Source organism: Protomyctophum parallelum, assembly GCF_964188405.1.
Source record: "Protomyctophum parallelum genome assembly, chromosome: 9".
Lineage (NCBI taxonomy): Eukaryota > Metazoa > Chordata > Actinopteri > Myctophiformes > Myctophidae > Protomyctophum > Protomyctophum parallelum.
Window position 1 is genome coordinate 14,882,123 of NC_139706.1, and position 143,316 is coordinate 15,025,438.

Below are 143,316 nucleotides of genomic sequence, written 5' to 3' on the forward strand. Positions count from 1 at the left end.
CACCTTGCCATTAACGTATATGGTAAGATGGCTGCGGTCTGCATATATGGTCCTGTGGTGTATTTTAACCCACCACATTAACTGATTAGACTAATGGAGAGAAAAAGGCTGAAAGAGTTTCTCTATACTAAATAGCAAACTGTAGAAGAGTACCAGGCATCAAAGCCTCAGACGATCAGATGAAGAAAACCAGGCCCGGGAGGTGCACTGAAAATCCATGGAGTTGTATTTATTGAAGACAAAGACCAAGACAGAGACACCTTAGACCCTGAGCGTGGAGCCCAGGGCTCCTATCGTATACTGACCGCTGCTGCGGCCAGCCAAAAGACTCCCTACATTGCATTTGAGCATAACATTTTATACAGTTTACATCAAACGGGGTGGGGGTTGAAACTTTTACATATCAACAATGGCATGGAGATGCATACAGAGTGGCGTCTAGTGGTCTCTCGTTGAAACAATTGAATGCTAATTCCTATCACACCTAGCCGAGCCAGGTTACTTGACTATGCGTGATTGCCTTCAAACTTGCAGACAGACTAGACAATCAACTTACTTCAGACCTAAACATTTGGTCACGAACATGCATGATATAGTATGAATTATTGATTCCTAGATACGACAGTCCATAGAGACTATAGTGTCATATAGAAATGCACTCGCAGGTGCAGGACATAACGTTTCAGCACCACGGACAGCAACATCTCAGGTGCAGGACATAACGTTTCAGCACCATGGACAGCGACATCTCAGGTGCAGGACATAACGTTTCAGCACCATGGACAGCAACATCTCAGGTGCAGGACATAACGTTTCAGCACCATGGACAGCGACATCTCAGGTGCAGGACATAACGTTTCAGCACCATGGACAGCAACATCTCAGGTGCAGGACATAACGTTTCAGCACCATGGACAGCGACATCTCAGGTGCAGGACATAACGTTTCAGCACCATGGACAGCAACATCTCAGGTGCAGGACATAACGTTTCAGCACCATGGACAGCAACATCTCAGGTGCAGGACATAACGTTTCAGCACCATGGACAGCAACATCTCAGGTGCAGGGCATAACGTTTCAGCACCATGGACAGCAACATCTCCCCACAACTCTGCTCCACTCTGGGCCGAATGTAGGCCATAATATTGCAAGAAGAAGCCCATATATTATATGGGCTTCTTCTTGCAAATGTTGTCCATATATACAATTAATATACACATGGTCAATTCATTAAGATTTATATATATATATTTAATTGTATTAATACACAATTGTATTATTTTATTTTCATTCACAATATGTATAACCCGCTGTGGTTCCTAAAACAGTGTGCCAGCCAGGTGTTGTGAGGTGTGAGGTGCTGTGTCAATTATACAATATGTTGTGATTTTATTTATCTATTTATAGTACTTTGTAAGAACTCATTTTTCAATACAGAGGCAACTTATTTTGTTTTCTTTTTAATTATGTTTTTTAACAGTTTTGCATCATGTGGTATATACATTGCATGTTATGATTATTCTTGAGTCAAACAGATGTAAATGTGTTTTTCCCAGGTATTTTTCCAGATAGTCATGACCAACGTTTTCAGAGGCAACTTCTTAAATTAAAAATGTTACCTCTATCACACGGAACTATGTTTTTTGTGTCCATATCACTACGCCCAAAAAATAGTTCCATGAGATAGAGGGGTCAAAGTTGAACGAAAGTTGCTATTATTTTAGAAATAGGTCAACAATACAAATGACGTATTTTTTTTTAAATTAATTTACTTTTACTGCGTGGCCCCAGTGCCCCCATGAAAATGACCAGAACTACTTAATATTGACCAAAACAGAGCAGAACTCCCACCACAGGACTCGGGCAATCAATTAATACAGTTGAAACCACTATATTAATGGCAAGTATTTCATACAGCTTAAGTTAAAAAAATCTGAACTGATTTTGACTAGCCCGTTGGGCAGTGGTGAATAAAAAAAGAATCACACCTGTGTGAATATATTAAAGTCTAACTCATGTTGATTAGTGTCACGGTGGCAGAATGACTGAACCCAAATGCAGAGCAGAGTAGTTTCAAACAATAAACACGGCAGCAAGGCAAGCACAAGCAAATAACTCAGGGAAGCCAAAGGGCTAAACTATTCAAAAAGTACAAATCCAAAAAGGCAAAACTAAACAAAGAAAATGCATTACTGGTGCCAATTCAATCCAATCCTGATATGTTCTATTCTATCTAGCTAATCTCTGCATATATCGTGAATATGCAAGCACGTATGTCCTTTGTCGAGAACCATTCAACCTTCAAACTTAGTCTGAGTATTGAGGACCCCAAGAGTGTGTGTGCAGTGTCGTCTGTGAAGTCGGTATAAGATCAACAGAAACCGGCGTGCGGCAACATTGTTGCCAACATAATAGCTTGAGGTGTCTGTCCATGCCCAAATATGGAGATGGCTAGTGACATATCGATGAGGTCACCAAAGGGGTCGTCCTTCCCAAATAAGGAGCTATACGCAGCTATACGCAGCCTCCAATAATGGGTACTGAACTATGACTGGTGTAGTCTACTGACATCACAGATGACTAACGTCTTGGACTAACCTATACAAGTACTCTCATATCACTTCTCGTAATGCTTCTGCTTACTATGGCTAACAATATGGCGAATTCTGAGCTAGCAAGTCCCAACCACAGCTCACCCGGCATCGTCCGTATGCCCGAGCAACAGCCAGTAGTAGGCCAGCCCTTCGCCATTAACAGCACGGCAGCGTTTGGAATGAACCACAGTCATCAGGCCTTTGTTGGGACGAACAGCTCCATATGGAGCGACGTCTTTGGCAGAGAAGATGTGAGGGGAAATATATTAACGGGACTGGATTCAGACCTCTCCTCCTCCTTAGTGGACAGCAGGAGTCGGAGGAAAGAAGAAGGGAGCTGTGGAGACCCCGTGCAATGTGTTGGCACGGTGCCAAAACCTTCCCATGAACAAACGCAGGGTTTCTCCATCTACAACGAGGACTTCCCCGCACTGCCCGTTCGCGACTTCAAACGTCCCAACAGACAAACCAATGTGAACTCCACTCCTCCTCCTGGCCTCAACTACAGACGCCCTACACCGAGCAATGACGTCAGTAAAGCCGACTTCAACCCCGCCGGCAAGAGCACCGTATCCAACGCAGGTGGGCCCGTGTTCCCCCGAGACGAGACAACCTCGGCACGGAGCGACCAGAAGAAAGGTATTCGGGTCTCGCCGGGCGGCCGGATGACAAACGTCCCTTCGGGAATGGTGACGGACCAATTTGGGATGATCGGACTGCTGACGTTCCTGCGAGCGGCGCAGACGACGGGTCCCGGAATGGTCCATCTGGCGCTGGGAATCGACCCCACGACCCTGGGAATCGACTTCGACTCGACGGGCAACGTGTACCCCAAGTTTGTTTCCCCTTGGGACGCGTCGAATCGAGACGTCGACTTCCACGTTCACATACGGGACAAGTTGCCCGCGATAAAACTCGCTCGATGCGGCGAAGATCTGCTGTTCTACTTGTACTACATGCACGGCGGAGAACTTCGCCGTCAGTCGGCGGAGGAGCTCTTCAACCAGGACTGGCGGTACCACCGGGAGGAGCGGGTCTGGATCACGAAGGCTCCCCGCACGGAGCCGACGCTGAAGACGGACACTTACGAAAGGGGGACCTACTACTTCTTTGACTGGCTCAACTGGAGGAAGGTAGCCAGGGAGTTTCACCTGGAATATGACAAGCTGGAAAGGAGGCCTTGTGTGCCGACGACGTTGAACTACAATCCGGCCCAGCAGCAGGCCTTCTGAGTCCCAGACCTGTCCTATATAGGAACTACAGCCCTATTATAGCCACCAAGGGAGGGTTGGTTGGTGTTTTTATTCCTCGTGCATTTCCCTGCCCTTTTCTGAATTGCTTGCTGCCCCAAAAAACAGGCCAACTAATTATAATAAGCAGACATGGCAACACTGCTGGTTGACTAATGGAGGAATGAAGGGAAAACAGCGCCCCCTAAAGTCACAGATCACTGCTGAAATATTTGAAGAGGGAATTCTCTAATTTGGGATTTCTGGTTCAACAAGTTTCAAATGGTCATATCTTCATTTCCCCCCCAATTTCAATGAGCAATACATCATATGAAAGGTTACAGTGTGCAGTTTCATAATATGTAAAGAACTGAAAAATGACCATGGCCCCCTTGTATATCAAACTACTGTCCCCGGTTGATTTATAGTGGTTTATAGTCGCTATAGGCAAACACGAACTATATACATTCTACCAATACTAACTAATATACTGTATGTAACATTTGTTCAAAGTTGCTATCCTTTGCAGCTGTGTGCACTCCTGGTATTCTCTCTCAACCATCTTATGACGTTGTCATCTGGAATACTTTCCAAATCAGTCTTAAATGTATTACAGTTGTTACGGTTAGAGGCCTTTCATTCACTCTCCAGTCCAAATATTAGTTGGACTGGACTGGAGAGAGATTCAATGGAATTTGGGATTAAATCCCAAATTTGGGATTAAAAATCCCAAATTCCAGAAATTTACCTCATCAAGTTGGTTGACAGAATGCCAAGAATGTGCAAAGGTTGACCGAAGTGCAGCACAGCATGAAGTAGTGTAGACACAACTCATACACTACAAAAAACAGAGTTAGTACGGGCTAGCACACCCTACAGCCAGAGAGGAAAAATGTCTGTGTGTCTGTATACTTGTGGAAATACTTGAAATGTAACTGAAGTTATATCAACAAATGCAATAAGGCTGTGATAGCACTGAAACCTTGCCCGAATTTGACATGACGGCCACAAAAGTAGGCTACCTGTACCCATTTGCTTTTGAGGGGCACTAGCCCCGGCTATAGAGGCTATGCGTGTGACATCATCATCATACCCAGAAAGTTATGCGGGAATGCCTACTGAGTGGCAAAAAAAGCTACTTTCCGGCCTTGACAGCCCATACATCCAAACAGAAAAGTCATATTTGATTGCATTAAATGACTTTAAACAACGTTAAATTCACTTTGCCACTCGATTTGCCATTCACTTTATGCATGCGCATATACCCTCTATAGTGTAGATTCTTGTCCTAACGCAAACACTAGATGCCATTGACAATGAATGGAAAATGTACGTCATATGTGTCTGAGCAAATCCGCTATTTCTGTGTGTTAACACAATACTTTTAAAATCTGCAGGAGGCTAGTCATACCATGTCACAGACAACTGACGTCATACATTGTCGTGTAAGGAGGGTCACATGGAAGTTCTGTTCTGTTCTGCCTACATTTTGTCCTAGCTTTTTGAGGGGCACTATCCCTCCAACGTCTGGCTGAACCTGAAGATTAAAAATAATTTCTCTTATTTCAATTGACTTTTCATATTTGCCATTTCATTTGAATTATGCCAGCTATATGCTTCCATACCCGTGTGACGTCACGTGGCAGCCGCCAGCCAAGTCTATGGACTTTCTTCTGTTTGTTTGGAGCACTTTAAACAGAGTGCAATGTTTGTTTAAAGAGTGCCGTGATCTTTTGTATTTCTTCCAGTTTTTCATGTGTTTTTGAGGCTGTGGGTGCGGCTTCAGTTCAGGTGGATCACCATCCATCACCACCCACCAGGCATAACACCTGCAGGCGTGTCAACATACAAATTACGTTAACAAATACTGTACACTTAAAAAACTATAATAATAATAATCTAATAATAACCTTATATAATATTGATACCTGATGATCTTGTTTTAGGGTGGAGAAGAATCACGGCACTGCATCTTTAAATACGTGAGGTGCCCCCTTTACATTTTTTTACAGTCTATGGGTGCCCCCCACTTCCCACGAGTGTGGGATTTCATTTAATCTCTTAGTTACACCAACTCATCTCTTTAAGTGGGGACATACTGCATATAGTGGGGCTGTGCCACCGAACATAAGATTCACATTTATTGATTGATTGATTGAATACTTTAGACAGAAATGCAAACAGCACGAATAAGGTCATACACTTGGTCTAAAAGGATAACGGCCAAAAGTCCTGGTATGAGGACTGGTTTCCAATGAGGTCCTGTGTATTCAATTCATAGAGACATAAAGACATACAATAATAATACTATATCCTAGTAAAAATGCACCCGCTTCGGATGTTATCACCCCTTAATCAAGGGAATGTCCGTGATCAGCGCCTTAGAAATACCCCCAGTATGTGATAATCAACATACTGGGAAATCCGGGAAGTGAAACTATGGGAGCGTTTGCTTTTTGTGTAATGACGGAGGTGCGCCGTGCAATCCTGGGTGAACACATGCTAAACACCACAATGTCTAGTATGCCAGTATGGCCAATATTGGCCATATCCCAACGTCCTGATAACGGTCGATTTCGTATATATTTAATGCAGTGATAACGGGGAAAAGTTGCAGGGTTCCATTTCTGGTGTTAAGTTTACACGTTGGTCAGACCAGTTTAAGCTGACCTACAAGCTCTACAAGACCTACAAGCTCGTAGCGCGCCACTCGGTGGCGCGCTATGGGCTTGTAGATCTGCTATTTTTCAATAGCTAAAGCATAACATAATGCTAACACCAAAGGTGCTCTTGTTGGTATAGGGCCTTCCACATGGCTGGTGCCATAGCAGTACAACTTATTTCACCTCACCTCCGACACCTGTTCTCTAACCTCCAGAAATAGTTAAGAGAAAATTAGCTAAATGTGTGGCAAATCTGGAGAAAAAAAAATGCTTACCACTAGCTTTCTTCACAGATGTGTTCATAAAAGGTGTCTGTCACGGGGCAACCCGTGCCCTATAGACACTAGAAGACTCCACAATATAAAACTGATCATGACAAACACACACTGCACAGCTGCTTCCATTCATTGACGGTCATCAAGCTCCTTGGAGGTGTGGCTATGTGTAGCATATACCCTTATCTGTGTTGCCTTATTCTAATTCTATTGTAATTGTTTTGTGATTTATTTGATGCCTTGAAATACATTCGGAGTCTGTTAAGGAAATGTGTAATTGTATAGTTAGTCTAGTATATAAGGAAGGCTGGAAATGTTGAGGAGAGATTGCTCAGTTGGCTTGAGACAGCAAAGAGACAACACCAAGGGAGAGCTGCCAGGGTCTTCAGGGAAGGCATAGCCTGTTTTCAGTGTCTTTAGTTCTTGGTTTGTTGTTTTTGTCTTTGTTAGTTATCAAGTGTTTATTCCTTACTTTTGGTTTTTGAAAGTGTATTGTGGCCAGTATTACTTGTGCAGTATTTTGTTTGCCACAGACCCGGGCTGTGACAATCCGTCATATGGGCTGTTCATCAGTTTTGGAGGTAAATAAATACAAAGTATCTACATTCTTGGACTTCTTCGGGCAACTTTACAGTGTCTACTATAACATTAATACATTTGTTCCAACCCAACTCCCTTGGGGAACTTTGTGATAGCTGCTTCCATTAACAACCAATATAAGGCAAAATTCCCGAAATATCATGTGCTTTAAGTAGCATGTGACAAAAGTAGGGGGTTTTCATGATGCGGAATCCATTCCAACCATTAGTTTTACACAAATACTCCTTGGGATAAATTCGGCCATAGCAACTTGCCCTAATGTGCTGACCTCATCACATGTGTGATGACGGCTATGGGCATTTTTAGGCAAAGAATTGATTTCTATACAAAACCAATGCTTGCAATGGATTCAGAATCATGAAAAACCCCTAGTTTGCCACGTCGCATGCTACTTAAAGTATAATGAAATTTGGATTTGCCTTATATTGGTTGTTAATGGTACCCCATCTTTCAGCAGTTTCCCAAGGGTGTTGGGATTGGAACAAATTGATATGTGATTGTAGACAACTTTATGAAGACATCTGTGAAGAAAGCTATCGATATTATATTATATTTGCCACACATTTATAGCAAATTTTCCCTTATTAACCCATTTTGGCCAAACTTCAAAATTTCCAGTTTTCTGAAATAACTATTTTCACGATTTTTCTAAAATAGCAGACCTACAAGCTCTTAGCGCGCCACTCGGTGGCACGCTATGAGCTTGTAGATCTGCTATTTTTCAATAGCTAAATTATAACCTGTTTAAAACACCAAAAGGGGTTCCCGCCCCAAAATGGGTTGATATAGGATCTCATCCAGCCCACTGATGTATCAAAACCGATGGCCTTCAACGCAGCAATCAGTGTATGGAGTCATTTACAGTGCAGGCAATGCTGAAAACTTGCTCAAAGTGGGTTCCTTGATAGTGGATTTCCAAATGGTCCCTTGCAGGTTTGTAACTTACTGCTCTTACTATAACTGTAAATTGCTCAAATCCGATATGCTCATAATTTCAAAATTGAATGTTTGGCCTGATGGTGACGCTAGATGCCAAGGGGTCACCAAAACCAATCGGATTTGACCTTGGGAGTATTAATGTGCACAGCTAATTTATGTCAATCTGGCAATTGTTTTATGAAAAATTAACAAGCTAAATATTTAATGGGAAATAAAGTTAAAAGCAAGTCCACAAAGTCCATAATTTCCTGTCTTCACTTTTGGTAAAACAAATGAATGTCAGTTAATGGTTTCAACATGCAATTAGATCTGCTGCTGTGACAACTGAAGTGATTTCTGACACAATAGTGACAATAGGGTGACCAGATGTCCCTCTTTGCGTGGGACAGGCCCTCATTGCCAGGACTTTTCAGGCGTCCCACAAATTGAGACCCTGTCCCACATTGTGACTGGCAGGCCTCACTGCTGAAATGCCTTAATAGTTAGTCCCTTAATAGTTTCCTGCAAAATGTGTTATTATGTCTGTTAAAATAACATGAGAAATATCCCCTAGGCTATGGTACCAAGTCGACCATACCACCCATGACCAAAATTTGCATTTAAAACAAAATGTGAGACATCAGTTTGGATCTGATTCTGGTCACTAAAAGGGCATCGAGGGCTTTGCTGTTGTTCTGTAGCTGCTTGTCTATGAGGTCTATAGTGGCTCAGTGCAGGGTGAAACTGCATGGTCAGATTGTGTCTACAGAACCTGTATTCTCAGTTGAGATTCTGGTTGGTTTACATTATTTAAATTATTTTACATTATTGCCTTCAGGTGTTAAAATACCAACATAAGTCAGAAGCTCCAAATGTGGGCTTTTCTTTTTTTTTTTTTTTTTTACCTAATCTGGGTTCCCAGGAGTTTTTGAGACGAGATTACCAAATGAGTAGGCAAAGCCATAGAAGACAAATTTAAAATTTTGATGTTAGGCCTAAATGGGTTAATATAGTTTAAACTGTTTCAAGTAAAGTACCGTATGATGACCCTTGTACAGGAGTTTTTTTTATATTTACATGTTATTTTCACCTAGGTGAATTGGATGACACATTTTAAGAAATTATCACCATGAAACTTCCCCAATTTTCTGAAATTGTACATTTAAATTAGGCATTATATAGGAAAACATGCCAGATTTTGCATAACGTTCAAGAATCTAAATCGGAAAAATGTGAGATAGCCAGAGGCAACCTTCTTATTTAATGTTGTTTACATGTTAGAATCAAAGTCGCTAACCCCTTCCCGTCCCCCCTAGCTGTCCCACACAAGTGATATTCTGCCCCTCAAATGAACACTTATCTAGTCACCCTAAGTGACACATGCACGTGCACACACACACGTAAAGCTGTAAACCCTGGAGGATGGTAGATGCAGTGGTTGGAGGTGGTCATCTCCGTGCAGTTTCATTGAGAAAATTCTCTCCCTGGTGTCAGGTAGGACACCTTGTGGTTGAAAAGTAGTACTGCAAGTAGTCTTTGTTCAATTACAGGGGTACCCACCCCATCACTCCGGCTCTTTGAATGAAATACATCGTCAGGTGGGTTCGCAACCTTTCTGAATCAGCTTCATTTTCAACGGTTGCAATTTTGTCATCTCATTTTGTTTGTGTCATCACACCAATTTAACTTGTTCGGTATCCTGTCCGAGTTTCTCCAATCCTGATCGAATAAAATTGCTATCCAGACCTGAAAATGCTTTTTTTCCCCCCTGTTTCATAAAGAGCTGGAGAGACACTATAGCAGAGGTCAGCAAGGTTTGACCCGAGGAGGACCCTGATGTAAACAGGTCTTAGTGCTGTATTGACAGCAACGATAACATATTTATTCAAAGTTTTGGGCCTGAGAGGCTAAATCTCATCAAAGTCTGATCTGTGGCTCAAATGCCAAATAAATAATGGGCCTTGATATGAGAACGAGTTGAAAACCACTGTTCTATATCAATGAGTGCTATCAGAATATAGAGCTATATAGCTATAGAGCACCCATTTTGGACTGAGTTCGAAATTAACAAAAAGTCCTGACAGTTTTCTGCAAAACCTTAGGTTTCTGCATCAGTGCTGCTCAATATTTTATGTCAAGGACCCCAAAAACTACATGTAATTGACCTCCACCCCCCATCTGAAACTATGATGTTCCAGGGACCTCCCCAGAAGAAAAGACTTGAGTTAAACTGGTTAAAGTGGACTGACCTCATGCTTCCTTCTATGCTTGAGAAGTCCAAGCTGCTGCTGGACGTATAGCGTGTGGAAGGAACGCTATTCTGACCAGTTCCTGCAGAGGAAGCTAACTGTTGAGGAATGGAACACAGAAAGCATTAGAAATGCTCCTATACTGGCCTGGGCCGTGGCTCAGTGGTCCAGGCACCTTGGCTGGTAATCCAGTCTGGCAGTGTGCCGCTGGTTCGACTTCCGATCCTGACGGCCTTTACTGCATGTCTTCTCGCCCATCTCTCTCCCCATTTCCTGTCAGCCTACCGTCTGTCCCTCCATAAAATATATAAAATAAAAGGCGAAAGCCACAAAAAAAACATTAAACATAAAAAATGCTCCTATACTACCAGGTACAAGCTGAGGCTGTCGTGTCTGTTTAATGTGGATTTAATTGATAAGTCCCGGAAAAGACGTGCTGTGATTGTGCCAGTAGTCAATGTGACACAGTGACACAGCGTGCCTACCGCACTTCCGGTGCACTTCCGCCACCAGTGTAAATAGTTCCGCACTCCCCTGTCGTCACACATCACTCCAAACGAACTGCAGCTACCAATGAGGCATCTTTTTTTTTATTTATATCTCCCTCTTGACGATGTCTCCATTTTCTTCAAGCGGTTGAATGTTGGATGCACACCTGTTGTGAACCAGGCTAGCACAGCCAACACTTACAGCTTCTAATACAGCTGAGAGAGAAGCAACAGAGACTGACACATTTCATTGTATGGTAAACATTTTCAAGAATGGTCAATGGGCTTACGCTTTGAACGGTTTCCAACTGATCCAAAATAGAGAGCTACAGCTCATGATCAAATTAAGGCATACATACGACTGTTGGAAAAAAGAAAGGTTTATTATTTTTAATAACCTGTTTCAGACATATTTGCCCATTTCCAGATCAAAACAAACCATCGAGGGAGGACAAGAATTTACCATTTGGAAAATACTCGCAAACGTCAATGGCAAATAATTCTAGTCAGTTGCTAGGATACAAGACAAGGGCAGCAAAACACCGTTTTGTGAGCGCTACTGGAGAGAGAGAAAAATAAACTTTGTATACAGAAGCAATTTGCTTATAGTAGGAAGGGGGGGGGGGGAAGAAATATGTGGCTAGGCTTGTTTGACATGGGAAATAAAAGTCACAGCGTGGTCAATCACACATCCAACGCTCTTTAACCTTCCTGACATCAGTGAAGATGATCCCAGTAAAAGAAACATCCCTCCAGTGTTGGATGGATAGATGAAAACTTGGATCAAAGACGACATCTTCAGACACTTAAAACTCGCCATCGACTTTCAAAAGGGGTGGATATTAACCAATTTTATTAACCAATTTTTAAACGTAGGCAACAAATTAAACTAGTCTGGCAATATGTAAACGCAGGTCCTTCGGGGGAAAGTCCCATGTTTGCAAGTCAATTGTTTTCTACTGTATCGGCACCGTTGTTGTGCGTCTGTGCATGTTGTCGGCGGAGTTCCATGGGGGCCTGATTACACAATCATTTCCAGCTGTCGTGCGTATTCGATGACTTGCTGTGCCAGCTCCGTGGAGGGAATGGTCACCTCCTCTGTTCTCTGCTGCTGACTGCTGAACGAGTAGTAGCCATCTGGGCTCTGAGTCCAGCCTCTCTGAGGGGGATAGAAAAGCACAATGTACACCATATGAAATTGCGAATATATTTTGGACATTTAAAAAAAACAAATCACACCTGTGTGAACTGAGTGGTGCAATTCCCCTCCACCCCACCACCTCTCTCTCTCTCTCTCATTAGCAGGCAACAGAGCAGGCTGCAGCACTCTGTTTCTGGCGCCCCCTACTGGTACTAAGTCATATACTCGTGCTCAGATACACAGATACAGGTGTAGGTACGGACGGACATTGCTGGTTGTAGGAGTGGTTGCATCACTCAAAAAAAGGTTTCCGATTCAACATTGCTGATTTGTATGTTAAAGAAAACAGTTCAACTCAACAGCCACTTTCGTTGGGTTTTTTTTGCTGTTGAAACGGTATGCAATCTCATGTTTTATTAAGGTAAATGTTTATGTAAATGTTACACATATAACCCCCACAATTTCCTTTTAATTTGCATTAATTCAAAGATATCCCTGTTGATTCTCATATGTTCTAGAACCAAAAGCATGGCAATACATCACATACATAAAAAGGTAGTTATCATGAAACGTGCGTAAGGATGATGAAGAGGATTATCCAAAACATAATGAAAAACATATATTTGAATTAAGTGAAATCACTGAATATACCTTTAAAGCCCACGTCAGTTGAACACAAAGAGAGACACATGTATGCAGTTTGTTGGTACCGTGTCAGACCGCGTGTTATTTCTGTGTGCCTCCAGGTGGACATTTGCACTCCGCACCTTTCTAGATGGGAACAGTATCACAGCCATGATGCCAGATACAACTCTTTGGAACGTTCACACTTTTGTCCCAGAGTTTGTGGGCGTTATACTTTAGCTATTGAAAAATAGCAGATCTACAAGCTCGTAGATCTGCAATTTTTTTTTTAATCGTAAAAATTTGCCACGAAACTTTGAATGTATATTATTATTATTTTTTTTACTCAAATCTTTGCTTCTGGGGGAGGGGAGGGGGGGGGGGGGGGGTGTCCCTGGAACATTATTTTCAGATGGGGGTCAGAGGTCAAATAGCCTACATAATAATTCTAGGGGGCGTTGACATGAAATAGTTTGAGAACCACCAACATAGAAACGGGTTTTTCAGAAAACTGTTTATTTAGAAGCCATTTTTAGAATCGTCCTCGGGTCTAAATGGGTTAACATGGATTCTATCCTCACTGACACCTTTTGTTTACCAACAATGCTCTGGAGAGGTTAGTCTGGAGCACTCTGGTGCTCCAGACCCGCCACCCGACCCGCGACCCGACTACGGATAAGGGTTTTTAGAATGTCATTCAATGATTACCAACCTTCTTGGCGTATTCTGTCATCTTCTTTGGAGTGTTGAAGAAGAGCACACGCGAGGCTTCAGGGAACTGGATCTGCTCGTAGGCCTTCTCTATACAACCAGCAATCTCATCACTGCAAGTCAACGACATAACATGTTGGAAGATGAACTCCACAGAAATCAACGGGTCACCAAAATCATCACTGTACAATTAACAGATACAGTGAACAGCCATTCTTATACAGCCATTCGTATAGCCTATCGTAAAAGGTCCATGGCGTGTCTGACGCCGCCGGTGTGGGATAGGTTCATTGAAAATAACAGAGGCGGCTGTTTTGACGCGCGGCGTTCACAGACGGTGTGTGTTGGGCTGAAGACAGTTACAACAGTGTGCAGAATGGACACCGGGGTGCACAGGAACTAATACTTACCGAATGGTGTCGAGCAGAATGTCTATGAAGAAGGTGTAGCTCTCGGCCGGGATGTTCCCTTTAGCGAGAAACACCTTGTTGTAGCTTCCCTCCATCAGGTACTGCAAACACCACGAGAGACAGCACAAACTTACAACTGTACATACACAACAATTATTATAAACCGTGTTTAGAGAGACAAAGAAAACACGTTTGGATATAGAATTTTTCGTATACCTGTATTTATTAATTAAATGGACATTACCGTGGAAAGAATTCCATTCAGCACAAGCTAGAATCAGCCAAACCGGTCCTGTACAGTATCAAATAGCCAATCTACAAGCTCACAATGCAACAGGTTGTGAAGCTTGCATCTAGTATTTTCAAATATTATGACATTGACAGAATAGGGATGCTAAAGGTGTGTGTTTAAAGCTACAATCCACAAGGTGCATGTTCTCTCGTGACCATGAGACGGTATAATTGCAATGATGTCTGAATTACAATAAAGATGGCGGTGCATCTGGGGTAGAGGGCTGCAACGGGAGGGGGGGCCCGTGGCACCCGCTGGTCGGGCGGTCAAGATCAAATCAGCGGAACCCCGCAGAATCCCACATCCTCCCGCAATTAACCAGATGTAACAGAGTACAGACTAGAGCTTATACACACTTTAGCAAAACATGAATGTCTGATGAGAACGTATCATTTCCCGACTGCGTTTAGACAAGCAGTGGACTTGGGAGTCTCACTCTCTCCAACGGACATCTTCAGGCACGCTCCCAAAGCTGCCGCACCTGTCAATCATTAGCAATCACTCTGTGAGAAGTGTGATTTTTCCAACGGAGCGACGAGGAGTTTTTTTCCCCGCAACGGACATTCTCGCTTCTACTGTAAACCCCTTTTTGCTTTTCGCTGCATGTGCGCGTGTCACTCATCAATAGCGTGAAACAGAACACAAAGGGGAGTACAATTTGTTTTATAACCAGTAACGATCAGCACCTCTCTCTCTCTCTCTCTCCATCCACCGTGCGCTCACTGCTGCGCAGTGTCCTTGACAGATAATATAATAGGCCTAATATAACACTTTCCCTCTATATGTAACTGTGATCAGCTCCTCACACAAATGCATAACTCCTCTCTTGTGCATGCACGCCTGCTCAATCTCAGCAACTGTTTAGATTTAAATGATACAATTGCGGGATGGTGCGGGACTATAGTGGGACTTATTTTTTGTCAGGGCCGGGAGAGGGGGACAGGCGGAAATCATTGCGGGAGCGGGCGGGATTGGTCTGAAATTCTACAACTTTACCAACTTTTGTAAAGTAGCAGCTTTTGTAACACAATCGCCTCCATTATGTCGCTAAATATCCTGTACACTGCAGTGTTATTGTGTGTAACCTTCAGCATTTGATAAATGTGACCGTGTGGCCATATTGCGATAAGGGCTTCCATCTCTTCACTAGACCACGTCTGACGACGGGACATCTTTATGCTGCGTAATGATGCATTCTCCTTCCACGTCGTGTGCCAAACACCAACTTCTTCATCCCACAATGGCCCATTTTTTGGTTCATCACCTATATTTGAGATGATTGCCTTCACACCTGCGGTGATCCGCCCTCTAGTGTGCTTGGAAGCTAATTTATTTATTTTTTGCCGATCGTTTGATCCACACCAGAATTCGAATGAGCCTTCACACTTGCCAAACAAAGCACACTCCGCCAATACGCAGCAGGGTTCATTTTAAAAATAGCAGAAAAACATCCTGGTGTGAATGCAACTTAAATGTCTCAATAGAAGAGTAGGCAGACCATGATCTCCAACCACTGCAGATGTGCTGGTTATATTGGATTTGAACATAAACTCTAACATACAGATTGGTTTATTTATTCATTAAAATAAGTCCCACTTCCACTTTTGTTATAAAACAAAAGCCAATCGTGGTGCTTCTAGATGTGCCATTATAATGATGCATCATATTATATATATTTTGCCCTTAATGACATCCCCAACACACGGATTCCAGGTTGAAAGGTTGTTAAGGACGTGTGCAGCACCTGCTCTAAAGAAACGGGGTGTCTGATGTAGACGTTGGTCTGGATGTCCCGTGCGCTCAGCCTCTCCAGTTCTGTGTGGAACTCAGACACGCGGTTCTGGGAGAGCAGGAACAGAAGATTCAGGCCCAGCAGCTGGTGCATGTACGTCGACTCGGGCAGCTCATCTCTGGGTGGAGAAAGGGGGGGGAAAGTGACACGTCAGATGTCACACAACACCGTCAAGGAATTTATACTTCAAACATCCGAGTAAACTCATGATAAAATCAGAACACAATCAATGTCATTCTGGGTACCAACAAACCATGAAAACTAAATGGAAGGCCTAAGGAAATTCCTATTTCCCTCAACAGACACATATTTATCCGTTCATACACACAAAGTATATAGATAAACAAGTGTAACACAGCCACAAACTTGCTACTTTAAATCAACTAGATCTAATCGAAACGAACAAGCCTTTTTGTAATCTTTTTAGCATATTATGTTTACTGTACTGCCGTACTATATACAGGTTTAATGTTTGGTCTTTACTTCAGTGTTCGTCATAATGTGCCTCATTACGTCTTTATTGTTAATGGCGTGCTTGCACCGTTTGTTTTACATCACCATTACATCACCTATTCAACATGAGCGCCCCTTACTTCACACGGGTGTGATTTTTAAACTACGAATACAATATTCAATCAATAATAATAATAATAATAATAATAATAACAATAATAAACTACGCGGAAAGACATGGTCAGAAAGGTTCCATTACTTGTAATCAAAGTAGTAACATTTGATCTGGGCGATGTATCTCTCAAAGGAAGGAATGTCCTTCTTGAGGATGCTCCACAACGCTCCGATCTCCAGAACATCGCCTGAAAGAGAGAGTAAATAGTGTTCCTCGCTTAAAGTTGTCAGCTTGTAGATCTTGCTCTTCAAGACAACAGATTATGAACACGGCTTTTAGCTTGTTAACTTGTAGACTAGTAAAGAAATACTCACGGGCCAGGATGAGCTGCTGCTTAGTAAGCTTGGTCCCAGACGTAGGCAAAAAATTTAACTCCAATAAAGATATCTGCAAAGACCAGGTTTCAATACTTCAAACCACAATGGCAACAGTTTTATTATTATTTTGTAATATATAAAACATATCAAATATTTCCAACAGTACTAGTCTGGTGGCTAAATAGCTCTAAATTATGATAATACGAATACTTTGCTTGCTATGGTTTGTTTTGTCTCCAGAAAACTTTTTCCCCCTTTTAGGTCGGGATACCAATTGTATTCTACCAGCAGAGAGAACTACAGAGTACAGGATGAATAAGTAAGTGAATGGCACCAAGAAATGATCAGAGCAATTTGGAATCCTGGAATTGGAAACCCACCTGAAAATGTAAGTTCTGTTATTAAAGAGTTGCCCTGTTCCTGAACTAACGCTAACAATGATTACAATCAGAATCATAGTGCTTTAATCGTTTTTGTATAAACCAAAACACATCACATACCCCATCTTCCATGCGTTACGTTGATTATTTAATATTTTGGTGATCACAGTGATGTCAAACGACCTAGCCAGCTGAGCTAGCCTTCTCTGCGTGCTAAAGCTAACTAGCTCGCCTCTTGTTTACAGAACAGTACATAAATACACGTTCAGACATCCTCAACACGATGTCGTGTGTTTGTTTGTTTGTTTGTGTGTTTTACCTTCAGTTTGGTCAACAGTTCTCCACATTTGCTGATGTTGGGGTTCTTCTTGTTCCACTCCGACTTCAGAGATTCATACAAACCTGCTGTTTCTTTCAGCGCCATGGTGATTCTGCAAAATATACGACACCGGCCGTCGGAATACGGCAAATGGGCTGTCGTAAACTACGATTATACCCCGTGGTACGACGGTGTCGAGCGCCAAAAATAACAAAAAATAGATAATAAAATAAAAATAAACACTGTACATGAACTGTCAAAATGCAGCACATGTAGGCTACGTCATATTATTATAAAATACAACTTTATTTATTTATTGTCTCCACCAGGCCAAAGGCCAGGGGGGAGAGTATGTTTTGTTTATTTTGTTTTCTACAAGTTTATTGTGACTCGCATTTACTATAAAAACGTGCATTTTCCGCCAGTCCGTCCGTCACCCCACGCCTCCATATATGGACATGCCTCGTGACATCACCAGGGATGGAGATCCCTGATGATGCCATCAATCAATCAATGAGATATATATATGAGATTTATATATATATATAAATATTAAGCCCATATATGAGAATGCCCGGAGATCCCTGATATCATCAATATTGGCCAGCAACTCTACAATAGTACAAATAGCCCATCTAGAAGCTAACAACAAGATTGGCTAGTGCTGCTAGTTGAACTATTTTGAAATGTTTTAAAATAGTAAAAAATGGCAAATAAGCTTAGGTATAAGGGCTAAGGGCAAGATAGAGCCCTCAAGACACGCTCCATATATGGCCAGTACAGAATTCATTTCATATGTTGATCTGACCCGCCCATGCCAACGCGCCAGCGCTCGCTCAGCAGTCTGCCGTCACCCAGGCGGATGCGTGCACGCGACCTCAGGACCTCAGTCTTACTGGTATATGATGCTATATAATGATGCTTTAATGTTTCGATGAATTGAGTACAAAGGACCCCAATGGAAACAAGGCATAGCTTTACCCTGTGCTTGTCTGTGCAAACTGTTACTATAATGAAGTATGATAAGTATCCATTCCAAATCAATCAGCAAGGTAAACGTTGTTTCCCTAAAATATGAATCCCACACCCAACCCCTTTTTCCCCTCACTGTATATGTTTTTGTCCCCCTTTTTTACCTCCTCTATGATGATTTCCTGTTTTTGGCTATTAAGTGTATATTTGTAGGCCTACGTCTCTAAATGTTATGATGAAGATTGAACATGTAATGCTTTATGGTGCCGTCCACAGTTAACAGTCTTGTATTGAGTTGCACTTGGAATGTATACTGTAATTCTCAAAACTGTTAATAAATACAAAATAGTTCAATCAATCAATCAATCAATCAATCAATCAATCAATCAATCAATCAATCAATCAATCAATCAATCAATCAATCAATCAATCAATCAATCAATCAATCAATCAATCAATCAATCCCTATAATGATCCAGTCCAGTTGGTGGCGCCAATGCATCCAAACTGTTTTAACCACCAGAGCTTTGCTTGATGATGGCTGGCTCCCCAAAAGAAGAAGAAAGACGGCTTGCCGCACAGGCGCACACGACTGTCGCAAAACAAACCCTCGTACAGTTAGTAAGAAGACGCGGGCAAGATGGCGGCGTTCGCCGGAGAGCGTTGGCAGAACGAGCTACCGAGTCACTTGGTGTTCAGCAAACTTCGGGAGAGCCTCGCCGCCGAGCCCAGCGCGAGCGACAGAGGAACCAGCACCAAGAATCTGACGTTCTTTCTGAATGGAGACCTGTTCGTGTGGGACGACTCCAGCCGCGTGTTCTACACCACCAACCTGAGACAGGTCTGTATCTTGACTGTCTCTGTCGTGTCTCCCCATCAGTCTCTCCTCCTCAACGCGGCACCCTTGCACATCTGATCTTTGAGGGTTAAAAAGTTGGCTTGAGAAAAAACATTCGTTCATTTACGAGGGGTCAAACAAAAACGTTCAAAACATTATTATAAATGTTTTAGGGAATAGTCACGTCACGTGTAAACAGACATAGTTGAGTGCCTGCCTGTGTCACACGCATCATGCGCAACTTTTACTGGTAGGCTAACTTAAAGTTCCACAAACCCCGCCGAAAATGGCTTTCAAAATCAGGACAGGTCGTGTCGTGACGCCCCAAAATAACCGTATGCACCGTGGACGGTAGCCCCCCTGGCTATGTGTGGACTGTGGACCCCTCATCCTGAGGAGTTGAGCCGGCATTATACATTTTCGGTTCCACGGATACTTGTGAAAATGTTAAAATAGCAGACCTACAACAAGCTTGGCTAATTTTCAAAATTCCTTGTTATATTATTTAACAATTTGGAGAAAGTTTGACCCGTTTTATAGTATAATCTGTTGATTACTTTTTGATGCAGTATTGGTCTTTTACTTTTTTTATTTTTTTTAAAGGTCTTAAAATTAAGTCCATGAATTGTCACTTCACCATCAGGTCTACAAGCTCAGTGACAAGTTGTGAGTTTGTAGATTGGCTGTTTTCTGCAAGCCAAAGCTTTAGTGCCTTATCTGATCATATTATGCAATAATAAGTCTGTCCTAGTTGACAATGACAACCATGGCTCAATGAAGACATATCTGAGCTTTTAATATATAATCACTATTGTGATGTTTGTTTGCACCTACAAGACAATGGTATACTCAGTCATGCACCCAAATACCTGTATGCATGTCTCAAAGAATATGGTGTAGCTACTAGCTAAGCTTACGACGGACACACTTCTCTTTGACTGTGCACTTTTCCTGTTTAGAGTTTTTTTTTTGTTTACTCTTATTGTATGGGTGAAAGCTGAAGCAATATTTTCCACTTTGTGCGCTTGAGTAAAAATGTAATCTTTTGAATCTCAAACAGCTCAACTCTGAAGAGGAGGGCCAGGAGGACAGCGGCACCCACCACCAGACCCTGCTATGCATCAACCCCCCGCGCTTCGAAGTCTGCCAGGTCCTGCTGAGCCCCACGCAGCACCACGTGGCGCTCGTTGGCCAGCGGGGCGCCACCGTCCTCGAGCTCCCGCAGCGCTGGGGCAAGCGGTCCGAGTTTGAGGGCGGGCGGGCCAAGATCAACTGCAAGACCGTCCCCGTGGCCGAGCGCTTCTTCACCAGCTCGGCATCGGTGAGCCTGCGGCAGGCGGCCTGGTACCCCAGCGAGACGGAGGAGCCGCACCTGGTGCTGCTCACCTCGGAGAACACCGTCCGCTTCTACAGCCTGAAGTCGCCCCAGATCCCGGCCAAGGCGCTGTCCGTCTCCCAGTCCGACGAGGACGGCGGCGGCGTCCAGGCCACGCGCTCCTACGCGGCGTCCCTCGGCGAGATCGCGGTGGCGTTCGACTTCGGCCCTGTGTCGTCGTCGAGCGGCGGCCCGCGGCAGCTCGTGACGGGCCAGCAGCGCTCCAAGGAGCTGCTGGTGTACCCGCTGTACGTCCTCTACGAGAACGGCGAGATGTACCTGAGCTACGCCAGCCAGGCGAGCGGCGGCATGACCGTGGGCAAGCCCACGGGGCCTCTGCCCATGTACCCGGCGGCCGAGGACAACTACGGCTACGACGCCTGCGCCATCCTCTGCCTGCCCTGCGTGCCCAACATCCTGGTCATCGCCACGGAGACGGGCACCCTCTACCACTGCGTGGTGCTGGAGGCGGACGAGGAGGAGGAGACGACGACGGGCGCGGTGGAGCGCTGGGCGGCGGCACGGGCGGCGGTGCCGTCCCTGTACGTGTTTGAGTGCGTGGAGCTGGAGCTGACCCTGAAGCTGGCCACCGGGGAGGACGAGGACCCCCCGGAGTCCGACTTCACCTGTCCCATCCGGCTCCACCGGGACCCCCTGTGCCAGCACCGGTACCACTGCACGCACGAGGCCGGCGTCCACAGCGTGGGCCTCACCTGGTTCAACAAGCTCCACAAGTTCCTCCAGTCGACGGACGAGGAGGACAAGGACAGCCTGCAGGAGCTGGCGGCGGAGCAGCGCTGCATCGTGGAGCACATCCTCTGCACGCGGCCCCTCTGCACCAGCGCGCCGGCGCCGGTGCGCGGCTTCCTCATCGTGTCGGACCTCTCCCTCGGCGCCACCATGATCTGCATCACCAGCACGTACGAGTGTCTCCTGCTGCCCCTGCTGAGCTCCATCCGGCCACCCTCGCCGCCCCTGCTGTGCTCCCACCCGGGCGGCACGGCGGGGGGCGGCTCGCCCAGCTCGCCGCTACGCGGGCTGGCGGACGACTCCTCCATCGAGCAGCACATCCGCAACATCCTGGCGCGCGGCTCCACCAACCCCCTGATGCTGAAGGCGGCAGGCGACAAGCACACGTCGTCGTCGCCACTGCCCGCCGAGTGCCTGCAGCTGCTCAGCCGTGCCACGCAGGTCTTCCGCGAGGAGTACGTCCTCAAGCAGGACATGGCGCGTGAGGAGATGCAGCGGCGCGCCAAGCTGCTGACGGGCCAGCGGGCGCGGCAGCAGGAGGAGATGGCGCTGTGCCGCGAGGAGAAGCGCAGCCTGCGGGAGGCGGCGGAGCGGCTCGCCGACAAGTACGAGGACGCCAAGTACCGCCAGGAGGCCATCATGGCGAGGGTGCGGCGGGTGCTGGGCAGCCTGCGCAGCCAGCTGCCCGTGCTGTCGGACAGCGAGAAGGACATGCGCCGGGAGCTGCAGTCCGTCAGCGAGCAGCTGCAGCGGCTGGACAACGGCATCAAGCAGGTGCACACCAAGATGGAGTACCAGAAGAAGCAGGTGGACAAGGGCGCCGCCAACGCCGCCTCGGCCAAGGCCACGGGCGTCTCCCTCAACGCGCAACAGCGGAAGTGCGTCCAGGGCGTCCTCAAGGAGCAGGGCGAGCACATCGCCGACATGATGAAGCAGATCAAGGACGTCAAGAACCATTTCAGTTTCTGAACACTGCAGCGTGTGTTAACCCGTTCTAGACTGGGAACCCCTTTTTATGTTATGCTTTAGCTATTGAAAAATAGCAGATCTACAAGCTCCGAGTGGCGCGCTACGAGCTTGTAGGTCTGCTATTTTTAGAAATATTGCGAAAATGCGGCACAAATCTTTGAATATATATATTCTTTCAGAGCGAACGTTTTTTCAGGCCCAAATGGGTTAAAATGTATCATTTACACCCCTACTACTACCGTCACTATTGTCTGGGGCAAACATTCATCAAAAATAGCAGATCTACAAGGTCATGGCGTGTCCCATGTGAGCTTTTAGAGCAGCTATTTCAGGGAAGATATTTGGTGTAGAGGCATGAGGAGTAGATCAGGGACACTGGTCAAAGTAACCATTTAGGCCTGACGTCGAAATAAATAGTCTTCTGAAAGAATATATATTCAAAGATTTGTGCGACGTTTTTACGATTTTTCAAAAATAGCAGACCTACAAGCTCGTAGCGTGCCACTCGGTGGCGCGCAATGAGCTTGTAGATCTGCTATTTTTCAATAGCTAAATAATGCTTAGTTAAAACACCAAAATGGGTTCCCGTCCAGAATGGGTTAATTGAACTCGGGAGTGTTCAAAAAAAAAAGTTTCCGGGTCCCATTTTTACTGTCTGTCAAAGCGCTTTAACAGTCGACATTGAAATATGAAGTTTTCTTGTGAAAACCTAATGGATACATTTCTTCTATCAGTGCTTTAGTCTCACCAACAGAATGTGTGGCATGTTTGGAATGGGTTATTGACTTGGGGGAAATGTTTTGAATACAGTCGATGTATATTCAATATTTTATATTCAATATGTTTTGTATGTTTCTTTGGAGAGTAAAATAAACATTCTTGTAGTCCCTTGCATCATGTCATCGACTGAATATCTTTCTAAATTCTTGAGAATTAAATCTTAAAGCCTTTAAAAGAACACATTAAATGGGGAATGTATGACACATGGAAACAAATAAAAATGTACTTGGAGATCAGGGGGTTCTGGTTCTGGTATCCTGCAACAAGTACAGTAAGACTGAAATGGGAACATTTAAGAGTTGTCCAGACAGTCGATACAAATAAAATATGCTTAGGTTCTGACACTAACTGAATGAGTGTGTACAGTGTATCAATATATTAAGTATGGATGTACAGTCTCACCGATACATGTCCATTGGCAAATGTATGAATGCATATTACAGAGTTTCGATAGAATGAATATTTATGTACATTATAGATGAATAACATTGAGTAAAGTATGCATTCATGCACTGTTGAGAGATATATTAGTTAATTTATCTGCCTAACCTGGGCGGGAACCCCTTTTGGTGTTTTAAGCATGTTATGCTTTAGCTGTTGAAAAATAGCAGATATACAAGCTCATAGCGCAGCACCAAGTGCCACGCTATGGACGTGTAGGTCTGCTATTTTTTTGAAAAATCGTGAAAATGTGGCGCAAATCTTTGAATATATATTTCAGAGCGAACATTTTAACTAAAATATTGGCTTCTGGGACGGTTCCTGGAACTACATATTTTGAGATGGGGGTCCGTGGCCCAAGATAGATAATTCTGGGGGTCCTTGACATGAAAAAGGTTGAGCACCACTGACATAGAAACATGGGTTTTTCAAATATTTTTAATCGACCTCCAAAAGTTAATACTGTGCAACTGGAATATAAGTGCCTGTAGCTGACCACTAGGTGGGGCTACACCATAAAGACAACATAGGCGATGTAATGTTCTTTAATGGGGGGGAATGGATTTATGGAAGAGTTCCTTTTCTCTCCACTACGGGTCTTCGTTCGGTGTCTTCCACCGCTGGCCTGGGCCTTTGTGAGGAATTCCCCACATAAACATGGTGTGACGTACATGGAGACCCCAGTTTAGTTGAGTCACTTACTGTAGCCTAGCCTACATTGTTGGGGGGTGTTTGTTATTGCAATGGTGGTGCGGCGCTGTAGGTCAGACATCCTATTATCCACTGTGAACGCGGTGCTGCATTGCAATGTAGCATTTGTTCTTGCTTTTTGTGCAACAGCTGAATATGTAAAGCTTCACTGAATGTGTGACTCAGTGAAGATTAATTGTGTTAAGGGTGAACATTCTTTAATTCTGAGGACATTTTATTGACTCCACTGTCTGTAAAAAAGAATGTTGATAGCACCCACATTGGGCAATACATGGGATGGGAAGACGAGTTTGTTTTTAATTAAGATTAGAAGATAATTAAGATATATGAACATAATTGCTCAGATTCAAATTTGCACATTCTTTCTCTCTCCCCTCTCTCACTCCCTCTGTCTGTCTCTCTCTCACTCCCTCCCCCCTCTCTCTCACTCCCTCTGTCTCTCTCTCCCCCATCTCTCACTCTCTCTCTCCCCTCTCTCTCACTCCCTCTGTCTGTCTCTCTCTCACTCCCTCTCCCCCCTCTCTCACTCCCTGTCTCTCTCTCTCCCTCCCCCCTCTCTCACTCCCTGTCTCTCTGTCTCTCTCTCTCCCTCCCCCCCCTCTCTCTCCCTCTGTCTGTCTGTCTGTCTGTCTGTCTGTCTCTCTCTCTCTCTCTCTCTCTCTCCCTCTCTCTCTCTCCCCCCTGCATAAAACCGTAGAACACATAACAGAGAGGGTGTGGTCTTATAACTTCGGGGCCAAGTTCAGGAACACTCCTAATAGGGGGATGTTGTTAAACGTCTTTCATAAAGGTACAGTGTCTAGGCCGTCCATGCATGCGCCGGCCGAGCGCGAGGGAAACTTCACGGACCCCTAGGAAAGGAGATATTAATAGCTTCTGGGGCCAGCCCACCACATTCTTCACATGTGAGTCACACGCACACTGTGTAGACCGACCAGAGAGCGAGGAGGAAGGAGCTACACTGTATAGGCTCGGATCGACCGCTGTTTCTCATACAGTGTGTTTCTTTCCATGGAGGAGTGGAACAGAGGGAGGGGAGGGAGGGAGGGAAGACCACCCCTCCTTTCACAGAACCTTAAAAGACCCATCGTGCATATTATAGGATATAACACACAGACTAGACTTCACAGTATACAGTACAGTACAGTGGAACGTACGTACTACTACTCCACATAGTTTCCCAAGGCGTAATATATAAACACCTTCAGATATGCAGGCTGGTGAGACGAGGATAGGGAAATGGCTACTGTACTGTACTGTACTGTACTGTACTGTACTGTACTGTACTGTACTGTACTGTACTGTACTGTACGTGTGTGTGTGTGTGTGTGTGTGTGTGTGTGTGTGTGTGTGTGTGTGTGTGTGAGAGAAGCGTCATCTGTCATTTGCCTTCATTTGCCTCCATTCAGCAAGGCCTACATACTTTTCAAAGTGCAAGTTTGTATAGGAACAAGGAAGAGGATATAGGAATTAAAAGGTATTATGCGTGCGCGTGCACGTGTACTTCGAGTTCGACGTACCAAAGTGTCGCTCTGTGAAACTGTGTGTGTGTGTGTGTGTGTGTGTGTGTGTGTGTGTGTGTGTGTGTGTGTGTGTGTGTGTGAGAGAGAGAGAGAGAGAGCTAGAGAGAGAGAGAGAGAGTATAGGGAAACGGGTGGGGGGGGGGGGGGGTCATGGAAAATGGTGGTATGAGGCTCTGGCAAGGTTGACTGTGACTCACTGTTTGTCTGATCTGTCACTGAGCGACCGACATGATAGAGAAAAAAACACATTTGTCAAAGAAAAGCCCATAAGGTCTTTCAGCCAACTTTAACGACACACGAAATACTTCTCTTTAACGTATGCATCAAGTAGGCGGGAACCCCTTTTGGTGTTTTAAGCATTATGTTATATACTTATATATATATATATATACTTATAAAAATAGCAGATCTACAAGCTCATTTAAAAAAAAATAGCAGACCTACAAGCTCGTAGTCGTAGGTCTGCTATTTTTTTTAAATCGTCAAAACGTGGCGCAAATCTTTGAATGTATATTCTTTCAGAGCGAACGTTTTGAACTCATATCTTTGCTTCTGGGACTACATATTTTCACATGGGGGTTGGCGGCTAAATACAGATATTTGTGGGCGTCCTTGACATGAAATATTGAGAACCACTGACATAGAAACATAGGGTTTTTCAGAAAACGGCAGAAAAAGACATTTGTAGAATCGTCCTCAGGTCTGGAGATAGTTTTTTTTTTGTTTTCTTGTACTTTACTAACTTATAAAATGTTACAAAACACTGCATTGAAGTGCTAGTCTTTTATCTGTCAACCATGACCCAAATAAGTGACACAACAGGCAATACACACAGTCACTGAAGTTTTATTTGGTTATTGTGATAAATGCTGATATGGGAACAGTTGGTAAACTGTGTAAGGCTACAGTAGTCAGCAAGATATGAATACATCTTTTATTTTGTGTGGAATTCCATCATTGCATGTGACATTCATTTATTTATACAACAGAGGCATTTATTCCCCTACAACATACAATACAAACAAGCAATAATTACAAAACACTATAAGGCTGATGAAAAAAAAACATCACAAAATGGTGTGGCAGATAAAAGCCTTTAAGGAAAATCTGTGGGCATTTCAAAGGATGTCAGAGTTTGAGTCGTTTTTGAGTCGATCACATTTAAGCTGAAGCAAGAAAAAGAAGCGTGTGCATCATTACAGCATAATTTATTTTCTACTGTACATGTAAAATACATTTAAATGACCAGAGAATCAAGTGGCAATGCATTAACATGTACTGCCAAATATAATAATACTGTGCCAGTCTGGTCTAAAAAGTCATAGTATAAGGAATGTTCTGAATCAATGAATACAGAATGCTTTGTCCTGTATCCTTTCAAACATTGTAAATAAAAAGCAGTGAATATTTCTTAACTCAATAGAGTGTGCCTGCCAGCCTTTGTTAACTCCGCCCAGCAAACCCTTTTTTAAGAGCATAATTATATGAAAGAACATTATGACATTATATGAATGAAAACGTACAGGAATCCATTTGGAATATTTTCAACTAGATCTGAATAGTCTGAATAGCTATCCCATTTTGGGGCGGGAACCCCTTTTGCTGTTAGCATTATGTTATGCTTTAGCTATTGAGAAATAGCAGATCTACAAGCTCATAGCGCGCCACCGAGTGGCGCGCTATGAGCTTGTAGGTCTGCTATTTTAGAAAAATCGAAGAACGACTGACATAGAAACATGGCTTTTTCAGAAAACTGTCAGGACGTATAAAGACATTTTTAGAATCTGATCTCAGGTCAGAATGGGCTAGCCCCCTATAGACCACACAATGTGTGATCGAACGTGTTCCATTGTTTTCCCCAGATCAAAATCAAGGGACCACAGAAAAAAGGTAATGGAAACTGGTCAAACTCGGCACACACGGGGGGGGGGAGGTTATGGGAGACGGACAGAGAAACAGTAGCATGAGTGTAGGTTGGGAGGGAGGGGGAGGGGGAGGGGGGGCATTAGTGGAGAGTCTTTCTCACCTTTTAGGGGGGGACGGGGGGACGCAGTGTGTCGTGTCTTATTATATGTCAGAACCTTTCTGCCGGCGTTTGGAGGGAGGGATGAGGCGGTTTGGGAGCATGGGAGGAAGGCCGTGGCCCTCCAGCTTCACCTCGATCAGGTGGCTGGCCAGGGCGAACTCCTCGTCGTCCAGCATGCCGTCGCGGTCCACGTCCGACAGCTTCCAGATGCGCCCGAGCACCGAGTTGGGCAGGCGGGTGCTCACCATCCAGTCCTTAGCCTTGGTGCCGCTCAGCTTGCCCTCGTCGGGCGCCAGGTTGTAGAAGATCTCGTCGTACTTGGGCTTGTCCTTGGTCACCACCCAGACCTCGTCCCCGTCCGTGTCCATCGCCGAGTCTCCGCCGCCGTTCTCCAGCATGGCGAAGGGGTCGCCCTCCTGGAAGGGCCCGCCGCGCGTGCCCAGGAAGGCCCCGCCCTGCACGCCGGGCAGGTCGCGGTCGTCCAGCTCCTCCTGCCGCAGCAGGGGCATGAGCTGGGCGATGTCGTTGGAGAGAAGCTCGTCCAGCGCCGCCATGAGGTTGGGCTTCAGGGTCTTGAACTTGGTGAAGTCGTGGACCATCAGTTGCTCCTTCGATGGCGGAAAACCAGTGCAAAAGAACAAACAGACATCAGTGGCGTGCACAGACATTTAGAGGCGAGGTGCTCAAGTGAAAAAGGGCACCTTGTGCAGTGCGTGGAACCGTCCGGTTGCCTTAATAGTGTGCGATTTATAGATTTTGGGGCATAAATGATATATTAGAAGCTTTTTTTTAATCAATAATTGATCAATTATTTTTTCCAAAAGGCTAATTGCTGTCCAGAGGGCAAAGGCAGGGGGCGCTCTAGCACCCCCTAGTGTCTATCTGTGCACGCCACTGACAGACATGTGTCATCCAATACAGTGTTGTTTTTGGCAGCAATTTTTTTATTTTAGTTTTTAGTCATAGTCTTTTGACACATTTTAGTCCCCCAGGAATGTCTTAGTGTTAAGTCTAGTTTTAGTCGACTAAATGTCATACGACTTTAGTAGACTAAATCTACGGCTGATTTAGTCGACTAAAATTTATTTTGGCGCGCATTGATGCCGTCGTAATGACTGATTTTACACTTGCTGAAAATAGCCGATCTACAAGCTCGTTGTGAGCTTGTAGATCTGCTATTTTCAGTGTTAAGTGTAAAATGATACTGGATTATCTTGTCCACTAGTCCCTTCCTAACATTTTAGTCTATTTTCTTTTGTTGACATTTAGTTTCCATCAGTGAAAAAAGGTAGTCGACGAAAAAATTTCGTCTCAGTTTTGGTCGACGAGATCAACACTGATCCAGGAATGAAACAGAAGATTATTGTATTAATTCCTTAATAATCCAATCTCAAAATGATATGGGTCATCATCATCATCATCTTTATATGTATACCCTCTTCAATACACAGTTACAGCTCAAGGTACTTTACAAGGAGCACTATAGGACAGAGAGAACATCACTTCAGTATTATCTTGAATCAAATTAGGACATTAGGTTAATATGTTTTCCATAATGCCAAAGCTACTAAAGTGTGCTAGTGTTTCACTCACTATAACGTTCTCCTTCATCCAGCTGAAATCAATTTTAGAGTTGATTCATGTTGCCAAGCAACTAATGTTTCCTGCAGTGACAACAATAGAGCGTCGCAGTCCCGCCCCCTGGCATGACGACGCCAGGCCCAGGAAATGCATTCCACAATGCATTTTGTGCATTGTGGAATGCATTTAGGGTATATGATCCTGTCGGGGGGGGGCGGATGATATCTTTACGTCATGTTGTAGTATTGTTTTGTAGTCGACAGGGAGGAACAACAGGCGGCAACTTCCTTTTCCCTCAAACCGGTTTTTCTCAATAAAAGCTACAGGCTACGAGAGCTTTTATTGAGAAAAATCGGTTTGAGGGAAAAGGAAGTTGCCTGTTGTTCCTGCCTGTCGACTACAAAACAATACTACAACATGACGTAACGATATCATCCGCTCCAGACCGGATCATACAGACTTTTGAAACAGAGACCAGGCTTTCCTCCGAGGCGGTGGAAAGCCTGGTGAGGCGAGGTTAGCCAAGAACAGCTTATGAAAAGAAAATATTTACCTGCATCTTAGCAGCGTCTGGGAAGTCTCCGGGTGAGATGTGATGCTGTAGCTGGATCTTGGCGAAGATGACGGGTAGCTGGTAGATGAGGTTCTTCTTCTTGTTGTCTTTGCGGAAGACGGAGGGCATCTCCTGCTTCAGGTGGCTGATGATGTGTGCGTGAACCTGAATAATAGTGATGGGATTTCAGATGGATGAAGGAGAACGTTATAGTGAGTGAAACACTATAGCACACTTTAGTATAGCTTTGGCATTATGGGAAACATATTCTAAAAATGTCTTCTACATCCTGACAGTTTTCTGAAAAAGCCATGTTTCTATGTCGGTCTTTTTCGATTTCTCAAAAATAGCAGACCTACAAGCTCGTAGCGCGCCACTCGGTGGCACGCTATGAGCTTGTAGATCTGCTATTTTTCAATAGCTAAATTATAACATAATGTTATAAAAACACCAAAAGGGGATAATCAACCACAGAGCTTGGGAGAGTTTTTTCCCCCCAACCTTTTACTCTGGGAAAACGGTGTTAAACCAAACTTCATATAAATGATAAAAGATCACACCCGTGTGAAATGAGCGGTGCAGTCTGCTCAACAATGAGCCCTTTAGGCTATGCTTTAGCTATTGAAAAATAACAGATCTACAAGCTCATAGCACGCCACCGAGTGGCGCGCTACGAGCTTGTAGGTCTGCTATTTTTGAAAAATCAAAGAACCACTGACATAGAAACATAGCTTTTTCAGAAAACTGTCAGGATGTAGAAGACATTTTTTGAATCTGATCTCAGGTCAGAATGGGTTAACAGTGAGTGACCCGCATCGAATCTGACCCCAATCAATTGCAGGGGTCAACGGGTCGTACCCCAAACAAACAAACAGACAGACAGACAGGCATACATACAGACAGACAGACACACACACACACACGGCCAGTCATAGGAGCAGTTAGCCACCGCTCAAAAAAACAGAACTACCCCCCTTTGTCAAGAAACGATAAGAGCGGCCTGCCCAGGGACTACAGATGAAATTAGCTTCGGCTAACTCTGGCCCATTTACATTGATGTGAAAACTAAATAAATAAATAAATAAATAAATAAATAAATAAATAAATAAATAAATAAATAAATAAATAAATAAATAAATAAATAAATAAATAAATAAATAAATAAATAAATAAATAAATAAATAAATAAATAAATACAAATAAAGAAATAAAGAAATAAAGAAATAAAGAAAGTGAGATTGGGGAAAGACATCATTTCACTCCGGCTCACTCAACCCACCCGGACCAGGCGCGCCCTCTTGACCAGGTCGTTGAGCTTGCGGAGGGCGGCGTTGCGCGGCAGGTTCTGGATGTCGTTGAACAGGTCCTCCTCCTCCAGCTCAAACAGCCGGCGGTTGTCGGCCACCAGCAGCGGCTCGGACCAGAAGGACCCGATGTAGACGCGCAGCACCTCGGGCGTCCCGAACACCTTGCCCAGCGACCACATGAGGGCGCCGTAGACGCGCATCAGCTGCTGCGTGTCCACCATGTCCGCCTTGTTGGGTTATAATAGTTAACTAAAAATAACTAAAAAACGAAAACTAGAATTAACAAAACATTTTAGTTAACTGAAACTAATAAAAACTAAAACTAAATTAAAAAACGATAACTAAACTGAAACTGTATTGTGTGTCCTCAAAACTAACTCAAACTAACTGAAATTATAGACAAAATACCCTTAGTTTTCTATCAATATTTATATGCCTTTCGGATATTTATAATATAATCCTTTTAAATGCATTCGATTCATTTCCTCATTTCTCCAACAAGTTTTACGGCAGTTTTCAGCACCGTACGGCAGCATGTAGCCACGCTAACCCTAACCCACAAATAAACCAAAGTACGAAAAAAACTCAAACTAAACTAAAACTAAGCATTTCACCAAAATAAAAACTAGCAAACCCGCTCTAAAAACTAACTAAAACTAAACTATAATGAAAAAAACCAAAACTATTATAACCTTGTTGAGCACCACGCGGAGCTTGTCCTCGTTGCCGCGCAGCGCGCCGATGGCCTCGGAGAACTCGTCCGAGATCTCCAGCTTGTGGGCGTCGAAGAGGAGGATGATGCGGTCCACTCGCTCGGCGAACCAGCGCAGCACGGCCGGGAAGTCGTAGCCTTGTTGTCGTTCGAGAGGAGAGAGAGGGAAGAAGAAGAGGGTGACTTCGCTGTGTGCTAGGCTCCGATACGAACGGACGGCAATGATTGTTGTTTTCGTCGACTAAAACGAAGACGAAAAATGTTCGTCGACTACCTATTTTCACAATGGAAACTAACAAGACCCGCCAAAATACATTTTAGTCGACTAAATCAACTAGATTTAGTCGACTAAAATCTTATGACATTTAGTCGACTAAATATATGTACGCTCGCACGCACGCACACGCACATGCACACGCACACACACACAGTTTCACAGAGTGACACTTTGGTACGTCAAAGTACGTTGTATAGGCTTTACACACACCCACACACAGTATAGTCCGGTCAGCCGGGGTTGTGGGGTGAGAAATTTGGTAGGCCTATATAGTTTTTTTATTATTGGCCTAATTTTTTTTCTATATATACATATACATTCATGAATCCACTTGCCGGTATTTATGGGGTTTATATGTGAGACCATATACCATTGACGTCCTATATAAGGCAAAAAAATCTAAATTCATTTATGCTTTAAGTAGCATGTGACATGTCAAACTAGGGGGTTTTCATGATTCTGAATCCATTCCAAGCATTAGTTTTGCACAAAAAACACTCCTTGGCTATGGCCGTTTTCTGTGTTTTCTGTGCCAAACTATAATGCTTGAAATGGGTTCATAATCATGAAAACCCCCTAGTTTGAAATGTCACATGCTACTGTACATAAAGCATAATGAAAATGTGAACATCTTGCCTTATATAGCATGTTAATGGTACATATAAATACATGGCACAAATAAACAATAAACAATGGCACATATAAACCCCTATTAAAAGAATTGCCCAATGCCGTCAGCCGGTCAGCAAGTGGATTCATGAATGTCATAGACAATATTTTAGGCCAATACAAAAGACAATACCAAATGTCCCACTTCCCAGTCCGGAAGCCTGACTACAGAGAGAGGGGAGGAGGTTAACGTACAGTAGAGAGGGGAGGAGAGGTTAACATACAGTAGACACAAACCCTTCTCAGCTCCTTTGTTTTCCTCTGAACCTCGCTGGACCCCCAGCTCATCAGAAATCCCCAGGCCCCTCTTATCTATTTCATATTCTATCGTATTTACGTACATTCCTGTACCTGAGCCTCTGATCGCGGCCCCCAACCTTGGACATGTTACAACTTTGAACCAAAAAAAGTTCCTTGACTTTAAAGTGCAAATTCTCTAATATGATACTTCCATACTATAGTATTGTTTGTGCGTGTATGTGAGTGTGAGTGTGGGGGTGGGGGTGTGTGCGCATATCTTTTTAAAAAATATACTTTTTATCCCACGATTTTGCAACCCATTTTTTCACCCAGTGTCATTTATCTAATGTAATACTGGGTGCTACACTTCCTCTGCCAACCTGGGGGGGGGGCAGCGGACTGACCTCATGCTTCCTTCTATGCATGAGGAGTCCAAGCTGCTTCTTTTCACCTGACGGACGGGGGGAGTTTCCCCGGACGTTATTCCGACCAGTTCCTTTCCCCTCCATCAGGCGCCCCGGCTGGAGGTAGTTTAGAGACCAGGTTTACTGCATGTTTTTGTGAGGGTATACCTACAGTACCCTAGGGGTGTGTCAGTGTGTGTGTGTGTGCATATCAACATGATACCCATTTAATGTTGTTAGTTGCTCATGCACAATGACTTTAAGTGATAGCAGACTGAATGAACCAAATTTAAAAAAAGTGGGTGGAGGATTTGAAAAAGTAAAACGACTATACAGATAAGATGGATGACGACGAGGCATGGCGAGTATGGGGTTTATTATAGTCTCGCACTACTTCCAGATGTGCAAGTGGAATTTGGAATTCCTCCGTCTATAATTATTTTCCTCTTTGTTTACCTCACCCTGCCTCCGTAGCCAAGTGTTATTGTGACACAGAACGAACTAACGAAGAGGATGTCAGTCCCAAAATGAGTTAGACAGGTGTGTCAGCTTAAGAGGATGGCGACGATGATGATGAGCGTGTGAAGTCAAGCTTTTCAGGGATGTGCGTCTTTTCTCCTGCTCATGGTTCCCTTCCCCCATCATGCCCCTCACCTCACCTTTACCAAAGCCTTTCTCACCTCTGCTCACTCTCTGCTTGGCGCCGGACAGGATGCCCGGTGTGTCGATGATGCTGATGCTCTCCAGAACCTGGTTGGGCAGCTGGGCGCACTGGAACCTGCAGGCGTCCATTACAAAAAAAACAGAAGAGAGAGGGGAACACTGACTCACACTGACACACACACACACGCACGCATCTTATGACAGCTAGTTCTGGAATGATCTCTCCCGTGGTATGGAGGTCGCCGAGGTCGGATTCTCGCTTCAAATACTCCGTTGAAAGCCAAAGGGGTGGTGGAAGGAATCTTAATCATGTGAAATATGGTTATCTGTTATCAGGCCGGGCTAGGTGAATGTGTTCCAAGGAGCAGATTGGAAGCCCCCCCCACCCCCCCACACACACACACACCCCTCCCCGTTCCAGCATGCGAGGTCTATTGTGTAGAAGCCTTCATCTCGTTGCTTCAGGGCTTCCTGGTTGGAAAATGGCCACCAGTGCCAGAATCAAAAACAATAAGGGGCACTAACGATGTGTGGCTTAGAACAACATGTGCGTCTTCCTGTGGCTGACGAGCTTAACGAGCCTGCCGGCCCACCGGTTTCCCAGAACGGGAAGTCAAAGCAAAGGGAGAGAGACGCAAACATGATCACAAACACCCCGCCAGAGGTGGTGAGGGACTCCCTTGGAAAAAAAGGAAAGCAAAAGAATGAAACAAACAGAGCTTTTTACTGAACCCTTTCTTTCTAAGTGGAAACCCGCCGTCTAACATGAGCTCATGACTGTTTCAATAATCTTTTTTGGCCTGTCCTGTTTTTGGGACATTACGTGTCCCATTAACGGAGACTATAGTGGGGCTTCATTGTGAAAGGCATGCTGGGGTCTTACAACGATTTGGTTTAGGGATTACATCAATGAAACAACATTACCCACACAGAGCTGGCAGTCTAGCCCATTCTGTGCGGGAACGCCTTTTGGTGTTAGCATTATGTTATGCTTTAGCTATTGAAAAATAGCAGAGCTACAAGCTCATAGCGCACCACCGAGTGGCGCACTACGAGCTTGTAGGTCTGCTATTTTTGAAAAATCGAAGAACCACTGACATAGAAACATAGCTTTTTCAGAAAACTGTCAGGATGTAGAAGACAATTTTAGAATCTGATCTCAGGTCAGAATGGTCTAGAGAGTAAACAAAGCTGGTGGGGGGAAAAAGCGCAACATGTGTTACGTTTCTCTTGCACAGAGAGAAAAAAATAACAAAAAACCCTACTGCAGTCAAGTGGCGTCATCTGTTTGTCTTTGAACTGGGAGGGTCCACGGAACAGAGCCCCCTCTGACCTTGCCTTTGAACCCGGAGTACATTGCAAAGCTCCCCTTCATGCGTACATGAGCTTTCATCGCCCCTCTCGCGGGTGATGTCTCGCTCTTTCTCCAGTTTTTTCCACAAATAAGGCAAGTGACTCCCCGCTTTGAAATTTGGCACCGAGACTCTAAAATTCCATAGAGCTAAAAAAGCTGTCTCTCTCTCTCTCTCTCTCTCTCTCTCTCTCTCTGCTGTTATCTCTCCTTTCCCTGATCCCCCTCGGTGGCGAGCGAGGGATATCAACTCTCACTTTCGGGGCTCCTGGTTCCTTGCTTTCATCGTCCTTATGTTAGTGGCTCTTATCGCTGGATAACTAAACTCAGGGTTCAATTCGTTGGGGGGGGGGGGGGGGGGATGCATGCCACTGCTTTCAATATCCCCCTCTCGGGCATTCATTTCTAATGCCAGTGGGGATGTGTTTTAAAACCCATTTAGGCCTGACGTCGAATTGTCTTCATAATCCTGACAGTTTTCTGAAATCCCTTTTTCTATATCAGTGGTTCTCAATCTACTTCATGTCAAGGGGACCCCAAAAACGATATATGTAATTGGCCGCCAACCCCCATCTGAAAATATGTTGTTCCAGGGACCCCCCCCCCCCCCCAGAAGCAAAGATTTGAGTTAAAAACGTACGTTTGAAAGAATTTATGTTCAAAGACGTGCGCCACATTTTCACGATTTCTCAAAAACAGTAGGTCCTGGAATGGGGGTACCTCTTTAGTACATTGGAGAAGTTTGGATTTGGGGTCAACTTTGTGTCTTGGGTGAAACTGCTTTATACATCTCCTACTGCATCAGTAAGGACCAATAATACCCGTTCAGCACAATTCCCTCTGTATCGCTCGACCAGGCAGGGCTGTAATTTGAGTCCACTTCTGTTCGATATCGCCATCGAACCGTTGGCTATTGCACTTGGATCAAGCCCTCGCATAACGGGTGTAGTTAGAAATGGCACTGAGCAGCGAACATCCCTTTATGCAGATGATTTACTTTATTTACACTGAGCAGCGAACATCCCTTTATGCAGATGATTCACTTTTGTATATTTCTGACATATCTACGTCCATTCCGGCGATACTTGATATTTTCTCCTCATTTGGCCTCATCTCTGGTTATAAGCTGAATCTCGATAAAAGTGAGTTACTCCCATTAAACGCAGCCGCACGTAATTACCCGCTGAGCAATTTTCAATTTAAAATAGCTCTGAATGGTTTTAAATACCTTGGTATTCAGATTAGAGACAAGTTTGAAGACTCGTTTCCAGGAAGATTTTGAACGGTGGTCTCTATTGCCTTTATCTCTTGCTGCACGGGTTAATTGTGTCAAGATGAATTCTCTCCCAAAGTTCTCGTATCTTGTCCAGTGCCTGCCCATTTTTCTCCCCCTCTCTTTTTTTGATAAAATTGATCGCATGATCTCAGAATTTATTTGGAATAAAAAAGTTCCCAGGATCAGTAAAACATTATTACAAAGACCCAAACCTCACGGTGGGTTAGCCCTACCTAACTTTAGGTTTTATTACTGGGCAGCCAATCTTAGAATTTTGCAACATTGGCTGATGTTGGAGAAATCACCTTTACGTCCAACATGGATTGAGATGGAATCTTCCTCAGTAAGGCCTGCCTCGTTAACTGCTCTTATTCATACCCCTATTCGTTTTTCTCTTACCCCTTATTCTAAGAATATTATTGTCAAATCCACACTTAAAATTTGGAATCAATTCAGGCGCCACTTTGGTCTACAGGCCCAGTCCTTCCTTGCCCCAATAACAGCAAACCCTTTATTCCATCCATCTTTGAGTGATAATACCTTCTCTTTATGGTCATCACTTGGTATTACAAAGCTCAGTGATCTGTATATTGACAAGGTATTTGCCTCCTTTCAACAGCTGTCTGGGAAATATTCCCTTTCAAATCAACACTTCTTTCGATATCTTCAGGTTCGCAGTTTTGTGCGTAGCCTTAACCCTGTATTTCCAAACCTTCCAGAGGCCACTGTGGTTGATTCCTTCTTAACTCCATTGTCGAGCACAAAGGGCCTAATATCGGTTATGTACAATTGTATTTTCTCTTTGCGGCCTACTTCAATAGAAAATATTAAGAACAGATGGGAAGAGGATTTAGGAGAAGAGATCTCAGATGGTGATTGGGAAGATATTTTACGTCTTGTCCACTCTTCTTCCATTTGTGCGAGGCATGGGCTAATCCAATGCAAAATCATCCATCGTGTGCATTTCACTAAAGTTAGGTTATCCAAAATATATGGTGATATTGATCCCCTGTGTGATAGGTGTCGTTCGGCCCCTGCCACGTATATACATATGTTTTGGTCATGCCCTTCTTTACGTAGGTATTGGACTAAGATCTTTGACACTATGTCGAGTAGTGTTGGGGTACCATTTGAACCAAATGTAATGACAGCTATTTTCGGAATCTCTTCCCCTGATCTGTTCCTGTCAAAATACGAAGCTCACTTGGTGGCCTTTACCACTCTCTTAGCTAGGCGTCTAATTCTGATGAAATGGAAGTCCTCTGTTCCCCCAACCCATCTCCACTGGATTAGAGACGTACTCCACTTTATTAAATTAGAAAAAAATAGATGTACCCTGAGAGGCTCTGTATCCAAATTTGAGGACACATGGGGCCCCTTCCTCGCACTAGTAAATGACTTGCAGTTTCAAGATATTCCAGATTGAATGAGTTTAATCCTGGATTTGAGCATGCTAGATTCCCGACGTAGCTGGGTTGTTCAGTATATTTATTATTAGGAGCCATGTGTGGATGCACTGGCACGTCCATTGTGTTTTGAAAGGGTGACCAATGACCATGCCATGTTGTCTTGTCTTGTCTTGTATGTTTGTCTTGTTTTTGTTTTAAAACTTGGTTCAGGTTATGTGGTTATCAATGTTCATATAGGACTATGCAAGCATGTTAGCATAGGACTATGCAACTTTTTATCTTATTTATTTTATTTTATTTGATGCTGCCACAATATTTTGTGTATGGTGCTCACAACATTTATATATGTACATGTTATTTCTTTGATATGTTCCGTATGGGTGTGTCACATATACTGTCATTTTGTTTGATTTACTGTATACCCTGAGTCTTGAATAAACAAAACAGTGAAAAAAAAGAAAACAGTAGATCCACAAGCTCATAGCTCGCAGCACTCGGTGCCGTGCTACGAGCTTGTAGATCTGCTATTTTTCAACAGCTAAAAAGGATAACAGAATGCTTAATAATAAAACACCAAAAGGGGCTCCCGTATACAGAATGGGTCGATAATACACACGCATTGTTCCTTTTGAGAAATGTAGCCTCCAGCTTGTCTGATGTTTCAAACATTTCGTTTGCTAATATCACAGTTTCACAATTGTATTACAACGTCCGTTAGCAACATTAAGAGGTGGCTGGCGGGCGTCCCCATTTTGGTTGCTCCAAAGTTCCTCTGCATTTCGTCTGCTATCTCAAGCCTCTCCCCATAGGAGGCCTTAGCTATGTTTCACCATGAGGGTGGCGTCAGTCAACCCCCCGCCACCCTCAGCCCTCTCTCACTCGCTGCCTCACTCTCTCCCGCGATGTTAAGTTACACTTATTTCCTGTTAATAACCTGGGTAAAATGTGCGGTATTGGGAGGTAAAGGGGAGACACTTTATTGTGAAGGGTCGACAGGATGAGGGGGGTGTTGTTACAGCGTAATTGTCGAGAGTAATGACTGCGCGCGATATTGAACAGTCTAAAACTATTTGTATCAATATGCCTGTATCAACAGGATAATTATGTCACATTAGGTATATATGGGGGCCTTATATTTGGTCTTGAAACGGGCCTCCAGATTCCTAAGTCCGCCCCTGCCTCTCTCCATGCACTCACCTGTTGAGGAAGGTGTTGCCACTCTCTCTCTCTCCCATGCACTCACCTGTTGAGGAAGGTGTTGCCAAAGGGGTTGAGCTTGCGGAAGGGCTTATTGGGGTCCACGATGAGGGCGTTGCCGGGGATCACGCCCTCCACCTCGCCGTGCATGATGGCGGTGAAGCAGTCGGTGGTGGGCTCGGGTCCCACCCTGCTCCCGGGTATGTCCTGCTCCAGCAGGTACCTGTCAGTGTCAGCCACAGGCAGTACTCAAATGTTTTTATTTTAACCCATTTAGGCCTGACCTCGAAATTAAAAAAATAAATCTTCTAAATCCTCTAGTCCATATACAAGTACAAGTCTGGAATATTATTTTTTTACTTGAGTAAAAAATACGAAGGTATTGGTATTGAAATGTACTTAAAGTACAAAAAGTACTGACATTGTGCAGAATGCAGTTCAAAAGTATTAAAGAATCCTTTGAAAATGGCCAATGTTTTGTAATAATAATCCAAAACTACAAAGTAGCCTAACTAGTAACGCAAGTTTTCAAATAAATTTCCGGTAGTGTAGTAAAAGTACAATATTTGGATCTAAGATGTAGTGGAGTAGAACTGCATAGAAGGAAAAGTAAGTACAATTAACTCTTACTTGGGGTTTACTTAAGTAAATCAAATGTACTTATTTTCTTCCCACCGGTGGTCACAGGAACAGCTAAAGTGCACCATATAAGGACCATACATGTTCTTGTCTAATTAAGGCTTCAGTCATAATCATATTGCATATAAAGAGGCCATTCTCTGCATGTTTAAACTTTCTCCAAGGGGCATCACAGAACCAGAACCAAGTCATGGACGATTTTCATAGACATAACAAAACCCCACCCGCTGATATTTAGTGTGTCAGGTTACCCATTTCAAGCCAGTTTCAAGTCTCTGCAAGTATAGCAGAATCCAATGGCTTCCTCGAAAGTTAACAACTTACTTACAGTACAGTAACTGATGTGTCCATAATAAGTTCATGCATTTATTTCAACTAGTGATTGATGTTAGCCACGCAGCACTATAGGGCTTTCATTTCTAGTGATTTTTACTAGTTGACTAGTTGCCTAGTTTACTAGTCGACTAGTTGTTATCTTGGCCTACCTATTATGTAATAATAATAATAATAATAATAATAATAATAGTTGTACATTTAAAACTGTGTACATTGGTGACTTTAACTATAATCTAGCTGATCTTCAGGCCTACAAGATTGTTGGTACTAGTCAACTAGTACCAACAAGGTCGACTAGTGGATTTACTAGTCGACTAGTTGACTAGTTACTTAACCCATTTTGGACTGTGAAGTCGATTAAAAGATGTCTTCTAAATCCTAACATTTTTCTGAAAAACCCCATGTTTCTATGTCAGTGGGGCTCAACCTTTTTCATGTCAAGGACCCCCAGAATTATCTCTATTGGGCCACGGACCCCCATCTCAAAATATGTAGTTCCAGGGACCCCTCAGAAGCCAATATTTTAGTTAAAAACGTTCGCTCTGAAATATATATTCAAAGATTTGTGCCACAATTTCACGATTTTTCAAAAACAGCAGACCTACAAGCTCGTAGATCTGCTATTTTCTCAATAGCTAAATTATAACATAATGTTTAAAACACCAAAAGGGGTTCCCTTAAAATGGGTTAAAGCAACTTGTAAGAGCCATAGTGGGGGTTAACGAGTCCTATACAATGCACCTGTGTGATATTAGGAGGTTAACATGACCTGTAGAATGCAGCTCTGTTGTGAGTTCTGAGTTAATTGTATTAATGAGTCAATGGGATGCTCCTTGCCATGGTGATTAACAACTCTGGGGGGTTTGCTGGCAGTGTGAAGTGAAGCTATACGCGCTATGACGACGTCTTACTTGATAAAGGTGGTCTTCCCGGTGGAGTACTGTCCCACCACCAGGACCATGGGCTTGTTGTCGAAGTCGGCGTCCTCCAGACTCTGGGAGTGGAAGTCATTGAAGCAGTAGTGCTCCTCCAGAGGCAGGAGCTTCTTGCGGTAGAGGGTCTTGAGGCCCTCGGTCACGGTGCGGATCACCTCGGGTGCCTTCTTCACGTCTTTCCTCCCCCAGCGCGACATGGTTGGGACTGGCTATAATGAAAGAAATGTCACTCACTTGTCTGACTGTCACACACAAAAAAGAATAAGCTTCTATTCGGAAACTTTAACCCATTTTGACCTGAGATCAGATTCTAAAAGTTGCCTTCTAGTTGTCTTCGATTTTTCAAAAATAGCAGACCTACAAGCTCGTGGCGCTTGTAGATCTGAGCCTTCTAAATCTTGAGCTTGTAGATCTATGAGCCTTCTAAATCCTACCTTTTAAGTTTTCTGAAAAACAAAACAATCATATAAATAATGTTGCTGTTGTCTCTATGTCGGGTGGTGGAAACCTCATACGTCCAAAACTGTTACTTTTCAGTAAGTAAGTTCAAATAAAACAAGATCAACAAGCTCAAAACGTGCATCGCACCGCATTTCGAGGTTTCGGAACTGCTATTGTTTGACACTTTTGATCTGCTATTGTTTGACACTTTTGATCTGCTATTGTTTGACACTTTTGATCTGCTATTGTTTGACACTTTTGATCTGCTATTGTTTGACACTTTTGTGAAGCTGTATAGTGTGATCAAGTATAGGGCAAATTGATTTACAAAAAACAGTGACGATATATAAGTAGCCTTTGCCGAGCCATGAGGCCCATAGGGGGCAGGAGCCCATCTCCTGTTTCTGTAGCGTGAGGCAGCTTGATGTACAAGTACACCCCCTGGACATGACGCTAGTAATATGTCACAGGGATATATAGCAATACTTAAAATGACACAGAGGCGCGTTCCCATCTTGAAAAGGTACAGTATTACAAGTTTAACAACACATGTCTAAAATGAGTTCTATAGCTCCGTAGCTTCATGCAGTGATCATTAAGATCACTGTGTCCATACATGTGGAATCTCTCAGGGGGCCATATACACATACAGTCTCACACTAATGAGCCCATAGGATATTTTCAGAACCTTACAGAAACATGTTTATATTGTATGTAGAGGTCATCCTGTAACTGTAAGTCATCTGTGTGTCTGAGTTGTACCTTTTAGTCTCTGGGTCCTGCGTTTCCTGCTGCGGAATCTTCGAGGGCCTTCAGATGTTTCCTGTGTTTATATGTGACCGTCGCTACCTTGTCCCAGCGGCCCGCAAACTCAAACGGACGATAGGGCCTTGGATTGGATCTGACGACTAGGCCTTTTTTTTTACCTTTTGATGGTCGTCTGACTCTGCGACCACTTCAGAAAGCAGAAAGAAAACAACACAACAAAGTCATGAATATCGCACCCCCTCAAAAAAAAAGGTCAAAGTGTCTCGCTCTTTCTCAGTTTTTTCCCACAAATAACCCATTTAGACCTGAGAAAAGATTCTTTACAAAATGCCTTCGAAATCCATGACAGTTTTCTGAAAACCCAGTCGTTCTCAAACATTTTCATGTCAAGGACCCCCCAAAAATGTAATTGGCCGCCGACCCCCCCCCCCCCATCCGAAAATATCTTGTTCCAGTGACCAGTTGTTCCAGGTCTGCTCAAAAATAGCAGACCTACAAGCTCGTAGCGCTATGAGCTTGTAGATCTGCTATTTTTCAATAGCTAAATTATAACATACCACTCTTCGTCTTCTTCGTCTGTGGAGCAAGGTACACTAACATAGAGTTACAGTTGAGAGGTCTGCTATAGGACCTTTCTTGGTGGATGACGTGGAATATGGGGGAAGCCTTTTTAGCCCACCGGGAAGACTGTGGGGCATTTGTCAAGAGTGAATGTGCTTGGAAAAAGCTGGTGTTTCATGGTGGAAAACACTTACACACACACACACACACACACACACACACACACACACACGCCCCACCCCGGCAGGCAGCGTTCACATTTGCAAAGGCAAAGCTCATTTCCCTGCATTGAAATGAGTAAGATATATTTCCAGCGAGGTTCTTAAGTTGTCACAGTCGAATGATTCATGAACAAAGCCTTATCAATTCACAGTTTACGTTCATGTCGAGGACTAAGCATCGCACAGCGCACACACACACACACACACACACACACACACACACACACACACACACACACACACACACACACACACACACACACACACACACACACACACACACACACACACACACACACACCAAGTTTACACTTGCACAGACACATTGCCCTTTTGATGAATTTTGTCTGCACCTTTGTCAAGCCCACATGCAACATCAAGGCATTTTCAAAAGATATTGTACTCAGCTGCCTGGTACACACCTCATCCACACTCACACTGTGCACCATGAAAAGAAAATAATAATAAATCAATCCAAATGAATTAAGGTGAGTGGGCTATACCACCCAATCTCTTGTACTGTATTCTTTATTACAGTTTGAAGACAGCTCAGAGATCAGGAACACAACAATGTATGCTATGCAGTCATGTGTAGAAAGAATGAGTCTAATTAAATCCCCTTTTCTCAAATGAGAGATAAAAGAAAAGGCCAAACGGTGCCCGGGGGGGAAACAACAAAAACTCTAGCATGTCACAAGACCAGTGGGCAAATTATGTCTTGTCAAAATGGCGAACTTAGACTTCTACAAGAGAACTTTCTAAATGAGTCCGCCATTACAGAGTGGGTATGTCTTAATATTAGTCATACTGTAGGAGTATGTGTGTGTGTGTGTGTGTGTGTGTGTGTGTGTGTGTGTGTGTGCGTGCACGTGTGTGTATGTGTGTGTGTGTGTATGCGTGTCTGAATGGTTTGGATTAGGCTCCAGGAGCCACTCTGGAAAGTTTAAAAGATGATGGAAAATGCCTTGTGGGTTTTTCTGCACCACAGCTGCAACAGAGTTCTCTGAGAGAAAGCTACGAGCCTATAGTTTGCAATGTATTTTAGACAGTATCCAACCAATAATCCAAAAAACTGGAATCAACCAAAAAAAAGAAGATAAGAATGTGTATCCAAATGCAGCAATCTACCATAAAATATATCATTTGTGTTTGAATTCTAATGTCACACCGATAAAATATGTCATCAATGCTTTGTTTTTTGTTCTGACAGTATCACAATCTTTACTTCATTTTTAGTAGACCCTAAAAATACATCTCAGCTCAAATCTAAACACACAAAAGGGCCATCATGTAAAATAAAGATATTTACCAAGTTACGAAGGAGATGGCATGTAGAGTATATCTTCCAGCCCGTTTCTCCCACAGCTCTTGCCTTCTGGAGTTTAGGAAAAAACGTCTGACTCGATGAGAGGAGAGGAGGGGGGAAAGAAAGAGTGCCTTGGCAGAGCTGCTGCTACATGTATGGGCTGCTGCTTTTTATCATCAAATAGGAGCCCTTAGAGCAGCTGTGTGTCAATGGAGCTAAATGACTGCGGGAACGCAGTATCCAGGGAATTAATGGATTTCAGATGAGCTCCTGCACTTTTTGGCAAAGGTCCCCCGGCCGGTCACAGAACAAACACAAACACACACACAGTCACACACACACTGAAACTAACTCTATTTCTCTCACTCTTTGCCTCCTTTACCTTTCTGAATGCACCTCCTCTTACAGAGATGCCAGGCATCTACAGGGACGACAGCTAAACCTCTCCTCCCACTCTGGGCAGGGGATGAGCCAAAGTATGGGCACAGAGGGTGTGGATTGTGTGCGTGTGTGGGCGGGTGTGCGTGCGTGCATGTGAGAGACTGGGGGAAGAGAGAGTGGGGGGGGGGGGGGGGGTCTAAATAAATAATTTGGGTGGGTGGAGTCAATCTTTCTAATCTACAGTGGTGGACAAAGTACTCAAGTACAGCACTTGAGTCAAAGTATAGATAACTTCCTTGTTAAATATGACTCAACCAGTCATGCTTGTCACATTTGCACATTTTGCAGTTAAAAGTATACTTGAGTATAGGCTCCTACTCAAAATCATAAGTAATCTAAAGTACAGTTTGCTTTTTAAAAATACTTAAGTATTCAAAAGTATAAATTACAAAAAAATCGTTTTTTTTTAATTAACAATGCATTAACGTGTTAAAATGTTTACGTTCAAAATATATAAAAAAAGAAAAAGAAAATTGCAGATCTACAAGCTCACGACACATCGCCTCGGCAATGGATTGTGTGAGTTTGTCATTATCCACCGGTGTTTGCCTACGACGACATGATCCCCACAAACACGTGTGCGCCGCTGTCGTTGTTGCACATACCGCCGTAGTCAACACAGTCAACACAATCTCACAGTGCGTTGTTCCACGTCGTATAGATACATTTACCGTGACGTTCTTTTCCACGGCGTTATTTTATATAAAGTGCTAACGGCTTACTGTAACATCCATAAACTTTCAGAGACTGACATCTTTTCCTTGCATCACTCTCAGCTCCTCCCAAACTCTGTGAACCCCTCTAGGCATGCCTAGAGCTTGATCCAGCTGGGGCCTTTCCACTTCCCCACACACACACACACACACACACAGTGCCGTCGCTATCTATACGCGCAGTACGCGCTGCGAGTAGGGCAACACGCCGAGGGGGGCAACAAAATGTGCCAAAAAGTGCCAAGCCGACCCTCAAAATAACAAATTTCTCTGCGGCTCTGCCGCGTAATGACGAGCGGCTGAGTGTGGCGTCCTCACAAACAGTGAAAATAGCCGATCTGCACGAGGAATAGCAGCGCTCTCGTCGGGAGGTGGGGGGCAACACAGGCATCCTACGAGTGGCAACCAAATGGTCAGCTACGGCCCTGCAAGTAATCTCTATTCACCACCTTGTTCCAAAACAACATAGCTCGACAAATACCGGGGTGGATTGCCATGGAATTTGCTGTAGGCCTACTCCAGAAGATGGCCCCCTACCAATTTTAGTAAGCCAATGGCCTTTTCTTTTAACCCATTTAGGCCTGACCTCCAGTTTTCAAAAATAGCAGACCTACGAGCTTGTAGATCTGCTATTTTTCAATAGCTAAATTATAACATAATGTTTAAAACACCAAAAGGGGTTCCCGCGTCCTTTCAATCTCCAAAATCGAACGGGCAGTTTCCAAATAAAACATAATGCCCTCAGGGAAGGATGTATTGACACCATGACCTATAATCTAGGCCTTTCCCTGAGGCAGAAAACTTTCAACTTGGCGCTGTCTCAAAATCTAACACGTTGGTTGCCACTAAAGTTGCATTCATGCTTGCTTGGACATGAACTCTTATCCGAGTGACCCCATGACCTATCCTCTAGCCCCACCCTCAGGCCAAAAATGGCATATTTTCAAACAAAATATGATCTAATATAATGGGCAGATTCCAGGATGAACCACAGCCTTTCCTCTCGCGCCACCCTTTGGTCAATTTCTAGCCAGGCTTTTAGCCAATTTACAATTAGGTGTAAAGAGCAGCACAGACGGGCTTAACCCATTTAGGCCTGAACGGAAAAAAAGAGAAAAAAAAGATATTTTCATGATATTTCAAAAATAGCAGACCTACAAGCTCGTAGCGCCTCACTCGGTGGCGCGCTGAGCTTGTAGATCTGCTATTTTTCAATAGCTAAATTATAACAAGTTTAAAACTCCAAAATGGGTTAAAAAGTGCCAAAAGCAGACTGTCACTTTTGATTATCATGGCTAAAGGGTACAAGGATTCTCTATGTGCCCAAGAATTGATCTTAGTTAAAAGGTCGGAAAGCCCTCAAAAATACATAGATCATGTGAAACGGACATTTGAAACCCATGATAAAAGTCACACTTGGGGGGCGGGGGGGGTATTTACCAGTATTAGCAATATAGGGTTGATTACAGTGTTGACTTCGTCGACTAAAACTAAAGGTTGAAAAATACTTACGTATATAGGTATTAAGTATATAGGTCAACCTTTCCTTCTCCTCTCCCATTCTCATATAGCTTCTTGTCCTCCGTCACCATTACTCATCCTCTGGTATGTAACAGCCATGACAGGAAAAAAATTAAACCCACCGCGGCATGCCACAGACAACATGAAACACTGAGGGAAGACCCATGGTGCACTTTTTTTTTTTTTTTCATAAAAGAAGCAAGGTTTAATTTACAGTTTTTTTTACTAAATGTACATTTCTTTTTAAAAAGTGTCATTATACACAATAAATACAATACAAAATTAATCTGTAATACTATACTTCAAATTCTCTTACGGTCTTTTTTTTTTTTTGTACATTATTATTGTCCATCATCGTCATCGTCATCATCATCATCATCCCTCCACATATGATGCTCTTGCTGTGTTTTGTTTGAATTGTCCCGTCAGGCGTAGGAGCGAGAGGGGGGGGGGGGGGGGTTGAGGGGGGGAGACAGTGACAGAAAACAAATTGAGGAAATTAAAAAGAGTGAGAATGAAAAGGGTGGGAAAACATAGACATTTAACAGACAAGGCCTGCCCCCTGCTGACTGAAACCAAGAAGTCCAGTGCAGACTTTATTTTTTCCCGAGGCCAAAAAAAGGTTAGGTAAATGGATTTAGGTTTGTGTGTGTGTGTGTGTGTGTGTGTGTGTGTGGGGGGGGATTTAAAACATTGACCTGGGGGGAGGATAGAGAAAAAAATATATAATTTGACGTTTCAAAATAATTTCCATCGTTACATTTTTTCATTTACACCGTTGGTGTTAGAGTAACATTACAGCTCCAGCGATCAGCCACACCATAAACCCCCCCCCCCCAAAAGAAAAGCCCAGTTTTGATACTCAAAAAATAATAATAAATGAATGCAACATGTAACGTGACATGTTGACATGAAAACTCATTTGTCACTCTTGGGGCAGTCGAGTGATACGAGACATCATTATTAGCTCTGGAAACCTTGTGAAAAGGGGGGGGGGGTGTGGGGGGACCTCTTGCCCTGTTCTTCAATGCTGCCAGGGGGGGGGGGGGGGGGGCGTCTGATGTGGAGCGACTGGCATTCAAGACCACCATAAAGGAATGTACAAATACAGGGGCGTAAAAAAATAGTAACAATATGAAACAAAAGAGTGGAAAAATGAAAAAGAAATATGTTGTGGCGAGATGTCAAGCTCAAGACCAAAAAAAATCATCTCGTTTACCGCGACCACGGCAGACGAGAGAGAAACACCGTTAACTCAACCACGGCGGTTTTACTGTCCCGCAGATGCAAAGAGGCCGCCATGGCGACCCTCCTCCCTGTCCCTTCATCAAACCCACCTGGGAGGCAGCGTGCAATTTGAGCTGTAAAGAAATGACAAGGAAATGCCTGGACAATTCAATATGGACAAACAAAAAAGCCAACACAGCTTGGCAGAGTAGTACAGTGATACTGTTTTCACAGTGTCCCCTCCCTGTTGCCCCTACACACACGCACGCACGCACGCATGCACGCACGCACGCACGCACGCACGCACACACACACACACAACCCTCTACGTCTTGTCTCTCAGTCCCCTTTTAGCAAGTCAGTCCATTCCTGGGGGGGCTGAGGCGGGGCTGTTATCTACCATGAGTCTGTGGCACCAGGCTGCCGTTATGTCCGCGACCGCCCACCTGAGGGAGGGAGGAGGACGAGGAGGAGGAGGAGGAGGGGGGCGGGAGGATGGCGGGTCTGTGGGACGAGGCGTTGGCCGAGGAGCCTCCTCCGGGAGGGGGGGGTCGTTGTTGTTGGCTTTGGTGCTGCTGGTGGGGCAGCCTGCCGCCGGCGCCCCCCTTGAGGTGGCGCCCCGAGGGCCCCTGCTGCAGGTTGAGGATGCTGTCGATGGCGCACTGCAGGTGCTCGTTCAGGGAGTCGTCGGGCGGGCTGCCGCTGGAGAAGCTGGCGTTGTCCATGTCGGGCGAGTCCGACTTGCAGCGCTTGGCGGGCAGCGAGGAGGAGGAGGAGGGGTCCCGCGAGGTGGTGCGTTGGGACGACGGCTGCTCCGGGGAGGGGGAGGAGGGAGGCCCCGGCGCGTGCTGGTCCATTCTGAACGTCCCGCCAGCCCTCTGCCGGTGTTTCGCGCCCGCTCGCTTATATCGACTGATATCCGTCTCTTTGTCCGCGTGGTGCGTCGTCTCCTTCTTCCCCTTGTCCTCCGTCTCGTCTCCGTCGGCGAGCGTCGGGAGGTGGTGGTGCGTCGACTTGAGGCCGCGGCCGCCGAACACGTCGTCCACCTTGTCCACGGCATTATTACCCAGCCTGCCGAGGCCGCCGCCGTCCAGGCCGGGCTCCGCCTCCCCCCTGCTCCTCTTCTCCACCTTCACGCTGGCTATCACCGTCCGCTCCGAGGGGGGCGAGGAGGAGGCCTCGCGCTTGTTGGGGGGAGAGGGCGTGGGCCGGGGGTAAGGGAGGCTCTCATCCCCCCCGCCGCCCGGCACGCCGGGCCGGACGCGGGGGCTGACGTTGGCCCGGTACGTCTTGCGGAGGGGGAGGCGACACGTGGTCTGGGAGGGCGTGGTGGAGGTGGAGGTGGAGGAGGCGGGGTTGTGCTTGTTGACGCCGCCGGGGTCGTGGTGCTCCAGCGTGCCGTTCATTTGAGTGGAGGAGGAAGACGAGGACGACGACGTGGAGGTGGTGGTGGTGGTGGTGTGGGACGAAGAGGACGACGAGGCTGCGCTGTGGTCAGCGACGCCTCTCTGCGGAGGAGGAGGAGGAGGAGGAGGAGGGGGGGGGTCGGACTGAGTGGTTGCTGTGCTGGCGGCTGACGACGGGAGACTCGCCGGAGACTGAGTTCTGATAACGGACGCCGCCGTGGGAGGCGGCGGCAGCAGCCGCGGCCTCGGGGGCGGCGGCACGTGGCTCTGGGGCGGTGGGGGGGGCTGGGGGGCGTTGTGGTGTTGTTGCTGAGGCGTGTGCGGCGTGTGGACCGGGTCCAGGGCAGTGTTGTGGACCACCTTTCCGAAGCCCGTCTGGTCCTGTTTGATCTTCAGCTTGATGCCGATGCGCCGCCGGGCCTCGTAGGTCTTCATGGGCGGCTTGCTGGTCCGCTGGGGGAGGGGCGCGTCGTCGTCGACGTCCACCGACCGCGAGGGAAAGGACGACGAGGAGGACGAGGAGAAGGCCGCCGAAGCCGGAGGGGCGCGGCCAAAGGAGGAGGACGAGGCGGCGTGGCTGGCAGCGGCGGCGGGTTGGGCCAACGGCCGGCTACTCGGACAGCTACTCGACCAGGACACGGACGCCGATCCACCGCCGGCCCGGTTTATGACCAGCTTGGTGGGGGGGAAGGCCGACGGCGGTGCGGGTGCCGCCGCTGCGGCGGGGGTCGGAGCGACGCTCGGGACGGGGACGGGGGCGGCCGCGGGCGGCGCCGCGTCAGGGGCCGACGCGACCCTGACGCTCGCCAAGCTGGGTTCGGCGAGGGAAGGCGGTTGCTGAGACGAGGCTGAGGCTGCGCTGTCCAACATCGACCGTGCGTTCGCCACGTATTCGTCTGCAAACCAGAGAGGGAGGGACTGTGTGTTAGTCATTGTCGGTACTAGTGGATATCTGTATCGGCCAATTATTTTCATACTGCCTGTTACTGTACTCTCTGATCAGTATTTCCTGATAAACGGGATATCGCCTTTTACAGTCTCACACCCATAGTCGGGTGCACCTTTAACCATGATTTGATTGGTTTACGCCACAGACAGAAAGTGTGACCCTTAAGTCTCGCCCCGGACCTCCGGTCCTCTAGAGCAGCGGTTCTCAACCCGTGGGTCGCGACCATTAGGAGGGTCGCCAAATTATTTTGAGGGGTGCCCAAATTATTTTTTGCAAATGAATGGCTGGAAAACGGAAATTAAATTACATAGCACACACAGTATATGCATAAACTTTCCTTAATGATTAAATCTGGTTTCAGTATTCATTTATGATATATTTTCTCTAATATTAAAGGTATTATTTTTCAGTCAGTTTGTATTGGGGGTGTGGAGGGGGGGGGGGGTCGGGCGGGGGTCGCGAGACATGGCCAAAGCATATCCGGGGGTCCCCAGCCAAAAACGTTGAGACAAAAATCCCAGTTTCATTTATCCAAACTCCCATTGACTTAATTTCTGTAACTCATAGCGAGTTTGTCCAATAAATCCTGTCAAAGTTGCAGTATATATATATATATCTGTGCATGTCCTTGTCTGCTCACCTGGTCTCTCCTTGGCCAGTATCCTATCCTGGCCCAGAGCGATCTTCTCTTCCTGAATGAACATGCGGTCGATCATCACCATCTCTGCCGAAGGGCCCAGTCTCTGCTCGGGTTCAAACATCACAAACCGTTAGTGCTGGCCCGTATGACGCATGAGTCATTAAACCATTACGACCTGAGGTCGATTCTACAAATGCCTTCTAAATCCTGACAGTTTCTATGTCAGTCGTTCTGAATCATTTTCATGTCAAGGACCCCCAAAAATATATGCAATTGCCCCCAGAAGCAAAGATTTGAGTTAAAAAACGTTAACGTGAAAGAATATATTCAAACATTTGGGCCACATTTTCATGATTTTTCAAAAATGGCAGACCTACAAGCTATTGAAAAATAGCAGATCTACAAGCTCATAGCGCGCCACCGAGTGGCGCGCTATGAGCTTGTAGATCTGCTATTTTTCAATAGCTAAAGCATTACATAATGCTAACACCAAAAGGGGTTCCCGCCCCAGAATGGGTTAAACTACAACACAGGTATTCACTTTGTTTATGGATGTTCTAAATAATAATAACTGTAAAAAAAAATATCAGAATATGCTTCTTGGCTTATTGGTTAATTGATTAACACAATTTCAAATAGGCATTTTCAGACTGTGAGGTGAACTGGTTCAGAGAGAGCAAGAGAAAATGAAAAAAGGCGAAAAGTGCAGCTCGATTTGAGACCTTTGAGAAAAGGACTTTGTGAATGAACAGCAGCACAAAAAAAAGAAATATTATGCTTAAATCACTTAAAATATAAATCACCCAATGCGTCCAAGCAATCCATTATGCACAGATGGCCCTAATGGTCATTATTTGGAATCAACATATAATCGATATATATCGTATTGAGGTTTTGAATCCCGGACCACCTTTGCTGAAGTCATTGTCAAATATATAAGACTGTATTTGTAATTATATATATATATATATATAAAATATATAAGATGTTCTTCCATGCAACTTTGTATATTGCACAGCACGACGACCTTACAGTGTGAAATCCAATGGGGAAAGTAAAATGCAAAAAGGTATTTGTGTCATAAATTTACCTTGGATTCTGAAAAGAGCAGGTGGCGATATTTATCCAGCATGGCCTGCGTCCTCTTCAACAGCTGACAGGAGACGCTCTCAAACTCACTGTCCACTGGAACAAAATGGGGACAAGAGAAATATGAATGAACACAGGTCTCCACCACAGGAGACACTCTCAAACTCACTGTCCACTGGAAATATGAATGAACACGGGTCTCCTTCACTGTTCAAAGTTGCAATTCTCGCTCGTCACCAGAGTAGGGAGACCACCTCCAAGATGTTATATTTTTAACATATTCTACCATACACATTGGTTACAATAGAGGGTATGCGCGTGACATCATCATCATCAAACCCGGAAGTTATGCGGGAACTACTGAGTAGCAAAACAAATTACTTTCTGGCCTTGACGGCCCATAGATCCAAACAAAAAAGTCCTATTTGATTGCATTAAACGATGTTAAACGACGTTAAACTCACTTTGCCACTCAATTTGCCATTCACTTTATGCATGCGCATTACCCTCTATACAATGTACGGCAAGACAAAAAGCATTCATTAATAGAGAATGCATTGGGCGTTTAAGTTAAATAACTCAAACTATAAAACATTTCAAAATAAAACGTTCCAGCATGTTTCTCCACAGTAAGCTGAATAATATAAAGTGTGAATGGAGTTTCTAGGTGAAAGTGATTTTTTGACGTGCCAATGTCTGCCATTGAGCCCCATGTTAAAAGTCTCAAATTTGAAAGCACTATATTTCTAAAACTATGAAACATTTCAAAGATTCCTTTTCAGGCAAACATGTCCACCGTAAGATGAACCTAAGTAGGCTAGAATGGGGTTGGTAGGTTTAAGTATGTAGGACTAGTAGCATGCCAAAGTTTGTGCTATTGCCATAGAGGATCTGGATTGCAGCTTTAACCTATTTAGGCCTGACGTCGAAATTTAAAAAAAATCTTCTAAATTCTGACAGTTTTCTGACATGTTTCGGCATTATGTTTCTGCATGTTTCTGCCACTCGGTGGCGCGCTATGAGCTTGTAGGTCTGCTATTTTTCAATAGCTAAATTATAACATAATGTTAAAAAAAAACCAAAAGGGTTGCGGCTTCGTAGTCACAGGACGACTGCAGCTCACAGTCAAAACATAATAAAAAAAATCACACCAGTGTGAACCGAGTGGTGCAACTCCCGTCTATTGGTTCTCTGTATCATTCCAATTTGTATCGTCCAATTTCTTCTCTGTATCGTTCCAATTTCTTCTCTGTATCGTTCCAATTGCTTCTCTGTATCGTTCCAATTTCTTCTCTGTACTCTGGTGCCCCCTACTGGTATAAATAAGTAACATACCCGTGCTCACTTATACAAACAGGTACAGGTACATGGACGTTGCTGGATGTAGGAGTGGTTGCACCACTCAATAACTGTTAATGAGCAGAGCATTCACACACATCGTGCCCCGTTTCTGGAATGCTCTCCCTCAAGCTGATAGAGATGCCAACTCTCTGGATGAAACCCCCCCCCCCATCTTTTCACCCTGCAATACAGTTCCACCCCTAGCCCATTCGGGGCGGGAACCCCTTTTGGTGTTTTAACAAAGCCTTATGTTATACTTTAGCTATTGAAAAATAGCAGATCTACAAGCTCATAGCGCGCCACCGAGTTGTTAGATCATTAAAGATGTTAGATCATCAAAAGATTAGCTAATCAGATATCTTTATGTTTTGGATATCACTGGGTCTTTCTTTAGCCCATTTAGGCCTGATAAAAATAAAAAGTCTTCTAAATCAGTTTTCTGAAATACCCGTTTATATATCAGTGGTGTAATTGGCCACCGACCCCCCATCTGAAAATATGTTGTTCCAGGGACCACCCATAATAAGCAAAGATTTGAGTAAAAAAATGTTGGCCCTGAAAGAATATATATTCAAAGATTTGCGCCACATTTTCACGATTCTTTAAAAAATAGCGGACCTACAAGCTCATAGCGTGGCACTCGGTGCCGCGTTAGCGAGCTTGTAGATCTGCTATTTTTCAATAGCTAAAGTACAACATAATGCTTTAAAAAGCACCAAAAGGGGTTCCCTTCCCAAAATGGGTTAGGTTTTGTTGTGTTATCCGCACTGAATGGCATGTATTGAGTTCTTTACCTCTTTGATAGTCTTGAGGGGAGTTGGCAGTGCCCTGGTACAGGTGGTAAGGCAGCAGTCTGTGCAGTGTGTCCTCGAAAGAGTGGAACGGAGCGATGTAGTTTGGGTGAAGTACCGAGCCCTGTTGTTTCCTCAGCTGTTCCAGCATCCTGAACGCACGTCCAACAATGGAGAGATTAAAAATAGGGGTTGCATTTTGCATCCCAGAAACACAGTTTATAGTTAAAAGGGACGCAATAAAACAACGACCTCTGCATCCATGGGATGCACTACTGTACTGTTTTATTTATTTATTTATTATAGTTTATTTATTTTGCTAGCTTAGTTATAATGATCATTTCTTCTTCTGTTTTCCACATGAATAGAACCACATTGTAACCATATAAAATGAAATGGGAGTTAAATGCTGCAATTTGTAAAAAAATAAAAATAAAGGCAAAATATGACTCCTAACGTCGTTGAAGTGGGACACATAAAATGTCCCTGGGACTCATCTAAAAGACCATCCCTGCATCCCTGCATTTACATCACTGCAATGTGTGTTTTTCTTGTTCTTTTTTTAAGAGTAGGAGACTGTTAATGGATAATGGCATGAACCACTTCATTTATTATATAATATTTATATCGAAACCTTAGCTGGACTGTTTTTCAGTTAAAATGTTCCATTGCCACCGCTGCTCTATGATGTCTAAGTAGTAGTATTGCTGTAGTATGTAGTATTGCTCTGCTGTACATGGTTTCATTAAAATGACCAACTTTATACACACCTTGCCTCCTTACTGGGCTCCGCACTGAAAGGCATCGTCAATGTCTGTGATGTGAGGAGCCACAAAGATATCATGGTTCAGTCCAGCGTTCACATTATAGAAAAAAAGAGTGTGACATTTATGTTTTCAAAACATGCACGGACGGACCAAGGTTATAATAGTTAACTACAACTAACTAAAAAGAAAAAAAAAAAAAAAAGTTAACTGAAACTGTATTGTGTGTCCTCAAAACTAACTGAAATTATGGACAAAATACCCCTAGTTTTAGTTTTTATCAATATTTATATGCCTTTCGGATATTTATAATATAATCCTTTTAAATTAATTTCCTCATTTCTCCAACAAGTTTTACAGCAGTTTTCAATACCGTACGTCAGCATGTAGCCACGCTAATCCTAACACACAAATAAACCAAAGTACGAAAAAAACTAAAACTAAACTAAAACTAAACTAAAACTAAACTAAAATTAAGAATTTCACCAAAATAAAAACTAAATAAAACTAGCAAACCCGCTCTAAAAACTAAAACTAACTGAATTAGAAAAAAAAAAAGTCAAAACGAACTAAACTATAATGAAAAAAAACTAAACTATTATAACCTTGGTGCAGAGAAACAAGGGTGCACGGGGGGGGGGGGGGAATACCCATACCTGTGTTTGTAGTAGTACTGGGGCAGGGGGGGGCTGCGGAGCGGCCATCTGTGTACAGCCCATCACCTGGATCTGCACCCCTCCGACTGAGCTGATCACCCCTGGCTTTGGCTGGCCCTGTTGGGGGACAGACAGACGTGGTGCGATAGAGACTTGAATCCAGACTGACCTGAGATCATATTCTAAAAAATGTCTATTACATCCTGACAGTTTCATTATTAACCCATTCTGACCCGAGATCAGATTCTAAAAGTGTCTTCGATTTTTCAAGCTCGTAGCGCGCCACTTGGTGGCGCGCTATGAGCTTGTAGATCTGCTATTTTTCAATAGCTAAAGCATAACCTAATGCTAACACCAAAAGGGGTTCCTGCCCAGAATGGGTTAATCCAGACTGCATTCTTGTGTCATTTTACTTGACGTCTATCTGGTTTTGGCAATAAAGCGTCGCAGTCCCGCTCCCCTACCAGGGCCCAGGAAATGATTCTCCGTTCATTTTCCTCATAGACGTTTTTAAAAGTATTTATTTAAAGACGTTTATGCCGCGGACAAACAAAGCCAACTCTTGTCGTGACAAATCATGACAAACAAACACAATTTTTTGGGCCGAACAAATAATTAGAAAGAAGAAAAAACACTTTTTTTGTTGTTTTTCCTCTATGTAATTATTTGTTTGGTCCAAAATATTGTGTTGTTGTCATGAGTTGTCACGACTTGAGTTGGCTTTGTCCGCGGTGTAACCGTCTTTAAATAAATACCTTTTGAAAAGTCTATGGGGAAAAATGCATTAGGAATCATTTCCTGGGCCTGGCTTCGTCATGAAAGGGGGCGGGACTGCAACGCTCTATAGACAACACGCAACTTAACAATTGATGAGAGCAAACTACAGGATTAACACGTCACGTCTCTCAGGCCAATAGATAATACGATGCACTAAAGTCAAACACTGACTACATATGCTGGGGGAGTGTTCGCATGGCAGGACTTGAGGGCGTGAGGAAAAATAAGAATGTAAGAAAATATTTGACTAGTTAGCTATGTATCTGTGACTTCAAATTTAGAGTTGTGCATTTGCTGATATTATCTATGGCAGCAAGGTATTAAGGTTACCAACTTTATTGCAATATGGGATTGATGAAGGAAGGAGGATGTTATTTAAAATATACATAGCTGTATGTCGTGTTTTAAAGAGCAAAGAGCCAAGATCACTCGTCTTTTCTTGAAATCATAACTCGCTCATTTTTTGCTCATTTAAAAAGAAAAAATATATATACTATGTAAACTACGAAATTCAGGCTTACATTTGGTATATGAATCGTTTGTGTAGGCCTTCTCTACGAAACGGAATCAATTGAAAAGGAAATGTCGGGAAATCGCTTTATAGACAGCGTTTGTGGTGTTCTTTTTTTCCCTCCATCCAGCAAAGAGCCAAGATCAATCGTCTTTTCTTTAAATCATAACTCGCTAATTTTTTTAGCCTTTTAAAAAAAGGATATATACTATGTAAACTACGAAATCCAGGCTTTCATTTGGTATATAGATAGTTTGTGTAGGTCTTCTCTACGAAACGGTATCAATTGAAAAGGAAATGTCGGGAAATCGCTTTATAGACAGCGTTTGTGTAAAACGGCCATTAGCGCTGTTAATTCAACATCCGGTGAGGGGAGGATACGGATCGTGTATGGAAATCAGCGCATACAGTGGGTGGGCTTTAGACCGGATGTAAGCCTTGCACACTAAATGGAAACCAGGCATTATGACTTGCTGTTTGCTGTATCAGTTTTTTTAAATAGCAAATCTACAAGCGCACAACGCATCATAGCCTGATGCGTCGGTTTTATTTATTTAAAATACTGGGTCAATTGTCTGACTTTGATTGCTTAAAGTAGACCTGCATAAAATGCTGTACTGCAGCTATTAACAACCAGGTAGTGTATAAGTTAAATTGAATTGTTGTACTTTCAAAAGGGTTTATTGGGGCACCTAAGGTGTAAGATCTCATTCTTCTGCCCTTTGTTTCAGTGCACACATGTAAAAGCATTGGTCTAAAACTACATAGCCTATATCCATTGAAAACTCAGTTAGCCTACTAGTTACTTTTTAGATTGTATTATTACAAAACATACACTAAACAACTTCAGTCCTATATTTCTTTACTTTAACTCAAGTAAAACAACATGTACTTTCCCACACCTAAGTGTCCACTCAACTGTCATTGACAGCTAACCTAGTGGGGGAGTGGTTAGTGGGTGGGGGAGTGATTATGCAAGACATTAGGGGTGTGGACAAATATATATTGTCACACCCATTCTAGAGGTGCTAAATTTTCAGGAATCTTTGCAGAGCAAATTCTCTACTTTGGGGTATCTGTTTCAACAAGTTTTAGATGGTCATATCTCCTTCGATTATTGTCCAATTTCATTGAATGATACATCATACAAAAGCTTACATTCTGTACTTTAATAATGAGTTGAGGCACTTTCTGCTGGAGTCTGTCACATATGTTGCGAACAGCTTTTAACCCATTTTGGGTGGGAACCCCTTTTGGTGTTCTAACTGTTATACTTTAGCTATTGAAATTTTTTGAAAATTTGTGAAAATGCGGCACAAATCTTTGAACATATATTCTTTCAGAAGACTTTTTTTGTATTTCGACGTCAGGCCATTTGAATAAGTGACAAGGCCCAAAGCAGGGACAAAATGTTGAAAGTAAGTTAACATCATATCGTGTGACATAACATAACCCACCTGTACAGGCTGTGTAAGGCTAGCGGGGATGACAGCCTGGTTCACCATCGTTCCAATGGGTCCTTGGACACCAGAGAACAACTGGAGGTCACTCGACGCTATATAGGACAAGAAGGAGAGGCACATCGTTGCAGGGTAATTAATACGCGTGAGGAAATCAATCGGTACTTATGGAGTAATAGACTACAAGTTACCTGTCACGGGAGTCTTGACCAGCACCGAGGTCTGCTGCTGCTGATGCAACACCGGCGGAAGAAGTTGAGTGGGCGCACCACCTGCGCCGGCCGACTGTAATAATATCACTTTGTCGACGGGTACGTCTTGCTGGGAACCTAAGTGACTCGTGGACAGAGGCGGCTGAGCCAGAGCCTGAGGCGTCGTGAGGGAGTGAGGTTGCTGCGACTGAGGCTGAGGTTGGGGCTGTGGCTGCTGTGCAAGAGGTTGAGGCTGGACTTGTTGCTGGACTTGTTGCTTGACCTGCATGAGAATGCCTTGCTGGACCTGCGAGAGAAACCCATGATGGAAGGAGTTGTTCAAGCTGTTTTGACAGGTAAATCCACAGGGTAGAAAAGTAGAATATATAAGTTATTGGCACACCGTCGGTACACATCTAATCACAGGTTTTGAAATATAGCGTACATAAACAGGTCATTTTCCCACTAATGCAGTTATTCTTTTTAGATTGATACTGTTGCTGCTACCCACTCGGTATCAATTTGACCAGCATGAAACCTGAATTTAGAACAGTGACCAGCGTTATACCGCGCTCTGAATCTGGTCCGCTGATCGTCTCCCTCCGTGTTTGTTATGCATTGGGCAGCATAGATTAGCAGCGTGTCTGGGCGTCGTGACATAAAATACTGCCGTAACGCTCGTTTAGGGACACGCCGATATAAACAATAGCGCTTCATATTAACTGGTTCAGTCCACCCGGCGTTCCCACCACGTCATAAAGCAATCCAATCGACGGGTTGCAATGACGTGTGTACACGTCCTAGCGATGTAACGATTCACTCAACTCACGATACGATTCGTATCACGATATGAGGTTCACGATACGATTTATCACGATATATATATTTTTTTTATATATTTTAAAGAAGAATTACCGTTTTTTTATTTTATATAATTTATCTTCCCCCTGAGATTTTTTATTTAAATACATTGCAAAAGAAGTAGCATTACTTTTGACAGTGCAGAAACATAATTGCCTTCCTTGATGAGCATCAACGACCATCATCACCTGGGCACAGTCACAGACACACACAGCTCCCCTCTACAGTGCTCTACTACTGAAAGTGACTATCATTTCTCTAGAAAAGCACTTGAATATGATGGAATATGACTAAAGCTCACATTTCACATCACAGTAGCCCCCCTAAAAAAAACCAAAAAGGGTTTTTTATCGATTTTCTTATTTCAATGAATCGATTCATATCGTCGGGATTAATATCGATATATATCGATATACGATATATCGTTACATGCCTATATCAAACGGGAGAAGAATATTCTGCATTTTTTCCTTTTTTAATGTTTTTGAGTTGGGACTCCAAGGCCACCGTACCGCTCGTCGTTCATGTGTGGTCCGGAACGACTGGAACAATTTTGTTTACGATGAGGGGGGGGGGGGGGGGGGGGTCGGCGGCCAAATACATATATTTTTGGGGGGGTCCTTGACATGAAACCGTTTGAGAACCACGGACATAGAAACATGGGCAATTAGAAGGCATTTGTAGAATCGTCCTCGGGGTCTAAATGGGTTAATAAATGTCTGAAATCTTAACCCATTTTGGACGGGAACCCCTTTTGGTGTTTTAGCATTACGTTATGCTTTAGCTATTGTAAAATAGCAGATCTACAAGCTAATAGCGAGCTTATAGGTCTGCTATTTTTGAAAGAAATCGAAGAACCACTGACACAGAAACATAGCTTTTTCAGAAAACCGTCAGGATGTAGAAGACATTTTTTAAGAATCTGATCTCAGGTCAAAATGGGTTTTAAAATGAACACACGCGTGTCACATAAATACCTGGTGTAACTTGTCCAGCAGCTGTTTCTGCTGAGGCGAGGGCTGGGCGATGGTGGACAGCGTCTGGATCTGAGCCCCGACCAGCTGTAGGTGGTGCTGCTGCTCCGCCGTCATGCCCTGCAGGGTGAGCTGGCCTTGTTGTTTCACCAGCGCGCCGACGACGGTGGGGGCGCTGGGGGCGCCGACGAGCGTGGCGAACTGGTGCTGCTGCTGCGTGGGCAGCGGCACCACCGGGGGAGGCTTAGGGGAGCGCGAGGAGGCGGGAGGGAGGACGTCTTGTTGCTGAAAAGGCGAGAGCTGAGGGGGCGGCCGTACCTGGGATAAGAGCTGGACTTGAACGTTCGCCGGCTGGGACTGTTGTAGTGTCTGCGTCTGCTGGGGCTGCTGGGGTAGGGGGGCCGGCTGCTGCTGCTGGGGGGACCCGGGTTGGATTTGGTTTTGGTGCACGATGAAGAAGGGGGGGGGTTGCGACGACGAGGGCGTGCAAGAGCGCGAGGGGGTTTGAGACTGTTGTTGCGGCTGGGGCTGCGAGGGGGGCCGAGACTGTTGTTGTTGTTGGTGGTGGTGGTGGTGTTGGGGGGACTGGATCTGCTGGCTCAGGATCAGCTGTGGAGACTGCGAGGGCTGCGGACTGTCCGCCAGCGGAGGTGCGGCGAGGGCCGGCGACGGGGACATGCTCTGGATCTTCAGCTGTTGGTGTGCGCCCGAGGGAAGCTGAAGGAATGAAGCCACAGGCATCGTGACAGTTAAAACCATGAGGACATTTCACGTTAAAGGGATAGTTCAGATCTTTTGAACTTAAGTTGTATGAAATACTTGCCATTAATATAGTGTTTGCAACTGTATTAATTGATTGCCAGAGTCCCGTGGTGGGAGTTCTGCTCTGGTTTTGGTGAAATATCAAGTAGTTCCGGTCATTTTGTGGGGGGCACTGGGGCCACACAGTAAAGGTAAATTAATCCACAAAACTAACGTTATTTGTATTGTTGACCCATTTCTAAAATATTAGTGCAACTTTCGTTATTTTTTTACCCCTCTATCACACAGAACCATGTTTCTTTGTGTCCATATCACTACGCCCAAGAAATAGTTCTATGTGATGGAGGGGTCAAAGTTGAACGAAAGTCGCACTAATATTTTAGAAATAGGTCAACAATACAAAGTATGTTCGTTTTGTGGATTCATTTACTTTTACTGCGTGGCCCCAGTGCCCCCCACAAAATGACCAGAACTACTTAATATTCACTAAAACCAGAGCAGAACTCCCACCACGGGACTCGGGCAATCAATTAATACAGTTGCAACCACTATATTAATATATTAACATAGTAATATTAACAAGTATTTCATACAACTTAAGTTAAAAAAATCTGAACTATCCCTTTAAGAGGAAACAAAGTCGGTGAGACACGACAGAAACATCAGAGCAAAGATATCGAAAACAAGTCACACGATAGTCCTGCATGCACACATAAGAGAAAGAACTACATGGACACTCAAAAGTGATTGACAACAACAAAAACTGCACAGATGTCACAAAACAATACAGAAGCAAAGAACTGAACCTTAATACAAAATAGCAGCTGCTAATATAAAATGTGTCCGAGAACAGAAAGCCAAATGATTTTGACCAACGCGTGAAGACAATTATCATTATTATCTTTTCTCTCATTTTAAAACTGAATAATCATCATTTGTTGAGCCCCAAAAGGAAACAGCTGGACACAAGCAAGAGGTCAAGGTCTGCACAGGTCTGTGATGGTAAAGTTTAGGGTGATCTGAAGATTTCAGGGTGGGGGGGGGGGGGGGGGGGGGGGGGGGGGGAAGCGTGTGATTTGGTTTTGCTGAGGTTGTGTTACACTGATCACGGGTAGTTACGGAGTGGGGGCTGTGGGGGGTAAGGGAACTGAAAGCAAAGTGTATAGCCAAGGAGTCTGTCTAAAAACAAGCGTGGATTAGTTCCCAATGGATCAGCCACTGGTGCCTGATGCAGTTAATGACAATGAGTCAACTGGACATGATCACACAGCAAGGTGGTCAACAGATGATTGAGATGTACTATATTGGATGGATCTTTTACAACATAAGCATGTTTCGGTAAATATTTCTCACGAAACACAGCTTTGAATGAAACGTTATGCGAAAAAACCAAAATTTGTGAAAAGAACTCAAGTTGAACTTGGGGTTAGAAGAACATAGTGGAGACAAAGTTTCATGAATGAATGCCATGAGTTGCATATACCGTAGGTAGACGTTCAAAATATGACATTAGACAACATTTAATGCACAAAGAAGGAAATAAATGAGCATGCTTACACAAATAGACACACAAAAAAAGGTACAAAACAAGGGAATTTATGAGCTTAGATGGATACACCCTTTTTGCAAAAAGAGAAGATTTAGAACACTTCCCTGGGGGTCTTACTCTTTATGTGTGTAATTATTTCATGGATACTGGGCTCACTTCCTTTTTGGACAACAATTCCCATAATCTTTTGGTGCACTGCTCCTCCTTGTGGATAGGGAGAGGGCTGTCTTACTGATACAACATGTAGTCCAAGGAAGCTTAGAGAAGGAAAGGAAATGGTCACGTGACTGGTTGCGCCATGACACTTTCACGGACACTTTCATGGGAGCCAAAACTCGCACCGGAAGTTCAATGAACACATGGCAGTGAATGGAGCCGGCTGGACCAGCTCATAACAAACATTATTTCTGAACAATTTAGACCTTAGTCATATAAATCGGTTCAGGAATATAAAAGAAGACATTTCACAGGTTGTTTTCTAATCACTTGCTTTTCGATGTGCACGTTTCTGGCTTGGAGGTATCGCAAGATTTGGCTGCCAGATAGGAATTAGGAAACGGTGGGAAGTCTCGCGATACTTGGTAATTATGTTCAAAAAGGTACTTTGTGCTCTTTAGATACGATACCTCTATGAAATTACAGTGTACACATCGAAAAGCAACACAGGAGACAATAATATGTGACATGTCTTCTGTTCATTTCCAGAAGCGATTACTTTACAAAAGGTCTCAGTCATTCAGAAATACTCAAATAGTGTTTGTAGGGGCGGCGGTGGCTCAGGGGTAGAGTGGCTGGATGGTAACAGCAAGGTTGCCAGTTCGAACCCAAGCTCCCCCAGAGTTAGTGTCGAAGTGTCCTTGAGCAAGACACGGATCCCCCCCTAATTGCTCCTGATGTGCTGGTTGGTGCCTTGCATGGTTTCCGCCGCCATCGGTGTATGAATGTGCGTGTGAAAGGGTGAATGTAATGCACAATCTATGTAAAGGGCCTTGGACAAAGGCGCTATATATATATATGCACGATTTACCATTTTGTTCATGAGCTGGTCACTGAGCTCTCATTGACTCCAGTGCATTCTGCCGAACTTCCGGGTGTAGTTTGGCTCCCATGAAAGAATCCACGAAAAGTGTCATGGCGCAGCCCAGTCACGTGACGTGACCATGTCCTTTCCTTCTCTAAGCTTCCCTTGATGTAGTCCAGGAAGGAAGTGAGCCCAGTGTCCATGACATCAGAGACACTGGGCTCACTGCTAAAATCTAAAATATCTAAAATTACACACAAAGACCCCCAGGAAAGTGTTCTAAATCTTCTAAAAACGTCATAAAATATAATATGTTTTTCTTTTTTGCAAAAAAAGGATGAAGTTTCCCTTTAAGGATTAACACAAGTCGTAAGGCAACGTGGAGAGAGTGAATGCAAAGCAACACAGTCGAAGGGAGAAGGAAAAAAGAGGAGATCTCTGGAATGAACGATGATCCTATAACGCAGTGGCGGGCGGAGGCAGTGGCAGCAACAAGTGGGCGGGGCTTAGCGTAAAGGGGGCTTTTTTTTCTACCTGCTTTACCACAGCTGCCACGTGGTGGGAGGAGGGGCCAGGAGGGGGGTTGAGGAGGAGGAGGGTGGGGCTCTGCTGACCCACCCGAGTGTCAGCTAATTGGCTGTCATGGTGGACCAGTGAGGGAGGCGGCGCCGTTGGACCAGTGGCAGTGCTGTTGCCGCTGACGATAACAGACGCCGGTACACCCACCACAGAGGGGGGGGCGGAGCCATTCTCTGTTTGTTGGTGCTGCGGCTCCTGACATAAGAGTACATTAACCAACCAATCAGGAAGTCAGGACGAGGGACGGAGGGGGACGGAGGGGGGGGGTGGGGGGTTGGGTTCGGGGAGGGAAGGGAAGGGTGGGAGGGGGGGGGAGTACAATCGTAAACCAGAGAGGTCAGACCAAACATCACTCCGTGCAGTTTCTTTTTCCATTTTTTAACCCATTTCTTTGGGGCGGGAACCCCTTTTGGTGTTAGCATTATGATATGCTTTAGCTATTGAAAAATAGCAGATCTACAAGCTCATAGCGCGCCACCGAGTGGCGTGCTACGAGCTTGTAGGTCTGCTATTTTTGAAAAAAATCGAAGAACCACTGACATAGAAACATAGATTTTTTCAGAAAGCCGTCAGGATGTAGCAAGACATATTTTTTTTAATCTGATCTCAGGTCAAAATGGGTTAAACATATTGTTTTTTTATTAGTGAATGTTAAAACTGTAAAACAAAACAACCCAACAACAACAACATGCCAGGAAGCACAGACTTACATACCTGTTGCAGGAACATCTGCAGAGACTCCTGGCTCAGTATCATGCTGGAGCCGGCCTGGTTGGTGAACAGCACCCGGCCCGGGCTGTGCTGGGCCAGGCCCATGGCCGTCGCCACGGTGGACGAGGGGGCGTTGGACACGGACATGGTCATGGACGGAGAGGAGGCGGGGAGGGGGCGGCCCCCCGCCACCGCCGCCGTGGACACGGAGGTAGCGCCGCACGGCTGCATCGTGAGGATGGACGCCTGCTGCGGCAAGTGCTGCTGGTCAGTCGTGCTGCCCAACACCGTGACGCCGTTGTTGTCGCCCTGGGCCATGGCCGCCGCTCCCGTGCTGCTGCTGCTGGGAATGCCGCCGCCGGCCTGGGGCTGGTGGAGCGCCGCCGGCTGCAGGCTGACCGCCTGAGGGCTCAGGCCCTCGACCTGACCCAGCATGGTCAGGGAGTTCTGGAGGGTGGGCATGCCCTGGATGACGGTCTGGGCGTTGACCGGGTGGCTCTGGGTGGGGTTCGGACCCTGGGCCAGCGTGACGGGCATCTGAAAGAGGGTGTGCGGACCCATCTGGCCCGACTGCAGCTGAATGTGTCCGGAGAGGATCTGGCCCCCGGCGTGACCTTGCGAGGCCAGCACCTGACCCAGGTTGATGTTCTGCCCGCCGGGACCCAGGTTGATTATCTGCCCGCCGGGACCCTGGCTTATTATGTGACCCCCAGGGTGCTGCGTCAAGATCTGCCCGCCCGCCTGCAACTGAGACTGCAAGAGAAACTGGTGGTTCTGGCCCTGTAGGGAGGGAATGATGGAAAAGGCCTGCTGGTTGCCCGACTGGTTCAACAAATGCACACTGAGGGGCTTGCCCGAAGGCTGCCCTCCTTGCTGTTTGAACAGAGCCTGTTGGAACTGCTGGGCCTGTTGCGATCCGGCCTGCGTGCTCAGGACCACATTGGAGCCGTGCTTGCCCCCCGTGAGGAAGGCTACGTTCTGAGCAGCGGAGACGGGGATCTGCTGCAACCCCAGGGCCTTGTTGGTGTCCTTCTGCACGGGCTGGGGCCCCGGCTGAGGCTGCTGCTGCTGCTGCTTGAACAGCTTTGACTGGATGGCTCCGCCCTGAGGGGGTTTGGGCTGGATGGGGGTGGGCGTGCGCTGGATGATCACATTCTGCATGATTTGGCCTTGTGTCTGGGGTCCGATGCCGGCGCTTATAGGGGTGCCGCCAAAGCCCACAATCCCAGTGGCGGTCGTCATAGTGCCACCTACGCTACTGCTGTTTGCGCTGCTCACGCAAACGGCCGGCCCGTTTAAAGCTGGAGATCCCAGGGTGGCTTTGCCCCCTTGGATCAGAAGTCCTCCTCCGGAGCTAAGAACCGAACCTCCGAGCCCGGCCTGTGTCCCTGCGCCCGATACCTCGGGCCCAGGCTGGTGCAGCTGATAGCCCCCCATGGCTTTGGTCAGGATCGGCTGCCCGGACTGGTTGATAGTCATGACTGTGTTCTGGCCCACAACCTGAATCTGCCCGATACCCAAATGCCCAGACTGACTCCCGTTAGGAAGAGCCTGGAGACTTGAAATGGGTTGAAGAGTTACATTTCCCAGGCCAACGGGCTGCATAAATGGCGAAACACTAATGGCCTTGTTCATGACCTGAGGCTGAAGCTGCAGGCCCTGGTGAGCCAACACCGACCCCAGCATGTCGGCCGTCGTGGCATTGGGCGGAGCGGCGGCTCCTCCTCCTCCTCCTCCTCCGACGCCTATTCCAACAGCGGCGCCGGCGTCGGGCAGCGTCTGGACCACCTGCGTGAGGCCTATGAAGGAGCCCAGGTCCAGCTCGGCCTCGGCCTCCTGCAGGCTCTGCTCTGTGATGTTGGCCTCGGCCAGGCTCTGCTGCAGGATGTCGCACGGCTCGTGGTTGGCCCCGATGATGCCGTTGCTCCCCACCTCGCCGCCGCCACCGCCGCCGCCAGGGGACCCTCCCAGGATGTCATCGTCCTCCAGAAAGTCCAGGTCCACGCTGACTCTGGGCAGGCCCACCGAGGGCTCGCTGGCCAACAGCTGCACTGGCGGCTGTGCCTCCGGAACATGTCCCTGGAAAAACGCAACAACGGACAACGGAGGAGGAGAAAAGTGAAACCATGCAGCCGCGGGGTCAACAGCAACTTTGATATGGAATGAAGAGAAACGTGAAGCTGGCCTGAATGTCAAGAGAGGTCAACACAGCAAGTCACCCCCCCCCCCCCCCCCCCCAAAAAAAGAAAAAAAAAACACACTTTGGAGGGAGAGGAAATCACACCATGGCCAATCAATGCTCAAGAGTAGATGCTTGTTAGTGGAAAGGGAGGGGGTTGGGAGGTGCATGCTACATACATGGATGGAAAAACAAAACAGGAGGAAAAGGGATTTTGGGGGATGTTACTCACCCCAGCGGTAGAGAAGAACGAGCTGGAGGGGTCACCCGAACCATCCAAAAGGTCGTCAGTGTCCAACTACAGACACACCCACCCAGGATAGGACAGACAGAAACCAAAAGGTACCCAAGACAGCAAAGGGGGGGGGGGGGCACCAGGACAAGAGAAACATACAGGCCGTCAAACAAAGGAGGGTAAAAACCAAGAAGGAATCAGGACACGAACAAGAAAACGTAAAAGTAAGAAAGGAACGGGGGGAGAAATACGGGGCAGAGAAAGCAAAAAAGAACAGGAGTATAACAACAGAGACGGAGGGAAGCGTTAGTGTTAGCATTTCTTCATTTGGTTGAATTAGGCTTAATAAAGAGGGGATAGGGCAAGGCTCAAGTTGAAAATCATAAGAGTGCACTCCAAAAGCAAAGACACAAACCACAGTCAGAGAGAGTCCATGGAACAGTAAGACAAAAATAAAATCAGCAGGGAGGAAGCTCGCAGGAGAGGGGGGTGTGTGGAAGGGGGGGGGGGGGGGGGGGGGTATCAAAGGCTAATCTGTGAGCGATAGGAATGTGTCATGTTGTCGACCCCGGCAGAGCAAAAACATTAAATAAATAAAATAGAAAAATACATGGGACACAAAGCCTCCTTCATCGTATTGCATTCACAGGTTGTAAATATAAATCTCTAAATGGATGCCACATTGTCCAATATGAGATCTCGTACACTCACATGGGTCTCAGATCCATGAAGAAAGTCATTGAGAGCTTCTGGGTCACTGTAAAGACAAAATAAAATGTACCATGATTCAGTAGGGCGCCATAAATTATCCCAAATGGGAGGGCAAGTTAAAGAATCAAAGAATAATGTGACCGGGCCGTTACTAGTGTTGGTTTTGACAATGACATACCAAATTACATCTAGCAGGCACCTGCCGTCCTCATCATCCATGACAACTGCAAAAGACAAGCACAGAAAAAACTAAGATGCTGCAAACGTCTTATTCAAGAATTAACCAAAACTCTGAATAGCACAAAACCCCTAAATCTGAATAATATCTTGACTTTAAAGTAGTTGAATGTTCTACCTGCCTAGTAAGTGGGCAGTCTGGGCACCATGTATATGTACATCGAGCTTTAGAATTATGTTTGATTAAATTATTGATGTCTTAATCTCGACCATCACGGTCTAAGCTTCAAACTTACTTTGGATGTTAAATTACACTGATAGCTTTCAGCTATCTCAGAGGAATGGATGAAAACGACTTTTTGCACAAACATCGGCTGTTTCCAAGAAAGTTCAGGTAGAACAAATTCAACAAAAGCACTTTGACAGGCTATATTCAGTGTTAACACAACTGTTAGATACTTTGATGCATGTACATGCAGTATACTGTATGTATAATACATACGGATCCATGGGTAAACCAACTTCACACAGGCAGTGATCTGCCATTTTCAGCATGCAACCAAGTGTAAAATGACTTATACTGGATCTATTGTTCACTTCCTAACATTTTAGTCTAGTTTTTATTTGTTGACGAAATTGTCAGTGTATTTAGTCTTAGTTTTAGTCATCATAGCTTAGTGTTAATAGTTTTACTGCCGGGAAAATCAGTGAAAAAAAGGTACCGGTAGTCGACGAACATTTTTCGTCTTAGTTTTAGTCGACGAAATCAACACTGCCGTGGACCTTTCTGGGGGTCCCATGGACACACTACTGTAGACACACTACTGTACTAATTTAGTAATTTAATTTACTTTGCACTGTTGTTTGCATAACTCTTTGCAATTGTCAGATTTATTGTTGTGTTTACCTCTTTCAGAATTCAGATACATTTTCTACATGAATGTAACCATACTATAACCATTTTAGATGAAATGCTGCAATTTATAAAAATGACAAAATATGACTTCTAATGTCGTTGAAGTGGGACCATGGGACCCATCTAAAAGACCACCCCTGGGTCCCCGCGACCCATTACATTGAAAACCTATTTACATCACTGCACAGGGATCCACATTTTGTATTGCCAATGCCTTGAAGTCAAGTTGCAGAATATCACAACATTCCTCAATTGAACTTGTTTGTTCCTGATCCTGCCATTTGGGGTCATGAGTAGTTGGTTGTCATGGGGACTGCAATCAATAATCACCAAACTCTTTATTACTAGACTTATTTTCAAACGCTTTTCCAACCCCATCAGTATGCCTCAGTGGACTGGGCTCTGAATTACTCGGAACCAACATGGAGTACATAGTTGGCCAAAATAATGCAAATTCAACATGGACATGAATTGAATTAACCCAAAGTCATGTCATTCTCCCACAGTTTTAAGGTAATAACATTAATCATTGGCGCTTTTTTAAATCCATTACATTCAACAAAAGGACCAAAGAAGGATTGCTGATCCTGATTTCTGATTACTTCAGAAAATGTTCACTTTTTTTTTTTACAATCATTTTAGCCTTTGTGTCATTTTAGTGTAGAAGAAAAACCTGAAACTATCCAAATATTTATCAAGATGACTTTGACCACTGCCAGTGTCAATAACTGTTAGAATAGAAACAAAAATACAAAGAACCGGGATCATCACTTAATGTACTGGTTCTCAATGTGAGGTCCAGGGACTCCCAGGGGATTTTTAGGGGGTCCCCAGATAAATGAGTGACAGTTAGGAAACAAATGGAACCTCTTCTGTAACTCAGAGTGTACAAATTACACCTCCCGGGAAAGGTGACAAGAATAGATTAAAAAAAAACAACATGGAAAACAGGTAATGTGCCAAATATTCCTAGTAATAATAATATTAGTGAATATATACTTGCACTCTTAGAGTTAATGTGTATCAAACTGGGGGTTCTAGAAATTAAAAAAGGGGCTGTAACTGTAAGTGATATTATTTTGTTAAAATAAGTTTAATAGCGCTATATTCCTGTAGTCATACTATATACAGTAGAGTGTGTACACTGTTTGTTCAGTAACCAGCTCTTTAGTAAAATAAATGTTGTTGTTCAGGTCAGAATAACAATTTAATCTAATCAAGATAATTCTTAAAGGATAAACAAGTGAAATTGGAGGTAAAAAAAGGGGGGGGAGAAACCAATCAGGTTTCATAGGGTATAGTGCCAGGCACTATTGGTGCTTCTAGGATCAGCGATACACACTGAGGAAACAAGGAGAATCAGGAGCACAGCACATACAAAATCAAGAGAGAAAAATGACAACTTCTCTTCATCGGGGAAAAGTACGAGTAATTTGGGAGAGATGAAAGGGGGGAAACGAGCAGACAAAATGGAATTGAAACACTAAAATTGAAGCCTATAAATGGGTTCCCTCCCGACGGGATGAAAATTGGTGACCCACTTGAAAATGTATTAAAGAGCTGGACAGACTTTGAGACCACTTGTACTTAACAAACTTACAGCACCTTTTTTTAGGCTGCAAATCACTGTTTTAATGCAACAGGCCACATTTGACTGTTGTGAGATCAAGTGGCAGCAGCTTGCTGGGCATCAACAAGGTGGCAATTTGGCAAACAAACTGGTTTTTAACGGAAACCAAAAAATGAACAAAGACAAACTATCAAATCAAATAGAAAAACAAATAAACAAAAATCTCAAAGAAACCGCGCGTTTCACTCGGCCCGAGGTTTTTGCCCTATTGCTATTTTATACTCCTGATCCTGGTAGTACGGCGGTGTCGCTCGCCGACAAGAACCGATGTTCAAGCAATACAACGCAATAACGCACATCATCGTCGCGATCAAATCAGTTCTTGTCGGCAAGCGCCACCGGACTCAGCAGCAGTAGTAACGCAGGATATGAATGGAATACATTGCAAACTGCTAACAGGCTAAAGCTAGCCAATGTTTTCAAATAGCTGCGTGTATATTCGGTCAAATCGCGAGGAGGGGGGAAATAAAGCCACATTACGTAACCAGATACCCAACACAGAGGCCTTTACGATTAATAACGTGCATGATTTCCTCTCCCCGTTTTAGTTACATTTGCTCCCATCTTGGGTTATTATGATTATGTCGTTAGCTTTAGCTCCTTAGCTTGGCTAACTTGGCAAAGCTAGCTAAGCTAAAGCTATCAACAATATTTCAGACGGAACCAGACAACAAGACAGTGAGAGTGCCGACAGTTGACATTCAACAACAACAACCGTACGGGACGCTAACAACACCGTTCAGGCCGGACAGGGACGCCTTTTAAACGTGTTCACGCAAAGCAGCGTCTCCACACAGCCATGTCTGTGTGCGTCTCCTTGCAGGAATTCGAGTCTGTGTTGGGATACTGGCTCTGCTGTGGAGCGGTAGATAGGTTGGTTGGCTGGCTGGTTGGTGCTGGTGGTAGTAGTGTTAAGGGTAATGCTTGGGAATTAACGGCCGTTTTAACTCAACGGTCGCCGCTGCGCGAGCCACCACCGTTTCCCCACCAAGCGGAGGTTCGCGAGCGCCTTGCAACGCGGTAAACATGCTGCAGCTTTAACGGCGGTTATTCACATTTAAATGGAGAAATAGCTACATTATAACAAACTCACCCGAGACGATAGAGGTGCAGGCAAGCGCGGGGTCTCCGGAACAGCCTCGCAGGGGCTGTGCTGTGCCAGGACCCCAACCAACTACACAGGCTCGAGGAAACAGAAGGCCGTTGCCTTTGCCTGACCAAAAGAAACAAAAAACATCAACAAACAACCTTGTCCAAAGCTGCACTTTGGTTGAAGACGTGTGTTGACCACCCAGAAATGCATTTAATTTAATTTGTTAACATTAATAAACAGTCAAACACCCAGCACGTAGACTTGCTGAGTGTTGTGAAAATAAATGCATGCATTTTCTGCACGTTTTCCTATGTCACAAGAAAAACATTTTTTTTTATTTTTATGGACAAAGTTACACACTGCTGAGTGTTGTGAAAATAAATGCATGCCTTTTCTGCACGTTTTCATAAATGTCACAAGTTTCCTAAATGTCACAAGTAAAACAATTTGGTTGTTTTTCTTTTATGGACAAAGTTACAAACTGCTATGCTGTTGACCCTTCTTGTTCCACTTATTGATGCTACACTGCAATTATTATTAATAATGTATGACCAGGACATGCATTCAATCCATTTCTGTTCTACGCCAAATTTAATTGTAGATATTAATTCTATTGAAGTCACGACCTCCATGATTCTGAGTGACCAGGGGTGGATTACCGAACCGGGCCGGCCTACTGGGGCTCGGCCCAGTCATATAACTCTATGGGTCCAGGGGGCCAAGAGCTCGTCCCCAAAATAGGTTCTCAGCCTTTTCTCATCTCATGGGTTGGGGCCCCCTAAGCAAGAGCGTTTGTATGAATTGCGGTCACTACATTTTATTTATATTTATTGTCAAATGGCTTTTTTACCTGCATCTGCGGATGTGCGAATATTTCCAACAGTCCCACTGAGAACTGAAGGAATAAACATTAACTTTGAAGATGTCACAAGAAACAAACTAACCATTAAGCCTGATTTATACCTCGTTATAAAACAGCGTCACAAGTTGATTGATTGGTTTATTGACTGTTTGATTGAAAATTGTATTAACAGTTTGTAGAGTATTAAAGCACAGTTCGAGGAAAGGACAGGACCTGTCAGTCAATATACCTTCTAGCAGACAAGGTAAGGTCTGAGAGGATTGAAATAGGCCTACCCAGAAAAGGCACCACCCACAATGGCTTGTTTACATTTGGGGTCCTCCATGCTTTCCTGTTATTTGACACATTGCAATTTGAAAATAGCTGTTCAACACATTGCATGCATGACACATTGGGAGCTTGTAGAATAGATCAACTAATGTGAGAATGTCTGTGCGTCACCATTGTACAATATGGAGCATAAATTACGCAATAGTTAAAAGTAACTTGTGCAGTTTATTCTGTTGACAGTGACATTATGCTATTATGCTGGCTGCAAGTCAGTATAATATACCGACTTGCAGCCAGCAAGCTAATATTATCAGTCAGAGGGGCCACACCATAGGCCACACAAACCCATTTCCAGGGCCCCAAATCAGCCTATGATTCTGACAGGCATTCACCATTTGGCACACTAATATGCATTTTGACAGGGGTAACTATATTTTTAAATAATTGTATGAGATTGTATGCTTATCAAACTGTAAAACATTGTATACATAGGCTATATACTATTATTTTATGTTTTACCAAACTGTAAAACAACACAGTGTGTGTATTGTGACCGATTGTGACACACAAATTAGTCATCGAGTGAACTTCTGTTGTGACCATAGTAGACATGTTGTAGGCCTATATATGTTTTTATTATTATTTTATTATTAGCAAATCTTTATAACAGTCATGACATGATGCAGTGCATTATTTACAATACAAAACAAGACAAACACAAACATTGTGACCAGTTGTGACGACGTTGCTGCTGTTGTTACTTCCCACATCACGTGACCGTGGGCCATCACATCACGTGACTCGAGTTGACGCGCGACAGTGACGTGCGACGTCCGTCACCGTCACGTGACCGAGGTAACGGAGTGTGGGATCAGTTGGCTTTTGGCCACGTTGCATATCCGCCCTGAATGCGAACCAGCGGACACGGAAATGGTCTCTGTTGTTCTTACTGCTTGCCTGTAAAATGTGTGCGTAGGGCCTGACCGGATACCGTTTGTGGAGTAGGCGGGCTCTATGCAGGATGGCACCGGTGGAAAGTCACAGTAGAAACCAGGCTTTCCGCAGGTACTGCGGGAAGTGAGGTTACGATTACAGTGCACAGTGTACTGTACAGCAGCGCCGCAACAATACATTACACTAGCAGTCAGGCAGACATACACCACAGGATTGCTACAACGGTGTGTTTAGTGCCAGTAACATCATGGACAACTCCGGGAAGGAGAAAGAGGCCGCGGCGTTGATGGCCGAGGCCGACAAGAAAGTCAAGTCGTCGACGTCGTTTTTCGGACAGATGTTCGGGTGTGTATAACATGAAAGCATTAGCACTAAAAAGCTAATGGCAGACAGCAATACACTTATGATGAGCCAACATCGCGGAAGAGGCGGTCGCTTATGCATCAAGCATCATTAAAAAAAAGAAATACAAAATAGCAGATCTGCAAGCTCACAACGCGCCGCTTGTGATGCGCTGCGACCATGTATATCTGCGGTGTTCGGTGCACCGTACACCCAACACCGCCGTACTGCGAATTATATCATGAAAAAACAACAACTTGCTAGCTAGCATGGTGCTAACTCTGTCAACATAGTCGTGTAAAAATGAGACGTTATAACTGACGTAATGCGACTGTAAGCGCGTTTGGTTGTGGTTGACAGATCTAATGATTGTGGTGCTAGCATGATGAATTAGTCGTTTAGCTATTCGTTCGCCATCTGTCATTGATTGATTGATTGAAATATTTATTAACAGTTTGTAGAATTTACAGTACATTTTAAGCACAAACTCAATACAAAGACTGTTAACTGTGAGTGGACGACCCAATTAAGCATTACACTTGTTTACAACAGGGTCCACATTGTTCAATTCATCAAAACATTTAGAGACATACAAACATTTAGAGACATACAAATAGACATTTCTATGTAGCTAAAGAACAAAACAGGAATTCATCATATAGGAAGCAAAAAAGGGAAAAGATACATTATACAGTGAGGGGAAATGGGGGGGGATTCAGATATTACAGAGGCCAGTTTCGAATTGCAGCCATCCGTAGGTGCCCTTTGAGAGCGGTTTTGAAGGAGTCAAGGGATCATCTAGCTGTGTGTATCATTGCTAGCATTCTCTAACATTGATTGATTGAATAATTGTCAGTCAATCAAACTAATTTAGCTGTACGTCATTGATTCAGATTCAATAATTTATTGCCAACAAGTTGATAGGAATTTGTCATGGTTCATTCATACTAAACATATACAGACAACCATAGATACAAAAACAAGGACAATACAATACAAAAACCAGCAGCATAGGGATTGGGCCATTGCTACATTAACCTGGTTGCTAGCATCTCTAACATATCCACTGTAGAACAAACACAGTCCACACCTACTGCCATTTCAGTCTTTATTTAATGTATTGAAATGCAAAGGCTTCGCTTGTATACCGACACAATTATTATTGTTGTTGTTAGCCTGGTTGCTTCAAAGGCAACCACTAATTTCACCTGTAATATTATTATTATTCTACTTGTCCTGTGTTGATGCAGTGGCTCGTCTAAAATGGAAGAGGCCTGTGACATGTACGCAAGGGCAGCAAATATGTACAAGATGGCCAAAAATTGGTGTGGTAAGAGCTATTTGTTCATCTCTCAGCAGTGTGAAAACTGCCCTTTAGTTCTTTGTTGTTGTTGGGTTTTTTTTTATTGATTTATTCAAAATCTGAATTTCAGCTGCAGGGAATGCCTTCTCGCAAGCTGCCTGTCTTCACCTACAAATGCAGAGCAAACACGATGCAGCGACTAACTTCATAGATGCTGGAAATGCCTTCAAAAAGGCAGATCCACAAGGTAATCTTTACTTGGTGTCTCATAATAATTGTAGTTCCCCATTTCACAACACCAGCTTCCAGCTACAGTGAACTTGGTATATAAAGACATGTATGTTTCGTTTTATGGTCCTGCTTAGAACGTGTGTCTAATTGTCTTCTCTTTCTCTCAACAGAGGCCATAAACTGTCTAAACCGAGCTATTGAGATATACACTGACATGGTAAGACTCAGATTCTACAAATTCTACTTAGTCCTTCAACTACCCATTGCTAATGTTGTTATTCATGCATATGTATACTGGAGTTTGTATACTTTATTTGTGCTTTACTGTTATTGAGCTATTTTGTGTCTCTTTAATTACATTATTATTACTATTACCAGTTATTTTCATGCAGCATGTTTATTTCTGTCAATTATCCATTTAATCTATTGCAAATGTACACTCAATACAAGCCAAACAGACATTTAGAAAATATAATTTTATATATATATATATATATATATATATATATATATATATATTGCTGTGAGCTAGGAGACCGACCATTTTACTGTAGAATAATAATAATAAAATGCCAACAAACAACAAACAAACAATAAAAAAATGTAACAACTTAAAAACCTAGTCGGGCCCCCATACATCCATAATGCTAGCTAGACGATGCGTCTTTTATTGTACATTGCTCAGCTGTCACCCCCAGTGTACCAAATAGAGCAACACTTTGTACAGGTGGTAGTGGCACTGGTACACATTACAATGGGACTAGGTAAAACGTTGTCTATTTGACCCACTTTGGCATGGCGACTAGCGTTCTGTTCAGACTGACCAGTCCAACGAGCTGTAGCGTGTCAGTTTAGACTAGGGATGTCCCACTTTTTTCACTTCCGATCCAATCAAGATACTTCAATTTATGTGTTTGCCGATACCGAATACCGGTACCAGTGTCGTGATTTCATGTTGTGTTTATAGCTGTCTAGCTATATATCTTGTGTTGTGTTTATAGCAGACTCCTCACTCAAATGTGCACTTGCAGTTTGGGCAACTCCAAAGCAAACTCCACGTGTCCCAACATTTTATTTACCTGCCATAGTGTCAACCCCTTACCCCTGTGTCGGATCGCGTAGTTAGACTGGCATATTCACCGATACGACAAATAAGGGCCGATACGATACTTTTCCCGATACAGTATCGTGACATCTCTAGTTTAGACCAGAGTGACAACCACTGACGGGTGCCGTGGCATTAGTCAGACGATTATTCAGATGGCGCGTTGGTCCGACTCGCTACATTACGAACCCTTGCCCTAACCCCTAACTGAAGTCATGTAGTCGGAGTAATGGGATGTCGGAATTATGACCAGTCCCTCTGACCATGATGGTGACTGTCAGCTTGTTAATCTGTTCTTTTTGGCAAACTATACTATCACTTGACTTGGCTTGCAGATCTGTTCTTTTCGGCAAGCGACACTCATACAACTGTTAGTAGCCACCCCAGGCATACTGTAGTTCCACAAACCTGTACAAATCACCATTAAACACAAGGGGATTTTGCTTGACTAGCCAGCATTACAGTGTGACAGACATACTCACTCACTCATGCAGAGACATGGACCATATCATTTGTTTTGCATTCCCCTGCAGTGTGCACACACAGCCATTCACATCTTTGTCTCTTTGATTTGTTCTTATAGGGGAGGTTTACCATCGCAGCCAAACATCACATCACCATCGCTGAAATTTACGAGACTGAGCTGGTAGACATCGATAAGGTCAGAGGAAATACTCATCTTTTAAATTCACTTCTCCTATTATTAGGCGTTACACCGAGTCTGCAACTCAAACTTTCAAAGACAGTGACATGTCACTGTCGTGTTGACCATTTGCAGCGGTTTGACCAAGAGCATATTTGAATCAAAACCCCTACAAAGGCAACTGCATACAAGACACAGCAAGACACGTCTTCATGAACAGTCAAACAAATGTAAATTATTCCAACCAAACGCATAAAACGTAAATCCAACAAATGACTCCATACAACAAAAGTTTGTATTGAAAAGGATGCGTTTGGTTCAGTTCACACTACACCAGGACTCCTTTTTCACGGGTGCCATGTTTTCATTTTCGTGATAGTCTGTGTGCCATATATAATTATGACACCACATCAAAATGTAGTATTCCCAGCTGATTTTGATTGTCCATAATAGGATACACATAACTTAGAAATGGTTTTCTAATAACCACCCACCTATCTCCAGTCATGAGTTTGGAGTTTGAATGAATGCACTTTTATGTGCAGGATGTAATTTGTAGATGTGAATAGACTTAATTTAACTGACTAAACATTTTTGGAATATTTAATTTGAAAAGAAAATGTCTCTCTCACACGACTGCCAGTGTGCCGGTGATCAACCTCCCCTGTGCCAATGTTGCCACCAATGCCTAAAGGTTGCCTACCCCTGCACTACACAACACAGTGCCATACATAAAGTTAAATTCTACAGCAGTTTATTCCCTTCCAAAAAGAAAACTCCACTTCAGGATTGAAGTGGAGGAAGGAAGTGATCTAACAAGGAAGCATTCCTCTGTGTGTGTGTGTGTGTGTGTGTGTGTGTGTGTGTGTGTGTGTGTGTGTGTGTGTGTGTGTGTGTGTGTGTGTGTGTGTTTAAATATTTGCTATTTTTCTGCAGGCCATTGCTCATTATGAACAGGCAGCAGACTATTACAAGGGAGAAGAATCCACCAGGTAGCATTTCCTTTTTGATTTATTACTCAAAATAAAGAAACTGAATGGTCGTTTGGATCCTCTTTGAATAATTGCAAATTGTGTATATTAAACCTTTATTTTATGTTGTTATTGTTATTATTATTATTTCCTTTACAGTTCTGCAAACAAGTGCCTTCTCAAAGTTGCAACCTATGCAGCCCAGCTTGAGCAGTACCCAAAAGCTATTGAGATTTATGAACAGGTGTGATGACAACCCTTTAAGTATGACGTTGATATACACATGAATATCCTTTCTGTTAATCACGTTGGTCATGTAAGCTGTCTGTGTCTATCGTCTAATCTCAATATTGTAAAGCACTCGGGAGCTACATTCGATATATTGGGCTACAAAAGTAGAACTAATTATTGTTCTCCGGTTGTAGGTTGGAACCCATGCAATGGACAGCACACTGCTGAAGTACAGCGCCAAGGACCACTTCTTCAAAGCGGCGCTCTGTCACTTCTGTGTTGACATGCTCAATGCAAAAGTAAGATCCACGTGAACCCATTTTCTGCCAATGACGTCTTTCACGTGTTCCGTTTCCCAATATCGCTCGCTGCCGTTGGCTTGTTTTTAATAATAATAACTTTATTTGTATAGCACCTTTCATGACATGAAAGGCAGCTCAAAGTGCTTTACAGAGCAATGGAGAAAAAAATGAAAAGAAAAGCAAGGCATAAACATAAAAAAAAAAGTAATGCAATACAGTGAGGACATGAATAACAAAAAATAAAAGATAAATTAAAAGCAAGGGTGTAGAAGTGGGTCTTGAGCTGTGTTTTAAAAATGTCTACAGAGGCTGCCTGTCGAAGGTACAGTGGGAGTTTGTTCCACGCTGTCTGCCCGTAGAAGCAAAAAGCTGCTTCCCCGTATTTTTTAGTTGCCATTTTTCTAGGCAAAGCGAGCAGGCCAGCAGTGGAAGACCTTAGGGGGGCGGTTTGGGACATATTTAGGCAGGCAGTCATGTAGTCATTTAGGTTCTTATTGATTCAGAATGGTGTCGCTGATATCCACCATCTAACAGCTTCCCCCCCCCCCCCCCCCCCCCCCCCCCCCCCCCGTCACTATGTAACACTCTGCTCCGCTGTGGTCCGTCACCACCATTGATTTCTTTCTCGGAGTTGTTTGGAGGTGTTTGAATTGAACAGAACGTTGGCGTTAGTGGCTCAACTCCTGTTTTCACACCACATTGTTCAACACTAGGGGTTGACAAATCACAACCTTTGACACAATTACATGAAAGGTTCAGTTCAGCCCAATATGGGATGTTCAATTTGCCTTTGCTTTATCGGGTTGGAAATGTGAGTGTTGAAATGCCTCTTCATGTCATCCCCTAGCTTGCTGTACAGAAGTATGAAGAAATGTTTCCAGCCTTTTCAGATTCTCGAGAATGCAAGCTGTTGAAGGTAGGTCTTTTTTTTGTTAACTTGAATACCTTTTTTTCCTTTCTTCTTATATCCCACGATTTGTTTTAACCTACCCGTTTCTTTTGCACCCGGTCCCAATTGCTTATGCTGTAATCCTGGGCACTCCTCTCCCTCTGCCAACCTGGGGAGAGCCCCAAAATGAGCTCATGCTTCCTTCAATGTGTGAGGAGTGAGAAAGCCACTTCTTATCAGGTTCAGGTTCAGGTTTATTTGTCATGTGTATAGATACAGAGTATAAATACAATGAAAACTATTTTGCTCAGAGCACTCTCAGTCTTACATACACAGGACATAAACAAACATATATAGTGCAAGGAAAAGACAAAAAAACAGAGAAAAAAAAAAGTGCAAGTGAAGTGACAAAACAGTGCAATACAGTTCAAGGTCAGCTGTTCAGCAGCCTGACTGCCTGGGGGTAGAAACTGTTACTGAGACGGGTGGTACGAGATTTGATGCTCTGGTAGCGTTTTTTGGAAGGGAGTAGTTTGAACACTGTGGTTTAGATGTTATGGAGACTGGGTAATTCTGTGCTGCCGATGATTTTAGCTGCTGTTTTAACAGTCCTCTGCAACCTGTTGCAGAGGACCACCTGACAGGGGGGGGGGGGTTTCCCTGGTAGAACACTTCTGGTAGAAGTAACACGTTATTCCAAGAAGTTCCTTTCCCCTCTATCAGGGCGGGCAGTATAGAGAAACCATGATTACTGCATGGTACCTACCTTAGGAGACACAGGGAGAGCATGCAAACTCCACACTTTTTCGCCAACCCCACCTAGGGGCATGTGCGCTAGAGAGCACACCCACAGCGTCCCTGAACCTATAGGCCAGTCAATCGAAGCTAAAAAGCGGCGTGACCCGAAATAAATTGTATAAATAGTAATGTGATATAGTTGTTAATGGTCCTATTACCCCCCTACATCATATATTAAACGTTTCCTTGATGGATTTAGTGGAAGGCCGGTTAAAATAAAGCAATAAGCCACAAGAGGTCTCGGGTTACCGTGGATTTTACAATGGGTGAGAGGCGTGGTGAGACACGATGACAAAGTGTGGATTATCGGTGACGGTCACGTGACTGTAACCAGCCAATCAAGTATTGTTTGGGACTAACCGTTTTAGAAGGCCGTTTTAAACCTGTGAATTATTTCATTCACAAATTGTAATGTTATTTGGATGACCCTAAGGATCATAAAAAATGTGACTGGCCTACTAGGACCTTCTAGCAGATCTACAAGCTCATAGCGCGGCACAGAGTGCCCCACTATGAGCTTGTAGGTCTGCTATTTTTGAAAAATCGTGAAAATGTAGTGCAAATCTCCCCCTGGAATATGTAGTTCCAGGGGGCGGGGTCCCTGGAACTACATATTTTCAGATGGGGGTCGGCGGCCAATTACATACATTTTTGGGGGTCCTTGACATGAAAATGTATGAGAACGACTGACATAGAAACATGGATTTTACAAGAAAACTGTCAGGATTAAGAAGACATTTGTAGAATCGTCCTCGGGTCAAAATGGGTTAACCCATTTAAGACGGGAACCCCTTTTGGTGTTTTTACACTACAAGATGTTCTTGAAGGGTAAATGTACTGTATGCTATGTACAGTATAGCAGCATACCATTTTTGTACATGATGTTTCTGAAATCTTAGGTCAGGATTCAAGAAAGCGTTTTTAGAATCGGTTTAGTTAATTAGTTTAGTTAGTTTATTTATCTCAGTCATTTACAATACAGTTGAACATTCAGAATGAGGGTTACACAATTACAGTTTGACTGAAAAGGTTTGGGCTGAAGCTTATTATTCCCACCTTATTAATGATTAAAATAATAAAAGGGAAAAAAAGAACAGAAAAAAACAAGAACATTAGCAATGGGAAAAATGATTCTCTATAGTGCTTCTTGTATATCAATGATAAACAGAAAATACATATTTGGCTTATATGCCTTATACTAGTTACGCCCACATACATTTAGCTTTTTTAAAGCTAAAAACTTTTTTGAGTTTATATATTTGAAGTGGTTGCTTCAAATATAGTGTATATTTTTATTATTGTTTACTTTTACTGCATATGTGTTTGTATATTTGTGTTTGAAGTGGTTACTTCAAATTATTTCATTCATTTCATTCATTTTAGAGCCGAGTATGTCAGAGTCTAAATGTCATTATGCCATTCTTACAGAAACTTCTAGACGCCTTTGAGGAACAGAATGTGGATGCTTATACTGATTCGGTGAGCAGATGATTAAAAAAAATACTCATGATCACGTATTATTTATTACTAGAGCCCAGCCAATCTATTGGTTTGGCCAATAGATCTGCCATTATTTGACCTTTTCCCCCGATGACATTAATATCGGAAATTATGCCGTCAATGTAGCCTGATTTCTTTTTTTAATCACTTTCAGTGTAAGGTTTTTTAAATTTTGAAAAATTATAATTATTTAGTAAATTATCCCATTTTGGGGCGGGAACCCCTTTTGGTTTTTTCAAGCATTATATTATACTTCAACTCTTAACGAGCTTACACTTAAGACGGAGGGCGGAGGTTGGAGGTGAGATTTATTGCAGATGAATTGATTACAGTTTGGAGCTGGGATTGAGTGAATGACAGAGAAGTGACTGACAGTATGATAACAGAATGATAACGGAATGATGACAGTATGATGAGGAGGTGACAGTGGAAGGGCTTTGGCGCAGGCCCCCTGGAGACGGGCCAGAGCCTCGGCTCGGATCCTGCCTGGCGGAGGCAGGGGGCTCTTGAGCCTGCCCCCCTGGGGCCGACCTGGTGGAGCCTGCTGCTGGGCGGTCGTCGGGGAGGTGGCGGGTACCTGAACGGAAGCACAGATGAGCGAAGGGAAGTGAGGACCGTTTATAAAGGGGTGCGGACAAGGTAACGCAGATCTGATTGGAGCAGACGGATGATGGAGCATTACAGCTCTAAGTTGAACTAACGTTAACAACTAAAACTTCAACTCTTAACGAGCTTACACTTAAGACGGAGGGCGGAGGTTGGAGGTGAGATTTATTGCAGATGAATTGATTACAGTTTGGAGCTGGGATTGAGTGAATGACAGAGAAGTGACTGACAGTATGATAACAGAATGATAACGGAATGATGACAGTATGATGAGGAGGTGACAGTGGAAGGGCTTTGGCGCAGGCCCCCTGGAGACGGGCCAGAGCCTCGGCTCGGATCCTGCCTGGCGGAGGCAGGGGGCTCTTGAGCCTGCCCCCCAAAAGGAATTAAATAGTGCGCGCCTGGAGGAATGGTGCAAACTTCTGGAGGAAGGAGTAAATTAAGGTTTACCTGGAAGGGACTATACAAACGATGTTGGAGAGATTCCCTCGACGAGCCGGGGCCTTTAGCGAGAAGGGATCCGTGGGAGAGTGAGGAAGGCCCCGCGCCATTGGAGCCTCACGACGGCTGGTGCCGCCGACACGGGAGCCTTCGCGGAAGGGGCTTGTGGGAGAATGGTTAGTAGGTATGGTTGGTAGGCGAACAGCCCGATGGTTAGCGAGCCTCTGGATGGTTGGCCGGAAATCGTTTGCCGGCGGAGTCTGTTTGGGATGAGAGTAAGGTTGATTAGCATGGCATGAATGAAACGTGAATGGAATGATTGTTTAGCAGGCGTCCTCTCGACAGAGGGCAGTGAGTGAGAATTTGATTAGCAGGCGTCCTCTCGACAGAGGGCAGTGAGTGAGAATTTGATTCGCCTGGCGGGACAGGGAGACTCCCGACGGAGGAGGCCTGCGTGGCCGGAGGACGGGTCGACCGTCGTTTTGGAGGAAGTGAGTGGGCGTCCTGGAGAGGGGGAACATGTTTAGAAGAGGGCAGAGGAGGAGGTACCCGCCACCCGACACATCCACCAGTCAATGTAGGTACCGCGCTGGAAGACACCATGGACTTCTGGGCATCGAGCACGGAGGCGGAGGAAGGTCTGACGTAGGAGGAGAAGGCGGAGGACGACCAGTGGCCCGAGGCTTGCAGGATCAGGACGGAGACGCCGCTGGCAGCAGCGGTGGTGGCGGCTCCGATTCTCAGGGAGTGGCTGGAGTATAGCGGTCAGGAGGGAGACCACATCTTAGGAGCAGCGAGCGGAGATGGGAGGCGAACTCTCTACGACGACCTCAGACGAGCCCTCCAACGACGACTCCGGTCATCTCGGTCCTTCGTACATCTGGCCGGCTCCTTTGTGCTTCCGCACCGGTATCTTTCTTTAGTGCGTCTGCCTAGGAAGGTGTGGGACGTCCTCTCGATCGACGCCCAGCGTTGGTTCCCGCGGTGCGGCCTTGGCCGGGAGTTCTCGATGGCGGTGGCAGTGACCAGCTAGTCTCATACTCCTCACTGCTATCTTCTCTGTTATACTTGGTAATGGCCCGTACGGATGCTCGTTGGTGATGTGCTCATCCTGGTTGATGTCAAGTACCACGGAGACATCCTGGTGCAGCACCCGTCCAGGGATTTCCGTGGGGCGGAAGTGTCCGGCATTCACGGCCGAGGAGGAGGACGGTCTCCGCAGTAGCAGGGAAGAAACTGGTCTTAACGTGGAGGGGGAGGAGCACGGAGGAGAGGTACCTGACCACGGTGCCGGACTAGTAGACGCCATGGATCTCTGGGCATCGAGCGAAAACCGGGCGTCGTGATGTTTGACGAACGCGGCAGACCCGAGGGGAAAGGTTTGACGAACATAGGTTCTTGGGCTATGGCTGACGCAGTGGACGTGGAACCGAAATTGTTAATAGTGATATGGCCGACTGCGGGAAACTATTCCGCTTGGAATTCCCCCCCAAAACTGAAGTGGGAGCGTAGCACGGTGACCTGAGCTCTCCGAGCAACGGAGGCTGTGAATAGGTTATGGCTTAATCCATTTGGGCCTAAGGCGGATTCTAAAAACGCCTCTGAATCCTGACCTAAGGTTTCTGAAAAACTTCGAATATTTATAAAGCAGCATCGAAATTTTACATTCGAATACTGTACGTACTGTATGGGTTCCCGGCCTGAGGGGGTAAGATACCGATAGGGGTTCCCGCCCGGAAATGGGTTGAGGTGAGTGGTTTGAGACGTTGAGTGGGTGGTTACCTATGAGTTTAGACATTACGGCGCAGTTGAGACGTTGCGGTGCGTGGCTGTCGAGCTTAGCTGGTGCAGTGCATGGCTGCCAGAGTGTTTAGCTGTTGCAGTGCGTGGCTGCCGACTGAGTTTAGCTGTTGCAGTGCATGGCTGCCGACTGAGTTTAGCTGTCGCGGTGCGTGGCTGCCGGCTGGGTTTAGCTGCTGCAGTGCATGGCTGCTGATGGGATTAGACTGCGGTGGATGGCTGACGAGTTCAGCTCGTTGGGGGTCCGTGTTGAGGCCTAGCCGGGAACCTGGCCTTCCAGGCATGCGTGAACAGAGCTCGTTTCCCTGATGATCGCCGGGCAGGTAGCTGGACAGGAGGAGCACAAGCATGGAGTTAGTAAGGTCGGACCGACGTGGCAGTTGGAGTGAGAGTAGAATCTTAAGACTTAATTGACGGGAGAAACAATGCAGTTGACGGGTGAGTAACAAAAATCTTAATTAGGTACGGGCTCGGTGAGCACGGTCTCGCCATCGAGAAGGTCGACATAGGCGGACCTGAATCCTGAGAGAAGACAGACTATGCGCCCACTGCGCGTGAATGAAGTGGAAAGCGAGCTACGCTTTCTAACCATGTGTCCATTGAACCGAGACATCAGAGACACGTACTTCCCACGGATTACAACTGGAGATTGAGAACGTGACCCGTGGCGAAAACTCCCATATCTGCTGGGCGAGGTACGACAATGTGCAAACGCGGCAGCAGATTTGAGATTTGTTGTGAAAGGAGAGGAATACCAGATGGAACACGACCGCCCTGAAGACAAGCCATTTGTATGTTCGCACTATACCTGCGTCGAGTTAGCGTGACTGACGCGTTGAAAGCGGAAGCGGTCGGGGAGGGTGAGTGGAGTGATGCGACGGACGAGTGAACGGCAAATCGAATCTCGCGTTTGACTTTCTTTTCCTTTTCTTTCTTTTTCTCTTTTCCTCTTTCTTTCTTTTTTCTCTTTTTCTGTGAAACGTGACGAGTCCTAAATGAACGATTTAGGGGGACAGCGGGAAGCCGCTCCGCGCACTTGAGCCGATTCCTGAGCAAACGCAATGTGATAATCACACCCGTGAGAAATGAGGGGCGCTGGTGAAAAGGGGGCTAGCTCAAGTTAACTAGGTGGTGAAAGGTCAAGTGAACGAGTGGTGCCGGCATGAACATTAAATGCCGTGAATGATAGGAACAGAGTGGCGTAAAGAGGGACAATATGGCAAGCATTTTCCCTTCATTGACCGTTGTCAATGTAATAATGGAGCGTTCTTGAGGGTCTAACGTCGATCAGGGGGTTAGACATAGAATGAAAACCCGGGAATAAACCACAGCAAAATGTGACTTATTGAGCTGATAGTGGGAGCTCCGACCTGTGAAGCTCGCGGCTTGTAGATCAGCTATTTGAACGTGTTCACGCTGACACACGCACGCCTCTCTTTTCTCTCTTCTTCTCCTCTTTTTACTTTGTTTCTTTTCTTGTTTTCCTCTTCCCTTCTCTTTTTTCTCTTTCTCTCTCTTTCTCTCTTCTTTCTTTTTCTTTTTCCTACGATTACGCTCAACATCTCATCACGATCCACATGATTGAAGCATGAATCTGAAGCACTAGTAGACTGCCAGGGCATGAAATGAATGGGGCACCGAGTTGCCATGTTGGAGGAGACAAGCGCCAGGTCCGCGAAAACAAGTCACGAAAACTAACTTGAATCATTATGAAAACGATCCGACAGCGTCAGATAATTTACCAACATGTAACACTGAGGGTGCTTCGAATGAACCGTGGGTTTAAACAACGGCGTTCACCCGGCAAGTGATTAAATAGAACAAGCCTGAGACGCTTATAATGAGCGGACGTGGCAACCTGACGGCACCGGACATGTTTAGAGTAGTCTAGTGGTCTAGTGACGGTGGTGACGCTAGTGTTTACTCCCGTGGCAACAAAGGAATGCGGAAGTGCTCGTTCTATCTCGGGGGAAAGTTCCGCCAAAGGAACGAAAAGTTTGGAACTAGACAAAGCGTGTCGCCACTCTACACTGTGGACGAACTAAGACGCCGTGTGGATTTTAGACCTGCAGCCTGATCTATGCTACGTTCACAAGATGACCAGTAACTTACTGCCGTGAAAGCAACGTTTAATGCATGATCGCCCAGACGCCACCTGAAGCAGAGCGAGACTGGTGGCATGAGGCATTAGCAGCAGTATACACTATACAGCATAAGCAGCCTGTATACGGCAACGCACGACATACAAAGCACTGAGCAGCAGTAAGCAAGCAGGATAAAAAGTGGCGATTGCATGCGGAGGCAGCATCGGAACGGAATCGAAATGAGGCTGTTAGCAGTTACGTTTGTTTGAAGGTTGAACCATTTAGGTGGATAAATAGCAGTGGCGAGCAATTAGAATGATACTGTATCTGATGGAGGCATGCAGGGCCTGGGATGCTGGCGAAACACCCGTCGGTGTGTCCTGGGATGAAAGCTGCGGCCGTGGAGAAGTTTGTTGACTCTTGAACTTGGATGGAAATGACGGACGATGAAGGCGAGCTCGATCGTGTCTGTGTGCTACCTGTCACCTGAACGGAAGCACAGATGAGCGAAGGGAAGTGAGGACCGTTTATAAAGGGGTGCGGACAAGGTAACGCAGATCTGATTGGAGCAGACGGATGATGGAGCATTACAGCTCTAAGTTGAACTAACGTTAACAACTAAAACTTTTGCTATTGAAAAACAGCAGATCTACAAGCTCACAAGCGGGTGGAGTGCCACGCTACGAGCTTGTAGGTCTGCTATTTTTGAAAAATCGTGAAAATGTGCCTCAAATCTTTGAATATATATTCTTTCAGAGTTTCAGTTTTTTAACTAAAATCTTTGCTTCTTGGGGGGTCCCTGGAACAACATATTTTCAGATGGGGGTCGGCGGATATTACATATAACTTTTGGGGTCCTTGACATGAAATATTGAGAGCCACTGATATAGAAACATGAGGTTTTTCAGAAAAAAGGGCATTTAAAAAAAATGTCCTAAATGGGTTATCAGGTAAAAGTTCATATTTGGTCACTAGGTGGTAGTAATGTCCTTACCTTCTTTCGTTGTGTGTTTGGCGTGCCTGCCCCAGGTGAAGGAATATGACACCATCTCCAGACTGGACCAGTGGCTCACCACCATGCTTCTGCGCATCAAGAAAACGATACAGGAGGATGAGAGTGACCTGCGTTGACCAGCAGCTCCTCTTCAATCCTTCACAAGCATTCTGTTATTATTACCCCCGCCCTGTTTGTTTACCTTTTATCCTCCTGTGCTTTTTTCTGACCAACAACGACCCCCTTTTGATCTTAATTTACCAAAACTGTGCAGGACCTGTTTTACCAAGTGCAGTAGTTTTTTTTTTTTTTGCCTCGATCGCTTCACAGTCCCTACTCTCAACATGTTGTTAACTTGTGAAAAACACTACTTTTTCGAGTACCCGCCACGCTTCATGTGTAACTTATACTTCGGTGTGTGCTATAGTGTCACACGTCGAGTATGAATAAGGCGTGGTGTGTTGGGGTCATCATTCTCGCACCATCAATACCAAATATACTTCATACCAGCATACTGCTGACTGTAGAGATAGCAATACAAAACAACGGTATATATGTATATAAAAAATTAATAAATAAAAACTGGCCCAAATCAGCCTTTTTACCTGAAGTAGCTAGACTGGTTCTTGGCACTGGCAAGCAATTTTTTTTCTACTCAGTCTGTGTCTCATAGGAGGGCTGTGGGCAGTTCAGAAACCGTCTTCCAGTGACATCATCGATGGGGAATACAAGCTAATAGAAACTGCAGGCTTTCTAGTCCTGAAAAGTTGCAATGCGAAAATGGAAGCCATCGTTCTCACGATAAACATTTTTATAAAAAAATCTGCCTAATGATGATGTCACTGGAAGATGGTTTCTAAACTGCCACAGCCCTCCTATGAGACAGACTGAGTAGAAAAAAATTGTGCCATTTTATCATGATTATTAGTGAGGACCTATTATATGAAGATGGGTTGAAAAGTGATGAAGTGGTCCTTTAAAAATGTACTAAAGATCACATGTGCATGTCATCTGTCACTGGGCATGCTTGTGCAATGCAACTGCATGACCCCAAATGAAATGGTACAGCAAATAATTGAATGACCCCTCTGCCTTATATTGCAAATTCTCAGGAATTGTCTGATAGATTTGATGAAAATCCATGCTTTTGTTTTGGAAGCATATCTATTGTTAATTTGTCACATATCACATGGCATTTGTTCCACAAAATAAGACATGATCAATTACTTTACTTGGTTTAATATAGATGAAAATATGCCCCCCCCCACTCACACACACACACAACTCTCCTTTTCTTTAATATGGTAGGCCTATGTTCTCTCATAATTTGATCAGGTTGGATATTTTTTAAGGCCAGCATATGATGCAATATATAAAATAAATGAGCTTTACTAATTTCATCACTGTGTACCTGATCTGTCCACAGAATGATGGTCATAAAAAATATATGTTATGTCATGTTATCTGTCAAACCCTTCGAATAAAGTGAACTTCAAATCTAATAATTGCGGGTGTGTCCTGTCTGCGTGCGTTCCATCCTCATCGGATTGACAATCACGAATTTACGAAACACCTGCGCTGCCTGCAGCATCCATCAAGCAGGACGTTTTAGGTAAGGGACAAGGGTAGCAGGGAATATAAAACCGAAATGTTGGGAGACTTGTGATATTTGCATGCACCTGCCGTCACGTCACAGTGCGTGTGAAGACGTGCTGTTCGTTCTAAAGACTTGAGGAATAAATCGAATGTTTGGGTTATAGACCGACTTGGATTAAACTACTAGTAAGTGTAACTGTTTCTTCTCGGTATCACGCTTTAGAACAGCTGTGCACATTGCTTTTGTAAGTCAGTGCAGGTGTAGGAGAAGCATCCATACATTGTATATCACTCCGTCCTATCATGACTTGTTGGTTGATACTCAGGAATGAATCTGTTAGTCTTCCCTGTAATGAAACACTAGAATACCAGAATTAAAAGGTTGAGAGACACTGGGCTACACCACATAGCTATAGGCTACATTTAGCCCTACAAGTCAGAACCCAATGGTACTGAAGTTTCTAACATTTTTGAGACCCAGTAGCCATGGGGTCCTATTCCACCTCTACCCTGCCACCTGGTACGCGGTACGCGGACATAAATTGATTGATTGATTGAAATATTTATTAACAGTTTGTAGAATTTACAGTACATTTTAAGCACAAACTCAATACAAAGACTGTTAACTGTGAGTGGACGACCCAATTAAGCATTACACTTGTTTACAACAGGGTCCACATTGTTCAATTCATCAAAACATTTAGAGACATACAAATAGACACTTCTATGTAGCTAAAGAACAGAACAGGAATTCATCAGGAAGCAAAAAGGGAAAAGATACATATACAGTGAGGGGAAATGGGGTGGGGGGGGTGGAATTCAGATTTTACAGAGGCCAGTTTCGAATTGCAGCCATCCGTAGGTGCCCTTTGAGAGCGGTTTTGAAGGAGTCAAGGGATTCACATGTCTTAATGACTGTTGGTAGGGCGTTCCACATTTTGGTGGCATAGGAGCGAAAATAATTAACATAAAAAATAAACATAAATACCGTGGATACGTTGTTTCTGCGCCGTTTGAGGGCTTATCTGTTCGTGTGAGTTATTCTGAATGTGTGAACTATACAGTAAGTACCTATAATTACCACTGCGAATTCTCCTGTGCCGTTAAGTATTTTTAATCTTTGTTTGACCGATTTGGTCGCTTTGATTCTTCTCTTCCTACCTTGTTTATTGACACCTCATTGTACCGCCTATCTGGCTAGCTAGTGGCTATAGCTATGACAGAGCAGATCAGAGGCAGGAACGTAGCCAAGCACAAGCCAACCGCACAGCGGGAGGCGGTACAATAAACGGTAAATAAACAGGAAGGAAGTGAGGAATCAAAGCTTCCAAATCGGTCAAACATAGATTAAAAATACTTAACGGCTTCCGCAGCACAGGAGAATTTGCAGCGGTGTGCGTTGGAAACTAGAGTTCACACATTCAGAAGCCCTCAAACGAACAAAAGCCCTCAAACAGCGCAGAAACCACGTTACGAAAGGTATTTATGTCTGCGTTCCAACATTTCCATACGAAAACACATCACCGCACAGGGACCCTACGGGTCAGCCCGGTTCGGTTCGGATTGTCCTCTCTCTATACACAGTATCATTTCATATATTCTGCATGTGTATCAATTTTACATAAAACATATTTGAGAACCAGTACGAACCACTGTGGAGTAGACGAGGGCCCGAGGCGAGACCCTGGCTACACGGTTAGTTGGTTACCAGTGGATGGGTATCAGGAGAAATGGACCCTCGGGAGAACTTCTGCTGTTGTTGTGGTGTTAACTTGTGATGAGGATTTTAGGCTAAAGTAGCCTACAGTCGTGGGTTTTGTCACCCTGTGACTCATCCTAATCACATCCTAATGCGATTGAAATATGTTGATAAAATACCCTGTATCCTAATCACATCCTAATGCGATTGAAATATGCTGATACAATAAGCATGGTTGGAGGTTATTGTCTCGCTACGACAAAGGTTTAGTTCCTGGTTGGTAAGGCAGAGGTGGTTGACTAGTATAATGCCTGATTGGATTGGAACTATTATATTCTTGTGTAGCCAGACGTTTGCCCTATAGGCTACCCATGGTCCACACCTGGGAAATCTAAATTCTGTGCTGGACCCAGAACAGTGCAGGAAAAAATATCCAACTATTGCTTTGGAAGCCAATCCTGATACTATGGAAGCAATTAAAGCTACCAAAATGCTTTTTCATGTTCAGGTCATTAACGCATTACTTGATCTAATCTAATTATGCAATAGCATTTTAATTTAATCTACAGATTCTATGACTCAATTAAAATTAAATTTGATTTAAAATTTTCTAAAAATGCCCTGCTAATTAGTGGACAATATTAAAATGCAAATGAAATAAGAGAAATGCTTTTTAACCTTCAGATAATGAACGCATTTCAGTGAATATATAATGCAATAGCATTTACATTTCATCTCCAGGTGTGTATGACAGAATGAAAAAGCAAAAACAATTTACATTGCATTTTCATTTTCAAATTGTACACACACCAATTAGAAAATGAAAATGCAATGTAAATTGTTTTTGCTTTTCATTCTGTCATAGAATGAGCACACCTGGAGATTAAATGTAAATGTTATTGCATTATATATTCACTTAAAGGTATATTCATTGATTTCACTTAATTCAAATATCACTTATTTTTTTGTTTTGTTGTGATAATCCTCCCTACTATAGTGAGTTCCTCCCTGTCCCCAGTTAACCCCTGGGGGTCAAAAACGAAAGGCTGGGTCCCACAGCCAAAAACGAAACCTAAGGTTTTTTGAGTGAAATCACTGAATATACATTTAAATGCGTTCATTATCTGAAGGTTATAAAGCATATCTCTTATTTAATAAAAAAAAATCTAAATTGCATTTTCATTTTAATATTGTCCAATAATTAGCGGGGCATTTTTAGAAAATTGAAAATCTAATTATCTTTTATTTATAATTTTAATTGTGTCATATAATGAGCACATCTGTAGATTAAATGTAAATGCTATTGCATTTTAGATTTATTTTTGTCTCAAGAAATGCGTTGAATGACCTGAAAATGAAAAAGCATTAGCCTACTCTTTATTTCAATTGACTTTTTGTATTTGCCATTTCATTTGAATTCTGGCAGCTTTATGCTTCCATACCATAGACCAATTCAGAAACTCTTTTTACTAACATTACAACGATGCCCAGAACATCGGGATGAACCTGTGTAGTTTATGGCTGCTCCAACAGTAGTGGCAACATTCAAAAAAGAAAAAAAAACGGAATGTCAAAATATCTACTGCGATGGCTGAGACCAGAGCCATATAGGCCTACTAATGGTTGAGACAAAGCAGTGAAAGGTCCTGAAAGATGCATAAACGTCAGTTTTACCCAATATCCAATCTTTCTGTTTTAGGAACACAAGGCTGCTGTACTTTATACCTGATACTAAGCATTAAAGTATGAGGAAACCGCAGATATGTCGTTTCCGCCTACAGGAAATACGTTGCCTGCGACCATGAGACCCGTTTCTGAATCGGTCTATACGGTTCCACTCAGCTCTCATTTCTGTACGTACATGAAATTATTGCAGAATGATAATTGTTTATATTGTACTGTGCTGGGACATGCCTAGATGGAGACAATGCAAAAATGTGACTCTGTGAGGATTGTATGACACCTGCTGCATGTATTAATATGCATGATGTAGTTCAGAGAACAGTTTTGACAAATTGCAACTTTGACATTGTTGTTGCATGTATTTAAATGTCTTTTTTTTTTCTCTTTTTTTTCCCAATGGCAGGTGCTCCCAAAAGGCCACTGGTTTTCTGGAGACTTGTGCCAACTGAAGACGCCAACAGTTTATTGGAACTTCTCTCCAGGAACCGCATGGCCTCTCTCTAAACCATCACACCCTATTGTGTTCAGTACACTTCATCACAGCCTTTAGTAATATGGGATATAGGAGAAGCAGAAGCAGGAGAGTCTTCATTCTCATCATGCTCCTGGCTGGTTTGTTTCTGGTCTTGTTCCAAATCCATTCAACCCTCTACCAGCAGGTGGACTTCAGTCATAGCATTCGCAACGCTCCAGCCATCAATGACAACGATACGGAGAAGAATATACGGGAGGAAGGTGTCCTAGCACAGCCATCCACGGAGAAGAATAAACCTATTCCTCCAAGTCTGGAGAAAGGTGTCCTAGCACAGCCATCCACGGAGAAGAATAAACGCATTCCTCCAGGTCTGGAGAAAGGTATCCTGAATTTGTCCGTCTCTAACAGCTTCGCGAAAGAGATTCCAATGAACGGAGCTTACTGGAACCGCCTCCTCCACACAACTCTTAAGTGGCTGGACGGGCAGAGAAATACAATGAGAAGTTGGCCCAATTGCAGGGAATTGAGTCATGAGCAGTTGCTGACCAACGTGCACGACTTCACTTCCTACACAGATACAGCCCAGGACTTTGTGCGGGGAATCAACTGCAAATCTCCCCCGATCCTGATCGATCAGCCCAACAAGTGCAGCGGGTCGGGCGACGATGGCCAGACTTTCCTCCTCTTCGCCATCAAGTCGATTCCTTGGAACTTTGCTCAGAGACAGGCTGTGCGGGAGACCTGGGGGAAAGAGGGGGTCTTTGAGGGTGGACTGAGAGTGCGCACAGTGTTTCTCCTGGGTAGCTGGTCGCTCGACGATCCCGATCTCAGACAACTGCTGGCGTTTGAGGCAGATCTCTTTGGAGACGTGCTTCAGTGGGATTTCCATGACACCATGTTCAACCTGTCCCTGAAACAACACATGTTATTCAAATGGTCACAGGAGAAATGTCCTCGCGTCTCATTTGTGTTCGATGGCGATGACGATGTGTTTGCCAACACGAAAGAAATACTCGTCTATCTAAAATCTTTGGAGCCTTTGAAGGCTTCTCAGGCCTATATCGGACAAGTCATTAGCGCGGCAGCCCCCCAACGGGACCCTAAATCTAAATATTATGTTCCTCTTAGCTTCTATGACGGCATATACCCTTCTTATTCAGGGGGAGGTGGGTACCTGTTTTCAGGTGCCCTGCTACAACCCCTATATCATGTCTCATTTCTCTTCCCTTTCTTTCCCATTGACGATGTCTTCATGGCAATGTGTTTTAAGGCACTAGGAATTTCACCTGTGGCACACACAGGCTTCCAGACCTTTGATCTCCGGAAGCAAGATCGCGAGAACATCTGTGTGCATAAGCACATGCTTGTGGTTCACCAGCGCAGCCCACAGCAGATTAAGAAGCTGTTTAGGGGCATTGGCAGCCCGCTGTTGACATGTTGACCTGACTCAGGAGCTGGACTCGATAGGCTGCAGTAAGCCTGAATCCAGGAGTGGAATCTTGTCTCTACCACTTGCTTATTTGTCCCATTACAGCCTTGTGTGGATGAGAATGCTGTCAAGGGCTTTGCACAGCGCACTGTTGAAGAATAATTCCATGCTAGAAGACTTTCTTACTTTTCTTTGTAGTGGTTACGTCCCCACCAAAGAGGTCCAGGTGTTTTTTTGTGCAAAAACTCCTTATTGGCTATTTCCCCTACCATAAGCCCTCAATGAATTGCATTGAATTGAATGGGGCTATGGGGTGTTGTGCTAATTCGCTTATTTCCATCGCTCAAAATTATAATTCTTTTGTATATATCCTCTCTTCATAATGTAAATAATATCCCAAGCAGCACACTTTACTACTTATTTCGATGGAAATAAGCGAATTAGCACAACACCCCATAGCCCCATTCAATTCCCATTCCATTCAATGGAATTCATTGAGGGCTTATGGTAGGGGAAATGGCCAATAAGGAGTTTTTGCACAATCCACTTGGACTCTCATGCTCACAGTCCCATACTTATGGGAATATATATCTGAGAAATGTTTCCAAGCTCCTATCTCATATCTAAATGACTTTAGTTATGCAGTTTGATTGAAAATGCAATTATTCTGGATCCATTGCTGTGCTTGTTGTTTTTCCTTTCGACTGTCATGTGGTCTTAAACACACCATGTTGATTGTGGTGACCTTCACTTCCTGTCGAGACTTTATTTGAATAAAAGGAGAATGATTTATTTTTGTATTTACTTTGAAAGCATCATCGTGTTACAGGTGCCATGCAGTAGTATTGCAGTACCTCCATCTTTGATTTAATTTAATATTTGATGATTTATGAATGAATCGTTGTGTACGTTTGATCCTCCAGAATTTGGGTAATCGAGTATCCAAGAGAACATAGAGACAGTTGCATCAAATAATTGGATCATGAAAATGAAATAAGCTAGCTATATATATATATATATATATATACACACATACATGGATGCACCTGGGTCCTTGGACGTATCCCAAGGTCATCAGGGTTTCGGGTCTCCCAACATCATACCCGTCACTCAGGTGACCTAGCCGGGGTGATCAAGTCCTGACTTACGTCCCAGTAGCTACCCTCGATCAGTCCCATTATAGTCCCAATATCAGGGAAAAACCAGGGCCACACAATCCGTTTCTCCTGAACTACTCTGCCGGGACTGGGAGGTACCATTCTGGCGCCAAAACCAGGCTTTTTAAATCCTGGTCTTTACAGCCTGGTTTATTCCGTTCCACTAAAGCCAAGCGAGGCTCAGAATTGGCGGATTTGGCGAGCCTGGATCAGCAAGCCTGGCTGAATAGATAGCCTGACTTTTTGTCTCTAGACCCATTCTGTATAACAAAGATTTACTGATCCTTCTTCTTCATGCGGTATTATGGCAGTTGCATTCTTAATAGTTGCATTACTGCCCCCTTTTGTATATCTCAGTATCTTTACTAATCTATTCAAGACTTACTGATACAAGGACTTAAGCTTCTAAAATAAATACTGCTGCTGTAATTAAAGAGAGAACATACTCTCAATAGTGGATAGACTGAATGATTAACTACCCCAAAAATATAGTTTACATTTTACCACTATTAATAACTTAAAACAGAAGTATTAATATTGTAAGCATAATGATATTGTCGCATTGTGATATTTGGCCATATAACTGAGGGAGCTACAAGCTCACAACACGTCGCGCTGCGACACGTGAGCTTGTAGATCTGCTTTTTTCAGCATGCAACCAAGTATAAAATTACTCATACTGGATCTCTTGTCCACTAGTCCCCTTCCTAGCATTTTAGTCTAGTTTTTAGCTGTTGACGAAACTGTCAATACATTAGTCTTAGTTTTAGTCATCATAGCTAAGTTTTCATTTAGTTGCCATTTAGTTTTCGTCAGTGAAAAAAGGTAGTCGACGAACATCTTTCGTCTTGGTTTTAGTCGACGAAATCAACAGTGCATGGGGGTCCCCATGGCATATGTTTTCAAATGCGGGCTAATAAATGTCAATCTTGGGGGCTTGACATTAAATAGTTTGAGAACCACTGCATTAGTTGATGTTGCTAGGTTGTACAAAAATCCTCTCCATTCACTTATCGATACATGGTATATTCCACACATCTTTAAGCAATTCACCATGTTCACACGGTGGCCATCTTTTTATATTAAGTTAATGGGAAGAAATGTGTGGCAAATTGTGATTGGCCAGAATGAGATGATGTACAGTATGATGATAAGAGCGCCCCTCACTTCACACAGGTGTGTTTTTTTTCAACAAAATAATTCTAGGAATTGTGAGCGTAAGTGTAATAGTCACCAAAATAGTGAGACAATTTGTCATAACCCATAGCAAAGTTAATTTCTATTTAAGAAAGTATATCATTTTGGGGACATTTTGAAAGTAGGCCTATTCTCACTTTCATGTAGATCATGTTTCAAATGGCCAGTTCTCTGTTTACCATTTCAGATGTCTGCATTCCAAATTTCCAACTGAGAGAGAAGAAGAAGAAAAAGCACATGTTTTTTGTATAAATATAAACCTGATGTTAATGTTAATGATGTTAGTGAAGTAGGTATGGAGACATGGGAAGACCTCTGTTACTGAACAAATATATCAATGATTACTAGAGCTATTTTAACAAATCATATCCCTTACAAGTTACAGCACCTTTAAAATTTCACAAAGGATAATAATAAGTTTGGTGTGATATACCTATTTCTGTAGTTCTGTTGAAACTCAATTGAGTCAAAGGTGTAAAATGGTCTCAGTTCATCCATAATGTGATCATTAACAGGTGATCTGTCCAATGCCAGACAACCAGTGACCATTAACACGTTTAATCTCTGCATTTGAATACATTGACTACAGTGAATGAATCATCCGCCATCATCATTGCAGTCATCACAACCCTATTGAAACTAATTCCACACACCTGAGTGCTCCTCATTATCTCAGAGCAACACAACCTGAACAATGACTTAGATCAGATTCTCACCTAATACTTCGGTAGACTCAGATCCGTATGGACGGGGAAATTGGGATTCTTGCATATTGAATTGGCTGCGGTTTGCCTTCACACTGTCATTCGCAGCAATTGGAAACGCAGCAGGGGGGACCTTTATCAATGTGTTCCATTCATAAACTATAGCCTACACAGTGAAATCTATGGTGATAAAATTACACTCATAACGTGCATGTGTCGTGCCGTCTGGGACCCCCCCCCCCCCTCTCTCTCTCTCTCTACGCACGCAGCCGCCACACACTGTTCTTTTGGGCATGCAGCACAGCGCTGCATGAGCGCACTGATATAACTCCCCAGTCCCACACAGTGACAGCACTCCATGTTTACGGCACGCACAGACAGACAGACAGACAGACAGAATATTATGTAGGCTATAATACACTGCAGTGTTTTTATGTGTTTTCTTAAGCAATTGATTAATGTACACGTCCTCATTTCGATCAGGGCTTCAGTCTCCCTATTCGACCACGTCTATCCACAGTAACGGGACATCTTTGTGCTGCGTAAAATATGCCTTCTCCGTCTCCAACTGTGTTCAGCTCCTCACCCGCCACATTATGTTTGTTTGCTTAATTTCCTTTATTTACTGCAGATTGCATTCACACCTGCACCGAATCGTAGTCAAGTGCGATTTCAAGCGAAGCGAAACCCACGTTTTTGGGCAGAGTAAAATGCGGTTATTTGCTGCGCATTAGGATTCGAATGAGCCTTCACACCTGCCAAACGAAGCGCACTTTCTGACAATGCGCAGCAGGATTCGTTTTAATCGCAGCAAAGCTCTCTGGTATGAATGTGACCTTAAAGACTTAAAGTTGTCCAGGTTTCCCAGGTTTAGACAATACAGTTGTTGCTGTTATTGTATCTCTGTTGTTAATAACATTGTAATGATGGATATAGGATATAATTATTATACGGATAATGACTTATCCTGATCATTAATTAATAATGCATTACACTATGGACACATGGCCTACACATTACACAATGGGATTTCACTGTAAATATAGATAAGCGATTAAATGAGAACAATAGAGCACAATTTGCTATGAAACTTTGAGGATTTGGCAATATAATAATTTGTTGTTAGGCCTTGACCAGCCCTGTACAGAAACCCCACCACTGTCTTCTAAAGTCTAAACTAATTGAACTTACATTGCAACTTAATACAATAAAAATATAAAGGTACAGGGTGTGCGGTCGTATACTTGCTTGTACTTGTGTACTATTTTATTATGAAGTCTGTTTGTGTTTTGAAAACAATAGTTTTGGAAAACTGTTTTTCTTGTTGTTTCTTCACCAGAGCTGGTTCTATATGTTACTGAAAGAATATGGAGCAATCCTCTTAAGGCTCTGCTGTATGCAGTAACACTTCATTAATATCCACTTATTCAATATTATTAGATAGTCAGATACTCCATATTGGATTCATATATTAAATATGAAGCTTACAAAGCAATCTCACAGTTAGCAGTTTATTTCTAGAATGTTGCATAGAGACCTGGGGTAGGAGTCAGAGAGGGGTGGAGCACATGCAGCAGTTTGTTAGGTTGTGATTGGTGGCTGATGATTCGATTGTTCCACTCTTTGGCCAATCAGCACCAAGCAGATAGTAGTTCCACCTCAAGCTCTCAAGAAGAGTTTGTAGTTGTCAGTTCTCCACAACTCCTCCAGGGTATCAATACTTTCTGTTTTCATCTGGCGGTGGACTCCTGCAGGCTTGAAGTGAAGATGACTTGGTTCACATCACACATCAATGTACAAAAATCACACCCGTGTGAAGTGAGGGTCGCTCTTATCATTATACATCATCATACGTCTCATGAACAACTGCATTTATGTGATCGCTTAGCCGATTTGCTCGTCTACATGACGTACATTTTCCCTTCATTGTCAATGGCATTTAATGTGTGTTGCCACAAAGTTACGTCATATTTGAGGCACATGTGACCTAATTTCTCCTTTCATTGTCAATGGCAAATATGAGACGTGAGGGGACATAAGCTGTATAGGAGGGACTACCACCCCTCAAAAACACATAAAGTTCTGCATGACATCACAGGTGCAAGTTGTGCAAACCCTTCTTCTTGAGCTTCTGGGCCTGTGGTTCCTCGACTACAATTTGGCACAGCACACTGATCAACGGTTTGTGAAATTCGAACGTGCAGTGTACACTGTACAGACACAAACGGTGAAAACATGTCCCCTCACCTCAGTGTGGCAGGGATCCTAGTCAGTTAGTCGGTCAGTTTGATGTCTGCTACCATAGCAAATGTGACATCATCAAAACAATCCAATCAGTACGCAGCTGTGATGCACCAACTTTGGTGAGTTTGGGGCTATATATATATAAATATGAACGTCGGCACTCCATTTCCTTCCCAAGAGAGACAATTTTCCCACAATCTTTAGACATCATACAATGTACAATATTCCACCTCCTAAAAGGAAGATGTCGTGTTTGTCATTTCCATCCATAGCAGTAAGTAGCCTAGATAGGCTTTGATTTATTTGATTTACAGTAGGACTTATTTACACAACTGCAAATGCTAAACATAAGTGGGGGGGACATATGCTTTCATATATATTTTCAGCGTTTCCAGTGAAACAGACTGCGTTCAAAAACAGCGTGAGCCAAAACAGTCTGTCAAAAGAGTCTAGACCTGCACTTAGTAGAGACCATCGGCAACATTTCTCCTTGAATACATGTAAAGGGAATTTAAAAAAAGTATTCTAATAGAGGTGTACAAATAGCAGAGATCAGCGTTGACATTTTTTATCCTTTGAAAAGTAAGAAATCCACCAACACACACAAAAAAGGATAGAGCTATATGGCGGACTATTACCATGTTTTGGGTGTCCGGAAGAACGCATTACAAGACGACATCAAAAAAGCCTACAGAAAGCTAGCCTTGAAGTGGCATCCAGACAAGAACCCAGACCACAAGGAGGACGCAGAGAGGCAGTTCAAAGAGCTGTCGGAAGCGTACGAGGTGCTGTCGGACGAAAACAAGAGGGGCGTTTATGACCGTCACGGTAAAGAGGGCCTCACGGGCAGAGGAGGAGGACAGCACTTCGGGGGCGTCTTCACGTTCCGTAATCCAGAGGACGTTTTCTGGGATTTCTTCGAAGGTGGAGGACAGTGGACATATTTTTTCACCACTGACTCATTTGAGGACTTTTTTGGAGTGGGCCACGGGCAGCACCAGCAGCAAGGCGACAAGAGCCGAAGCAATAATACCTCATGGCGGCCATCCTTCCACGATGTCGCTTCCTACTTGTCCACATCCTTCAGGGGCATCGGAGGGATGGAGCATTTGAGATTTGTGAACCCTACCAAAATTGTCAACGGCATGAAAATCACCACAAAACTCTGTGGATTGTGGAAAAGGGCCAGGAGCACATGGAATTAAAGATGATTGATTGGTTGAAATATTTATTAACAGTTTGCAGAATTACAGTACATTTCAAGCACAAACTCAATACAAAGACTGGTCAGCTAGTTTAGTTTACCCCAAAATCCAAAACAGTATGGAGATTTTTTTTGTTTTTGTCACATTCCTAAGCCTATAATTTGATGACCGGCGGATTCGCACATTTTCAGAACAAATCTAAAAATCTGTCTGAAGTGAGAGGCACCTGCATGGTAATGTTGAAATGAAACATACTTTAGACTTTTAGAAGCTGGCACTCTCATTCATTTCCACTGTCATCCCTTCTAAATAGTCAATTTGCCTGTTGTCTTTTAGTGGTGTATAGCATCATCATCTTTATTCTTGCCCACCTTGTAATGTTCAAGTTCTTCTCTATTTACCCGGCTGGTATTTTCTTGGCTTAAAGTCAAGAGACCATTGCCATCGTACATACATTCAAAGTCAAACTCGTCATTGTGTGCATGGTTAACAGTCTGACACTATCAATATAAATGACACAAGAGAAAACAATATTATGTCCATTATGCAACACAAAAAAAGAAAGAGTACACTTGACCCCCGTCACACATACACGGAGATCTGACCCCATCAAACCCTGTAAACTCAAGACAGCTCCATATGTTGATCTGAACCCCCCATGCCAAAGTGCCTTGTGACCTCGCCCTTTAGGGCGCCAGTGCTTGCCCAGCCGGTCCTGTCTGCCGTCACCCAGTTGGATGCGTGCACGCAGGGCGTCTTACTGGTATGGTATAGTCATTTATACTCACATGTGGTCGGAAAGCATGACAGCTCAAGCTCAACTATGTTACACAAAGTAAAGATAGAAAACAATTATTTGCGAAAATTATGTTTGTTATTACAAAAATGTCTGATTTACTGAAAACTGATTTCCTAATCTCATGCATGTAAGTAGTAGAGTAGCTTAATGCAAGATGCCTAAATTGTAAATTGTAATGGCCATCTTGAGTAAAGATAATCACAACCCCGTACAGAGTTTAAATGAATAACCCTGTTATTAATTTAAACTCCATTATTATATTATGCTGTATAAAGTAATTCATTTCGGTCTAATTTCCCCCCCAAATTGTCCAGATCGTATGCCCCCGTTCAGTGGAATGACTCCACTGTTACAGAACACTTAAAATATTGAGGTTTAACATTTTAACTATCGTACCTTTAATTATAAACAAAGAATATCACTACAGCTTTATGTTATTGTCAGACACAGACATTGTAATCAGCCCTGATGAAGACCGGTATAGGTCTTCATCATATAAACATATTCAATAAGGTTTTCCTCCGCTTCTTTCTACAAACATTGTAATGTTGGATTCTTCCACAAAACGAAAGTACTGTATGATATGATAGTCTATGATATTCAAAACTACTGATATACTTTGGTATCAGTAGTATTGACTGTCAATGACAATGTCATGCGGCACATTTATAGACAGCAGGGCCATTACCCAGCTGCTGGGAACCAATGAGGAATAAGGGGCAGGTCCAGGTAGGACCTGTCATGCTTGCAGCCACCTGCTTTCAATTGACCAGTCAAGTCATCAGCACCACACCCATTCTCTACATTCTCCATTCACCTCCTTAGAGAACACAAAAGGGAAACAATATAACACAGGCCACCAACATTTCCAACTCATCACAATTATTCCCAAATTAACTAAACACAATAATAACAATACTAATCATAAGGACAGCGGTCCGTAACAGCTACCTTTTCTCATCCTTCATTCGTTGCAATCATTCTGCCTCAAGAAAGAGTAGTCTTTTGGACACAGCCTCCTCACCAAATTTGTCCCGGAGTCGCTTGCGGTCCACGGGGTCTGCTGATCGCAGGGAATCGTCATCCGAGCCACTCCAAAAAGGTCCCTGGACTACGGAGGGAGTCAAGAGGAGAGAACGGGCAACAGAAAAGTTCCCACTGGCCTTCCGCAGAGCCTTAATTACACTCTGCAAATCCTGATTGGACTGCTTCATCAGCCCTCGCATTCGATGAATGTCCTCTTCCAGATGGGTCTGACTCAGTGAGGCAACGGTATCCTCATTCTTTCTTCGCTTAGGGCAGGTTGACGTTCCTACATTGCTGACTCGCACAACGGACTGAGACAGGCTGTCCTGGGATTCACCAAGCACAGGCCCTGCAGGACAGGCTGACTCTGGATTCGAATGACTCTTCCGCTGGAGGGTAGGTCCAGATGCATGGTTAAGGTTTGGGACAGCAGCTGCAGTGGTGGTAGCTGTGTTGGGGGTAGACAATTCTGTATGTTTGTCCTGTGGTGGTGCTTCCTCAGTTACAGTCACATCCACAGTCTCATCGTCACTAGACTCAAACTCCTTTGCCATCTCCAGGAATCCTGGTTGAAATCCTGAGGTTGAAGCTCGGACATGATCCTTCACCATCTCTCCACTCTCTCCTCTGGCTCTTTTAGCGCTGGGTAGTACGGGTTGATCTGTGGATGTTTCACTCTGAACAGCACGCTGGTCTGTGGAAGCGTCTTTCTGGGCAGTGGACTTGTCTGTTGACTGAGGCGCCTTGGATAGCAGAGGTAAAACTGTGGTCTTCTGGGGAACGGGAGGAAGCGACCCGAGCTTTCTTTTAGAAGTCTGGGGTGACGGCGGTTTGCCATGAGGCTCAAGCCGTCTATGTAATAAACTCCATGCGGGCTGGGCTGGCATGGGGGAGGCCGTCTGCTTCTCTCGCTTCTCGGATGACTTTGGAACGTCTATCTCATGCTGCTTGGTCTCCTCTGCCTCATTTGTCCTCTTCTCTTCTAGGCCGGCCATTGTTCCGGGAGCCAGGTGCTTCCTGTACCGGGCTTTCATCGACTGCCAGCTGTGACCCGTCACGGTTCTCTTTTCCATGTCTTGCCACAGCCGGTTCCCTCCGACCCGTAGCTTGTCTTCTTTGACGATATAACTCAAAATGGCGTTGTCCTCCTCGGGAGTGTATGTTGATCGACCTCCCGAGGCCCAGCCAGAGCTCTGGACTTCAGGCTTTAACCTGTAGTTATCCACCTCCAGCTGCATGTTCTTCTCCACACAGTCCCATATATACTGGGTGGACACGTACCAGTGAGAAATGTCTCTGGGCAGAGACTCGAGCTCCTCTTGGTCTGCCAGCAGAATAGCCCCTGGCTCCTGTGCCTTGGTCACTTGGCCTCCCCCTGCCTTGATGTGGGGCTGGAGCTGGAGCTTAGTGGGTCCTGGAGGCAGGAAGAACCGCATCGATTCACCCTCTATCGTCATGAAAAGCACTGGGGAGATGGCGGACGCTTTGCCAGCAGTCTTCTCCTGCCTTTTCAACATGGCTGCCCCGATTCCGAATGCACAGAGGCTCTCCACAACCACAGATAATTGGAGACATCAACTGTCAAACACGCCTATATCCTCCAAATCAGATGAGGTAGCCAGCCAGCTCTCCTGGAAGGACTCCAATGATAAATCCAATGATCTGATCGGAAGATTTAACTAGACCACCTCCTTCCTTGCGTGTCACACTCACAAATGTATACATTCAAATCATAAGTCTATAAGGTTGCACATACATGGCACAGATCTCCACTGACGTCATCGATGACGTCATTGATGACGTCAGTGGTACTGTATCGAAGTACTGTATGACTCCAAATTTGGGCAAGATGTCAGCCCGATCAGAGCCCAATAGAGGGTTTGCGTCATGTGACATCATCATCAAACCCGGAAGTTATGTGGGAACGCCTACTGTGTGGCAAAAAGCTATACTTTCTGGCCATGACAGCCCATACAGCCAAACAGAAACGTTGTATTTGATTGCATTAAACAACGTTAAACGACATTAAACTCACTTTGCCACTCGATTTGCCATTCACTTTATACATGTGCATACGCTCTATTGACTTTAGATTGTAAAAATCAAACCGTGTGAAGTGAGGGGCGCTCTTATCATCAACATCAATTAGAACATAATGTTTGTTTAAGCCACAACGCATACTAATGTTTGTTTAAGTCCTCAAAACAAGATTTCTCTTTATTATTATGGGGTTTTCTTAAACAAGCATCATTGAAAAACAAACATTAATGCTGTATATAGGAGGGGCTAGCGCCCCTCGAAAATGTAATTAAGTGGCAAAATATGTACAAAAATGAACGTGCTTGCGCACACAACAGGTCCTCAATCCCTGCATTAAGTAGTATTTTACACCGTGGGACAGAGGGATCTTAACACTTACAGCGCTAGCATTAATTGAAAAATTAGGATCTAATTCATGCCAGAATTCTTCCCATTTGAGCTCTTATTTTGAAAAGACACATTTCCAGTCTACCGGAAGTGAACATAACCTAGGAAGCTGAACGGAGCCTGGACAGGCCTTGTTAACAATATGAATCCAAACTAGGGCACTGGAGAGCTCGCAGCTAGCAGCCTATAAGGGTTTATTGCTTGGTCCCGTCTTATTGTAGCTATATTTAGTCCCTTTTGTTGTGTTGTTGATTATGGAAGGGGTCTTCAAACATTTCCAGGCCATTATCTGAGAGAGAGAGAAGCAGCCCCCCCCCATCACAACATACATTGTGTTGAAGATTAAACTTTTTCATAGATTTCATAGAGTTGTTTTACAGCACTATTAATGTAAAAACAAAGCTTTCTACCGCACAGAGATTTGGCGGCCTTCCTGTAGTAAATCTGACGACTCCCATGGATTACGGCAAATGGCTGACAAAAGTCTGGTCATTCCAAGCGACAAAAGTGACCCTGATGCACAGGCTGTGTCAGATAGAGCTAGTCGGTCTTCTGGGGGCTGCAGGTTTCCAGCCTCCAGGCACCAGTGATGTAACGTAGGCGAATGAACACCAGGTCACGTCCCATCTCCAGCCAGCTCCAAATCGGGACCAGCTTGGACCCATCTATCTCCGTCCAAGTGACAGCAACCTCCGCTATGGGAATCCTGAACCGCTGGGCGATGTAAAGGAGCTCCACGTCAAAGGCCCATCGCTCCACGTGGAGGGAAGAGAAGGTCCTGAGGGCGGCCTCGCGCGTGAAGAGTTTGAAGCCACACTGAGTGTCCTTGATCCCTCTCACGCAGAAGAACCACACCAGGAAGTGGAACCCGTACATCAGGAATGTGCGGAACGCGGATCGATGAGCTACCGATTCCTTTTCCAGGTGGACCCTGGAACCACAGGAAATAGCGACATTCTCCGTTTTAGGGTTGATGTCGTGAAGGCCGGCCTCCAATTTCTCGATGTCCGCAAACTTTGTGGCTCCATCGGCATCGGCCATGAGAATAACCTTCCCCCTGGAGCTCAGGGTTCCCATTCTCACGGCACCTCCTTTCCCTCTGTTCCTCACCAGAGTCAGGACCCGCATTTTATCCGCGCCATACTTCTTTGTGTACTTTAAGGCCACCTCTGTGGTTTTGTCTGCGCTGCCGTCATCAACCACGATAACCTCATAGCTAAACGATGGATTCCGCTTCTGTCTGTTCTCCAAGTACTCCATAGCTTCGTCCAACATCGCAGGCATTCGACGTTCCTCGTTGTAGGCTGGGATGACCACGGTGAGCTCCCTGGAGTGAGGTTCACGAAGGCTGGAGAACAGCTCTCTCTCCCCCGTGGCCGTGAGGAAGCATTTCTCCTTGTCATGACGTGTCAGATCCATAACACTGGCCGTGACATGCGCTATGACAAACACCACAATCAAAACCACTACCGCCAATGCAACCAAGTCTTGAATTAAAACACAGGGGAAACCCATTCTCCACTACCAGGTTAACTTATTTAACCAGGTGAATTAACGTTCTATCACCTTCTAGGTTGTTCTAACAATGTAACAGGTACATGACTACAGTCCCTGAATAAACAGTATAGCCTATAGCTTTGATATATTGTCGTCCAAATATAGTTATTTTCCTCTCTTGTCTTCCAGACCGTATCGGTCGCCCCATGCAAATCACACGAGGTGATTGATATTAACGACCGAGTCGCAAAAAAGTTAATCTGTCTTTGGTTTATGACGAAATATAGAAATTACTGACGTTATCAATATGACATCACTGCCCCGAACGGGTACTGGCCAAAAATGGAGTTCCCCATATAGCCAGAGCCATAGAGTAAGACAGAGTTACGCAAACTCTGTTCACTTCATGGGGCCGGTCCAATGGCGGCTCTTCTACATAAACTTGGAAGTATTGCATGGGGAAAACCGGAAGTTTACGGAATGCATTGGAGTCTATGGGCTCGCGCGATTGAACGGGCTGTTTTCTGCCCGTAGCTCAAGAGGGGCCTCCAAGTACTGATATATGGGAACTGTGTCACGATCTAAGACCCATGGAAAAAGTCAATTTGATTGTACAACCTATATGTTATAGGCATAAACAACATCAAACAGTGGTGGGAAATCCAGAACTGGCCTGGCGAAGAACAACCAGTATCAAGGGGCCTGCAGGAACTGAGTACATTCTAGGAGTATTATAGGGTACTTACTGTTCAGGGAATCGTTTGCACCTGGGCATGGCAATTAGGGATGGAGAGACACAAAACCGTGACGGGAAGAGGTCTCCCCGTCACAATAGCAACCAATACGTCAAACTCTGACCAATCACCGTGCAGCATTGACGTGACATAACAACTGCAGGGCGAGTCTGGGGATATAAAGATGTGTCTGATCAAGTCTTTCCTATATAGTGTGTGCAGCTACACATTGTGGTAAGTTGTGCCTGGTAGCTGCCATACGTTTCTAACTCCATCACTAAACAGATCAAGTGTCGCGAAGGCGTGACATCTACTTTGTTTTCTACACATTCTCAGCACTGTTTATGGTGTAAAGACTGTTAGACGGAAGCATTTGAGAATTGTACACATCTCGAGTGACTAGCACTGCATTGACCTATTAGTAGACCACACTCTTTTGAACATTGAAACAAGTTCACTACACAAGAAAGGAACCCAGTAACACACATAGCACAGATAAAAAGCCCCATGGAGGACTATTACCAGGTTTTGGGAGCCCAGCAAAGTTCGTCACAAGATGACATCAAGAAAGCTTACAGAAAGCTGGCTTTGAAGCATCATCCAGACAAGAATCCAGACAACAAGGAGGAGGCAGAAAGGAAGTTCAAAGTTCTATCAGAAGCGTACGAGGTGCTGTCAGATAAAAGCAAGAGGGACGCTTATGACCGCAATCGTAAAGAAGGCCTTTCGAGAGGAGCAGGCGGTCGCGAGCACTTCGGGGCCGGCTTCTCATTCCGGAACCCGGAGGATGTTTTCAAGGACTCCTTTGGTGGCAGTGATCTGTTTACCAGTGATCTGTTTACCAGTGATCCGTTTACCAGAGATCCCTTTACCAGTGATCCGTTTACCAGTCATCCGTTTAGAACAGATTTTCACACCGGCTTCACCTCGTTTGGAGAGTCGTTTTCTTCCTTCTCGCCCACCATGTCCTCCTGGCACATCGGTGGAGGAACGGGTAACTTTAGTAAATCCATAACGACCTCTACCAAGATCGTCAATGGCAAGAGAGTCACCACAAAACGGATTGTGGAAAATGGCCGGGAGCGTGTGGAAGTGGTGGAAGACGGCCAGCGAAAGTCTCTAACCATCGACGGTAAGGAGCAGCTCCTATAACACCGTCTGCAACACAAGAAGACAAACAGTCTCTATAACCATCGACGGTAAGGAGCAGCTCCTATAACACCGTCTGCAACACAAGAAGACAAACAGTCTCTATAACCATCGACGGTAAGGAGCAGCTCCTATAACACCGTCTGCAACACAAGAAGACAAACAGTCTCTATAACCATCGACGGTAAGGAGCAGCTCCTATAACACTGTCTGCAACACAAGAAGACAATCTAAAGAAATTACCAAACCAGTCGAGTGGCACTGTGTTGGTTACCATGTGGTTGGTCTCTCTCCTCCTAGTACTCTTTGACTTTTTTGTAATGGGTCTTTCTGTTCGCTCTACCATTATGTATGAGCGTCTCCCCCTTTAAAGATGTAGTGCCGTGATCCCCCCCCCCCAGATCATCAGGTATTATGATTATAGGAGGAAGATTTATTTTGAAAAAGTGTACAGAAAGTGTTAAAATTATGTTCTTTATGTGGCCACACCCACCAGTTCATGAAGTATACCTGGTTTTCACCTTAGCACCACCCACCAGCTGTTAAGCCTCGCCCACAGCTGTTGTATGAGAATGGGGGAGGGGTTAGGGTTATGATGACACTAAAATGGTGTTATTGCGATTGGGCCTTTTGACTCGAAGGATTTCAGCTTTCAGGAAGAAACCAAAAATACACAGGGAACTTAGGGAAGACATATTTGAATATTATAACCACACCTGGGGGTCTAGTGTCCTCCATTTTGCACATCAGAAAAAGTAAAAAAAAATCACGGCACTTTAAGAAACACTATAGCCTACACGCAGCAGCTTGTTTTAAATGCAGTCAATGGGGATTTGTTAAAATGAGTGCAAGAGCATAATTATTAAACCAAAACGGTCCTATATCTGACACAGAGACACTGTAGCCTCGGTCCCAGGCTTACTTATCTGCGAAAAGAAAAGCCCGGTCACAACGTAAGGCAGAGAAGCTATCGGCGGATGTACCGTCCGGAACATCCGTCAGGTTTATTTCCCCGGGATATGAAATTTTCCCGACCAATCACGACTCGTGGAGAATGGAGAATGTAAACTGATTTGTAAAGCATCAACGTCATTTCCTTATGGGCGATATACTTCCGCTACAATCCCGCAGCTTCCACCCAAACAAACGATAGCCTCTACAGCGTATAGGTCTTGCCCAGGGTGGAGACACTGTCTGTGAGGTTCACTGTCCTGTATTCTTCCTCACAGAGCTTTGGAGATTGAAGGCTGGGCGGTAAACGTCCCAGAGTTCTATAGCGGTTGCCACGGTCCAGTACCGACCGGGTCAGAGGCAGAAGCCGACAGGCCAGAGGAAAGAAGGAACAGAGAGTTTTTTTTCAGCAATTTCTTTGTTTTGTTTTATTCGTGAAACATTTGGGATTTTCGAGGGGCCCCTCCAAAGCCCAGCTTTGCGTGTGTGTACCACGGAATGTGATTATGTAGGTCGGATGATAAGAGCGTCCCTCACCTCACACAAGTGTGATTTATTTTATTATTATTATTTCCAGACTTTTGTCCTTAACTCGTGTCACATTTGCCATTGACAATGAAAGTAGAATTGACGTCATATTTGTCTGAACCAATCATCTGTTAAAATTCAGTTCTCGGCTATACTAGCCCTTACCCATTGTGAAATTCATTTTTAATTTTTAATTTATAATTTGTTAAATTGAAAAAAGGGTCTCCGTTAAGACCTCCATATTATTATGGTCAATGCCTGTGTGAAAAGTGGGAGCGATTGGTGCAGGCAGTGAGGAGCTACGGCAGTGACAGTGACACACAGACAGACACATTCATTCAGAGAGACATTGGCTTAATTATAGTATGATGATGAACATACATTCAGTTGTCATCTTACGTGATCATGGTGAAAAGAAAAACATTGTATCATGGTTTAAATATAATAACATAAGTTGACGAATGAATTTTTTATTGGATGATGGACGACAACAAGAGCGCCCCTCACTTCACACGGGTGTGATTCCCCCCCTTTCCACAAACTTCGGCAATATCTCCTGTTGGTGTTTTAAGCATTATGTTATACTTTAGCTATTGAAAAATAGCAGATATACAGCCGCGCTACGAGCTTGTAGATATGCTATTTATGAAAATGTGGTGCAAATTTGGAATATATATTCTTTCAGAACTCAAACATCCAGACGTTAAACTCAAATCTTTGCTTCTGTGGGGGGGGGTCCCTGGAACTACATATTTTCAGATGGGGGTCGGTGGCCAAATAGGCCTACATATAATTTTTGGGGTCCTTGACATGAAATAGTTTGAGCACCACTGACATAGAAACATGTTTTTCAGAAAAACCCAACGACCACTACACACTCACCAACCTATAAATAAATGCCTCACTGACATCAAATGCTGGATGGCACAAAACGTCCTATACAACTGAATGACAGCAAATTTAAGATACTGTAGTAGCCTACTATTTGGCCCACCTGACTCCATTACACTAATAAATAATCATCCTGGCAACCTTTACGCCCTTGTCAAACGCCATGCAAAAAACCTCTGGGTTCTTTTCGATTCCGCCTTCAAATTCGACAAACAAATTAACACCATAGTCAAAACCTGTTTTTTTCCATCTCCGCTCCATCGCCTAAATCAAACCAATTCTCTCCACACACAACCTCGAAATAGTCATCCATGCACTCAAATCATCCCGTCTAAAATATTGTAATTCCCTCTACACCAGAATTAGCCAGTCATCCTTAGTTATAACCTCTCCAACTGGTGCAAAATGCGGCTGCCAGACTCTTGACCGGCACCAGGAGGAGAGATCACATCACCCCTGTCCTGGCCTCTCTCTACTGGCTGCCGGTCCGGTTCAGAATTCAATACAAAACCCTCCCTGTTTGCCTACAAAGCACTAAACGGACTCTCCATTAGGACCCCTCAGGTCAGCAGACAGACGACTCCTAGCAATTCCAGCGACAAAGAAGAGGGGTGACCATGACTTTGCTGTCGCAGCTCCTATACACTATGGAACAGCAACCCCCTTGCTGTCAGCTCTGCCCCCTCTGTTGAGAGCTTTAAAGCACAAATAACATGCATTTTAAAACTGCTTTTAATATCACATTGTGTATGTCCCTCAAAGTTATTTCTAATGGTTTGAGCCTCAGTCACCACTCTGATATAACCAGTCCTTGTCATTTATTTCTAGACTTTGAAAGCTGTTTTAGCTGCAGCACCACAATGTCCTGAGGTGGTGGGGGTGCTGATATGCAGATTATTTAATATTTGAGTCATTATAATACTGAAATCCAATTGTTTCCATTCCATGCCAAAGCTTGGAAAATCAACAATGGTGGACAATGTAAACAAAGTGAAAATGCAAATGTGGAACTGAAGACTGAAGAAGAGGAGGAATTATACAAAGTAGGGTGACATTGATGACATCACGATGAAACATTCCCATATTCACAAGTCCCCCTGATGCTCTTGCACTTTAATACAGTAGGATATGTATGTTGCTTTTAAACTGCTCTTAATGTTTTTCTTCTCTGTAACATAAATATGCATTGTTTTTATTGCTAAATTTTACACTGGTGTATTGTATTGTTTTCTCTGACCTGCGAAGCACTTTGGTACGATGAGTGTCGTCTTTAAATGTGCTATACAAATGAAGTTGATTTGATTTGATTTAATCAAATGACCGTCCCATAGATTTGTTATCTAAAAATCACACCCGTGTGAAGTGAGGGGCACTCTTATCATCGTACATCATCATGCATCATCTCGTTCTGGCCAATCACAATTTGCGTGCTCACCTTCGTCATCAATGTTTGAGTTGCGCAACGTTTGTGTACACAAACACTCAAAATTGTCCATGAATTGTCAATGGCATTTAATGTTGAATGTGATGGTAAGTTCCTCCCTCTATAAAATATAACAAATTGATGCATCAGCATCCATGGACTTTTTGTCATATTTGAAGTTCCCTTTATAACTTTGAAACTCAAATTTGTTACGTCATCCACATATGTCCGTTCTTACGTCATCACCCAATCCCTGATTGGCCGAGCGACGCCACCGACACACGGACCAATCCAATTGGTCGAGGGTGCCACCGACATACGCAGCAAGCTGCCAACTTACGCTCTGATTGGCCGAGCGACGTCACACCACCAAAAATACACAATCCCTGATTGGATTGGCCGAGTGACGCCAAGGGGAAATTCACTTTTAGGTTAGTAGATGACTTTCCACGTGGGAGACCTGGGCTTGATTCCCTCCCATTAACCCACAGGGTGGGACACAGATCTCCGCCATGCAGTCGATAGGTTTGCAATAGCTCTGGACAAACAAAGTAACACACAGACAGCTGGGTAAACCATCTTTGTGGCCTTCTGCCACACTGTAAATCTCTAGAAGTGACCATATCACTCCTTCACTGGCCTCCCTACACTGGCTCCCGGTCAAATACAGAATAGAGTTCAAAATTCTTCTCCTCACCTACAAAGCTCTCAATGGTCAGGCACCACAATATCTCAAAGATCTCATTGATCCCTACAAACCAAATAGAACACCAGTGCGTCTACAGTATGCAAAAATGCTTACTGTCCCAACAATATCAAAAGTTACAATAGGAGGCAGGGCGTTTAGGTCCCAGACACCTCAGCTGTGGAACCTTCTCCCGGCTTCGGTCCGTGGGGCTGACACGCTCTGCACATTCAAGACTAGGTTGAAAACCTTTCTCTACGACAAAGCCTATACGTAGCTAAACTTGTCTCCAAGTCTAGCTGGATACCATAGTCGTACATTGTTGTGTGGGTTTGTCTCCCAGCAGTACTTGTAATATACACTATATAGGCTCCAGTAAGGCCTGCCACTAATCCAACATCCGGGGAATCTCTCCCCGGAGTCTCTTTTCGTCCTCCCCGTCGCAGTTCTGTGGACCTCTAATATTAACCCCCAACTGACTGCCGAGTGTGACCATGGATCAGGCCTCTTCATGGAGCCCACCAGAAGTGTGACCTGGACCCGGCCTCACAGAGCTCGACCTCGACCAGATGTGGACCACCTGTCTATTTCTCTCTGTCTATCTATCTCTCTCTCTCTCTCCCTCTACCCCCCCCGCCCCCTCCGACACGGTCGAGGCAGATCGATGGCCGCCCACCCTAGAGTCGGGTTCTGCCTGACGTTTCTTCCTAAAGGGGGAGTTTTTCGTTACCATTGTCGCAATATTGCTTGCTCTGGGTGGATCTTTGTTGGTTGTAAAGTGTCTTGAGACAACTTGTTGTGATTTGACACTATAATAAAATTGAATTGAATTGAATAGCTATATGGATAGCAAAAGAATAAATAGGTCCACAGTTTATGAATAATGCCATGACGTCTGGTCCAAATATGGAGTTGGGGGACATACTAGCCTCCAATTATGGCTCCAGATCAGCCATAGCCTGGAGATGGCAGGACGTGAAGATTATAAATAACAGTTTAAGTAGACTGCCAGCAGTATTTGGATGTGGCCCATCTTTGTACAAACAAATTAATCCACCAATGCCCACAGCGCATCGACAGCCATGGACGACTACTACCATGTTCTAGGCGTTTGGACGAATTCGTCGCAAGACGACATCAAGAAAGCTTTCAGAAAGCTAGCCTTGAAGTGGCACCCGGACAAGAACCCCGACGACAAGGAGAATGCGGAAAGGAAGTTCAAGGAGCTGTCGGAAGCGTACGAGGTGCTGTCGGACGAGAACAAGAGGGACGTTTACGACCGCTATGGCAAGGAAGGCCTCTCAGATGGCGTAGGAGACGGAGAAGAAGAAGGCGACGACAAGCAGCACTTTAGAGGTGCAAATGGCTTCACGTGCCATAATCCAGAGGATGTTTTCTGGGAATCGTTATACGGCAGCGGCGGCGGCGGAGATCCAACCACAGAGTATTCCTTCGGCTCGGGACACATGGGATCATCGTTCGCGTGTTCCCAGAACCCCTGCATGTCGTTCGACGGCGCCTATGTGCCCCAGCTTTTCATGGCACATCATCATGGGAATGTGCCTATGTTCCATGCACCAGGCGCCTATGGAGCCCAGGTCTACGTATCTTCTGCCATGATGTCCTATGCTCCCGGAGAGTGTCTATGTTCCCATGGCCACTGCATGTACCCAGGGTCCTCCTCTTATGTTCCCACCGTTCCATTTTCCCATGGTGCCGCCATGTTCCCAGAGTCCTATGTTCCACCGCTTTATTATGAGGGGAACCTGACAAACATGTTCCACGGCTAAAAACTGGAAAGACTGTATGGGGGATCTCCAATGTGAAGGGGGTTTATGTGTTTGGTCCGACGGAGCAATTGGTCTGAACGACAACCTACCTCAAACCCTCACCCTAACCCTATAACCTCCCCCAGGGCAGCACACCTAAACCTATAACCCTAACCCTCTCCCGACCCCCAACGCACCTCGGACCCATGCTCCTTCGAACCAATGCTCCCATGTGAAGGCCTATTCATATACTCGGAGAGATGTGTTCAGGTCATGTTGTAGTTTTCCCCAACCACCGCAAGTGGTCACCTTATCACCTAAAGCTGGAGTATGAATAGTCCTTAGTGATACTAAATGCACTGAGCAGGCACGTGCAGAGAGTGTTAGAGAGGCAGTGGTTGAAATTCCATAAGAGGGCACTTTTGGCCCGAAAATAGCGAAAATAGCAGATCTACAAGCACACAACACGTCACACGACACGTTGAGAGCTTGTAGATCAGCTATTCTCCTGAAACGCTGCCTTCCGGTATGGCATGGAAAGGAGAGGAGGGCATTTTGCATGTCTTTCACCATAGTAAATGCTGCATTCGTGGTCTGGAGAGGGCAGTTGTTTTATACAGACAGGTAAAAGGGCAGGGGCTGAAGCCCCCTTTGATATCTATGTGTGCTCGTCCCTGGCACTGAGGGAGCAACTTTCATCGAGTGGCCATATAAGGGACTTTCAGTCCTTCCTGCAGATAACATATAGCTCATTGGGCAACAAGGTTTCAGCCTTATCAGCACCCCATCGGTTTCCATCCATTATAACATTTATATTTAAAAAAGTATAAAGCATGTGCAAAGAAAATAGTGGAGGTATACCTTCTTTGGAGGTAGGTTTAGCCTAATGTCAGTGTACATACAGTACAAGGTTTGGCACTGTCCAGCGGTTCGCCGGATCATCCTCGGCTACACAAAACAGACAGACAAGACAGACAGACAGTACACTGTACACACATACTGTACAAAGACCCTCATAGATGGCTAGCCTCAGTCTAATACCAACCAGGAAGACTGTGTTGGTATGGAATTTTTTTATTACCATGGTTAAAAATCATTTTGTAAAAAGGAGAATTGAGTCTGCACACTGGTGATGCTGAAAAAGCTATAAAGTTCATTGCTCAAGGTAGAAATTATGCCGCAATAAACTTTAGCTTTTTCAGCATTACCAGTGTGCAGTCTCTTTCCCTGCATTCCCTCCACATCTGTCGGAATATAGCACCACTCACTCGCACAGATTTCATCCGAATCTCACGCAAATCGGTAGGCCTGCAAATGATCTCTGTAGTCATGATGTGATCAAGACGAAACATTTTGCCAGACATCGCAAACACTCATATCCTGGTGGAGACCTGCATGCAGTGCCCCGACCGGGGGGCACTTTTTCTAGTCGATATTTCTGATTGTCTTGAACCCGGGCCACGGATGTGCGTGCACCTTCTTCATAAAAAATAATTTATGTCCCAGGAGTTCAATGGTTAACCAACCGGCTAGATATATATATTGTCCTTTGCCTACAATCTCACTTTGAAACTGGTTTCTTCAGAGCACAAGCACTGCTTGATATGCCACTGGAATATTAAGTTAATCATTATTGTCTATGGTAAGCGTGTATCAGACTATACAAGTAAACATCATATGCACTAATATAAAAACAAGTGTGTGTGCGTGTGTTGCAACGAAATTGCAGTAATACGTTACATAAGCGTGGTATTGCAGAGCTGTTGTTTATCGCTGTCCTACCTACCAGTCTCCTTATTAGGAAGGATAACAGGCCCACATTGGATTGCCAGAAAAACATTGAGAACAGAACATTATCTGGTGAAGACGTCTATCTATAAATGCACCAAGTCTCTAGGGCCCAGATTCACAACGGAGATTTACGACCGGGTGTAAATTGAAGTGCGTAATGACTAATGAGTGTATTAATTAGTCCGATCAAGCTCACGTGTCATTCACCAAAGGTGGCGTAATGACTTCATTTGTGCGGATCGCCCGTGTATATCTCATTTCTACCTCTTTCCCAATACAAGCGATTCGCCTGGTGTCGCCTGGTTTAATTGAACGTCCACGCCCATTCCACGGCCATATAAGGCAACAGGAAATAATGTGCTCGGGTGACAAACATCATCACAGCTTGTATATAAACGAAACGGACGGAAGCACACATAATTCTGCGTAAAAAAATCAGTGCATAACTGGGTGTGCCATATCTACCTATAATTGGAATACCAGACGAGTCGCCCCTTTACCAACTCTGCCCGGGGCGTACAGCCGGTCGGAACAGCGCGGCCTGGTATTCCTAAAAAGTAACCTAAAGTAAATTATGCTTAAGCGGTTAAACCTAACCTTATTCCTAACCTCAGCAAAACTATGCCCTAAACCTAACCCTATACCTAAACTTAACCCCAGTAAAACGATGCCTAAACCCTAAACTTATTTATAACCTTATTCTCAGTAAATCAAAATAAAGAATGCAAGAACCGCGGCACCGAGCGGACGGCATGAGGTCGACGGGGGGAAAAAAGTCGAGGGGCGAGATGGTTTAGGGGCGAGCGTACCTGATACCTATAAATACACATAAAGTCTCTGTCCGTGTTTTACGTAAATTAAGTTTGTAATCCACATAACCTGAGGACGATTCTACAAATGTCTTCTAAATCATGACAGTTTTCTGAAAATCCCCATGTTTCTGTGTCAGTGGTTCTCCAACATTTTCATGTCAAGGACCCCCAAAAATATATGTATAGGCTATATTTGGCCGCCGACCCCCATCTGAAAATATGTTGTTCCGGAGACTCCCCCAGAGGCAAAGATCTGCGCTAAAAACGTTCGCTCTGAAAGAATAATAGCAGACCTACAAGCTCGTACTTAGTGCCGAGTGCAGAGTGCCCCGCTGTAAGCTTGTAGATCTGCTCATTTGCAATAGCTAAAGTATAACATAATGCTTAAAACACCAAGATCCAAGGGGTTCCCACCCCAAAATGGGTTAGAGTAATGTTGACTCCGTAGACACATACTTGCAAAACAGAAAAATTACAACACTATGGCTTTACAACAACATTGTGGACATGGGGACATGTGTCCAGGAAATACATTTATTTAATTAATACATTTATTTAATTAATTAATTAATTTATTTATTTATTAAATGTATTTCTCCCTGGAAATAAAAACGTCTGGGTTTCTGAGGCTAGGACTATAGGTGCTGTATCATTTGAATGGCCATACGGAGAACATATGGTTGCACCACTGGCTGCGTGATGCACATCTCTAACTAACTTTACTTAACCCCCTAACCCCTAACCCAAACCCACACCAAGCAAACATTTGTCTGACTATTTAGGACGTCATATTAATGGGTTGTCGGTTTCGGGCATGTCACAATATATATTTGCCTCTCAAATAGGCCTGCATCGATTCTTAGATATAGGATCGAAGCCAACGATTGTTTACAAGCGCCCCTATTTAGTTTGAGCTGTTGTGGAAGCAGCACTATATAACTTCCCTCTTCCCCGGATTTGAACCCCCAGGGCTGAATTTAGGTTTAATGTTTGTCTTTAGTTAAATGTTTTCTTTTTGTAAACGCATTGACAATGAAGGGAAAACGCCATAATGTGTCATTTACGACATATTGTCGCTTTATTGTTAATGGCGTTTGATGTTTGCGCCGTTTGTTTTACATCACCATTACATCACCTTTTCAACATGAGTTAGACTTTAATATATTAGCGCCCCTCACTCAAAAATCACACAGGTGTGATTTTTTTATAATGATTGAGCTAATATGAATTTAATCTTGATTATCAGGTCAAACTTTGTGTCAGATCCTTGCAGATCCTGTTCTACTGTCCATGCCTTAACAGAAACAAACTTTTCAGTATTACCTGCATGTATTACTTCCCACACCAACACTTTCTGATATGAACAATAATTCCATCACACGGCTATAGCACTCTCAATATCACGTGACACTGATCATCCCCTGTATCGCTTTTTCAACCTCATCAGGACAAAGATACAGAACCTTGCCATGGAAGAAGGTTCGTTTCAGTAGGAGTTTTTTTCCCCTCAGCCATCGCGGACTGACCTCATGCTTCCTCCTATGCATGAGGATAGCTCGCTGGAGCCACAATGTTTGTCAACCCTGTCAGAAAACACAGGGTCTAATGATGATGTCATTCGTGCCCAAATATGGAGGGACAAGCAAGACCGTGGATGTGAGATTATTAACGCACAATATATATATTTAGCCAAAAGAGGTGTGTGCACTAGTTAGCGGCTTAGCAGCAGCAGCACTGTGTTAAAATAGTACAATTCTTAAGAAACACATAAGCCTTGGTCTGCCATGCCTCCAAAGAAACCTGCCCCGGTGACGGGAAGCAAGAAAACGCAAGAGAAGAAAAAGGAAAAGATCATCGAGGACAAGACATTTGGTCTGAAGAACAAGAAAGGAGCCAAGCAGCAGAAGTTCATTCACACCGTCGCCCATCAGGTGAAGCAGCAGAGTCAGGGCCAGGACGGAGATAAGACCAGCAAGAAGGCCGACAAGAAGAAAGATTTGGATCAACTGAACGAGCTTTTTAAACCCGTGGTCGCCACTCAGAGAGTCGCCAAAGGCGTGGACCCAAAGTCGGTGCTGTGTGCGTTCTTTAAGCAGGGCCAGTGCGCGAAAGGCGAGAAGTGCAAGTTCAGCCACGACCTGTCCCTGGACAGGAAATGTGAGAAGAGGAGCCTCTACGTCGACGAGAGAGACGACGAGCAGGAGAAAGACGCCATGGAGAACTGGGACGAGAAGAAACTGGAAGAGGTCGTGAACACAAAGCATGGAGAAGCTGACCACAAGAAAACGCAGAAGGTGTGCAAGCACTTCCTGGACGCCATCGAGACCAACAAGTACGGATGGTTCTGGTCGTGTCCGGGAGGCGACGGCTGCATGTACCGGCATGCCCTACCGCCCGGCTTCGCGCTGAAAAGGGACAAGAAGGACGGAGAGGAGGAGAAGGAGCAGCTCTCCCTGGAGGAGCTGATAGAGAACGAGCGCGCGGCTCTGGGAGTCGACGTGACTCGCATCACCCTGGAGACCTTCCTGGCCTGGAAGAGGAGAAAGAGGCAGGAGAGGGCGGACAGAACGACGGAGGACACGGAGAGGAAGAGGGCCGACTTCAAGGCCGGACGGTCGCTCGGGGTGAGCGGCCGCGAGGTGTTCGAGTTCCGACCGGACATGGTCGACGACGACGACGCCGAAGCGGACGACACCCGCTATGCCAAAGGGGAGGACGAACATGACAGAGAGCAGCAGGTTGACAGTGCGGCGTTCCAGGACATAGACCTGTCCAATTTTGTCCCCAAAGAGGTGGACAGCAGCGGAATCACCGTGGCGTCCGTGGACCGTTTCACCTCCAGGAATAGAAGAGCGCTCGGCGACAAGGAGCGGACGAACGGCGCATGTGATGATGGCGTGGAGGCCAGCGGGCGGTCGGGATCAGAGGGGGGAGGGGAGGAGGAGGAGGAGGAGGGTGAAGATGAGGAGGGGGAGGAAGTGGCTGTGGATGAAAACCTCTTCACGGGAGAAGACCTGGAGGAACTCGATGAAGAACTGAACACGATGATTCTGGAGGACTAAAGGACTATAAGAGGGAGGTGGAAGACGGTATACGCGACACACCAAAGCTTAACCCATTCTGACATGAGATCAGATTCTAAAAAATGTCTTCTACGTCCTGACGGTTTTCTGAAAAAGCTATGTTCCTATGTCAGTCGTTCTTTGATTTTTCAAAAATAGCAGACCTACAAGCTCTATGAGCTTGTAGATCTGCTATTTTTCAATAGCTAAAGCATAACATAATGCTAATACCAAAAGGGATTCCCGCCCCAAAATGGGTCAAACCGCGTGTGGACCCGCTTCTGTGTCTAATACAGAAGTAAGTGCCTCTCGCCTACAATAACTATGCAGACTTTTTTTTGCCCGCGATGGAAGCACACTGTCTCGTGCGAACTTGAGCCACAAGAGGCACTGCCGTGCGAGCTAAAGCCAGCGAGTCGCCGTGCCGAACGTTGCGAAGTTCGACACTCACACACATGCACGCCACGCACGCACGCACACACACACAACACATGGTATCGGTTTTCGTTATCGTATTCGGTATCGGTATTCGGTATCGGCTAACACAGTAATTTTGGTATCGGGATCGGATCGGGAACGAAAATGTATCGGGGAAACAGACACACACACACACACACACTAAATCGGATTTAATCACAATGTAATCAAAATCACACTCATGTGAAGTGAGGGGCGCCCAGCCGCCCACCGTGGCTGCCACATGACATCACTGCTTACACAGCATACATTCAAGGTGCCACATGACGTCACAAGGGGGGCTGTTTTTTTTGGGGGGGGCGCATGTATAAGACAAACATTAAAAGTCCATAGACTTGGCTGCCACATGACATCATGTCTGAAAGCCAGACTTCTCAAAAACTCATATTCAGAAACTTATTTTCGTAGGAAATACATCTTGTAAAAACAACTAAATACTACATTAATTCAGCTTTGCGCAAAGCTTTTACAAATCCAGTTAGAAAGCAATTCATAAGATGGTTGAACACACCATTTGTCAGCCTTCTGATTGGTCCCTGACTGACTAACCAGCAGGCTCTTTCTGCCTTGTTCCGCCCTTTGCCCCTTTAAGCCTTGTTTATGCTGAATTTGCTAAAACATCATTTTTGGAAAAGAAACGATGAACAAACATGATATGCCCAGTCACCATGCGCTGCACCTGCGATGTTCCTTTTTACTGACACAACGTTTAAAATAAGAATTGAACGCACAGAATGTCAATACGAAGCAACTGAAAAACACATTATTTCAATGGTATATAGTGGATGGAGAGAAAGGATTTTTGTCCAACCATAACATGTCAACCAATGGGTGTGAAGAGGGGCACAACCATTGAGCTTTCCCAAAAGTTGTTCCTGTCACCCATGCCCCTCCGCCCTGCCAACCTGCTTAACCCCCTCTGCTCATTATATAGGCTTGTCACAATTATAACAGTAAATATAATGACAATTGTTTTTTTATATTAATCCAGTTAAAAAAAATGAAATAGCAGATCTACAAGCTCATAACGCATCGTGATGTGACGTGTTGTGAGCTTGTATATTGGCTATTTCCACCAATCTCTCTTTTGTGTCAATAATACAAATTCAAGTTTAGTTATTAGACAGCCCTGTGCAACTTTTGACATTCAATTCTACTTATGTTCTAATGTTCAATGCCGCTTCATAACTAAAACAAACGTCGCATGGATGCACCTGTGACGTATCCTCAGTGACGTATCCCAAGGTCATCGGGGTTTGGAAAATGGCTGAGGACTAATAACAGTTAATTAATTGTTATGGCAATTAGTACGTAATTGTCTCAGGGTCCTATCCTCCGCTAAGCGCAAAGTGCTGCGATTGGTGCAGCGAGTTGACGTTACTGGTGGTGACGTCACGTACATGTGCCTATATACTGTATATAAGCAGGTCTCAGCTACAGCCTCAAAGAGACAGATTATCTAGCCGCAATGATTAACGTTAGGCAGAACGCGAAGGATAAACAATTAAAAAGCTTCACTAAAGCCGAGTTAGAGAGTCTCATTCGGCTTTTCCATGAACTGGTGGGGAATCCCGTCGTGCACGGGAGAACAGACATCGTGCACAGTGGCCTCGATAGAGACAAGTTCACCGACGTGATGCGGAACACCTTCGAGATAACCGACGACGTGTTCATCGTCAGGGTCTTCCGCGAGTTCGACAAGGACAAGGACAACCATCTCAACGTCAAGGAGTGGATTGATTGTCTGTCCGTCTTTCTTCGTGGGTCCCTGGACGAGCAAATTAAACATTGCTTCAGCGTGTACGACCTCGACGGCGACGGCTACATCTCCAGGGAGGAGATCTGGAGGATGCTGGAGAACAGTCTGAGCAGAGAGGCCGTCACGGAGGAGGATCCCGACGAGGACATCAAACACCTGATGGAGCTCACGCTCAAGAAGATGGACCACGACGAAGACGGCAGGCTGTCCTATGCCGACTTTGAGACGGCGGTTAAAAAAGACAACCTGATGCTCGAAGCGTTTGGAAACTGCCTCCCCGATGCCAATCGTGCTCTTGAATTTGAGGAGAGCACATTTATCTGAGTGGATATAGGCTTGAACTAATTATTAATTAGTTGGAATTCTATATCATGTTTTTCTTTGTCATTAGTGTATTGGTTTTCTGTATACTTCATTTAACTACAACAATGGATTTGATGTTTTCAGAGGGACTTATGATAGAGGTGCTTTGACAAATTACAGCTCGTGATACCTTGTGATTGGCCACTCCTGACCTATTTTCTTGTACTTATGTAGCTAACCCCAAGAGGGAAATAGCAAGACTCGCCATCTCCGGTTTACCTCCCGTATCTGCGTGAAGTGGGCGGAATCAGGTTGGGGTCTATTCATTCCAATGGAATAGTGAACGTGAACACGGCTTCGGAATCATTCTTTAGCTCCATGGTCACTGAAGTAAATATTGGACCTGATAGTCACAACAAGCCAGACAATATTCCCAAGATTTTCATACTAAAATGGCTTTTTTCAGAGAGGCAAATTATCCCATTTAGGGGCGGGAACCCCTTTTGGTGGTAAGCATTATGTTATACTTCAAGCTCGTAGGTCTGCTATTTTTGAGAAATCTTGACAATGGGCCTCAAATCTTTGAAAATATATTGTTACAAAGTGAACATTTTAACTAAAATCTTTGCTTCTGGGAGGGGGTCCCTGGAACAACATTTTCAGATGGGGGTCGGTGGCCAATTACAGATAATTCTTGGGGTCCTTGACACCACTGACATAGAAACATGGATTTTTCAGAAAACTGTCAGGATTTAGAAGACATTTGTACAATCGAGCTCAGGTCGAAATGGGTTAGTTAAGAGAATCTTCTTTATCAACCTTTTTCTGTCCCAGCAGCAACACACTCTTGCGGGATCTAACGCCACTAACCATAGGACGTTTGTGAGATTGTGTACCATGTCGCCTCTAGTGGCTCCAATAGATGAACAATCTTTGGCTAAGCCATGTCACTGGTTTGTCATGTTGGTTTGTAATGTTACGTTTAATAAAGTTTGTTCTGTACGAGTTGGGCAGTGTGCAGGTTCTTTTATGATTTTGTTCAGGATTGCCTGCTACTGCTTCACCTACACACCTGTCACATGCACATACCTTTTTTCTAACCTATAGTCATTGGGGTGTGAACCTTTCAGAAGGGGAACACAGCCATATCATGTATTTTACTTTATCTACCTTTGAAGCCACTATGAACTTAGCAAGAGAACCGGACATGGAGACAAATACTGCACGAGAATACATTAGTGACACACCTTTTGGAAGGTGGAGGACAAAGTCACCTTTTTGTGATCAAGAAGATTCAACATAATTGAATCGTCTTCAAACTATCAAGGTGTATAAATTGAGCTTGAGTAACCCGACCTCAATTGAACATTGAGGTGGGTCATAGGCTTTCATACACCTATCGCTATCTCGACATGAACGTCATTAACATCTATTATTTTTAATTAACTATCTATCTAAATCTGAACTAATATCTTTAGTAGTGGATATAGTAAGTGAAGACATAAAAGTGATGGCGTAAATTGTAATTGGCCGCTGTGATTGGCTGAGCATCGCATAACAAGTGTGCCACAGATGATATATATATATATATTGTCCAATATGATATTGTCCAATCATATGACAGTGGCTGGAACAATTGAACACGGGTGACTGACTGAGGTAATCCAGGGCCAGTAATGAGGATAATTGGAGGATCTGCAGAATTTGCACACAGGCATTAACAATGCAATCCTGGGGAGTGTGGTTGCCTAGTATGCAATATTATACATATTGTGATGTCACCATATATTGTCCAATCATATGAGGGCAAAACTGTATAAATAATAGGCCTACACTTATTTTTTTGCTCAAAATGCTCATGTATGGCGAAAACATGACTAAAACATGACTGTCAAATAATCATGACAGTCATGACGCAACTGAAGCCAGTTTTACGCGATGGCTACATTTAGGCCTACACTGAAAACGTGTACATAAACATTCAGATTTCAAATATAAAGTATGTAGTTTCAGAGTGCAACACTCCTCCCGACTGATACGCACGCACGCACACACACACACACACACACACACACACACACACACACACACACACACACACACACACACACACACTTGTGTTGGCTGGTTTGACTATTCAAAATCATGCCAGACTATATTGTTGCTTGCTGTCCCATGGCTGAGAGGTCGGCAAGAGGAAAAAGGTGTCTGGTTGCCTAGAGACGAGGCAGCCAATCAGGACGATAGGTCGTGACTACGGCATGCAGCCAATGAGAAAGATAGGTCGCTACTAGTACTACTACTGCAAGTGGGCGTGAAAGCCAAGCCGAGAGAAAATAGACCAGCTGCTGAAGATGAACATACATGTAGGTTGAAAAGTGGTTTAGTGGTCCTTTAAGTGGACTTGGTATGTTCAGGAGGAAGATCGTTGATTACTTTCCCCACTTTACTTTCATGCTCCCTTATCCCTTTATCCCTCAATGTATCTGCCATGGTAACTGATCTTGGCTCCACCCTCGCCACTCACTGAGGCTTCGCTGCCATGGCAACTGTGATGCTCTCCGCCTTATCTCCGCCCCTGCTCCAATAAGGGAAGAGTATTATATTATGCCTGCTCGCTTCACCTGTCATTCGTGCGTTGTATCTCGTACCCCTCCCTCCCATTTCTTGTACTCACAGTTGTTTCTATAGTTCCAGGCTCCAGATGGGGGTCTCGGATTGAAGGTGACATGTGTCCACAGATGACTGCAAGAAAGATGCCTCTCCCCTCAGACCCCAGGCCAAATACTTAAGCTATCAAAATATACATATCATCCCCCCCTTCCCCTTCTGGGGAATTAAATATTCCCCACACATAATTAATATTTCATGAATGACCAACATTATTTTTCAAAAAAGAATGTTCACTTTTTTTTCTCAAAAAAACCCAAATTGTTCAAATTCCCTGTCTCCCTTTATAGGTAATTACCATCTTCCCCCTGGATAATGATATTAAATTGGGGATTTAATTCAGGTCTAAAATTAAATTGGCTTTAATTTCAGGTCCAAGCTCAATTTAGAAGGTAAATGAGAATACATCTCTCATTGTAAATCATCACAGTTAGGATATTTCATTTAGGCTATCCTTTGTAAAATTAGAGAGGTTAATTTGGATTGTTAAGCCTACAGGCTTTTATTTTAGTCAAAAAATATAGCCTGCATGGGTAATTTGATTCTGGGACAAAACAGTTTTTAGATGTAAATGAGGGAGTGATTGAGTGCATTGGACGCCTGTGTGGAGTGCATGCAGGGGCCAGTGACTTGACTCGCTAGTGATGTATATTTTGTGTCAAATGACCCTTGTCTTGTAACGGCGATGGTTGAATGAGTGGGAAGAAACGGAGGCAGGCAGGCAGGTTGCAGTCTTACAAATCCAGCTTTATTGAACAGGATTCACTCAGCACAACAAGGCAGCAGCACGGGCAGAAGGCCCCATGCTCAGGAGTCACATTGTAGCCAATCTCAATGTGAACACAAATACAGCATGGTCCCAACATTACAGTATATTCACTTCAAAGTCCCTCCTCCGGATACAAACAGGCTACCTCCTCTCTATGTCAGCCAATCAGATTGTTGCTTTCACCGGATCTGCCTGTAAAGGCTCATACATAGTCTGGATTTACGGTGGTGGGGTGACCACCGAACTACAACATGACGTCATGAGCCGCGGTGAAGAGCAAACCACCGCCACCGCTCCAGCCCTTCGCTCTGTTTTTACTCACCACCGCTCAACGTTATTTCAGCTCCGGTGGTCAGCTCACCACCGGAGCGGTGGTCACCTCACCACCGAAAATCCAGACTATGAATAGGCCTTAAGAGGTAGGCGGGACATCTGGCACGTAGCTCATGTGGCATTATATATATAGGACTATCTATCTATCTAGGATTATCTATCTATACTATATTATGAAGTATGCAGAACCTTATTTAACACATAATGTCACAAAGGTAGAATGTAATGTATTATTAACAGGTCTAACTGATTGAATCACAAATGCATTGTAGGCTAGAGCAGAGAGCCCTGAACACACACACAGCTGTTGGTTAGTTAAGATATTTCACCAAGATTAGAATGACCCGCGACCCCGGGTGTCTTGACAGCTTCTAACGAAGAAGTCACCACAGTTTACATGTCCTGTGGGTTAGCCCGTGTACCTTATCTAATCCATATTCATCACTAGTCTAAAAAATAGAGGCATTTCTTTGTCACTGTCAGTAGTTTTCTCATTTATTTATTTTACACTTTCCTGTGTGGATGGTGTGAGAGAGAAAGTATTGCATGTTTTCCTTGGAGTGAGTTCGTTGACTATCTACTCATTCTGTGGGGACGGTATGCGTCATAATACTATAGGCCTACTATAAACAGTTATTTAAGCTGTATTAATGTGAATTGTAGGCTACGTGGTTCCAGATAGGCTACCACAATGGTTTGAGATAGGTTGTAGTTGTAGGACTATAGTCACTAATGACTGGTCTAACCAATGAGTCAATGACTAGTCTAAACCAAAAACTGTCTGCACTAATTATAACAGACTTTCAGACCGACAGACAGGCGGACGACAGACAGACAGACTAGAGAGAGAGAGAGAGAGAGAGAGAGAGAGAGAGAGAGAGAGAGAGAGCGTGAGTGCGTGCGTGCGTGCATGGGCTTGTGTATTTCTCCACCAGAGTGACCAGACCCAGTAGGCCTACGCACCAGAGGGCAGCAATAGGCAGGCAGTTCCTACTTCCTACTCCTAGAGGGTCAATTTTGATTATTTCATCCAACTCCCCTCAGCTCAGCCTCAACATAACCTTCATCTCTGTTAACATGTGCGGTTAACACGGTATATGAGGACGTTCATTCTTCGTGGAGCCATGCAGCCCCATGAACTCTTTAATGACTTACAGCTGCTTTGAGAAAGCCAAGGAGATGGAGCAGCATTGAGAAGCAATGTAAGTGAATTCAGTTCGTTTCTATACTTACCGTCTTGCTTATTTTTTCGTGATGACTTTATACTCGTTTTTTTTTAGCCTTATATACCTACAGATAGTGCTTGTGGGAATAGATCAGGGGTTCTCAACCCGTGGGTCGCGACCACTCTGGGGGTCGCCAAATTATTTTGGGCGGGGGTCCCCAAATTATTAAAAAAATAAATAAACAAATTAAACTTTTTTTTTTTAATGGAAAAATGGAAATGAAGAGTTTACATATAGTAGGCTACACATATACACATTCCCTAATGATGATCTGGTTTCAGTATTTATTTATGGTGTATTACTGTAGTGTATTGTCTCTATTATTAAGGTTATTGTAGCAGTCAATTTATATTGGGGGTCGGGGGTCCGAGACACTGCCAAAGCAACTCCGGGGGTCCCCGGCCCAAACCGTTGAGAACCCCTGGAATAGATCATGCAATTCAACAAAATGTCTGCATGGCCTTTTTTTGTTTGCTTTATTCTTTTATTTGTCTCAGAATTTGTCCCATATGATGCAAACATAACATTATAATTGATTGACCACATCTTATCAGTTTAATGTCAATAGGCAGTTAACCTGAACATATACTGCAGTTGTTTATTACGAACAAGGAATACTTTACATTCACTGTACTACTATTGCAGACCTACAAGCTCCGCGCTATGAGCTTGTAGATCTGCAATTTTTCAATAGCTAAAGTATAACATAATGCTTTTAAAACACCAAAAGTATTAACCCAAAATGGGTTAATACATTCTAATAACTATATGGACAATGCCTGGACTTCTCTCATTTCTTTGCACGAGGGTAATATTCCTACAAACACACCCACTGCACTACATCCTCGATTGACTTCAGTACAGATATAGGAAGGTTTTCTTCATTTCCAGAAACATTTATATTTTTTTAATTCCTGACAGATTAACATTTGGAGTAAGGTGGTTAACAGCAGAGATATACAATATATTAAAAATAATAATAGTCCTGAATGTGTGGTTGCATCATGTGACAAAATCTCAAGGCCCACTGGCCTGGACTTGTCTCATAGCACACAGGTGTGCCTCATATACCATTTTGGAACCATTTGGCTGTGTTTTCCTATGCTTTGATGTTCCTGTTTTCCAATGTTTTTAAATGACCACTTCACCACTTTTCAACCTATCTTCATATAATAGGTCCTCACTAATAATCATTAAAGAAATGGCGCAATTTTCTTCTACTCGGTCTGTGTCTCATAGGAGGACTGTGGGCAGTTCAGAAACCGTCCTCCAGTGACATCATCGATGGGGAATCCAAGCTAATAGAAACGGCAGACTTTCTAGTCAGCAGGAATGCTGGACACTTAAACAAGCCCTACAGAAATCCCTGGACGGGTGCTACACCAGAATGTTACGTGTGGTACTTAACATCAACCAGGATGAGCACATCACCAACAAGCTTCTGTACGGGGCATTACCAAGTGTAACAGAGAAGATAGCAGTAAGGAGGATGAGACTAGCTGGCCACTGCCACCGACATCAAGAACTCCCGGCCAAAAAGCTTGTACTGTGGGAACCAACACACGGGCATCGATCGAGAGGACGTCCCACACCTACCTACGTGGACGTACTAAAGAAAGATACTGGTGCGGAAAGCACAAAGGAGCTGGCCAGATGTATGGAGAACCGAGATGACTGGAGACGCCGATGGAGGGCTCGTCTGAGGACGACGTAGAGAGAGAGAGAGACTTTCTAGTCCTGAAAAGTTGCGAAAATGGAAGCCATCGTTATCACGATAATCTTGTTAAAAAACAATCTGCCTAATGATGATGTCACTGGAGGATGGTTTCGAAACTGCCCACAGCCCTCCTATGAGACACAGACGGAGTAAAAAAAAAAGTGCCATTTCATCATGATTATTAGTGAGGACCTAGCCTCGATACCCAGGCTTTCATTTCGTCTGCGCGAAAGATGAAAGCCTGGAAAAAGCCGTGGGCTGAACCAGTCTAAAAGTGGGAGTCAACCCTTCCGGGTGGGCGTCGCTCTAAATGATGTGACGTAGCGCTGCACTAGGGGGGAGAGGAGGGGCCGGGGGTGACGGACAGATCGATGAGATCCAATCAGGGTGCGCGCATTTCTGAGGCGCGACCCGCCCCTCTAGACCAGAAATGTCTCTGCTTAGGTCAGGCTAGTGAGGACCTATTATATGAAGATTATATGAAGATATATATATATATATATATATATATATATATATATATATATGTTGTAAGCCCATGGTGACATTAAACTGTGAAGACATTATGTAGAAAGAACAGACAGCTTCTGGTAGATTTCATGTTCACCGACAGTTGTAAAGTGGTTAGCCCGTTTGCACATTTTGGGCGCCAAATATTGATGTTCATCAAATAACAAATCTCTTAACTGTTCCCAAAACGGAACTCGTGTTTTCATGGTACACACAGCCATATTTTCAACACACACATATACCTTACAGCAACTTCCCTTCCCACAACTTCCCTTATAGTACTGCGACAATGGCCCCCAGAAGTCGGCATACCCCTACCGGAGTTAGGACCAAACACAACATAGTTTTTCCTCATCTCTAAGGCCTCCCATACATGAAATGGATTCTTGTATAAAAATATTTTACTGCAAAAGTGGTGAAATTGTTATTTAAAGTTATACACCTCAAACTAAAAATAAAGCCTGTCCGTCTGGTGGTTGAGGCACTTAAAGGCATGTAGATTCACAATGGAAGCTCTGAGAGGTTCAAAACTTGGCATACTTGAAGCCAGAACATACCTCTACATTCTAGAAAAGACTGAATGTCAATATCTGAATGTCAATATGAGATATAGTCATTTGAACACATACTTACAGTAGGCGGAATTGTACATCTATGTAGATGTCTTCTCTACTTTGTAGTGACTCTGGAATGGATTGTCATAGCAACACAAATGATGGCTTGTAGGAAAGGTGAGGTTCTACTGAATCCAGCAATACCAATTGTGTAAATGTAGCTTGCATAATCGTGGAGTTATGCCACAAAACATATGGTGTCCCAAACGGGGGGAAATCTACAGTATCACATTAGTTTTATTTTTACTTCACTTATCAAGGGTGGGAAAACATAAACAAATCACTTGAGTAGAAGTCCCTAAAATGTATGAAATGTCTCAAACTTGAGAAATGAGAAATTGTGAACAAATAGATGCCGGTTCAATAGAGAAATATGCAAGCCTAGATTGGAACTACTAACTATTATTATGTTGCAGCACATGACCTGGATGTTCCCTCATCAAGCTCAAATCTCAATATTATCCTCATAAATATAAATAATCAAGTTATTCATTTCTGTTATTTGAGTTATTTGGTTACAGTCAAGTTATACTACAGTATTTGGCTCCACCTGCATCTTATTGCCTACAGTATGTGGCTTTCTTCATAAAATGACAGGTAAAATCATTTCACATATTTTGGAATGTGAAAAGATGAGATGAACCTTGTCAAATCAAGTAGCTATTTAGCTGACTGGAGTGGAGAGTGACCTAGTATTTAGTTCTCTTTAGTGTAACAGAGCCTACTGCCTGTCCAGTAGTCTACACTGACAATAGCAGAACCCTGCCCTGACACTATTTCACCAGAATAGAACATAGACTTAATTAGTATCACTTGTAATATGGTTACTGCACATATACTATAGCCTAAAAATAGTGCGCGCAATGCACAACATAGATACTGTACAAATTCTGAAGTGTGTCTTTAAAATTTTACCAAAATGGAATATTGGATCCAAATCTTTGTATCATCTTTGCTAAACAGTTGGAAAAAGGCACGAAACAAGACCCATAATGTATAAAGCCCACGGCAGAAGACCTTCAACACATACTAACTGTTGTTCAACAGAGAGATGATGTTCATAAAACCCTGGCAAACCCACATTCAATATACTCTCCTCATCATATACTGTATCATGTTGAGAAAACTACTCCAGTAAGACCAGAGTGAGAGCATGCCGTCTCGTCAAGAAGACTGAATAGGGTACAACATTGTTGAATAGGATACAAAACTGTTTAACATACAAATATATTGTTTCATTTGTGGGAAGGCCAGCACAATTGATTGATTGATGGATTTAATAGTTTATTAGACATAAATGTAAAAACAGCAACAGAGTACAGTCATACAATCAGTCCAAAAGGGATAGCACAAAAAAGTCCTTGCAGTCTTGTGCAATCAGTTCATAGACAAAACCAGGACTACTGGTCAGAGTACCAGAGACAGGGCCTTCACATGGTCACTGGTCAGAGTACCAGAGACAGGGCCTTCACATGGTCACTGGTCAGAGTACCAGAGACAGGGCCTTCACATGGTCACTGGTCAGAGTACCAGAGACAGGGCCTTCACATGGTCACTGGTCAGAGTACCAGAGACAGGGCCTTCACATGCAGCATCAGAAAGATTGATGAAGTTGTACATTGGCTGCTCTCGTACCCAGATCTCTTTGCATATGATGACAAATATCATAAATGCTACCTAAAACAATAAATATCTAAACGAAATATAGCAGCTATAAAACAAAGAATTAGAACAGCAGACCAGTATCTATGTCAAAGCTTTTATTAATCTCACTGAAGTAGTTAACATCTTTCTTTAAATAAATGAAAGTGATGACAAGTCATCACTTTCAATAAATAAGAGATATGACATACTGAAGACACTGGTCCATGGTTTTCTTCATCGATATATCTGCAGGTCTATGTAGTAGTTCTGGATTTTCTTGGAGATTTGCATCTTCTCTCATTGTGCCCATTTCCCATGGGCACACTTTTAGAGCAAGCAACATCAGACTTTCCATGTTCTACAAATTATAATGCTGTATGTTTCCAGGGTTTGTATTTAGACAATATCATCTTCTTCCTCAGAGTTAGTGTCTTCAGTATGTCATCATAACAGTCAAGGAGTTTATATACCGTAAATGGAAATTGGTGCATTTACAGTATATAGAGCTTTTATCCAAAGCACTTCACATAGATTGTGCATTACATTCACACATTCAGTCACACACCGATGGCAGAGGAAACCATACAAGACACCGACCTGCACATCGGGATCAATTAGGGGTTCAAAGTCTAACTCTGGGGGAGCCCTGGATCGAACTGAGAATATGGTATGATAGAACTACCGGTTTATTGTTAGACTGAAATTTGTCTTGCGAACCTCACGGTTCTCCATCCAGCCGCTCTATTGGCCACTCTATCCCTGAGGCACTGCCGCCTCGGCATATTTATATATTATATTGTATATTTGTCATCATACACAAACAGATCTGGGTACGAGAGGAGCAGATGATGTACAACTTCATCAACCTTTCTGATGCTGCATGAAGGACCATAAGTCTCTGGTACACATACCAGTACCAGCCATAATGGCTATCAGATGTTCTGATTTTGTACTGGCCTTCACACAAATGAAACAATCTCTTTGTATGTTAAACAATGTTGTATCAACCCTATTCAGTCTTCTTGATGAGACTGGTGCAGGCATGCTCTCACTCAACATTTGCAACTTGCTCATTACTGCAGCATATTGTCTGTATATAGAGCCACGGTTTTATGAACATCATCATCTCTCTGTTGAGCAACATTTAGTAAGATCATTTAAATTTTGAGTATCTGCCGATACCGATTTTTCCCCATCTGAAAATTATATTTTTATGCAACTCCTCCAATATCACAATAGTACAATATCCCAAATCACGGACAATATACAGTCTAATATCATGATATGAATATCATATTGATACTAGGGATGTCCCAATCACATTTTTGTGCTCCTGATCTGATCATTTAAAAATGTCATGATCGGCCCAGGTTTCCGATACACTTCACATTATAAGATCACATAAGATGCACATAGGTGGAGCCAAATACTGTAGTATAAATTGACTGTAACCAAATAACTCAAATAACAGAAATTTATAACTTGATTATTTATATTTATGAGGATAATATTGAGATTTGAGCTTGATGAGGGAACAGGCTTTCGCCTTTGCTGCCCCAACCCTGTGGAATGCCCTCCCTAAGGCACTTAGAGATGCCCCTACCCTTCAAACCTTCAAATCCACCCTCAAAACCCACCTCTTCAATATTGCCTTCCCTAGCTAACCCTTTTCACTGTCTTTTAATGTTCTTTAGCTTTTAGTGTTATTTTTCCTTTTTCTATTAAAGTTGTTTTTAATTTGTTGTTACCTCTGTAAAGCCCCCCCATGTAAAGCGTCTTTGGGTACTCAGAAAAGCGCTATATAAGTTTGAGATATTATATTATTATTATTTAACATCCAGGTCATGTGCTGCAACATAATAATAGTTAGTAGTTCCACTGTAGGCTTGCATATTTCTCTATTGAAGCGGCATCTATTTCTTCACAATTTCTCATTTCTCAAGTTTAAGACATTTCATACATTTTAGGGACTTCTACTCAAGTGATTTTGTTATGTTTTCCCACCCTTGATAAGTGAAGTAAAAATAAAACTAATGTGATACTGTAGATTTCATTAGTTTTATTTCCCCCCGTTTGGGACACCATATATGTTTTGTGGCATAACTCCACGATTATGCAAGCTACATTGATTCAGTAGAACCTCACCTTTCCTACAAGCCATCATATGTGTTGCTATGACAATCCATTCCAGAGTCACTACAAAGTAGAGAAGACATCTACATAGATGTACAATTCCGCCTACTGTAAGTATGTGTTCAAATGAATATATCTCATATTGACATTCAGATATTGACATTCAGTCTTTTCTAGACTGTAGAGGTATGTTCTGGCTTCAAGTATGCCAAGTTTTGAACCTCTCAGAGCTTCCATTGTGAATCTACATGCCTTTAAGTGCCTCAACCACCAGACGGACAGGCTTTATTTTTAGTTTGAGGTGTATAACTTTAAATAACAATTTCACCACTTTTGCAGTATAATATTTTTATACAAGAATCCATTTCATATATGGGAGGCCTTAGAGATGAGGAAAAACTATGTTGTGTTTGGTCCTAACTCCGGTAGGGGTATCTCGAAAACTAAAGCACTTTTTGACTGTTTGTTGCAGGACTATTACAGCACAATGAAGTGAAACATTGAAAACACAATCATAGAAATGGAACACACATGAGTGACAATGACTCTGGAGAATGAGCCATTTCTGCTGTTGTAAAATGACTCTGTGTAGGCCTACTTTTTCATAGTCAAACATAAAACAGCCATGCTGAAAAGTACTCCTCGTTAGAATTCAGGAATGGAGAATAAGGTGGAAGGAATAGAACAGAAAAATGTTCTAATGATGCCAGCAACTGTGTCGTGGCTGAGATTGGGTTGGACCCTCTGGCTCATGGTCGTCAAACCATGATTGAGCACATGGTCAGCCACAGTTGCCAAAATCTCATTAGATATGACCGTTCTCCTTCTTCTTTCTCTTTCCTCTTCCTTATCCTTGTCCTCCTCTCCCTCTGTCCACCTACTCCTCTACCTCCTCCTCGTCCTCCTCTCACTCTTAAGGCTCATACATACTCCAGTTTTTGGTGATAGGTTATCACCGCGGTGTAGTTTTTAAAGGGTTGTAAAATTACACCATTACGTCAGTCCCGGTGATGATCACCGCGGACACAGACCCATCTCTCTGTTTTTACTATCAGACAAGTCTTTTCACTCTGGAGCTATCACCCCGTTCACTGATTGGTCTAGAAGTTGGGTAAACCACAGGGAGGCGTGGTCAATCCTTAAGGACATCACCGCGAGTATGATGGCCTCAACTCTTATCACTGTTTTAGGTGATAAGCTATCACCTAAAACGGTGATAACCTATCACCAAAAACTGGAGTATGTATGAGCCTTAATTTACCCTTCTCCTTATCTGGTTGTCGATCTCTTCAAGGTTCTCCGTTGTTCACCCAACAAAACAGACTCTCAAGCCCCTTTTATGCTGCAGTCCTGTTTGCAAATTGCTCACCAGATCTGAATGTTTATAGATTTGACTAGTTGTGTGTTGTAGGTTGATGCTTTGAGATTTTACGTGAGAAGTGTGTGTGCAACAACTGAACATGGTGTGTGTAGTGTTTGGACAACAAGGTAATGTGTAATTGACATCAGAGTGTAAAAGAAGGAAAGTCAGAGTCTAATGCAGATAAGGGAGTGTGATGTAGTGCACATTGTGCCAAGTTTTCAATTTATGTGTGTTAACAATCGTGAAAAACTGTAGTTGACGGATGTGCTCATGGCAGGATCTTCAAGCAACAACCATATGAAAAGGCTAGGGGGTGCATACTTAGTTTAGACTAGTCATTGGTTAGACATAGGTTAAGGTTAGGTTTAGGTGTGCTGTACACAAGTATTAAAAGGGGAGCATCCTTTGGTCCGACATATCATTGGTTCGAAGGAGCATTGGTCCTACTCGGGATAGGGTTGGGGATTATAAGTTTAAGTGTGCTGCCCTGTGCTCGCGGTTATGGTTAGGGTGAGGGTTTGGGGTAGGTAGTCGATGGGACCAATAGTATGTCGGACCAAAGTATAGTAACCGTATTAAAAGAGAGAGAGAGAGAGAGAGAGAGAGAGAGAGAGAGAGAGGGAGGAAGGGCGGGAGGGAGAGAGAGGGGGAGAGAGGTACTGAGGAAAGGGAGAAACAGACAGACGGTGAGAGAGTCAGGAGTCGGCGAGAATGCATCGTTTTCTGTGTATTGGACCCTGACTTCTCGGTTTCCCAGAAGAGAAGAGAAGAGAACCAAGAGAAAAGTAATGAAATAATGATACAATGAACAACAATATCGTTATATGAAAAGAATAGTAAATCTAGTGAATATAATTGGTTACTAAATGTCAACTTAACTGTGCTATATAGCAAACACAGTAGTAGGATGGAAATTCTCCGCCAGTATCAATGCTGTATCAAAAATGTACTTGAGTAAAAGTACAAAAACATTAGCATTAAATGTATTTGAGTAAAAGTACAAAGTATTAGCATGACATGTATTTAAGTAAAAGTACAAAAGTATTGCCGTCTAAAATGTTCTCAAAGCACCACAAGTTAGAAGTACTCATTTTGCAGAATGTCTCGTTTCAAGTTTTCAATTTCCATCTATAGAACCTCAATGAACTAAAGCATTGTGATTAACGATGAAGTTACAAAATGCAGCTGACATCAGGCCATATTCAGTTGTTGTTTTTTTCAGTTCAGTTCAGTTTTTTTCCCGCAATGGTGGACATACAGTTCATACATAAAACACATAATTTCCATTTCTTTCCTGTTTTATTTCTACTTCTTTTGAGTGTTCACATGGACATGACATTAATACCTCTATGGACATTATTTATTATTATAGTCTAACTTAATTATTTGTTATAGTCGGCTTTTTTTTTAGGGTTGGAAGTGTTTTAAATGGTAGATTTAATTGTAGCTTTAGTCCTCTTGTCCTGTTTTGTCCTGCTCACTTCTGTGGGGCTGACCTATACGTACATTTCACTGCATTTTAAAGATTCTACTTTTTTAATATGTATGTGACAAATAAAGATTGATTGATTGAATATCCGAAATAGGGCTAGGGAGAAGCCCTACCCCTGGAGACCATTTGCATATTTAAGTGCACGTGTTTGATGGATATCTGTCTACCTGCATACATTCATGTTGTCCTTAGATACATTCACCTACACATATTCACATATATAAACATAGATATAAATAAGCATATAAACATACATAAACATGCACAATACACAGCTACTTACATACACATGACAGCAATATACATCGCATCAACACATATCACTTTCTCTTGGCACAAACAATACAATACCTACAAATCTTGTTCAAAACAATGAAAATAACAAATTCTATTTGTATTGGTAATAGACCATGACGTGCCACAGATACAATAAGCAGGAGCCGCGGGGTTGAGTAGCACTGCTCTAGAGTAGACTGAGGTAGGTAGGGTGTTCTTTGTTTGCACTCACAGTGCTTCACCTTCTGACACTTCTACAAGCTCTGTTGTGAGCTTGTAGATCTGCCATTTTCGCAATTTTGGGCCAAAAGTGCCCTCTGATGGGATTTCAGCCACTGCCTCTCTGCACGTGCCTGTTTGGTACTCGAATGATTATGTGGAAGAAAGAGGGTATACTTCCTTGGATCCTGGTGCTTCATGCCCTGGGTGAGCATCTTCAACGAAATAAATAAATAGTCCATTCTCTAGAAGATTATAACTCTACAGTGTCCAGAGAGCCATATATGGGCATGTCAATGTCCAAGCATGCTAGACACAACAGTATGGAATTTGACACACCTAAAACACACCCATTTAACAAATTGTGCATTGTTGCGTTGGTCGTGTTTTTAACCCTTTTAATATGAAATAAAAGAGGGTCCAAGGCAGCTCTGTCCAGTTGAAGTAGAAAAAAAATCCTTTAAGTTCGTCCACAGTGACATTGACTCAAGGTATAGAACTTTTTAAGAACTCTTGTGCTTTGCTATTATGAAACCCTCTCCAAAGAGCACCTGTCTACAGTTTTCTCTACATAAAAAGGACCCACGTAGCGCTTCTACTTTCTTATTTTTTTCTCTCACACACACAGTACATTTTGGTTGGTTCTGACATGAAAACATCTTTCTGATCAAATCTCCATCTGCATGTACAGTACGTGGTGCATACTGCCGCGGGAAGCAGTCATGACGCTGAGGAAACTGAAGCGTCTCGTGTGGCTGAGTCCTGTCATCCCCCTCCTCTCTCTCCCACTGCTGCTTTGGGCATACAGGTATGGCTACTCAATCAATCAATCAATCAGATTTATTGTCACTTCCACAATATACACTGGGCATACAGGGGAGCAAAATACCGTTCTCCATTGCTCATGATGCTTCACATTTAAAAACAATAGACACATTAAAAAGAGGCAAAGCCTTTTTTTTTTAAACATTAAAAAGGTAAAAGGAGCAGGTGAAAGTGCTGATGCGTTCAAAGTGCATGTGTGTAAAGTGCTGTTCATCTCTCAGGATGTACGGCCTTGAGGGCAATATGTGGCGAGTGTTCAGTGTCCTGATAGTTTGGGGAAAGTAACTATGTCACACAACTGGTCTCACCGTTGTGCACTATGCAAATTACAATATTGCATAATTGCAAAACATGCAGCCTCCTGAGATTGTCTCCTATATAGACAAACAAGAGTCAAACATGGAACTATTTAGAAATACCCTATTGGCCTGAATAATATGAGACTATTTGTTTCCCCAATGGAAATATCAGGGCCGTGTTATAATCGGGGACTAATAATGAATTGCATTTTTTATAGCGCTTGTCCAAGTGCTCAAAGCGCTTTACAATGGTTCATTCGTTCATATATTGGGAGGTTTAATAACTTGCATTTGACATTAAATGTTATTTTTCCACAAATGATTCTTGAAAAATGGGGGTTGTCTTATAATGAGAGTGGTCTTATATTCAGGACAATACGGTAGGTAAGCAGCTCCAGGGGGAGCAGTTCAGTGCCTTGCTCAAGGGCACTTCAGCAGTGTTGGGTGCACTTCCCCACCCAGATTTTTCATGCCCGTCAGGGGGAATCGAACCAGCAACCTTTCGGCAACAAGGGTGCTTCTCTAACCCTTAGGCCACCGCTGCCCCCGTGGTTAAGAATAATATAGTATAGTATAGTATAGTATAGTATAGTATAGTATAGTATAGTATAGTATAGTATAGTATAGTATAGTATAGTATAGTATAGTATAGTATAGTCATCCTTCTTTTACAACGTGAAGAGGTGTAAAACACACCCAGTGCACACTTTGTATACCTGGAGACTGAAGAGATGTTTTTCTTCATTGAGTTCCTTAACCGTATTAATGCCAGGAACGCGGGACCTGGTTCTTCTCTCCACGACCCGCCTGTGCCAAAACGAGGGACCTCGTCTTTCTTTAATTTCATTTAATCGAGTAATTAAAAAATGATATTCCTTTTGGGGTTTTTTTTTTAAGTCAGGGCGATAGGCCTACTCAAAACCTGTCAATGCGAGACATCAGTGCACTGACTTATTTAAACTGGATATAACGGATATATAGGGGTGGATATTGTGTTCTCAGCAGTGTGATGTACACGGGTCGTTTGAAAAGTCCAGGCTGATAAGGGGCTACACATACAGTACAGAGTACGGTATAATTAACATTATTATACATGATTACCGTTTTCAGTTTTGAAGTGTTGTTTCTTTTGTCCACAAAGTTTTTTTTGTGGACAAAACAAATCTGCCTTTATTTGTGTCTATACCCAAAATGTCATTCCTGCATACGCTCACTGTTCTGTGGCAAGATCTGTGATTGGTCTTGGGACAAGGCCTGTTTTAGATAGCTTTGGCCTTGGCCTTGAGAATGGAATGAATTCAGATAATTATCTTCTCATTGGACCTACTGTATACTATAGCCCTGATGGAATGGCCGAGCTGTGGAGCCAGAACTACAGATCTAAGTGCAAGTTACCTCCAGAACCTCCTCCACCACAACCAGGTGATGTCCTTGTTTGATAGGTCACCCTACAGCCCTGGGTATATAACACAGCCTGGCGGAGATTATGGCGCACACTTTTCTAGCTTCATTCTTTATTTGTTCTGCTCTTGGCAGTGTGCAGCAATTAATTTAATTAATTCATGATTCAGAGACATACTTACAGTACTTAAATAACAAAATGGAGTTTGTTCGATTTTTTTTCCAACTTTTTTCATTTAAAAAAAACAACAAAAAAACCCACCCATGGGTATTTTCGATGAATCATGGTTAAAATGGAGTTTGAAGTTACAGTGGGAGGGGGCCGGAGCAGCTAAAATGAATATCAAATATCTAAATAGAGCAACTGGGGTGTTCACATAAGCCTGAGTAGACGATGAAATTATGTTTTTTTTTAAAGTGAAATATCCCTTTAATATCACTAACTAACTAGAAAGGGGCGCTCCGCGGACCGAATATCTCTGCCAGGCTACATATTTGCCTATAGCCAAGGCTGTGTACATTTTGCATTGCAGCTATGTAGCATTTCTGATACAGTGTGCAGGGGCAGAGATAAAGAGTGGCTCACGCAAATCTGGCATTGATCATGGATATTATTCCCAACAATATTGCGGCATATCTGTATGGTATGGTATTTTAAGATGTCTGAGAATGAAAAAGTTGTGGTCCAAAAATAAACAAGCTGTCTCTGCGTTATTGTCATGGAGGTGTCTCTGTATCGTTTGCAACAGTCAGTCACTCATATATGATAGGTCTGCTTCTAGCGAAAATGCAACTAAAAAAATACATGAACCTGGGGACTGACGCAAAACACAAGGAAAAAAAGAAAACAGAAATCACACAGAATCCAGAGTCGCACATGAGAAGAATGTTATATATATGATTATTATATAGTTATTATATTACTTTATCATAATAATTATGTACTAATAATGATTAAGATATGATTAGTAAATATACTAGGTTTATAATGTCATTCATGTTCCCTGCCCTCTGCTGCTCAATGCCCGCATCCACATGAAGAAAAGGTGCCCCTAGTCGCGGTCAATGGGACGCACACACTGCTGCTGTCGGCATACATGGAGCACCGGACATTCAGAAAAAAGGTTTGCCGATCAATATTTATATCTGATACTTTTTTTTGTTGTTGTAATGAAAATATACTATTATGAATCTTCCAAAAAACCTGCTAACTGAATCTGTAGTGTGCCTTCAGTGTGCATCTCTCATCTAGAATCTAGATTGCATCGAGGCTGCAATAAGCTGGTTTAA

The 143,316-nt window shown here is 43.8% G+C and overlaps 14 protein-coding genes across 18 annotated transcripts in view; 9 read left to right on the plus strand and 5 right to left on the minus strand.

Moving 5' to 3' along the window:
- Positions 1–2,657: 2,657 nt before the first annotated feature.
- Positions 2,658–3,827, plus strand: LOC310864434 (CCR4-NOT transcription complex subunit 2-like; the record flags this gene model as incomplete). The annotated part of the gene is made up of 1 exon (XM_083773123.1): positions 2,658–3,827. The coding sequence occupies one exon, from the start codon at positions 2,658–2,660 to the stop codon at positions 3,825–3,827; it is 1,170 nt and encodes a 389-aa protein (XP_083629249.1).
- Positions 3,828–11,372: 7,545 nt separating this feature from the next.
- psmd8 (proteasome 26S subunit, non-ATPase 8) lies at positions 11,373–17,760 on the minus strand. The gene is made up of 7 exons (XM_083773084.1): positions 17,632–17,760; positions 16,930–17,002; positions 16,700–16,802; positions 15,940–16,105; positions 13,904–14,004; positions 13,495–13,606; positions 11,373–12,176 (listed from the first exon to the last, which is right to left on the minus strand). The coding sequence occupies exons 1-7, from the start codon at positions 17,734–17,736 to the stop codon at positions 12,039–12,041; spliced, it is 798 nt and encodes a 265-aa protein (XP_083629210.1). The 5' UTR covers positions 17,737–17,760; the 3' UTR covers positions 11,373–12,038.
- A 1,478-nt stretch (positions 17,761–19,238) lies between these two features.
- Positions 19,239–23,410, plus strand: nup88 (nucleoporin 88). Its single transcript, XM_083774121.1, has 2 exons — positions 19,239–19,444; positions 20,502–23,410. Exons 1-2 carry the CDS (start codon positions 19,244–19,246, stop codon positions 22,533–22,535), a joined length of 2,235 nt encoding a protein of 744 aa, XP_083630247.1. The 5' UTR covers positions 19,239–19,243; the 3' UTR covers positions 22,536–23,410.
- A 3,410-nt stretch (positions 23,411–26,820) lies between these two features.
- Positions 26,821–45,257, minus strand: ehd2b (EH-domain containing 2b). 2 transcript variants are annotated; one of them, XM_083773650.1, is made up of 9 exons: positions 44,866–45,257; positions 42,769–42,961; positions 41,542–41,774; positions 39,702–39,878; positions 34,419–34,537; positions 32,150–32,307; positions 31,430–31,684; positions 30,151–30,315; positions 26,821–28,624 (listed from the first exon to the last, which is right to left on the minus strand). In XM_083773650.1, exons 3-9 carry the CDS (start codon positions 41,760–41,762, stop codon positions 28,058–28,060), a joined length of 1,662 nt encoding a protein of 553 aa, XP_083629776.1. In that variant the 5' UTR covers positions 41,763–41,774; positions 42,769–42,961; positions 44,866–45,257; the 3' UTR covers positions 26,821–28,057. The 2 variants fall into 2 exon arrangements, with proteins under 2 accessions (XP_083629776.1, XP_083629777.1); XM_083773651.1 differs by having other exon boundaries at positions 34,440–34,537; positions 44,866–45,255.
- Positions 45,258–47,758: 2,501 nt separating this feature from the next.
- bicra (BRD4 interacting chromatin remodeling complex associated protein) lies at positions 47,759–72,775 on the minus strand. 4 transcript variants are annotated; one of them, XM_083773647.1, is made up of 14 exons: positions 72,738–72,775; positions 69,100–69,145; positions 68,922–68,967; positions 65,800–67,875; positions 65,041–65,280; positions 61,178–61,891; positions 59,340–59,646; positions 59,146–59,243; positions 56,401–56,517; positions 55,751–55,794; positions 54,984–55,132; positions 52,850–52,944; positions 51,760–51,865; positions 47,759–51,066 (listed from the first exon to the last, which is right to left on the minus strand). In XM_083773647.1, the coding sequence occupies exons 2-14, from the start codon at positions 69,138–69,140 to the stop codon at positions 49,157–49,159; spliced, it is 5,943 nt and encodes a 1,980-aa protein (XP_083629773.1). In that variant the 5' UTR covers positions 69,141–69,145; positions 72,738–72,775; the 3' UTR covers positions 47,759–49,156. The 4 variants fall into 4 exon arrangements, with proteins under 4 accessions (XP_083629773.1, XP_083629774.1, XP_083629772.1 ...); XM_083773648.1 differs by having other exon boundaries at positions 51,760–51,862; positions 59,146–59,236; positions 59,330–59,646; XM_083773646.1 differs by having other exon boundaries at positions 59,146–59,236; positions 59,330–59,646.
- A 2,164-nt stretch (positions 72,776–74,939) lies between these two features.
- On the plus strand, positions 74,940–90,563 carry napab (N-ethylmaleimide-sensitive factor attachment protein, alpha b). Its single transcript, XM_083773664.1, has 11 exons — positions 74,940–75,168; positions 76,416–76,495; positions 76,599–76,715; positions 76,870–76,916; positions 78,388–78,465; positions 79,384–79,439; positions 79,578–79,662; positions 79,844–79,948; positions 80,799–80,867; positions 83,067–83,117; positions 89,099–90,563. The coding sequence occupies exons 1-11, from the start codon at positions 75,071–75,073 to the stop codon at positions 89,198–89,200; spliced, it is 888 nt and encodes a 295-aa protein (XP_083629790.1). The 5' UTR covers positions 74,940–75,070; the 3' UTR covers positions 89,201–90,563.
- A 4,077-nt stretch (positions 90,564–94,640) lies between these two features.
- On the plus strand, positions 94,641–95,957 carry b3gnt2l (UDP-GlcNAc:betaGal beta-1,3-N-acetylglucosaminyltransferase 2, like; the record flags this gene model as incomplete). Its single annotated transcript, XM_083773125.1, has 1 exon — positions 94,641–95,957. The coding sequence occupies one exon, from the start codon at positions 94,641–94,643 to the stop codon at positions 95,955–95,957; it is 1,317 nt and encodes a 438-aa protein (XP_083629251.1).
- A 5,913-nt stretch (positions 95,958–101,870) lies between these two features.
- Positions 101,871–102,452, plus strand: LOC310864437 (dnaJ homolog subfamily B member 6-like; the record flags this gene model as incomplete). The annotated part of the gene is made up of 1 exon (XM_083773126.1): positions 101,871–102,452. One exon carries the CDS (start codon positions 101,871–101,873, stop codon positions 102,450–102,452), a length of 582 nt encoding a protein of 193 aa, XP_083629252.1.
- A 1,776-nt stretch (positions 102,453–104,228) lies between these two features.
- terf2ip (telomeric repeat binding factor 2, interacting protein) lies at positions 104,229–105,794 on the minus strand (the record flags this gene model as incomplete). Its single annotated transcript, XM_083773127.1, has 1 exon — positions 104,229–105,794. The coding sequence occupies one exon, from the start codon at positions 105,792–105,794 to the stop codon at positions 104,229–104,231; it is 1,566 nt and encodes a 521-aa protein (XP_083629253.1).
- Positions 105,795–107,244: 1,450 nt separating this feature from the next.
- LOC310865098 (dolichyl-phosphate beta-glucosyltransferase-like) lies at positions 107,245–108,219 on the minus strand (the record flags this gene model as incomplete). Its single annotated transcript, XM_083774098.1, has 1 exon — positions 107,245–108,219. The coding sequence occupies one exon, from the start codon at positions 108,217–108,219 to the stop codon at positions 107,245–107,247; it is 975 nt and encodes a 324-aa protein (XP_083630224.1).
- Positions 108,220–109,442: 1,223 nt separating this feature from the next.
- On the plus strand, positions 109,443–110,087 carry LOC310864439 (dnaJ homolog subfamily B member 6-like; the record flags this gene model as incomplete). The annotated part of the gene is made up of 1 exon (XM_083773128.1): positions 109,443–110,087. One exon carries the CDS (start codon positions 109,443–109,445, stop codon positions 110,085–110,087), a length of 645 nt encoding a protein of 214 aa, XP_083629254.1.
- Positions 110,088–120,718: 10,631 nt separating this feature from the next.
- Positions 120,719–121,996, plus strand: LOC310864151 (zinc finger CCCH domain-containing protein 15-like; the record flags this gene model as incomplete). Its single annotated transcript, XM_083772733.1, has 1 exon — positions 120,719–121,996. The coding sequence occupies one exon, from the start codon at positions 120,719–120,721 to the stop codon at positions 121,994–121,996; it is 1,278 nt and encodes a 425-aa protein (XP_083628859.1).
- A 1,945-nt stretch (positions 121,997–123,941) lies between these two features.
- On the plus strand, positions 123,942–124,556 carry LOC310864440 (calaxin-like; the record flags this gene model as incomplete). Its single annotated transcript, XM_083773129.1, has 1 exon — positions 123,942–124,556. One exon carries the CDS (start codon positions 123,942–123,944, stop codon positions 124,554–124,556), a length of 615 nt encoding a protein of 204 aa, XP_083629255.1.
- A 17,426-nt stretch (positions 124,557–141,982) lies between these two features.
- The window catches only part of LOC310864407 (uncharacterized protein), a 9,526-nt gene continuing 8,192 nt past the window's right edge, over positions 141,983–143,316 (plus strand). Inside the window, exons 1-2 of the mRNA XM_083773098.1 lie at positions 141,983–142,047; positions 143,068–143,150. Of these exons, the coding sequence (XP_083629224.1) occupies positions 143,124–143,150 (27 nt within the window). The 5' untranslated portion in view covers positions 141,983–142,047; positions 143,068–143,123. The remainder of the gene's footprint in view (positions 142,048–143,067; positions 143,151–143,316) is intronic.

Bases quoted from the DNA above. Each gene is read 5' to 3' on its own strand.
- psmd8 (XM_083773084.1), bottom strand. From the start codon at position 17,736: ATGGCGCTGAAAGAAACAGCAGGTTTGTATGAATCTCTGAAGTCGGAG. The intron at 17,003-17,631 runs GTAAAACACACA...TGGTCTTTGCAG, and splicing joins AACTGTTGACCAAACTGAAG to ATATCTTTATTGGAGTTAAA. The intron at 13,607-13,903 runs GTAAGTATTAGT...GTTGACTTGCAG, and splicing joins ATTCTGCTCGACACCATTCG to TGATGAGATTGCTGGTTGTA.
- bicra (XM_083773646.1), bottom strand. From the start codon at position 69,140: ATGGATGATGAGGACGGCAGGTGCCTGCTAGATGTAATTTG. The intron at 65,281-65,799 runs GTATGTAAGTCT...CTCTTATGTCAG, and splicing joins TGCAGATGTTCCTGCAACAG to GAGCCGCAGCACCAACAAAC. The intron at 52,945-54,983 runs GTAAAGAACTCA...ATTTTGTTCCAG, and splicing joins CCCTCAAGACTATCAAAGAG to TGGACAGTGAGTTTGAGAGC.
- ehd2b (XM_083773650.1), bottom strand. From the start codon at position 41,762: ATGTCGCGCTGGGGGAGGAAAGACGTGAAGAAGGCACCCGAGGTGATC. The intron at 32,308-34,418 runs GTGAGGTGAGGG...AACGACAACAAG, and splicing joins TGAGAAAGGCTTTGGTAAAG to GCTACGACTTCCCGGCCGTG. The intron at 30,316-31,429 runs GTGGGTTGAGTG...ACTATTATTCAG, and splicing joins AGAGGGCGCGCCTGGTCCGG to GTTCACGCACACATCATCAG.
- napab (XM_083773664.1), top strand. From the start codon at position 75,071: ATGGACAACTCCGGGAAGGAGAAAGAGGCCGCGGCGTTGATGGCCGAG. The intron at 75,169-76,415 runs GTGTGTATAACA...GTGTTGATGCAG, and splicing joins TTTTTCGGACAGATGTTCGG to TGGCTCGTCTAAAATGGAAG. The intron at 76,917-78,387 runs GTAAGACTCAGA...TTGTTCTTATAG, and splicing joins TTGAGATATACACTGACATG to GGGAGGTTTACCATCGCAGC.
- nup88 (XM_083774121.1), top strand. From the start codon at position 19,244: ATGGCGGCGTTCGCCGGAGAGCGTTGGCAGAACGAGCTACCGAGTCAC. The intron at 19,445-20,501 runs GTCTGTATCTTG...AATCTCAAACAG, and splicing joins ACACCACCAACCTGAGACAG to CTCAACTCTGAAGAGGAGGG.